Raw genomic sequence first — 144,179 nt, forward strand, 5'->3', positions numbered from 1 at the left:
GCGATCGATGGCACTCTACGGTGCGCCTGTTTGGGCCTCTAGCCTGACAAGCGACCAACGGCACAAACTTAACAGTTTACAGCGGAGAGTGTCCATCAGAATCGTGAGGGGATATCGCACGATATCATACGAGGCTGCTATGCTCCTGGCCCGATGCCCGCCTCTAGACATCTTGGCGGACATGGTTGCGCGAACGTACCATCTTGCTCGCAGCATCCGCCAGAGAGGAGAGCCTCAGCGTGCTGTGGAGAGGCTCAAAGAGCACGAGCACCTAAAAGCGCTCGAGGAATGGAGAGTGCGACTCGAAGGGCCACGACCCTCACGACAGCGAGTCGTCGGGGCAATACTTCCATCTTTTGCCCCGTGGATGGATAAGTGCTGGAACGGCTCGTATCGGCTGACGCAAGTGCTCACCGGACACGGCTGTTTCGGTCACTATCTACACAGGATTGGTCGCGAAACATCAGCGCAATGTCATCACTGTAGTGACGATGAGGATGATGCCCAGCATACGCTGGAAGAATGTCCGGCGTGGAACACGGAACGACGCACCCTGATCTCAACGATTGGGGCTGATCTTTCTCCCCCAGCAGTAGTTGCGGCTATGTTGTCGGGAGAAAGTCACTGGAGGGCCATGGTCACTTTCTGTGAGTCCGTCATGACCCAGAAGGAGGCTGCGGAGCGAGATCGGGAGAGGAGGGATCCCGCCCGGAGAAGGCGACGTCGGCGACGCGCGGTAGCGGCAGTAGCCGTGGCTGTCTAGCCGAGTCCGCCCTGTAGCACCGGGTGCAAGAATAGGGCTACGGTACCCCCTGCCTGTCGTAAGAGGCGACTGAAAGGGGACACTGGAGATCGTGGGTGGTAAGGGCGGGGGCCCGAACCGCCCAACACACGGTCTCCGGGAGGGACGGCAACGCGACATGGCCTCGCGTTGCTGTAAATGCGAGATGGCGTAGGGGTGGGGACCTACCCCGGGACGCGCATTTTTTATAGCAGGCGCGAGGGAAGCACCGGTGCGTTCGCTAGAGATCCCGGAGCTTCCCGACATGCGCAGCAGAGGGCCATCGGAGGGGTTTTAGTCGGTAAGAGTCCGACATAACCTCGTCACTCCCCCGGGTGGCGAGGTATCCATGAGGATTTCCCCTTCGTTACAAAAAAAAAAAAAAAGGTTCCGCCCTGTAGTTACGGGCGTAAGAATAGGGCTACGGTACCCCCTGCCTGTCGTAAAAGGCGACTGAAAGGGGACACTGGGGATCATGGGTGGTAAGGGCGTGGGCCCGAACCGCTCAACACAGGATCTCGGGGAGGGACGACAATGCGACATGGCCTCGCATTGCTGTAAATCTGGTATGTCGTAGGTGTGGGTATCTACCCCGGGATGCGCTTTAATAAAAGCAAGTGCGAGGGGAGCACCGGTGCGTTCGACAGAGATCCCGGAGCTCCCTGACATGCACAGCAGAGGGCCATCGGAGGGGTTTTAGTCGGTAGGAGTCCGACATAACCTCGCTCCCCCGGGCGACGAGATATCCATGAGGATTTCCCCTTCGTGACAAAAAAAGTTAGGTTAGTTATAAATAAACAATTTCAAAACTAAACACAGACGATATCACCTCTGTGTGAAGTAAGCTTTTAAAAAAAAGAAGATGAAGAATAATTGCAATTTGAATCCTGCCTTTGAGTGTTCTACATCCCTAATAACTTGCAATCAGATGTAACATCTTTCTTCTCAGAAAAATAAATAAATATCGCTACTTTCGCCTTTGCACTGATTGCTAAAGCATCAAGACCACAGATGTAGAGTTTACTATGTGGATGTTACAGGGTGTTAGTGACATGGTAACGAAAACTTTGAGGGATGATTCAGACCATGATTCTGAGTTGATATCAAGTGGAATTTTCCATCACAAAAGTACGGAACTGAAAATAATTTTAAAAAATATAATTAAATTCATGTATTTTCCGACTGAAAATTCCACTTGATATCAACTCAAAATCATTATCTGAATTATCCCCCTCAGTATTCGTTACGGTGTCACTAACACCCATACCTACCTGTATGGCTGCAGTATGTACTTGTGCGGGGTGCGTCATTAAGTAGTTATTGACCCTTCAACCCACCCAAAGAACAAGTTACTATTTCCGCTAACCATAGATTTACTACTACCGTAGATTTAACAGCAGCGCTCAAAATTTGAGACGCAAAGTTACTGTTAATATAGCGTCGTTGACAGTACTTTACCTCACTGCGCGATTAGGCGCCGAACTGGCAACACGGGGAAGCGCGTGGTAAAAACTTGCAACGATAAAAGCTCAAAAAGATGGATAGAACATCATATTTCTAATAAAAATAATGTCAATGTGCATGTTACTATAGTATAAACATTTTAATTTTCGCAGTTACATTAATTTCTGTAAAATTCATTTGTTAAATACAAAATTCCTTTGTCATATCACGCTTCTATTCAAGCAATATCTCTGGTCTGAGCCAATTTACTCCAAGGAAGCAAGGGGTAGTTCAGCTCACAAGATCGTTAACTAAAAAAATATATTTTTATTGCACCCAAACATAAAATAATTCTGCTACAAATTTTCGAAACGCCTATTTCTCAGCGTGGTAGGACTATGCAATTCCATTTGCTTCGATCCTGACATACTTCTCTTAGATTCCTCCACATTCATCGATCTTTTCATACACGCATGCCGGTATGAAAGATCGATGCCGGATCGTATTGAACCCTTTTGGCTTATCGCTATCGGCCCACTAGGGACGATTGATTCTTCGAAATATAATCCCTACTGGGCACCCTCAGCGTTCCCTATTTGTCCGGCCAAGTAGTTAATGCAATCTGAAGCAAACCTACAACAAGTCGCGCCTCAAAACAAAAAACGAAACTCCTTAACAACGCGTTTTTTTTTTAACAATGTCCATTGTTTTCTCCATTGGCCTCTAAGGAGTGGGCATCGGAAGTAATTTGAAGAATAAACTGGGAGAAGTTAGTATTATAATGAACTTTTCCTCATCAATCACGTAGCGCCATCTGTCCGCTCACGGTGGAAACAACAGATTGACCGTACTTATAGTCTACTCGCCATGAATAATATATATAAAATATAATGTCGTAAGCCGTGGTACTCGAAAACAAAGTCTTAGGACAGATTCGATTCCATTAGACGATTCCCTAAACATCACTTCTCGGAAGAATTTCAGAGAAATGCTTTTTATTTTACTGTATTTTTAAAGCGCGATTTTTCCATAGTAGAGTTTAAGTTTTTATACTTTTTGTGCGCTAGATGTATGTGTGTATGTACGTCTTTACTCTCCTAACTTCTAAACCACTTGTCAGAATTTAACTAATGAGGTATTATAGGCTATGTGACAGTTCGCTTATTGTGGGCGATCATGACTTATTTACGTAAGTAATCGAAATATTTTATTTAGTAACTAATTACTAATACCACTACGCAAAAGACACATTACAGAAGGAGGAAAAACTGAAAAACTTTTTTAGGACGAATGCTTTTGTAGTATAAGTTTGTTTTACAAAAGTCTTTGAAAAATATATGTTGAAGGGAAGAAGGCATTATTGTTGTCAGTATCGTCAGGATTGTCACCGTCCATTGTAAGGTGTGATCCGGAGTAAATGATACACACACAATGTCCACAAAAGCCCGTTTTAATTAACACAATCAGTTATTCTAAGTTTACACACTTGATGCACTAGATAATTAACGATGACACTTCTATTGAAACGTGGTGATCTCATTACGGGGGTAGGCACATCCGTCCCGCCTTAATGTCAATCTCTAACTGCCATCACCCCAAGCCTGGTGTTGCCAACCCCCGTTTCCGATTCCACCCAAACAAATCGATGTCAATCGATATTGTTTGACGTTTCAAATCGAATAATGCGACATATATATTCCACCAGAACTGTTTCATATGGTTTAGTTTGTCGTGCTTCTTTCGTGATGGAGGCGTAATCCGATGGTAGGTGAATTTCCCAAGTTTTGAGTCTTCTTCCAATGACTGCGTGAATAGAATTATACTCCATTTGGGTGTGACCAGGTTCAAAATATTTCTGTGTAATATTAACTCCGTGGCTCGTGCTTAGGTTAAGTAGTGCAATACCTACAATCGAATTTCTGTTCTGGTAAGTGCAAACCAATAACAGCAGCAATCATGAGTAGTTAAATCATACACAGTGTAATTATGGCATGTAAGTTTCATCTTAAAATATAAAGCGCTTGCAGACTTTATCAGCCTCTAGATCAACTGTGAGCATTATGAGGTCTTTACCTTCTGCAGCTTTCTTATCGTTTTCTTTTTCTTGCCTAGCTCTGTCTTTTCTTGCAATGTGCGCTTGATAGTCGACTTCATTTACGTTCTTAGCCTTGTATGCAGAACAAGCGTCGCAAAGATAATTTTGGAGCGTATATAGAGAGGTTTTTCTCATGAAACATTTTCTCGAAGGTGTATAGTATTATTGCAGTGAGTAGATCTACTCACTTGTGGTTCCTCGTTTTCTTTGCAATAAGCTTTATATTGTAAAGTTGTCGCAGATTATGGTATCAAGAAAAAGTTTACTTGTTTCCTTCCTTGCGTAATGGGAAGTTTCGGGATGTTATCTAGAAAACTATTTGCCGTCAAGGCTTTTCTATCAACTTCTACTCTACGTTGTTCTCTGTTTCTCGAAGTCATTGCTTTTGCTTTATTGGTGACTTTTCCATAGGGTACCTCGGGTCCAGGCTTAAGCGATTAAAGGAACCCAGTGACAATATTAGCAAAAATATCTTACGACAAATTTGAATCCTTTCATTACCGTCTCGAGGAAGAGGTAAAAAATATAACAATGTTTCTCCACGTCTGGAGTCTGCGGATGCTTTAGTCTTACGTACAGGTTTCGTGCGTTTTACATAATTTGCGACATATACCTTTCCAAAAATATTGATGTATTTCCTGTCTGGTCTCCTCAGTCAGTCTATCACGTCTTCTTAATTTATTTCTTCTACAAAAATCTGAATTGCGACTTCCTCCCGTCTCCCTGGCAGTTCTTATAACATTCTGTTCCATCTTACTGTTGTTTTCCAGGTAGATTCATCAGATGATTTTTGGTGCTATCTGTTTTAGTGGAGATATTGACATGCTCTAAAAAATGACCACTTTCGTCCTGAACTTCCGTAGATGAATTAGACTCTCTCGAATTAGTGAAGATATTGTAAACCTCAAAAACTGTGCGATCACAATCATAAGCAGTGTTTTCACCAAATAAAGATAGCGATTGCCATATTTTAGCAGAAGTATCTCGACCTATGGTATCATAGGTCAAGTCCGACATCGAAAGAGACTTTTGTCTGTCGATACTGGGAGTCGATTCTGTGGTTTATTTAAATATACCACCAAAATTATAAACTGTGCTTAAAGTTGGTTCAGATTGACTTTTTGATACCTTGACTAAAGTACAGTCGTCTTGACTTAGGTCAGATAACGATAAAAATTATCTCTTTTTATAATTTCCATTGATATTTCGATCGAAAATACGGAAGTATTTTTTTCTTGAAGATCTGGACCTATTATCATTTCTCGAAAATCGTCTGACACATTGAAGTCGTCTTCATATTTGCAAGTGGCTGGCACTGAAAAACTTCGTTTTTTTTTTTCGAAGACTAAGAAAAAACAGAGAGTGACATACATTTGTGGCCATCAGTATTCTTTAGATGAATCAATTTAATCATACCTAAGTCCTCTATCGACCAGCAGCGAGTATTAATGAATATTACTTGTTCCCGCGGGCGATCCATTTACATCATCACACACTTTTATTTTCTTTGTAGTGCCATCAGCCCAAGAAAGAAAGTGCTTTTATACTGATTCTGTTTGCCATCCTAAAAATAGGAAAATAATATTGAACCAAGCTCCGTAGCATTCAAAATCACTAGATACAATACTTGTAGTGTAAATAGACAATAAATAGACGATAAACTTACATTTGGGATTAATAGGTCCTGTGTCATCATGTTTAAAAAGTTTTCCGCGGTTTAGTATTTATTACTCAAGTCACATACAACTGAGTACTTTCCTAGGTCAAAGATAAATTATACACCTGCACGCAGGAGGTTCTGATGAGCGCTGCAGATAGCGTCATATTTGTTACCAAGTTTTGGGCCGATACTATTTATTTTGCCATCGAACACGCTAAGAAGGAGAAGAGTTATGAAATTCTGATTACCAAATAAAGACAGACTAAACACAAAATGTTTTATTTTTTCTATTTTACTTATTTATGAATTTAAATAAAGAAAAATGTAATATTAAGTGCGAAGTTTCTATGACGTCACAGGTTGATTTTTCGTCAAATTCCATAGTAGGTAAATTTGTCTTTTGACGTTTAGTAAAAAGGTAACTGATTTGACTAGTTGGAATTTAGCCTACTTTGGTCAATCTTCTTTTTAATAAAACTTTAGTACAAGAAACCACAGCCCGCACTATAGATGCGGGCAGAAACCCAAACACTTTACGTACTGGAAGGCAACTTTTGTTAGCAGATGTACCTACTCATCTAATTGATTATTCTTGGCTGAAATTCAGGTAACTTCACTTATTACGTATTCAACAAGCTGTATATTTTTATTGTATTACGAATAACGAACTAGTCACGAATTAGTAAGCTACATTGAGAGCTATTTTTGGTTCATTTACCTCATCATCAGCCGTACCACGCCCAGTACTGGGCATAGGCCTCCCCCGAGGATCACCACGACGATCGATCCTGCGCTGCTCGCATCCAGCGGCTTCCCGCGACCTTCACCAGATCGTCGGTCCACCTTGTAGCGGGCCTACCCACTGAGCGTCGCCATTCCAGAACCTTTCCGCCCCATCGGCCATCGGTTCATTTACCTAGTTATCGTCACTAGCGAAGACCATGTAAGCGCATTTTAGAATACGTTGCGAGGTTTTGTTAACAAAACATCACATCAGAATGTGTCGACGAGACGTCAGCGCTGGCTGGCTGCCGAACGCCCAGCGTGCGCGACGCTATACGAAAATGATACCCGAGTTGCAAAAGCGGATGAATTAATTTTTTTTACGAAAAATTTCCTATATAGTAATAGGTAATAGAAGCTATATCCAGCAAAACACCCGCCACTTAAAATTTGAAATCCCTATGTGTATGAAAGCCATTTTTCGATCCATGGTGCGGGCTGACGCTAGCACGACGACGACGCTCGAAAAACGCTAGTTTTAGGGGCGGGGGGTCACTACTTGTATGTACTTGTACAGGGTGTAAGTGACATCGTAACAAATACTGAGGGCGATGATTCAGCTCATTATTCTTAGTTAATATCAAGTGGGATTTTCCATCGCTGTAACTAAAACTTTTTTAAATAATTTGTTTTCTCGAAAAAATTTTTAGTTAAGCGACTGAAAATTCCACTTGATATTAACTCAGAATCATCGTCTGAAGCATCCCTCAAAGTTTTTGTTACGATGTCACTAACACCCTGTATAGATGGCACTGTTCAGATTTAGCGTAATTAACTGTGCTCGGAGTACATAATTATTTAAAAATATAATCTAATGGCAGAGGAATATATAAAAAAAATGCCTGATATGGAATACGTTACTACCTATATTGCTTCTCTTTATTTTTATCAGAAAAGGTGGAATCTGTGATGCGCCTGGGTGTAACAACAAGGGTCATAACAAAGATGCATAATATGTCTATTATTCATGAAATCAGAAGGTAAACTAAAGCAAATCTGTACAGCGCCGTCTATATTCTGTTGGGTAACGTATCCTGGAAAGAGACGTATCCTGGAGAGGATTGCTAGTATCGTTAGATAAAAAAAATATTGAGTGAGGCACATTTTCTTACGCTACAAATATTCTACTTCTTCATTCGTTATTCGTTATTCGTTATCCGAACATTCGGATATCAAATACATAAACAAGCGGCAAAGAAAGAGGACATGTCTGCCCGTAGAAAATTATGGATCTACCTACTCCACTCCAATCTCATCAGTCATCCCGTGATCATGGCACTTGCAACAGTGTCGAAATATCGGGAGTCTCATATTTCTCTGATTTAACGCGGTAAGAACCCGTCATTATGTGTTTTAATTAAGAGTGTAACATTTAATTTCTGTACTTATAAAATAAAAACCACTTCCGTACACAAACAGTTCGTTCAGTAAGTCCTCACAAACTGACTCTTGGCGAAGTGACATTAAAGATCTTTATTAACGTTATAAACATTTAGTATGCTTTCAAACTGAATATAAAATAAACCACTAAACAGTTGGCGAGGGGACAAGTGGCAACAGTCAAAAGCCGTAGGAAATAAAAAGGAAAAAACGGAAAAAGTAAAAAAAAGAGAAAAAAAGCCATATTTCTCGCCGAGTCGACTCAAGGAAGAAATTAAGATGAAACGATGCGGCGAGACCGTTTCATTTAATAGCCTTATACAACGAAATTAAAATAATAAACGATGTGCAATTACCCATTCTATGAGAAGACTTAATTTTTATTGTCCTCATAAAAAGAGGACTTAGAGCAATCGAGCGTTTGCTGCGAGCTGAAGAACTGAGTTACGACTACCTCTATATAAATCCTACCGCGTAACAGCCCTCGGGGCTCCCCACTTGTTCGGCTAAGTAGTTAATGCTGTATGCGGCAAATCTACAATAAGTTACAAAAAAAAGTCAGTATAAAGTATCTTATACATATATTACAAGCGGTGGCCCGCGACTTCGTCCGCGTGGATTTCGGTTTCCACGGTAAGAACTTCCATTTTTTTCAATTATTAAATTTATGGTATAGACTCTAAATTCAACAATTTAAAAAGATCGTATATTCAAGTGTCATTCACTACACAGCCCTAATCCCATGATTGAATATACGCCGTGGCTGCCATGCCTGGCTTTTTTGTAGGACCATTGAAGATATATATTTCCATCATATATCATACATTACATAATTATGTGTAACGGTTTTGTAAGCGTACATAGCGCAGATGGTTAATTTTTTCCTACTTACTTGACACTTCACACAGTATCTTTACAAATTGTAGCCTATGTGTTATTCTGATGTTTAAGCTACATTATTGTAAAGTTTCATTAAAATCCATTCCGTAGTTTTTGCGTGAAAACATAACAAACATCCAAACATCCATACAAACTCACACATTTATAATATTAGTAAGATCTTACAAAATATTATATACCTTTGTTTTTCACGTGAGCCCTAAGATGCCTTAGGCTGCGTTTCCATTGACGCAGATCTGTGCGGAGATGAGCGGAGATGTGCGGATTTGACCAATCACAGCGTTCGAGAGAGCGAAAAACGAACACGCTCTCACTCTCTCCCTCACGGTGATTGGTCGATTCCTGCACATCTCGTCACGTCGAAAAATTACATTTTTAGATAAATGAGGGACTTTCGAGAAATATAGATAGCGCTTAACAGATTTGCCTTCGTTTAACCTTGTAATTTCATGGATAACAGACATCATCATCATCAGCCCATTAACGTCCCCACTGCTGCGGCACGGGCCTTCCCTATGGATGGATAGGGAGATCGGGCCATAAACCATCACGCGGGCCCAGTGCGGATTGATGGATATTAACGACTGCTAATGCAGCCGGGACCAACGGCTTAACGTGCCTTCCGAAGCACGGAGGAGCTCGAGATGAAAACTTTTTTTTTGTAGTCACCCATCCTATGACCGGTCTTTGCGAAAGTTGCTTAACTTCAACAATCGCAGACCGAACGCGTTTACCGCTGCGCCACCGAGCTCCTCATATTTTTAAATAAAACTGGGTAATTATCACGTTATCTGAACGCCGTCTATATTCTTTTTAGGGAACGTAGCCTCAAATCCCTCATAGCTTTGACGTGGTCATTTAACCCCCTGATCTCCTATGCCGGTAACTCAAACTACATCAAACAAAATTCTGTGAAATGTTCGTGCATTCTCATCTCTTTGGCTTCCAACCATTAGAGTTGTTGGAAAATGTCCGTATTACTGCGAATAGAAAATTTATTATATTTATCAAAAGGGAACATTCAGTCAAAAAAGAAGCATTTATAATCGAGCAGTAGTTATGTAGGTAAGTACTTTTGTTTCTTTCTTTTTAGTTTTAGTAGTTTACTTTCAATTATAATATTTTAATTGTTTCCGTGCATTAAAGTACGTATAAATTTGATTTGAAAAAGAAATAAGTAGACTTCGGGAATGTTATTTAGATAAAGTTTTGAGTATTTCATAGCAGATTCAAAATCATAGACACTCTGTTGTTAGCTTCATAACGTTTTTTCGATTCTGCTAAGCACCACCCAAATCCCCTTGTAGTTGCGGCTTCCGAACACATCCCGCTTTGGGACGGTACTGAAAAGTATCGGCGTCCGAAGGACGTGATATGCGATCCCGACGACCCGATTACTCTAGCCATAGAGGCAGCCAATCAGCTCGCGACACCAAACACTTCAGGACCCCGATACCGACCCCGCCGGCGTGGTCGACGATTTCCCTCAATCAGCGCTTATCGCTATCGACCCGCTAGGTTCGATTAATTCTTTCAAATATTTTTCCTCTCAGACGACGCCCTGAGCCGAGGTTCGCGCCCACCTGGGCACCCTCAGGCCTGTTGTCTTAAAGGTTGTACCGGGTGAGAGCCTTCAGCGCTCCCCGTTTGTCCGGCCAAGTAGTTAATGCCATCTGCGGCAAATCTACAATAAGTCACGTCAAAAAAAAGACACTGCGTTGGATTTCACGAAGTCCCCAGGAAGACAAGCAGCTGATGGAAGGTTTTTATAAAAGTTTTAGATGTTCATAACATCATCAGCAACTTGATTATCCACGTGTCCCCGAGAAAAAGGGACAGACAGACGAGAAAGGGACGAGCAGCAAAGTTTTCCTAATAACGGTCCAGTTTTCCCTTTTGAGGTTCAGAACCCTAAAAATCATTGATAAATAATACAACACTCAGCAAGAAAACAACCTTTAAATTGAATACATAATGTATCAATGGTGAGACTTCAAAAGTTATTAATTATTTCTAAACGCAATTATTCAATTACGTACTAAGAATAATCTAAGGCGGTTGTCACACGACAGGATGGCGATCACTGGGAAGTATTTACTTTTCAGTACCGTCTCTAAGCGGGATGTATACGGAAGCCGCAACTACCAGGGGATTTGGGTGGTGCGGAGCAGAATCGAAAAAACATTTTGAAGCTAATAACAGAGTGTCTATGATTTTGAATCTGCTATGAAATACTCAAAACTGTATCTAAATAAGTTTCCCGGACTTACATATATTTACATACAGTAAACTCCTCATACAGTAAAACCTCGAAAACAATGTATATGGCCTATGTATCCAGGGTCTCGGTTCACACCCCGGTGGGGACATATCACAAAACTCACTTTGTGATTCCTGGTTTAGTTAGGATATTACAGGTTGATCACCTGATTGTCCGAAAGTAAGATGATCCGTGCTTCGGAAGACACGTCAAGCTGTTGGTCCCGGTTAATAGTTTACTACTTACTGATGTAAGTGAGTAATCGTTACACGAGCCACGTCAGGGGCCTTTGGCGGCTCAATAATAACCATGGTTGCTGAGGTTGGTTATCCACCTCACAACCCACAAGATAGAAGAAGAAGAATGTAGATGGCGTTGTACAGTTTTAATATTAAAAATTACCTCATTAATAATTATTATTATGTTTGTCATTTCCATATCTCGGGACTATGGAGTCCCGGACTTTTAGAAGGTGTGCGTGGGGCCGTATTATTAATAATTATTATCATTCAAAAATACAACGTAAATGGCGGAAGCAATTATATGTATAAAAATAATTGTTGCTTGACATTTGGATCAGATAATAAAGAATTATGTTGCTACGTATATTGCTTCTCTTTATTTTGATTAGAATAATAATGAGTGGACGGGTGTAATAACAAGGGTAACCATTTATACCCAAAAACAAACATAAAAGATACACATGTATGTTATCCATGAAATTAGAAGAGACTGGAAAATCCCTCATTCCTAACGTGGTAGAAGAAAACCAGATATGCTCCAAAGTGATAGCTAATATTTCAAGGTTAGCCCAGCTGACGTCATCCCACCCTGGGTTACCATTTCGTAAAAAATAAATTACCCACAACCAATGTTTTTATATTTATTTTGCAAGGAAATTGTGAAATACAGCATCTTAGGCGGCAGAAGTTACTTATTTCATACAGTCATATTGCGTTACTGGCCGTGGGTTCGTTTACGATTGATTTTTTTTTAATTTTGTATTTTAAATTCTTTGAGAAGTCTTTGAGGAGAGGAAGAGGAAGACCAAGAAGAGATTACATGGAACATATTAAAGAGAAGGCGAACGCCGTGTTTTATAAGGAAGTGAAGGAATTGGCTTTTGATAGACAAGAATGGAGAATGCTACACTGACAAGAGCGTGGCTCTTAAATTAGTGATGTATTCAATTGGTTTTGCTGGCAGATTGACGGCAACTACATCCAAGCTTGGAGAAATATATTTTATTTATTCGGGCTATTGATTTGTCTTCGGAAGTGCGTCAGACCACCAGAAAAAGTTTGCTCCCTTCTTTTTGTAAAATATATTTTTACAGTTTTAATGATTTTTATATTATAGTAATTAAATACATTAATCAGTAATTCACTTAATTTTCAATAATAAAATTTACGTTCTTGGAATGTTGGAGATACCAATTTAATGGTCATCATCTCAGGCCTTTACATCTTTATCAGATGATTCAAACAGCGTTTCTGTGGCAGCTTTTAAAATGGCTGTAAAGTCCAATGCGAGAGCGACAGTAGCGGCCGCACGACTGGCATTGTAGTTGAGGGTTACTAGATGGAATTTAATGGTAACATTTACGTTTTCAAAGGGCTAGCAATGAGCAATGGCGGCTTGTCATAGAGTTGAGCATACCTGATCTTCATATACCATGTTTCCTAACACACAAGCACCCCCTCACCACGCGGACGACCTCGCAGTCGACGACGCCGTGTGGAAACCATGGAATGGAAGAAAGAGGTTGGGAAAGCCAAGTGAGCCCAAACCTTAGTCATCATCATCAGCCCATTAACGTCCCCACTGCTGGGGCACGGGCCTTCCCTATGGATGGATAGGGAGATCGGGCCTTAAACCATCACGCAGGCCCAGTGCGGATTGATGGTTAATAACGACTGCTAATGCAGCCGGGACCAACGGCTTAACGTGCCTTCCGAAGCACGGAGGAGCTCGAGATGAAAACTTTTTTTTTTGTGGTCACCCATCCTATGACCGGCCTTTGCGAAAGTTGCTTTACTTCAACAATCGCAGGCCGAGCGCGTTAACCGCTGTGCCACCGAGCTTCTCAAAAAAAACCTTAGTATGATCGGTTATTTAACAAAAAAATACTTTTAATAAAATTGCAACCTATCACATAAAATATACATTGCCGGTAAAATAGCTATGGAATTCGAGAAGCAGTCGAGCTATCGTAGTTATCTATTTGCAGGAGTAGTAGTAAAAGAGAGTGGGGTTGAACTGAAAAAATGCGCGTTAGATTCTTTCCATCCTCCTGCTATTCCGTGTGTGAACACGGCCTTAGTCTACACTAAGGCCGTAATGAATTCTTTATTCTGAATTTCTGGGCGGTTTGTTTATGTATTTCTAAAGTATAAAATTAATATTCATTTAGGGGTCTTCTTAGCCTGGTACCAGACCAGTTTGAGCCGTCCGCAAAAACCCTGTAGTGGTCCTACTAGTATTGAGGACGCCGATACCGACCCCGCCGGCGTAGTCGACGATTTCCCTCATTCAGCGTTTGTCGCTATTAGCCCACTGATCGATTAATTCCTTCAAATAACTCCTCTGAGACCGCGCCTTGGCCGAGGATCGCGCCCAACTGGGCACCCTTAGGCCTGTTGTCTTAAATTTTGTATCGGATGAGAGGTCCCCATTTGTCCAGATAAGTACTTAATGCTGTTTGCTGCAAATCTACAACCATCATCATATATGGACCCCGTATGGACCCCGCCGTCGTGGACGATTATTATTATTATTTGTGTCTTTTTCATATCTCGGGCCTATGGAGGCTCGGACTTTTGGAAAGCGTGCGTGGGGCCGAAGCCAACACATAGAGGCCCCTTAAGACAATTCAATCTAAATATTGTGTGACACCAACCGGCGATTATCCCTGTATGCACTATGGGAGTGCACCCAAAGACAATCCCCGGTTCGTGTAGGACTTTTGGTTGGTTTAGGTTGGGGGTTAGTGGGCCGGCCGGGATACTGGGAGCTATCGGGGACTGTGGCGCCTGCTCGACCAATGTTGGTAACATGGATACAATGAGCAGGCAGTGACTCGCCACTGACTAGATGGGCCACCTATCTAGCCGACGCGACTGGACGGCAAGGCAGCAACATGGTCGTGAGCAGCTCAGGGTGTCGAGAGGTGTACACCGCTTTCTGCGAGGCGGTTTACCCGCCTCACCAACTCGCGACTTATGCATCTTTCACTTCCAACCTGCGAGCGTATAGCTCTAACGCCCCACTCTGACCGGCCAATGAAGGCAAGCCAGAGGTGAGAGTCCTGCGGCCCCCGCTGGGGTCCACTCCGGGCGGCCAGTGAAGGCAAGCCGGAGACGGAGGGCCTGACCGACTCTCGGGGATCTCAGCTCCGTGGTGTCGTCACTCACCAACAGCTCGCCACAAGCTGGATTATTATTACCTATGTATACTATTAATGCCATCTGCGTGAACGTCAGGACCGCCTATGTAGTATCACATATATTATAATATTATCTTAATAATATACAGGGTATTATTGACATCCTAACTAAAACTTCGTGGGTTCATCCAGGCCATGATTCAGAGTAAATAATTATCAAGTGGACTTTTCCGTCGCAACAGTATGGAACTGAAAATTATTAAAAAAAAAAAAAACTAAAAAAAAACATGTATTTTGCGACGGAATTCCACTTGATATTAACTCAGAATCATGGTCGTCCAGGGGGACGACAGACGTGAGAACAGAATATTAGTGACATCGTAACGAATACTACCCTAGGAATTAAGAAAATAAAGTGAAAGAAAGAAAGAAAAAGAAAGAAAGATAGTACGCATTGTGTGCTGAAACGTACTAAGATTATGAAGGTTTGTACAGTCATGAGTAATATCATGTACCCACTTTAAAACCCTGTCGCACTGTCATATTTGACATTTAATGAGACTTACGGTTTAGTTTGTCAATAAAGATAATATGACATCATGGTATCAAAGTGTATGCATATTAGTACTCGTGAATCTTGTTAAAAAAACTACAAAGTTACAACCCATCCACATTTCTCTACAACCAACCTAAAGTGTAAGTAAATAATTAATAATTGAAGGATTCCCTAAACCGATTTTTGGGTGACAACGTCTATTCATTGTTTCACCAAAGGGACGGGACCAGTGAAAAATTTTCCGCCGCTAGATCGCGTAAGCCAGAAATATTGCGTGCTTTGTGAACGAAAACACTTTTCACTTCGTTTTCCTTGTTTTTTTTCCCCTGTTAGTGTTTCATTCAAGTGATTAAATTTAATACAGTAGGCGCTGAAGCGTGTGGCATGTTTTAAAATAAAATAATTTGGGAATTTGGGGGTTCAGAGGATCAAGACAGGTACGAATCACGTTCATTTTTAATGAGGAGAAAAGACATGATAAGATAAAACGAAGGGAGCAAACTTTTTCTGGTGGTCTGACGGACTTTTAAAGACAAATCAATAGCCCGAATAATTAAAATGTATTTGCCCAAGCTTGGATATCGTTGCCGTCAATCTGCCAGCAAAACCAATCGACTTCATCACTAATTTAAGAGCCACGCTCTTGTCGGTGTAGCATTCTCCATTCTTGTCTATCAAAAGCCAATTCCTTCACTTCCTTATAAAACACGGCATTCGCCTTCTCTATAATCTGTTCCATGTAATCTCTTCTTAGTCTTCCCTTTCCTCTCTTCAAAGACTTCTCAAAGAATTCAAAATACAATTTTTTTTATAAATCAATCGTAAACGAACCCACGGCCAGTAACACAATATGACTGTATGAAATAAGTAACTTCTGCCGCCTAAGATGCTGTATTTCTAAAAAAATACATTTGTTTACTTAGAAACCATCATTAAGAACAATTGGAGACTTAAAGTACCTATTATTAACATTACTACAAAAAGAAAAACTAATTATAATACCAGGTTTAAAATACAGTCCGCACCACTCGTCTGACCAAGTAGTGACTGCTAACACAAAAAACGTCAGCTCCCTATAGCCGCAACCCTGAAAGTCAAAACCCTGAAAAGCAACCAGTAAATATTTCACTTTATAAAACACATTACCCTAATTGACTGCCAAGATATGCTTTTAAAATAACTTTGTAGAAAATCGTTTGCTACCCCTGATCATCCGTCTCTTTCTCACGATCTTACAAGGTGTAAGCTCATAATTTCTTGTGGAAAAAAATATAGGACATTTTCCCCTCGGGGGAGTTTAAACAGCTTGCGCGGCCAGATGGTGTGCGGCTATTCAAATTTGCTTGTTGGAATTTTCTTGTTTTATTAAAAAAAAGTTGGCTCTTGACCTGCGCTTTAAATGGGCAAGTTTCAAGGGGCTTTTGGTTTGAGGAGGAGCGGCTGAGAGTAGGGAATGACCAGGTAAATAACTAATACCACATACAGGCACACACATATTACGTCCATCTACGCGTTAGACTTATGTTTTATTCATGCAACATTGTAATTAAGTAGTATATTGGCTACATACCTGTAATACCATTGTAATTGGGTACTTGACAATAGTAAGTAAGTAAGTAAGTAAACTCTTTATTTCCTCTACAAAAAATTAAACACATGGATACATAAATACATACAAAAATACAATATTTGTAAACGCTGGAGCCTAAACTAGGATACCCTGTGTTTTAGGACTCCAGGCCTTCACCCCCAGAAAGTCATGGTCAAGAAAAAATAACAAAATATAAAAAAAATGTTTTTTTTTTAAAATAGACTAGATCTATAAATGCTTGTATATGTATGTGTGTGCGTGTGTGTGTGTATGTGTGTGTATGTGCGTGTGTGTGTGTGTGTGTGTGTGTGTGTGTGTGTGTGTGTGTGTGTGTGTGTGTGCGTGTGTGCGTGTGTGCGTGCGTGTGAGCGTGTGTGCTTCTCACTTCTATTTAATTATGTCTAATAGATTCTCTGTTTCGTCATAATTAAAATTCTGTAACCATACAGCTATTGATTTTAGTAGTTTTTTTAGTAACAATAAAATATGAAATATGTCGCATAAATATGCTGGTTTATCATTAAACAATGATTAGCCAATACCTGGGGCGGAAGGCAAGAGGTAAACCACTGCCCTATTTTTCCCTAAAAAAGTAGCAATCATACCACACCGACAAGAGCGTGGCTCTTAAATTAGCCAATAAGTACCTAGTTTTTTTTATTAAGATCATTTTTAAATAAAAAATGCGATATTTTATCTGGGTATTACAACACCCGAAACACGGGCGGCCATGATACGAATTGGAGCGGGACGGAGAGTTACCTTCTTCTTCTATCGTGTGGGTTGTGAGGTGGATTACCAACCTCATCAACCCGAGTACTATTCAGCTGGCAAATGCTCCTGACATGGCTTATGTAAAGACTATTATTACATCAGAAAGTAGTAACTAGGACCAAAGCACGGATCATATTACTTTCGGACCATCAGGTGATCAGCCTGTAATGTCCTAACCAAACTAAAGATCACAAAGTAATTTTTGCAATATTTCCCCACCGGGTTTCGAACTCGGAGAGTTACCGTTCCATACATACACAAACTCACGCCTATTTTCCACCGGGGTAAGCAGAAACTATGGAATTCCATTTGCTTCGATCCTGGCACACTTCTCTTGCTTCCTCCACATTCATCAATCGCTTCATACACGCACAGTTCAGAGTAAATCGTACTAAACCTACCGTAGTGGTCAGTTTCGGTGTCGTAGTTACCGTTCCACACGTAGTATAATTCTTTACATACATACATAAACAGCCTATATACGTCCCGCTACTGGGCACAGGCCCCCCCCTCAATCAACCGGAGGGGGTATGGAGCATACTCCACTACGCTGCACCAATGCGGGTTGGTGGAGGTTTTTTACGGCTAATAGCCGGGACCAACGGCTAAACGTGCCCTCCGAAGCACGGAATCATCTTATTTTTTCAGACAATCAGGTGATTCAAGCCTGAAAAGTCCTTACCAAACACACACAGTGATCTCGACAATGTCCCCATCGGGAATCGAACCCGGACCTCCAGATCGTGAGCCTAATGCTCAAACCACTAGACCACGGAGGCTGTATAATTCTTTATTCTATCTAATACCAATACGAACCCGTTCACCCGCGGCATACCTAACTTAATTGGGGAGAAAACCTGTTTTATAAAGCGGTCAAAAGCTAGATAGCATCAAATGCATACGAATGCAACCTTTGACATACCGGAATAACTGGTAAAACCTGTGCAGGACATAAGCCTCTATAGCAAAGCTACCCTAAACCAAAGGGTGTGGGCGCGATGAATGCTGGCAGCGGGGCAGCTTTTTTTTTACTTATTGTTAAGACAACAGGCCTGAGGGTGCCCAGTTGGGCGCGAACCTCGGCTTAGGGCGTCGTCTGAGAGGAAAAATCTTTGAAAGAATTAAACAACCCTAGCGGGTCGATAGCGATAAGCGCTGATTGAGGGAAATCGTCGACCACGCCGGCGGGGTCGGTATCAGGGTCAGCGGGGCAGCGATTTAGTACTCAACTCGACAAATACCAAGAAAGTACCAAATGGTCAAGCATGTTTTAACAGCATAATATAGGTCGTATTCGTCAGACAATCCGAAAATATTAATTAGTATTAACCCCCGAATAATATAATAGGTATTAACCCCTTATTTTTAACCCCCGACGCAAAAACGATAAGTCAAACTTATCTTACGTGTCTGTATGTGTGTGTGTAAATGTGTATGTGTCTGTTTGTGGCATCGTAGCTTCCAAACGGATGATCCGATTTTAATGCGGTTTGTTTTGTTTAAAAGGTATATCAGTCGAGAGTGTTTTTAGCTATGTTTGGTGGAAATCGGTTCAGGTCTTCAAAGTCATCAGGTCGTTTGTTAGGTGTGATTGGAATGTTACACGCTCACAAGCATATGTGGGATAAGTTATTTTTTGCTTTTTATAGGGTTTAGCATTTTTACCTTATGTCATAATAATTGATTTCTTATTTTTTGGTCAGGGTTTTTTTTTAATATTTTAAGTTATTATTAGATATCAAAATGTAATGTCGATTATAATTAAGTAGCTGCTACCCACGACTACGGTCGCGTCAAATTAATAAACTAAGTACTTACTTACTAAAATTATAGAAGTTTCATACAAACTTTGCCACACCATTTTACTTTTGTTTTTTGTTGAGTTTGCGCAAAATCCCGTATTAGGCGATTCTCACACTGCCCCGCATGGCGCAGCTTAGCGCGTGGATGTGTGTTCTTCCGTTGCTTGTAAGTAAGTATCCACGCGCGTTCATGCGGACGCATTTTCTGTGTGTTAGACTGTGCGTGTTTTCTATACAAACGGAGATACTTACAAGCAACGGAAGAACACGCATCCACGCGCTACGCTGCATCATGCGGGGCAGTGTGAGAATCGCCTTACTGAGCTCCTACATCCTAAAAGGAACCACGGTACAAAATTTGGTACTCCTAGCACTTGTAGTTTCTGAGATTTCGTGACGATTGAGTGCGTCAGTGTGTGACTGACCTTTCGCTTATATTGGTGGAGTATGTTCCATAAACAAAAATAGTCGGTGTAGTATTTGTCATTTACCTGGTCATTCCCTACTCCCAGCTACCCCTCCTCAAACCCGAAACCACTTGAAACTTGCCCATTTAAAGCGCAGGTCAAAAGCCAACTTGCCAGGTGGTATAGATTAATCCAACACGCTGCTCTAGCGTTTGGTGGTGGCATACCTAACTTAATTGGGGAGAAAACCTGTTTTATAAAGCGGTCAAAAGCTAGATAGCATCAAATGCATACGAATGCAACCTTTGACATACCGGAATAACTGGTAAAACCTGTGCAGGACATAAGCCTCTATAGCAAAGCTACCCTAAACCAAAGGGTGTGGGCGCGATGAATGCTGGCAGCGGGGCAGCTTTTTTTTTACTTATTGTTAAGACAACAGGCCTGAGGGTGCCCAGTTGGGCGCGAACCTCGGCTTAGGGCGTCGTCTGAGAGGAAAAATCTTTGAAAGAATTAAACAACCCTAGCGGGTCGATAGCGATAAGCGCTGATTGAGGGAAATCGTCGACCACGCCGGCGGGGTCGGTATCAGGGTCAGCGGGGCAGCGATTTAGTACTCAACTCGACAAATACCAAGAAAGTACCAAATGGTCAAGCATGTTTTAACAGCATAATATAGGTCGTATTCGTCAGACAATCCGAAAATATTAATTAGTATTAACCCCCGAATAATATAATAGGTATTAACCCCTTATTTTTAACCCCCGACGCAAAAACGATAAGTCAAACTTATCTTACGTGTCTGTATGTGTGTGTGTAAATGTGTATGTGTCTGTTTGTGGCATCGTAGCTTCCAAACGGATGATCCGATTTTAATGCGGTTTGTTTTGTTTAAAAGGTATATCAGTCGAGAGTGTTTTTAGCTATGTTTGGTGGAAATCGGTTCAGGTCTTCAAAGTCATCAGGTCGTTTGTTAGGTGTGATTGGAATGTTACACGCTCACAAGCATATGTGGGATAAGTTATTTTTTGCTTTTTATAGGGTTTAGCATTTTTACCTTATGTCATAATAATTGATTTCTTATTTTTTGGTCAGGGTTTTTTTTTAATATTTTAAGTTATTATTAGATATCAAAATGTAATGTCGATTATAATTAAGTAGCTGCTACCCACGACTACGGTCGCGTCAAATTAATAAACTAAGTACTTACTTACTAAAATTATAGAAGTTTCATACAAACTTTGCCACACCATTTTACTTTTGTTTTTTGTTGAGTTTGCGCAAAATCCCGTATTAGGCGATTCTCACACTGCCCCGCATGGCGCAGCTTAGCGCGTGGATGTGTGTTCTTCCGTTGCTTGTAAGTAAGTATCCACGCGCGTTCATGCGGACGCATTTTCTGTGTGTTAGACTGTGCGTGTTTTCTATACAAACGGAGATACTTACAAGCAACGGAAGAACACGCATCCACGCGCTACGCTGCATCATGCGGGGCAGTGTGAGAATCGCCTTACTGAGCTCCTACATCCTAAAAGGAACCACGGTACAAAATTTGGTACTCCTAGCACTTGTAGTTTCTGAGATTTCGTGACGATTGAGTGCGTCAGTGTGTGACTGACCTTTCGCTTATATTGGTGGAGTATGTTCCATAAACAAAAATAGTCGGTGTAGTATTTGTCATTTACCTGGTCATTCCCTACTCCCAGCTACCCCTCCTCAAACCCGAAACCACTTGAAACTTGCCCATTTAAAGCGCAGGTCAAAAGCCAACTTGCCAGGTGGTATAGATTAATCCAACACGCTGCTCTAGCGTTTGGTGGTGGTTCTGGGCTAGTTTTAACTATAATCGGTATAAATCTGTTTCGTAAGTGTAATTGTGTTCATTCTCTGAACATCTTCTTTCACATTGCGGTTTTTTTTTAGCAGCTACTTACAAGGTAGCGACATGCCGCAGCGATGTTGCCCGCTCCGCTAACCGCCCCCACCGAGTCCACAGCCTAACACCGCCGGAATGGCTATAGCAGAGCACGGATTAATATTAAATCCATCCCTCTGTCAGTTTGTCCATTTTCATAGTCAAACGAAAGACAGGAAACATGTTTTATCCGGTACTGAAAGCTAGTAAAAAAACCATGGAATGACAAATCAGGAAATCACAAAAAACGCACCAGATAGAAATCGATAGCGTTTTTATTTTTTTCAATTAATCGACGCCGTAAATCTATACTAATAGAATAAAATAAAAGAAACTTTATTGCTCACACAAGGTCATTCAGGAAAACAACGATAAATAAGTACAGAAAAAAAAGGAATAAAGACTAGGTACATTTTTTTATACACGAAAAAAGTGTGACAATATAACTTTGTATAACCCAAAACCCGGACACTTCATACATAAAACCTCGTTTTACACAACACTTTTCCTCAATCAGCGCTTATCGCTATCGAATATATATTTTTTTTAATTTTGTTAGTCTAGCTATGTACAATTCTATTCCAAATTAACATAATTTTGATAAAAAATCACAATGAAAAATGAATTTGTCTGCGGGGCGCCGCAGGCCATAACAGATCTAATATTCCAATGAAACGAAAGAACTTCAGTTTCAAAATTCGAAAATATGTAATCTCGCACAGCCCTCACGATTAAAGACTAAAGTAAGACCCAGCGGGGAGTGGTAAATCTACCTCGACCGGTGGTGGGGAGCGGAGGGTTACCCTCCTATACTTAGTATTATTCCTTGAAGAGCCGTGGTAGCCCAGTTGGTAGAACGCTTGCCTCTCACTTTGAGGTCGCAGGTTCGAATCCAGCACAGGCCTAAACCAATGAATATTGAATTTGTTTTCGAAATTATGTTCGGATCATACATGATTACATACTCAGCGGTGAACGGGATCATCGTGAGGAAACCCACTTTCCGAGAAATGTGATTTCTCCTCGCGGGTTGGAAGGTCAGACAGGCAATCGCTTCTGTAAACGAGTCATGTTTGGATCGTCACGTGCTCAACGCTGAAAGAAAAAATCGTAAGGAAACCTTTCTTTCTTTCTTTACATTCCCGAGAAATAGATTTTTGGAGGTATGTGTCCTAACCTGTATGGGGCTGGTGTTCCCTTCGCGGGTTGGAAGTTCAGACAGGCAGTCGCCTCTGTAAAAAGCCGGACTTGTCAAATCATCAGCTTAGTAAGCGGACCCTGTTAAAAACGGGATAATGCTAGGAAGACGATGATGACTTAGTATTATTCCTTATTCTATGGTATTAAATTAATAAGTTTGTAAACAATAACCAAAGTTTAGCGAAATATTGTTTCAGTGATACCAATACCACGAAACTGAAATGGGCAATTATTTCAGTAATAATACCTTAAAGGGGCCATCAGGCCGCATGTGTTCGCTGAAAAACTGAAAGGAAAATAATTAACCATTTTATGGTTGTTTTGCCGTAAACGTTTAGCTGCTTACACGAAGCCTCTAAATGGGGACCAGAAGACTTCGGCCTATTACACTTAAAGGGACAACGCGTACTGGCACGACACAACATAATTTAAAAAAAAGAAAAATCGCGCCCGAAGATGTAAAGTTATGTTACTAATAACATTATTTTTACCTGACGATTCGAAATTCGATTCGATTCGAGTTTGAATTCATGTTTGGATCATCTATCTATCTATCTCATCATCATCATCATCAGCCCATTAACGTCCCCACTGCTGGGGCACGGGCCGTCCCTATGGATGGATAGGGAGATCGGGCCTTAAACCATCACGCGGGCCCAGTGAAGATTAATAGTTATTAACGACTGCTAATGCAGCCGGGACCAACGGCTTAACGTGCCATCCGAAGCACGGAAGAGCTCGAGATGAAAACTTTTTTTTGTGGTTACCCATTATATGGCCGGCCTTTGCGAAAGTTGCTTAACTTCAACAATCGCAGACCGAGCACGTTTACCGCTGCGCCACCGAGCTCCTCTATCTATTTATTTATTTATTTAATACTAGCTTTTGCCCGCGACTCCGTCCGCGTGGCGTGTTATAAAAGAAAGATCTTTGTGTGTGTGGGAGAAAGGTTAAAAAATGCTTAATTTTATTATTTTTAAATGAGGTTACAGTATAATTAGCTCAGTTAAATAATGAATTGTTATTAATTTCTAGATTATTATAGTTTATGATTTGATTGGGACGTACATAGTTTACGCCTAAACTCCCCACCGGACCCAGTATGCGTCGTTCCCACAATTATTGCCCCTCACAGCTACAAGGCAGTATGGGTCGAAAACGACCACTTACGCCGTTAAGAGGCATTTAGCTCCGCATAGGCCCTACAACGCGTTACCATGGTAACTGCCTTATGTTGTCCATATTTGAACTTACTGGGGAAACTGTACAATGTCTGGAGATTTCGTCTACGATTTCGGGAAATTAATTCCGCGAAAGTACATAAATGTTAGCATAATTAGAATTGTACTTTTGTTAAGTGAAAATCAGTTATTGTTATGTTTTTAATTTAACGTGTTCTTTGACGGGTGATCGACAGGCATGAAATTCATGGAAAACACGTAAATTTTAGGTACGAATTTCAAAATACCCTTCCAAAATTTTATATTGGCCAATAACCCGATAGAATAAAGTTGAAAGCACACGTCAAACGGATTGCATATGACCGAGATGCCTGTGTTTTCGCCGGGATTATTCATTGGAAACATGGCTGGAAAATAATGGGTGTATAATTGTATACGACAGGATGTTACTGACATCGTAACAAATACTGAGGGGGATGAGAACATGACAATTATAACTTAAAATAAAATTAGGAGACGTCTGCAGGAATCGGGGCCAGTATCAAACCAGCATCAAATTGTTGTCCATCCAATCGCACGGAGATGTCAAAAATAAAAAAAATTACCTTTTGAATAAGTACAATTAAAAATTCAAACAGCACACGCGTGTGTGTGACCTTTTACCGCATTTCCCTTCGCGTCATAAAGCTAATGTTATTTATCGTTGCAATAAACTTTCACTGTAAAACATAAGGTCACGATTGTATTCCCAATTGGGGTAGTCAGAGGTATTTTTAACTAAGTACCCTTGCCTCACCGAGTCTCCTGCTATTACTAACACTACTACACTAAACACTAAAATAGAATAAAGAGACAGATAAAAAACAAAACATGGAATAGATAAAAAAGCAAAACAGATAAAAACAAAACACCGAATCATCATCAGCCGTACGACGCCCACTGCTGGGCATAGGCCTCCCCCAAGGATCTCCACGACGATCGGTCCTGCGCTGCCCGCATCCAGCGGCTTCCCGCGACCTTCACCAGACGACTACACGACGATATTTGACGTGACTTATTGTAGATTTGCCGCAGATGGCATTAACTACTGGGCTGGATGGAATAACATATAACTTACAATCAAAACACGTAATAAAAAAAACTTACACAAGAGAGTACAAAAATATAAGACTTTTCCTCTAATCATATGCATTGTGAGGTAGAATACCAGCCTATGTCAACCCTGGTGTCAGGTTTATGATTGAGCCGCCAAAGGCGTCATGGCTCATGTAACGATTACTCACTTAAATCAGTAAATAGTAACCGGGACCAACGGCTTAACGTGTCTTCCAAAGCACGGATCATGATACTTTCGGACAATCAGGTGATCCGCTTGTAATGTCCTAACCAATCTAGGTATCACAAAGTAATTTTTGAAGGAAATCGTCGACCACGCCGGCGGGGTCGGTATCGCGGTCCTGAAGTGTTTGGTGTCGCGAGCTGATTGGCTGCCTCTATGGCTAGAGTAATCGGGTCGTCGGGATCGTATATTACGTCGGCGGGAGTTCATGTATGCTATATGTATATGTACTCAATAATGAAAATTGAAGGGATATAAATGCAAATGACCCGTTGGTAATACTTTTAACGATCCAATTTGTAGCATCTGCTGCAAATTCACCGCGTTAGAGGTTGTCTCCACTTCATTATTGAAGACAATTAGGAGAGGCCAGGAAATTGGCGGGCTTGGTTTTAATACCTAGTCAAGCGACATATCTCTTGTCTCTTTCGTTCTAAGCTGTATACTAACATGGTGTTAGTGACATTGCATCGTAACGAGAACTTTGATAGGTGATTCATACCACGATTCTGAGTTGATATCAAGCTGAAAATAATTTTAAATAGCTCAAAAATTTTCATTAATACACTAACTAATAATTAATTAAATAAAACAATAATAATATATATATAATAGTTTTTATAGTTATTTATGAATTTTAATAAAGAATTATGATTAAATAAAATAAATAAAAAATGGATGGAAAATTCCACTTGATATTAACTCAGAATCATGGTTTGATTCATGCCCCTCAATATTCGTTACGATGTCACTAACGCCCTTTATTATATATACTGCATATATAATTTTATTTTAAACTATATCTGTCATTTTCTCATCCGCCGAAAAGGAAAGGGACGGATGATTTACAACTGTCAATTTTAAAATTAATAAGTGAAACGACTATTGAATAGCTCGGGCGAATAAAATAGGTATCTGACTGAAATGCAACGTTTGACGTGTGCTGTCAACTTACTTCTGTCGGGTTATTGGCCAATACTTATAACATTTTGGGAGGGAATTTTATCATTTTTTTAATAAATCTTTTTGTAACTCCGCTTACCGCTGATTTAGGACAGGACGCTTTAGAACGACGTTACAAACTTTTAAATGACCCGTCATTAAAGATCATGTAAATAGTAGCACTTAATTTGTTAATTGAATAACTGCTTTAAGTTCTTTAAACGACATTGTAGTAATCGCTTTATAGCAAAGGATGACAATTCGTTCGCCCTAAGGTTGCGTGGCAGAAATTGCTGTTTAGTAATAAGGCTGCCTATTGTGCGATAAAGAATTATTGGTTGATTGATTGAAGATGATATTTAGGCCGACTAGTTAACGCCATATGCGACAAAACAATGAATGTCAAATAAGTAGTTATACAAGTACCACTATCGTATAGCCGTGGTAGCCCTGTTGGTAGAACGCTTGCCTCTCTTCTCTTACTTTGAGGTCGCAGGTTCGAATCCAGCACAGGCCTAAACCAATAATTGTCGAATTTGTTTTCGAATTCATGTTTGGATCGTTAATGATTATCACGTGCTCAGCGGTGAAATAAACATCGTGAGGAAACCCACATTTCCGATAAATGCATTTTCGGAGGTATGTGACCTAACCTGTATTGGGCTGGTTTTCCCTTCGCGGGTTGGAAGGTCAGCCTGTGAGCTTCTGTACAAAACTGGACCTTTCAAATCTTCAGGTTAGGTAAGCGGACCCTGTGGAAAACGGGATAATGCTAGGGAGATGATGACTAGTACTACTATCGTGTGGATTATCAGGTCGCCAAGCCTGGTTCTTCTCTCGTGTGGGTGGAGGTTAATAACCGACTTAATCACTCTGATGTCAAGGTTACTATTGAGCCGCTAAAGGCGCCTGACATGGCTCAGGTAAAGACTTCATACTTAGTAATTATTGGCCGGCAACGACTGCTTAACGTGCCCTCCGAAGCATGGATGATCTTACTTTCGGACAGTCGGGTAACCAACCTGCTATGTCCTAACCAAATTAGAGATCACAAAGTATATTTTGTGATATATCCCCACTGGGATTCAAAGCCGAATCGTGAGCCCGACGCTCAACCACTAGACCACGGAAGCCACTCGTGGCCACTAAAGGAATATAAGGTCAATGGCCAAATACAGAACAATTCGAACAAATTGGAAACTCGGAAGGATTTTTCTGTACCATACAAGGCCTACGTAAATAACGCTTTACCCCAAAACAAAAAAAAACTTCAATAAACAAAAGAATCGAACGAAAAGAAAAGGGTCGAACGTAAGGGTGGTTGTGGCACTCACAATACAATAAAACTTGTAGCCAGGAGTGTACTTAGGGTTACGAAGGCCTCGAGAGAATAATTGAAATTCAATTCACAATTTGGGCCCCAGTCAGGTCATATCATATGAGGAGCTCGGTGGCGCAGCGGTAAACGCGCTCGGTCTGCGATTGCTGAAGTTAAGCAACTTTCGCAAAGGCCGGTCATAAGATGGGTGACCATAAAAAAAAGTTATCATCTCGAGCTCCTCCGTGCTTCGGAAGGCACGTTAAGCCGTTGGTCCCGGCTGTACCAATCCGCACTGGGCCCGCGTGGTGGTTTAAGTCCCGATCTCCCTATCCATCCATAGGGAAGGCCCGTGCCCCAGCAGTGGGGACGTTAATCGACCTGGTGATGATGAGGTATTGGTACACAGTAGGAGACAACCTTAATTAAACCTTATTTCTAAAAAGGAACGGCAGCTAAACGATATGTTGTGACACTCCGACATTGAGGGAGTGCCACAACGCTGATTTTCAGTAGTGCCCCAAAAACACAAAAAAAAAATATAAATCTAAACAATAATCAATACAAATTAAAATTAATGAACTGTGTTAATAAAGTGTGGATTACAATGCATGTAGAGAGTGTATTTGCGTGTGTTTGTTGGGATGTGTGTACGTGTGTTCATTAAGAGGGTGTGTAAGAGTGCGTGTGTGTGAATAGGGTGTGCGTCAGTATGTGAGACCAGATCATAACAGATCATATTACTGACATGGTTTAGCAGTCAAAGCGTTCACACGATCCTCAAAAAATAACTAACACCGCCTGCTGAGGCGGGACTTTTTTCGAAATAATAATTGTAGATTTGCCGCAAATGGCGCAAATAGACACTGAGGGCTCTCACCAGGTACACAATTTAAGACAACAGACCTGACGGTGCCCAGTTGGGCGCGAATCTGGGCGCAGGGCGTCGTCTAAGAGGATTACATTTGAAAGTTATTAGACTCTAGCGGGCTGATAGCGATAAGCGCCGAATGAGCGAAATGGTCAAGCACGCTTATGAGGTCGGTTCTATAACGTGGAGGAAAATAATCTTACCACGCACGAAGCGAGGCACACCCGCGCCATTTCTGTCAAAGTCAAAGTATTTATTGCACACCATATGGTAAACAGTTGTTAGAAATATTATAGTATCACATATGGACCCGGGAGGGTATAGCAAAAACAACAACAACATAAACATTCACAAACATAAACATAAACATTTTTTTTTGTCTGGAACATAAAGTACCTAAGGACTCCCCACCAGCGCTGAGCTAGGTTTACCTCACCCCCTCAGTCTTATTTTAGTCTTCAATCATATGGGCGTTAGACATCACACAAACACAGACGCGCGGAATCATCTTACTTTTTCGGACTATCAGGTAATCTTCTTCTTATCGTGTGGGTTATGAGGTGGAATACCAACCTCATCAACCCTGGTATCAGGGTTACTTTTGAACCACCAAAGGCCCCTGACATGGCTCATGTAACGACTACATACTTACATCAGTAAGTAGTTACCGGGACCAACGGTTTAACGCGCCTTCCGAAACACGGATTATCTTACTTTCGGACAATCAGGTGATCAGCCTGTAATGTCCTAACCAAACCAGGGATCACAAAGTGATTTTTGTGATATGTCCCCACCGGGATTCGAACCCGGGGCCTTCGGATCGTAAGAACAACGCTCAACCACTGGACCACTGGAGGCCGTTACTATCAGGTGATTGAAGTCTGCAATTCAAACCTTAGTTTATTTTGACGATTGAAAATATCCACCGGGAATCGTATCAGGACGTCGAGATCGTGAGAGCAACGCTCTAACCACTAGACCACGGAGGGGCACATCAGCCTTAATCCATGCCTGGTCATCTACAACTGCTTGCAAGTCGCAAGGGAGTCAATATTGAAATTACTGAGTACAGCGACCGACGTCGGGTTGGTAGCATTCCTCGCGGTTAAGGACCACATTAACTTGTCTTTGCGCTTATATTTATACTGGAGAAGAAACCAAAAATCCGCGACAACCCTGTTAGCAGAACGGGTGACTCACCTACACCGTCAACGGTTCGATTCCCCACTCGGGATCTAAGTAAACCCTTTAATGCATAATGGCCCCGATTCCTGCAGACATCTCCTTATTTTATTATAAACTAGCGACTCGCCCCGTTTTCGGTCGGGTGCAATGCTGAAGAAAAAATGAAATTATTTACGACATCACATTAAAAACCTCAAAAAGTACAGTATTTTTCCACTTTTTAATATATGTTAAATACGTATATAAACCTACCACTTCTTTTTTTTTGACGTGACTTATTGTGATTTGCCGCAGATGGCATTAACTACTTGGCCGGACAAATGGGAAGCGCTGAAGGCTCTCACCCGGTACAACGTTTAAGACAACAGGCCTGATGGTGCCCAGGAGTAAAAATATTTGAAAGAATTAATCGACGCTAGTGGGTCGATAGCGATAAGCGCTGAATGAGGGAAATCGTCGATCACGCCGGCGGGGTCGGTAACGGGGTCCTGAAGTGTTTGGTGTCGCGAGCTGATTGGCTGCCTCTATGGCTAGAGTAATCGGGTCGTCGGGATCGTATTTTATTTATTTTATTTTATTTTATTTTATTTTATTCGGGTAGCTTACAGTCTCTTTTACAAAGTAGATATTTATATGTGTAAACAAACGCCAATTACAAAGCTACCACAGGTGAACCTAAAACATTTTACATGTCAAACGGGCTCAGTTACCTAACCTAAAATTAAATAAGGTTCCTTGTTCAGCAAGGTTTTTAAACTTACGTATATTACGTCCTTCGGACGCCGATACTTTTCAGTACCGTCCCTAAGCGGAATGTATTCGGATTAAACTTTCCTCTAGAATCACTCTATCTATTAAAAAAAACCGCATCCTAATCCGTTTCGTAGTTTTAAAGATTTAAGCGTACATAGGGATATAGGGACAGAAAAACCGATTTTTTTTATACTATGTAGTGATACCTTATCAAAATCACTTTGTGAGACTATATTTTGCTTGGCAAGGACATTGCGGGCGTAATCATCTTATTGTTGTTAAAAGTAACATTATTCCGTGCTTCGGAAGGAACATCAAGTCATTGGGCCCGGGCTACTAGACCAAAACACCCCTTCCAACCCGCATTGGAGCAGCGCAGTGGAGTATGCTGCGTACCCTCTCTGATTGAGGGGAGGCCTGTGCACAGCGGTGGGACGTATTTAATTAAAACCCTGTATATTTTTTAGACCCTTTTGGTTGGATCCCAAAAAACTGTGTGATAAGGTTAGCAATGAATATTTATAAACACCTTGGTTCTTGTAAAAAGTAAAAAAAGGCGTAGAAGTTAGACAGATAGAAACAACAATTTAAAAATAAAAAGTTCAAATTCAATTCAAATTCAAAAATATCTTTATTCAGTAGGTAACATAGTTACACTTTGAATCGTCAATTTTTACATTAACTAACGTCTCATCCGCCTAAAACTACTGCAGCTTCTCACAACCTGGATAGTCGGGGAAAAGAAGCTGCAAGAAAATCCTCGGCACAGGGCCCTAGACGTTCTTTAAAAAAAAGCATAAAATATTGTTATACAATTGAATAATTTAGCTGCCTAATATTAGTTCTATGATATCTTCTAAATAATCATTAACTTTATAATAATCATCATAATCATTTAATCGCAATAAAAACGTTATTACAGTTTGCATATGGTCAGCATTTAACATTTGGTCTACATTTTTAGTTATTTAAATTATAACACGTAAATAGTAAAAAAAATATATATTTTTTAATTTAAATGTCAACCATTAAAGTACATTAATTATGAAATTATGATAAAATAAATTACAATGGCATAGCCAAAACCAACCAATTTCGTGTGATAGAGCGAAGTGGAAGAGAAGTACGAAGAAGGCAGACCCCACCATCAGATGGGAATAATAAATGCCAAGGAGAGAGGGAGAGTCATAGCCAAAGCCAATGTCTGTTTGATTAATAGTTTTTACAACAGGAACGTTTCCATTTTGGGAACATTCTCGAGCACTACACTGCACGTAGCGTAGGCACTAGGATCAACTTTCTACAAGACAATAAAAAAAATCTGTGGAAGTAATTTACAATCCACTTATACAGAAATGCCTTTAAACCTCTTAGCTTTCTTTCTTTAAAGTCGAGTGCACTTTTCTCGAAAGCTCACAGTTCCACAGACAATATAATAAGGTTCTAACTAGAGGGGGGCAGAGTGAAGTATAGAACCATTTCGCTGGATAAAACAATCAACTTAGCTCGCTTTTGCCGTCACTATAATACAATAAAGATATACCAAGTCTAATTCGATAGCGGAAATTGTTTTATTCACGTTTGTACAGAATAAAGATTCTGAAGATAAAGAAACTCTCCGCTCCCCACCAGAATGCATATCAGTCGACTGTATACTGTGTACTGGACATACATACATAAACTAACGCCTATCCTACCACGGTAAGCAGAGATTATGGAATTCCATTCGATCCTGACATACCTACTTCTCTTACTTCCTCCACATTCATCAATCGTTTCATAAACGCACGCCGGTTCATACTAGATCTTACTGAACCTTTTCTAAGGACATCTCCAATTAAGCGAGGCGTTATTAACCGGGTACAAATCCTGGTAACAACATACTAATTAGCTATGATCGGATGGGGTATATTACAATGACGGCCTAGGTAGATACAGCATGTTCACGCGACAAAAATGTCAATAACCGAGTGGAATAATAGAGACAGTGTAGGTAGCCAAGGTTCACGCCCAACTATGTATACTCAGGTCTTCGGCCAAGGAGTTAAAACCATCAGAGCAAATCTACAATAAGTCACATCAAAAAGAAAATACAAATGTTTTTTTTTCGCATAGTCAATAGAATTGGCGTATTTATCGCATCACATGTTATAAAGGTAGCATGTTGTTTAGATGAAGTCAGGATGAAATACTGAAATACCCGAAATACAAGTAGTTCATAGACAAAAAGATCACATAACATAAAAGTGTTTTTGTCTATTGGCAAACTTAAAAAACATAAATAGCCTACTCCTGGGAACAGTCTTCAAGCCTACCCTCAATCAACTGGAGGGGGTATAGAGCATACTCCACCACGCCGTTAGTGTGTGGACAGATACAAATCGGTATTAATTAGTAACAACGCAGTATTTCGCCTTTTTATTGTTAAAGTATAATTAATTATGTACCTACTTACTAGATGTTGTACCGGGATCCAATTAGTAGGAAAAATAATTAATAACACTTGCACGGGTCTTGACTTGCAAAGATCCAGCTTTTCCTAATTAGAATCCTTTTCATAGATTATGTGTTGAGAACTCCCTTAACGGCCATAGCTACCGAGACACGGAATAGAAGGAAAAGGTCAGAAGAGCCAAGTGAGCAAGTAACGCGCGCCATACACATAACATAACATAACATAAACAGCCTATATACGTCCCACTGCTGGGCACAGGCCTCCCCTCAATCAACCGGAGGGGGTATGGAGCATACTCCACCACGCTGCTCCAATGCGGGTTGGTGGAGGTGTTTTTACGGCTAATAGCCGGGACCAACGGCTTAACGTGCCCTCCGAAGCACGGAATCATCTTACTTTTTCGAACAATCAGGTGATTCAAGCCTGAAAAGTCCTTACCAAACAAAGGACAGTCTCACAAAGTGATTTCGACAATGTCCCCATCGGGAATCGAACCCGGACCTCCAGATCGTGAGCCTAACGCTCTAACCACTAGACCACGGAGGCTGTTAGTACTTGCCATACAAGACCATACAAGTATGAGTAAATAGTTCATACTTCAACTTTGCGCAATATACGATCCCGACGACTCGTTTACTCTAGCCATAGGGCCAACCAATCAGCACGCGACACCAAACACTTCAGGACCCCGATACCGAGCCCGCCGGCGTGGTCGACGACTTCCCTCAATCAGCGCTTATCGCTATCAACCCGCTAGGGTCGATTAATTCTTTCAAATATTTTTCCTCAAAGGCGACGCCCTGAACCAAGGTTCGCGCCCAACTAGACACCCTCAGGCCTGTTGTCTTAAACGTTGTACCAGGTGAGAGCCTTCAGCGCTCCCCATTTCTCCGGCCATTAGTTAATGCCATTAGCGGCAAATCTACATTAAGTCACGTCAAAAAAAAAAACTTCATCTTTGCACTGAACTCGTCCCCAAACTTTACGACGCACAGAGCTCCGCGATAGTACTACTATTAAAAGGTCGTCTTATGCATTATAATGTGCAGTGCAAAAAATCAAATATCGAATACTATGCAAGGAGATCAACATAATTCTATACCATATCTGATCAATCATATCTCCAAATATTGAGGAGCTCGGTGGCGCAGCGGTTAACGCGCTCGGTCTGCGATTGTTGAAGTAAAGCAACTTTCGCAAAGGCCAGTCATAGGATGGGTGACCACAAAAAAAAAGTTTTCATCTCAAGCTCCTCCGTGCTTCGGAAGGCACGTTAAGCCGTTGGTCCCGGGTGCATTATCAGTCGTTAATAACCATCAATCCGCACTGGGTCCGCGTGATGGTTTAAGGCCCGATCTCCATATCCATCCATAGGGAAGGCCCGTGCCCCAGCAGTGGGGACGTTAATGGGCTGATGATGATAATGATGTCTCTGCTTATTCTTTTGAATAATTATGTACCCGAGCAATGGTTTCTTTAGCGTGTCATAGAAATAGAAATTAAATTATGTTACTTGATTTGAACAATAAGTAAAAAAAAATAGAAAATTTTACAACGCCATCTATATTATCTTTAAGGAACATACATACACACATACATAAACTCACGCCCGTTATCCCTAATGGGGTGGACAGAGCCACAAGTAATCAAAGACAACTTGCAGCCACTGTTGATACGATGTCGTAAGCTGGATATGAACAAGGAACATAGCCTGGAAAATCCGTCATTATAAACAGGTATACCTAGTTACATCAAAATCACTGTCTTAAGTTCCCCCGCAATTCAATTATAAAGAGTTAATTCAACTGAAATGACAAATCAGATAAATATATCTAGGTACCCTTAAGATGTACCTTTTAAGATGCTTTCCTCAATTTAAGCTTTTACCCGCATTTACGTCGACAGGTATTTTAACGTTGTTTTAAGTGGATTATGTTGGCAGGCCTGTTTATAGGAACCCTGTCATAGGCGCGTTACTTTGATGGTTGAAATTTAGTTAAGTTGGCAGGCTTGGCACTTTCAAAGGCTCGAGAATGGACGTTGATTTTCTCGATAATTTTATCTCTATTAGTAACTATACAGGACACAAAGAGTTTAAACCCTGTTTCTAACGGGATGGACAGAAGAACACTTACTACTTACAACCTTGAAATCTATCTTTTACAATCTTCAAAAGAAATATTTATGTTAATTTGTGTATAAAAAAAAATCGCGCAGATTGCCATATAACCACACTATCTCCAAATCACTATTCGAAAGATTGTCACATAAATATTTTCTTGTCCCATACTTTTTTGAGCGCGACTTTTCCGTAATTGGGTTTTATTATTTTTTTAAACTGTGCCGCATATAGCATTAACTTGGCCGGACAAATGAGGAGCGCAGAAGTCGGTCATTGATCTCATCCACACGCGAGAAGCAGCATCTGATAAAACGTTCAAAAAGTGGTAACAACTTCATTCCATTGCTGTTGTCATTCAGTTGCCATGGTAACGTTAGCAAAAACAAATTCTCCATACAGTGTTCGCGTTTGTTCGTGTTTCACGGCTTACAATCTCGAAAATGTCGAAATCCAAGCACGGCGTCGTCTGGGAGGATCGCGAAGTGCTATTCGACCTGCCTTTTTCGTAAGAAACATTGAATTTACATAATGCCTGGTATAAATCTCTTTGCAACGGTAGGAGGCAGTGATAAGAGCGGGAGGACAATATATTAGTGGACACGACTCTAATGGAAGGAGATAAACATTGGCCTTTTTAGTTCGGAGTGGTTAATGTGCACATACTCAGGGATGAAATGAAATGAAAAATGAAAAAATGAAAAATGTTTATTTTCTTTTACAATAAAGCCTTAACTACTGGTGGATTGGGGTCTCCCAAGCCTGTGTTTGGAGGCCCCGCTCTTCCATTATTACAAATAAATTGTATGTAAATAAAGCAGTGTGGTAGGTTTAAAAAAAAAAAAGACAAGTACTACGGCATGCAGATAGAATATATATCAGCACACCCAGCCCTACGATGTATAAATCTTGGGATCAGCACATATTACTAGGACATAACAGGAATAGACTACTGGGTGTGCCGAGTATAACACTAGGTAACATATTGTAACATTGGATAACACGAAAAACTATTCCAATGAGTGAGATTGATCAGCGCAATTGATTGACGGCGCATTGGCGCCTCTGCACTGTAAAGTCGTGAAATGTAAATAAATAAATAAAAAATAAATAAATAAATAAATAAATAAAAAATCAGTAGGTGTCGTGTGCATTGCACAGTAAAGTGCGTGTGTGTGTGAGTGTTTGAGTGTGAGTGTGTGTGTGTGTGTGTGTGTGTGTGTGTGTGTGTGTGTGTGGTATCTAAATGAGAATGGTGTATAAGGCGCGGTTTGTGGGTGTATGAGAATCATACTGCAACAATCATGTAATACGATCCAGTAAAGACTCGATAACATCATAAGTTTGAGCTTGAATCCATTTTAGTAAAAGTGTTTTACATTCGTAATATTTTTTATCATATATATATATTTCTTTATTTATTTTATTGTACAAAAAGGCAGAACGTGAATTAAATTGCCTAGTAGCAAAGACAGTTTTAGTATGAGGTACTTCAACAACAATATCCTTACGTCGCTTTTCCTTTTTACGGATGTCGAAGGGAAATGATTTGTGGGCTTTTAGGATAGTCATTGTTATATATAATTTTCTGACAGATAGTAGGCCACTGATGCGATATAATTCTTCAGTAGTGAAACGTCTCTTCTTAAAATACATGACCTTGATAAGGGTCCGTTGTGCTATTTCCAAATTTAGGAAATTGGTCTTAGTTGCACCACCCCAAACAGGAATGCAATAAGATATGATGGATTGCACAAGAGCAATGTATATTTGGTTGAGGAGATATTTGGGAGAGTCCAACTGTTTATTGCCTGAAGGTATTACGTATCTGAGGGTTTTAAATATCCAAATTAGTTTTCTAATTTTACCAATAAGGTAATCCAAGTGTGGATACCACGACAATCTGTGATCTACAATAATCCCTAGATATTTAGTTTGTAAGACTTTTTCTATCATTGGACAGTTACAGTAGTCCTTATTAACATCTTCAGGACATACATGGATTTTTAGGCTGAAGTCAGTCTGCGGCTGTGAGTTGTTGTAGACACTGAAGCAGACAAAGTTTGTCTTGGATGTATTTAGTGTTAGAAGGTTTTGTTGTAACCACAATGCCATTTGAGCCAGCCCAACTTCAGCACTAGACTTGACAGCATCCCAAGATTCACCAGCAAATACCACAGCGGTGTCATCAGCGTACGACAGTATTTTAGCGTTCGGAAGGTTCATAGCGCACAGATCATTAATGTAAATAAGAAATAAGGTCGGACCTAAGACACTTCCCTGCGGCACACCGCATAACACCTCCACCCCCTCACTGGTGCACCCTGGAAGTTTTACTTTTTGGCGCCTCTCCGACAAGTAGCTTCTGAAGATTGCAAGAGGCGTACCACGTATACCAATCCTTTCTAACTTGTGTACAAGGATAGGGACGGAGACGGTATCAAAAGCTTTCTTCAGATCAAGAAAGACCGACAGGCACTTTTTACTTTCATCAAGTTGTTTAGTCACAAAAGAGCTTAACTCAGCAATAGCGTCTTCTGTCGATCTTCCTTGTCTAAAGCCAAATTGAGTAGGTGATAGAATATCAAATTTAGTTAAGTAACTGACTAGTCTTTTATTAAGTAGCTTTTCCAGTATTTTTGAAAGAGATGGCAGCAACGAAATTGGTCTGTAATTACTTATATCATCCTTGTCCCCACCCTTGTACACAGGTGTGATAATCGACTGTTTTAGAGGAGTGGGAAAGACACCCTTATCAAAACACAAATTGACTAAATGAGTGATAACAGGGGCCACAACATCAACTGTCATCTTCAGAAACTCGTTTGGGATATCATCCCAACCTGGGGCGCTGTTTGATTTTAAATTTAAAATGGTATTCCTTACTTCGTCAGTATCCGTGTGAAGTAAAACAAAAGAGAATGGGACCACCTGCATGTTATCAAGAAAAGTATGTGATGACATTGTACTGTGTTGGATTTTGTTTGCAAGTTGCATCCCTATGTTTGCGAAGTAATTATTGATGCAGTCAGCCGATTCATTGGGAGAGGATTTTATATTGAGCAATTCAGTGTTCATGTAGAAAGATTTGTTAGAATATGTAATATTTTTAATATTTCGGGATTCCGGAACTTATTTTGCGCTTAGCGGGTTTGAGCTTGGGTCCCTGGGGGAGGGGAGCCAAGTCGCAAGGCTACTCGGAAGTAAGTTTTCTATCGTGTGGGTTGTTAAAATTAATAATAATACAATTATAAAAATACCACAAACAATTAAAATAGTAAAAATCAAATTCAAATTACAAAATAAACAATTTAAAATTAAAAATCAATAAATAAAAGCGGAGCTTGAGGAGCTCGGTGGCGCAGCGGTAAACGCGCCCGGTCTGCGATTGTTGACGTAAAGCAATTTTCGCAGAGGCCAGTCATAGGATGGGTGACCACAAAAAAAAAAAGTTTTCATCTCGAGCTCCTCCGTGCTTCGGAAGGCACGATAAGCCGTTGGTCCCGGCTGCATTAGCAGTCGTTAATAACCACCAATCCGCACTGGGCCCGCGTGGTGGTTTAAGGCCCGATCTCCCTATCCATCCATAGGGAAGGCCCGTGCCCCAACAGTGGGGACGTTTATGAGCTGATGATGATGATGATGATGAGATAAAAGCGAAGTGGTTCTATGCGGTATGGCGGCCTATCCACACCTTAAGAAAAGGCGAGTCCCACCGGTCCACCAACGCCCTCAGGATGCCGTTAGGGCTGTCGCGCGTCCTCGCTAGAAAGGAAGCGGATCGCTTTCTAATAATGGCTGCAAAGCCGTCAATATGCGCATCCGCGAACATTCCCGACGCACTACAACGCCGCGGCAGCCCCATCAGGACCCTGAACGCGTTGTTGTATTGGACGTTAATGAATAACCCTGGCGAATAACATAGGCATCTCGCTCATATGCAATCCGTTTGTCGTGCGCTGTCAAATGATTTCTATTATTCTAATATAAAATGATGGAAGGGTTTCTTAAATTTCTGTCTGAAATTGAAGTGTGTTCCATAAATTTTATGCCTGTCGATTACCCGTCCATTTCTTTTTCGGCGGATAAGAAATTACGGGGGGGCTAAAATGGCCACATCGAAGCAATTCATCTAAGAAAGCAATATTGCTGTTTGACATTTGTTTGCATTGCGCACTTACTTTTATAATAATATGCGCAAATGTCAAATTGCAATATTGCTTTTTTAGAGGAATTGCTTCGATGTGGCCTTCCCCCCACCACCCCCCCCACCCCTGTGTTCCGGAATCAGCACCAATAATTGCTTCACAGATATTTAAAATTAAGGTGTGGCGAGAAGATATTTGACAGGATTGAACCGATTGAAGACACTAAGGGGAACAGCGGAACCAAAGGAAGAATGGTGATCACCAACCTGCGAATTATCTGGCATTCCCTATCATCACCCAGGATCAACTTGTGTAAGTCAAAATAAAAAAGGAAGAATAACTGGCTAAGGTCAATGTGGGGAAGACCGGCATACTGTTCTAATGTTTGTCTTTTAGCCCAGACGGTCTTCACCACATTGACCTTACTTGAAAGTTTTTTGGATAAGAATTTTAAAATTTACACACGATTATACTTCTTCTATCATGAGGGTTGTGAGATGGATTACCAACCCCATCAACCCTGGCGTCAGGGTTACTATTAAGCCGTCAAAGGCCCCTGACATGGTTCGTGTAACGACTACTAACTTACATCAGTAAGTAGTAACCGGGACCAACGGCTTAACGTGCCTTCGGAATCTCGTATCATCTTTCTTTCGGACAATCAGGTAAACAGCCTGTAATGTCCTATAACCAAACTAGGGATCACAAAGTAAGTAATTTTCATGATGCGTCCCCACCGTTCGGACTCTTTTTGAAGAGGCAGCAAAAGAAGGACTTCGCATTAATACATCCAAGACGAAAGCGCTTGTACTCCTCCGACGCTGTTCCTATACCGCTGATGGGCCAGGAGGTGGAAAAAGTAAACCAGTTTTGTTATCTGGGTAGCGTAGGGGACGCCAGTGGGTCACGGAGGCAGACGTCGAGTCTCGTATCAACTAGAACCGCATTCTGTCAACTAGAAGGATTAGAAGAAGAAGAATGTAACATTTGTAATTGGTTGCAGCCATCGGTCTGAGCTGTGTGCTATCAACCAGCACGAAGGTGGTCAACTCGGGGCTCCGCGGCACCACGCAGGCGCTCTACGTGCTGGCTGGCTTCAAGACCAACAGATACGAGTTCATCTTCACCAACCTAGCTCCCAACTGCATCCGGCACTACACCTCCGTTGTCGATGTCCACAAGTAATAAATCATAAATAGTTTACATTCCAGAAGTAACTAACCTAAGGCCGTTTAGATCCGTGGTAGCCCAGTTGATAGAACGCTTGTCTCACACTTTGAGGTCACAGGTTCGAATACAGCACAGGCCTAAACCAATGATTGTCGAATTTGTTTTCGAATTCATGTTTGGATCATAAATGATTATTATTAAGGAAAACGTCGTGAGGAAACCCACATTCCCGAAAAATGCATTTTCGGAGATATGTGACCTAAACTGAATTGGGGGTTGGAAGGTCAGACAGGCAGTCGCTTCTATAAAAACCGGACCTGTCAAATCTTCCGGTTAGGTAAGCGAACCCTGTGAAAATTGATAATGCTAGGGATATGATGATCAAGTAACTAATTTAAACAAAATCATAACCCACCCCAGACACTTCATACAAAAAACCTCGTTTTTACACAGACACTACACATTGACGTCATCTTACATCTATGTTTATGACGTCTGACGCCCAGACGATTGAAGACTAAAGTAAGACCGAGAGGGGTGAGGTAAACCTAACTCAGCCACTGGCGGGGAGCGGGGAGTTGCCGTTCGTAGGTATTCCTTATTCTATGTCATAACTCAACTACTGAAGTATTTTGACTGTGCCGTATGTAGCGCTGACGTCACAAAAAAGCGCACGATGAGATCAGCGGGCGCCCTCCACAACATACCCCCTAAAATTATGGCTCTTGTTGAACGCAATCTCTACAATTGAAGAACATACAAGTATTTTTTGGGGCCTTCAATTATACAAGTCTCCGGTATCCACCCTGCCGGCATGGTCGACGATTTTCCCCTCAGGACCCCGATACCGACCCCGCCGGCGTGGTCGACGATTTCACTCATTCAGCGCTTATCGCTATCGACCCGCTAGGGTCGATTAATTCTTTCAAATATTTTTCCTCTCAGACGACGCCCTGAGCCGAGGTTCGCGCCCAACTGGGCACCCTCAGGCCTGTTGTCTTAAACGTTGTACCGGGTGAGAGCCTTCAGCGCTCCCCATTTGTCCGGCCAAGTAGTTAATGCCATCTGCGGCAAATCTACAATAAGTCACGTCAAAAAAAAAAAGAAGATTTTCCCCATTCAGCGCTTATCGCTATCGCCTCACTAGAATCTCTCTAATTTTTTCTCTTATAACACGGTTTCCGCCGAGCGACGTTCGCGCCCAACTGGACACCCTCAGGCCTGTTGTCTTGAATTTTGTGCTGGGTGAGAGCCCTCAGCGGTCCCCATTTTTCCGGCCAAGTAGTTAATGCGACATCTACAATGAAACTCGTGGTAATGGCCTACATGGTCCAGTGGTTGAGCGTTGTGCTCACGATCCTGAAGTCCAGGATTCGAATCCCGGTAGGGACAAATCACAAAAATGACTTTGTGATCCCTAGTTTGGTTAGGATATTACAGGCGGATTACCTGATTGTCCAAAAGTAAGATGATCCGTGCTTTAGAAGGCACGTGAAGCCGTTGGTCCCGGTTACTACTTACTGGTGTAAGTACGTAGTCGTTACATGAGTCATATCAGGGGTCTATGGCGGCTTAATAATAACTCTGACACCAGGATTGATGGGGTTGGTAATCCACCTCACAACCCACACGATAGAAGAAGAATAAGACTAGTCAAACAAAAAGAAAAAGGCTTACCCCCCATACGGAATACGAGTCAATCTTTATTTTTCATCCTCATCATCATCAATTTAAGAGCCACGCTCTTGTCGGTGCAGCATTTTCCATACTACTTGTTATTTTTCATCCTAAACCATAATAAATATGTAAGTAACAGAATATCGATGAGACTTTTCCTGAAAGTTAGCCTGGCAACCGGATGAGCTAATTTCGAGTTCCTGAAGTTAAAAAAAAAGCAAGTAACGCGAGTTTCCTACAGATAAAGTATCCTACAACTTTCCTAACTATTTCGTTTTTATTTTTCTTTTACTCTACAGAGATTAGTGATTGGCTCGATATGTTTGCGATAATGAAATAGAGTTGGAACTCTTGCTTGGAAACTGCTTTTCTAGAGCTCTGAATGAGCTCGGATTGAATAACTTTTATAATAAACAATTCATATTCTATTCTATGTCTTCTAATCTCCTATTTTAAACCACGTCAAAGGTGGTATGTATATGAATCTATGAGCGTGTGTGTATGGGGGGGGTATGTTTTTTTTTACCTTTGATGGGTTTTCTCTTGGCCCCAGACATGCCCGAAGGCATTGACGAGGCCTAAGATGAAGCGAGTTCGCCCAGAAGGGGTCTGTGGTGTTATGAATGTTTGGGTCACAGACAATTGATGTCACTTGGTTTCCAGGATTTGTGTCCGGTTAATCGCAATAAAATAAATAAAAAATAAAAAGAAAAAAGAACATTTTTATTTCAGACTTTCGTCCAAACTTGTGTTAGTAGAAAAACTTAAAAGTAAGTTTGTATCAAATTAAACAATTCTATTATTAAATTATATTATCAAAAGTATACATATTTATAGTCTATTCTATTTGAATCCTTATTAGGTCCAACCAGAACAGACACCTATTGCCTAATTATAGGACACTCATACCTGTCACCAATACCCCTCAGGATGCAATTGTGACCTCACTCTGCTCAGTAAAGAGGCAATAAGCTACGGCACCGAAATTTCCACATGATATTAACTCAAAATCATGAGCTGAATCATCCCCCTCAGTATTCGGTGCCGCGACACACAACACCCTTTGGAGAAAGTCACAGGGACTGTAACCTGGAGCCTGACAGAGGGCAGCTGTAACTGTCAGTACTATTCATAGACGGACGACAGGAGACCTAGTACGGCTTTGAAATAGAATACTCTGGGCGCCACCCCACTCGCGTCAAGCAGAGTCGGGGCAGAAGGCAAGAGGGAAACCACTGCCCTATTTTTCCCTAAAAAAGTAGCATGGAGAATGCCACACTGACAAGACCGTGGTGATTATTAGTGAGAGTGAAGAGCTTTTTGGAGGGAACGGGACAGTTGCTTTCTTCATTGAATAATCTAAATAATTAATACGAAGAGCTGTTTTGTGGTTAATGACCACATTAAGTTAGTCGGAAAACATTCGCGATAGTGTTATTATATCGGAATATTCAATAAACAAAGTGGACCTATCTATTTTCGCTTCGTGCCGGGAAGCCGTTTCATAACTCGAAAGTTTATGCGGACTTTTGAGTTAATTCGTTTGGGGTTCGGAGTAGAAGTCTACTCCGAGGGTAGGGGCTTAGGTTTCATCATTCATCGTCATTACCTTTCACCATTTTATTAATCATCATTAAGAAAAAAAAATACATAAGACATGACTGTATGGGCATAGTTCCCTTTGCCTTGCCCTTCGGTGAAAACCAAAACAAAAAATTTGTGAGTGTGACATATATCTTTTTTTACAGGGCTTATGGAGCATCACGACTGTATAGGGATCTGAAGCTTAGAGGCGCCATTGTTAGGAACAAACAACTACATATTCTGCCTCTGGAAAAGGTAAGACAAAATAAGGTTTATTGCACATTGACGCTGTAACGAGAATGTCCCGGGAAGGGAAAATTCGAGGTTGTATAAAATATGAACCAGTTCACACACGCACGTCCGTTCAGTCAAAGAATAAGGAATAATACTACGTATACAACGGCAACTCTCCGCTCCCCACCAGCGGCTGAGCTAGGTTTACCTCACCTCCTCGAACATAGTTTAGACTTGAATCGTATGGTATCACACGTCACACACACAGATGCGCGTGTACGAAAGTTTCAATCTGTAGTGTCTGTGTAAAACGAGGTTGTTTATATAATGAAGTGTCCGGGGTGTGGTTCAATGTAGAGTACATTATAAAGTAAATAAGGGTGGTATTAGTAAACTAATCTCAGCAGAGACTGCACTCAAGACCATGCTCAAGTGCATGTTTTTTATTTAAGAACTGTCACATTGACAGTCTCGAAACTGAGATTAGTTTATTTATACCACGCTAAGTACTTATACTAAAATGACAGCGAACGCTCTCCCTTAGTCCTCAACGCCTTACAGCTATTTAAGACCCAGAGGCCTCCGCGGTCTAGTGGTTAGAGCGTTAGGCTCACGATCTGGAGGTCCGGGTTTGATTCCCGATGGGGACATTGTCGAAATCACTTTGTGAGACTGTCCTTTGTTTGGTAAGAACTTTTCAGGCTTGAATCACCTGATTGTCAGAAAAAATAAAACGATTCCGTGCTTCGGAGGGCACGTTAAGCCTTTGGTCCCGGCTATTAGCCGTAAAAACACCTCCACCATCACGCATTGGAGCAGCGTGGTGGAGTATGCTCCATACCTCCTCCGGTTGATTGAGGGGAGGCCTGTGCCCAGCAGTGGGACGTATATAAGCTGTTTATGTGTATTATGTGTAAGACCCAGAGGGGGTGAGGTCAGCGCCCGTAGCGAATTGGTGCGGGGCGGAGATTGACCCTTTACGTAGTAGTATTCTTTATTTAAAACCAGGACCTCAGATAAGGGTTTGAAACCACTAAGCCAAAGATACACAGAAATAAATAAAGTAAGTAGGTAATAGACAATCGTTGTTTGCTTGTATTATTTGCACTAGTACACAGCAGAGTGCAATATGGCGGCTCAATACGATCCCGTATCAATAAAAACCAGAAAAGTGAAAGTCGAATTTACGCACCAAAGGTTCAGTAGGTTAGGTAGGTTAATATAATGTATTTGAACATAAAAACACGTGATTTTTTTCTCGTTCGTCAATGAGTGAGTATTTTAATCATAATAAATAATATAGTTTTCACAACAAATATACCATTTTTATTTTATTTAGTGGTGTTATTATGGCGGATATTCTATACTAGCAAATAATAAAAAGAAAAAACAAACAATAAATGTGTACTTTTTGTGACTACTAGGTAAGTTTAATATATTACAGTTCACAAATTAAACCATATAGACGGCGATACGGCTCTTAAATACTACCTTCAAACCTAAAGATGCTGATAGACTTGTGCATTCACTTGTACCAGAACATTGAGCATTCGCCGTTTTTATATTTGTCGAACTGAACAACGAGCCGAGCCAAGCATAGAGCCAAACATTGCTATGAACGTTTTCACGAGCAAGAACGCTTAATAGAATGCTCGCTAAAATGTTCTCGTATTTTTATCGTATTGTAACATTCGCACAAATGCTCATTACAAGTGAATGCTCAAGATTATCAGCACTTTAAGGTAGACAGACAGATGAAACCGTATAGTCGTTGCCTATAGTATTCACCCGTTATCGAGGTTCGCGCCCAACCCGAGGTTCGCGCCCAACTGAGCACCCTCAGGCCTGTTGTCTTAAACGTTGTACCGGGTGAGAGCCTTCAGCGCTCCCCATTTGTCCTGCCAAGTAGTTAATGCCATCTGCGGCAAATCTACAATAAATCACGTCAAAAAAATCACCCGTTCCAGTACGGAACCCTAAAAAGTGCAGATCCCTCGCAAATACAGCTGTACAGCAGCGTAGGTAGCTCTTAACTTTTCTATTTTAAAACGGGTTCCGGATATCCAACTGCTTATAAACTCAAATATGTTTATTCGAGTACTGTAGTTGGCTTATAAAGGCGAGCATCGATTTTTATAGGGTTTTTTATTAGCTTGCGAAACCCTATTTGCATCGTGTTGTATTTTCTGGTTGAAAATCACTTTTCAAACTAAATTTTGCTTGTATTTTGGACTAAGAGCGATTAAAAAACGTAAAACACGTTTAACTGCTCATCTTCTCGGACATGCCTAACAATGAGGGAATTACCAGGCTACGTAAGTATCTGAAAAAATATAGATGGCGCTATACAATATTGGCAAAAAAAAAATTCATGGATAACAGACATACTTACGAATTTTTTTTTTTGTTTTTGCCCTCCGAAGCACGGAATCATTTTACTTTTTCGGACAATCAGGTGATTCAAGCCTGAAAAGTCCTTACCAAACAAAGGACAGTCTCACAAAGTGATTTCGACAATGTCACCATCGGGAATCGAACCCGGACCTCCAGATCTCTAGAGCTTCGGAGGGCACGTTAAATCGTTGGTCCCGGCTATTAGCCGTAAAAACACCTCCACCAACCCGCATTGGAGCAGCGTGGTGGAGTATGCTCGATACCCCCTCCGGTTGATTGAGGGGAGGCCTGTGCCCAGCAGTGGGACGTATATAGGCTGTTTATGTTATGTATAATGACGTTCTCGGTCAACGTAACAACAACTATACCAAACATCTGTGTACCAATACCTCAAAACAGAATATAAAGCCATACTTTACAATAAGATTCCCATTGACATTCAGAATTTGCCTTTCAACTGTGTTAAGACAGTAGTTAAACAAAAACTTTACAAAAAAGGTTATTATAAAGTTAGTGATTATTTAGAAGATATGAATGCATGGGATTAACTGTCTGAGAACTTATATTAGGCAGCTAAATTACTCAATTGTATACCAATATTTTATGTTTATTTTTATTTTTTTAAAGAACGTCTAGGGCCCTGTGCCGAGGTTTTTCTTGCAGCTTCTTTTCCCCGGCTATACAGGTTGTGAGAAGCTGCAGTAGTTTTAGGCGGATAAGACGTTCGTTATGTAAAATTGACGATTCAAAGTGTAACTATGTTACCTACTGAATAAAGATATTTTTGAATTTGAATTTGAATTTGAAAAAATTTGAACTTGACAACCTAGTCAAATGAGATACTTTGTACGAAAATTTTCCTGTCAGGGGCCTTTGGCGGCTCAATAATACCGCTGACACCAGGGTTGATGAGATTGGTACTCCACCTCACAACCCACACGATAGAAGACGAATAACTCAGAAACAAGTGCATACAAGTAGCAGGGTATGGATGTTAGTGACACAGTACTCATGGAAGTGTTAGTGCTTTTTTTTAATTATTTTCAGTTCCATACTTTTGCGACGGAAAATTCTATTTGACACGTAAGGCTGCGTTTCCATTGACGCGGACCTGTGCGGAGAAGAGCGGAGATGTGCGGATTTGACCAATCACAGCGTTCGAGAGAGCGAAAAACGAAGCTCTGTCACTCTCTCCCTCACGGTGATTGGTCGATTTCTGCACATCTTCGCTCATCTCCGCACTTCGCGTCAATGGAAACGCAGCCTTATGCCTGTACAGTCATGAGCAATATCATGTACCCACTTTAGAACCCTGTCGCACTATCATATTTGACATTTAATGAGACTTACGGTTGAATTAGTCAAAAAAGTTAATGTGACATGGTTTCAAAGTGTGGCCGTATGTGAGGCATTTTTTCTGAATATTCCAGATATGTCTAAACGAGCACAGCGTGTGGAACCTGTCGAGTGATTCTGGCAACCTGGGCATCCTGATCGTCACCAACGTGCGGGTGGTGTGGTATGCCGAGATCAATGAGGCCTTCAATGTCTCCATGCCTTACATCACCATTGAAAGTGTGAGTACCAAAACCTTGCCTTGTCTCAAACTCAAAAATGGTGCTAATTCCTGTAAATACCACCTAATTTTATTTTAAGTTATATCTGTAATTTTCTTCATCTTTCTTTCTTTGTAATTTTCTTTTTTTTTTTTTCATCATATCCATCTTTGGACTTCGTATCAACAGTGGCTGCAAGTTGTCTTTGATTACTTGTGGCTCTGCCCACCCCATTAGGGATTACGGGCGTGAGTTTATGTATGTATGTATGTAATTTTCTTATCCGCCGGAAAGGAAAGGGACGGGTAATCGACAAGCATAAAATTTATGGAACACACGTCAATTTTAAGCACAAATCTAAACCAACCGTCTAAAAATTTTATATCCGTCAATAACCCGACACAGTTAAGTAGACAGCACGTCAAACGGATTGCATACTAGCGACGTACCTTTTGATTCGCCCGGGTTATTCATTCATTTACTCATTCTTCCTAAAATTAAGAGCTGTGAATCATCCGTCCCTTTCCTTTTCGACGGATATGAAAATGACGGATATAACTTAAAATAAAATTAGGCGGTGTCTGCAGGAATCGAGGCCAATATCTTTATACAATAGGCTAGTTTCCAACTAGTCAAATCAGTTAAGTATATTTTACTAAACTTCTGACCTGATTTATTGTATGATGGCATTAAATACTTGGCCGGACAAATGGGGAGCGCTAGGGCTCCCACCCGGTGATTTACTAAACGTCAAAATACAAAATTACTATGGAATTCGTATGAAAAAGCACACTGTGACGTCATAGAAAAACGTGGGGAAAATGGTCGGAATTATTTATTACATTGGCCGCAAATGACATTAACTACTTGGCCGGGCAAATGGAGAGCGCTGACGCAAATAATACATGACAATCTGAGCAACAAACATGTCAGCCCAAACAAAAACTATAGATTATGCTTACCTACCTACTTACCCAATTATTATTATTACTCAGCTACGAGTAGCTATCTATCACCCAGCTCCCAGCAGCTCTGTTCAACAGTAAGATCTAGATTACTTTAGATTTTTTTATTTCCCTCCTCCTTGCAGCTAAAGTAACCAAACCTTACCACCATCCAGACCAAACAATGTCATTACAAATAAGCAAGTCTTGTAATATTGAACTTTTGCCTGTCCAGTACAAAAATTATTCTCGATGGGTGCAGCGCCCTCTGGCAAATTAGATGTGAACTAGGAAAACCATGTCTAAGGTTACGGTCACTTCCGACAGTAATAAGGCGTCCGTAGCACTTAGTTCGAGCAATATCGTGTAGATGGCGCTAATAAATAATAAATTCTAAAGTAAAATAATAATTAAATACATTCACATGTATTTTAAACTATTTTACAGATTAGTTGAGTAGTTACATAGTTATTTTATTAGTATAACCATAGAGAAAAATAATATACTACCAATTTATGGTCAGTACAACGCCATCACTCCGCACTGGGCCCACGTGGTGGTTTAAGGCCCGATCTCCCTATCCATCCATAGGGAAGGCCCGTGCCTCAGCAGTGGGGACGTGGGCTGGTGCTGGTGATGATGGTAATGATAACAACGCCATCTAGCGGACTTAGTGTGTATTAGGAAATTAGTTCTTGCATTTCGTATAGATGGCGCTGGTAGACCATAACGTGGTTCATGTGTGTGTGGCCATAGTGAAAGGCGGAGGCGGTGTAACGTCGGGAGCGATTTTGGAAGGAGCTTATTTAAATATTTGTTCACCACAAAACATCAAATTCATGATTTCGATGTAGATTATGGTTGTGTCATATAACAAATCCACACCGGTCTTTTCATTTTTCACACTTTTGATTGAAAGTGTTACGAGTGTTGTATTTATGACTATTGTAAAATAATTTTTAAATATAACAAACTAAAATAATAATACGCTCACGAATATATTCCTTATTAGGCTAGTCAGATAGACCTCGTATATAACCAAACTCTGTAAAAAGATAAGAATAAAATAAATAAAATAAAAAAGTGCTACATCTTATCACAAGTGACGGCGTTTAACGACACTGTACAACCGATAGCTATTATACTTTATTTGAATAGCCATAACATCTTAATTTGAGGAAACGAACTTATACTAACTACATACACAATTATTTTAACTTATACAACTATTTATATAGTTCGGACACTTTTTTAAAAAACCTCCTTAGTGAATGTGAGTTAATTTGTTTATACGAGTAAGTAGGATGTCAATGCAAATTATTTATGAGATTAAAGTTTATTCGAAGGATTAAACGAACTTACCTGTAAGTGAAGTTCTATCTCAATTATACGAAGCTCCTTAATATTTATTTATTTATTAAATCTTAATACTGAATATACAATTTCAATGCCCTGCAAAACTGTTTAAACAGTTTGTCTGCAGGAAAGAGTCTCTACTAATAATATGAACCTTGTTCGGTTATTACGGTTTTTGTGCCGATGCTGGATCATAAGACGTAGACTACACTGTAAACCGTCTCGAACAAGGAGCGAGTATAATGACTCATTAGTGTCCGGTACCGGGGATCAAACCGGTGCTCCCTGTTTGAAACAAGCCGGTGCAAAGGACCATAGTTGACTTCCGTAAAATGGTGGAAAATTAGACTTTAGATATTCAATTCAAACAAATAGATAGGTTTTATTTCCTGCACATTTCTAGTGTTCAAGATCTGAGACTGAAAAAAAAAATTCAAAAATATTTATTTTTCAAAATTGGCTTACAAAGTTAGCGCTTTTTGAACGTCAAAAAATTAAATTACATATTATGTAACTAGCTGTAATACTACTACCACATCGGAATCTGTAACGCTGAGGGAAAGACGTGGCCAGAAAACCTCCCAGCACAGGGCCCTAGTCCTACTGTTTCATGTTTTCCTTTCTTTTTTTTTTAAATCCAGTTTGTATTACATAATTTATAGACTTAAATACAATGGTATTTGGAGCCTGGAGCTTGGAATCGCAGACGTGAGACGTAAAGCCGCCAGACTTAAATGGGATTGGGCGGGATATGTTTGTGGCAAGCACCCTGACCGGTGGGTGCGGACATGATGGTTATAGGCGTCGTGGTAGACCTCGAAAGAGATGCTGGCCGGAGGGACTGGCCGGAGTACGCACAGGAGTTAAAAACGCCACATCGAAGCAATTCATAGCAATATTGCAATTTGACATTTGTGCATATAAAGGTAAGTGCGCAATGCAAACAAATGTCAAATAGCAATATTACTTTTTTAAATGAATAGGGTAGTTTCCAACTAGTCAAATCAGTAAATTTTTACTAAACGTCAAAACACGAAATTACTATGGAACTTGTATGAAAAAGCACACTGTGACATCATAGAAGAACATGATAAAATGTCGGACTTATTTGAGTATGGTGTGTCCGTGGCTCACGTTCGATAGGTCTCCCATAATACCAGCGCCGCGGCCCGTGCTAAGCACGTGTCACGGCATTATGCTGAGGGAGATCCTTTTTTTTATTTTGGGCGCCTCCATTGTGTATTTAATGTCTGTATTATTTGTTTTTTGTCTTTGTTTTTTTTTCTATTTTTTTATTTCTGTAATGTAAGTTTGTAAATGTGGCGTCCAATATGGAAATAAATATTTTCTTTCTTTCTTTCTTTACTTATTATTACGGTATTCTTTTTCAAAATTCATAAATAAGTTAAATAGAAAAAAAAAGGTTTTTTTGTTAGTTTTAGATGCGTCTTTATTTAGTAATCTTAATTTCATAATTTACCTTGAACCTAGTATACGACCCAATTGCTTCAATATGGCCTGTTAACGACGGCCTCCTTGGTCGCCCTTAATTTTGTTTTTTAAATATACTTACTTGTCAAGTTCTGTTGTTTTTTTTTTTTTAAAATATTGGTTTCGTTCAATATTAAAATCAGCTTATAATATTTTGCTTTCTCGATCTTTTCATATTTATTTATTTATCGTTTATTCCAGCTACTAAATTATAAATTAGATTTCAATACAATAAAATAAAATACAATAACTAATTTTAACCTCTCTAAACCGCGAAAAGTGAAAAGAGGAAGGAGAGGCCTTTGTCCAGTGGGACCTTGTAGGCTAGATCAGAATAGACCATGAATCTCCCTCGGCGCAGGGGGAGGCGCTTGACGCGCTCCCATGGGCGCTGGGCCCCAAAGGGCATCCGCCGGCGGGGACGCGGTTGTGTGCAATTGCGTTCCCGTATCCCCGCCACACGGCGACAAGGATGAACACCGTTGGGTTTTAGTGGGTATACCGGGTGGCGACACCCGGGGAGTCCCACATAACCACGTCGTCGTCCCCGGGCGGCGTGGTATGCGTAATGCATTTCCCAACGTAAAAAAAAAAGAATAGACCATGAAAACGCCTTTTCTGTGGCCACCCAATAAGTGCACTGAGTGCATCTGCACCGAGCCGTTCGTGCATGCGCAGTTGCATTGTTGCCATGACAACTGACCCCCCTTTCCCATCTCCCGTATACCTGTATTGATCTAGGTCTCACCGCGTAATTAAATTACCAAGTTGATATAATTCATTAACAATAAAAATGATTTTGGAAGATTTTTCATGACCAATAGTAGGTCAGAAGGTCAATGTACGTAATTGACCAAATTGGAAATGTCAATTCAATTCAAATTCAAAAATATCTTTATTCAGTAGGTAACATAGTTACACTTTGAATCGTCAATTTTACATAACGAAAGTCTCATCCGCCTAAAACTACTGCAGCTTCTCACAACCAGTATAGCCGGGGAAAAGAAGCTGCAAGAAAAACCTCGGCACAGGGCCCTTACGTTCTTTAAAAAAATAAAAATAAACATAAAATATTGGTATACAATTGAGTAATTTAGCTGCCTAATATCATTGTGTCCTTAGAAAAAGGTTCAGTAAGATCTATTCTGAACCGGCCCGCGTGTATGAAACAGAATCAGAATCATTTTTATTCAACGTAATTATCATGGATAAACTTGTTGAAGGTCAATGTAACATTTTTGAATTTACGTCATTTCGCAAGGAGTTACGGCTGAGGAGAAGAAATGACAAGAATCTGCAACAGCAACACATCTTTTAAATCAATAAGGGTATTTTACAAGTTATTTTAATACGACATGATACGAAACGATTGATGAATGTGGAGGAAGTAATAGTAAAACACGGCGGTCTTATTATTCGAATTATTTAAAAACGTCATCTTCATCATCAGCCCATTAACGTCCCCACTGCTGGGGCACGGGCCTACCCTATGGATGGATAGGGAGATCGGGCCTGAAACCATCAATGAAACCATCACACGGGCCCAGTGCGGATTGATGGTTATTAACGACTGCTAATGCAGCCGGGACCAACGGCTTAACGTGCCTTCCGAAGCACGAGATGAAAACTTTTTTTTGTGGTCACCCATCCTATGACCGGCCTTTGCGAAAGTTGATTAACTTCAACAATCGCAGACCGAGTGCGTTTATCGCTGCGCCACCGAGCTCCTCGTTCGATTTAAAAACGTAAAAAGTGATATTGACTTCTTGTTTATCTTTTATTAGTAAAACCATAAGTAATTACATACATACAGTCATAGGTGCAGCTGACGGTCATAAAGCTGTTGTCGAAGGTTTAAAGGCAAAAAACTTGTTCTTCTACACTCATACAAGGAAAGAAGATCGGAGGCTTAAGACTGTGTTGCGTGGCCTACCGTTAGTCGCTGCTGAAGACATCCGTGAGGACTTAGCTAACCTGGGATTTAACGATGTCCTCATTTCTAAACTTCAACCCAAGAATAAGGAATTTGAAAATGCCCCAGTGTTGATTCAGCTTCCGGCAGGAGCTAACATAAAGAAGTTCAAGCAAATCAAATTCCTGTGCAATTGCTCAATACAAATTAGCAAATACCATCCCAAAAAGTCCTTAGGGACACAGTGCTATAGGTGTCAGCGATTTGGACACACCTCCAATAACTGCAACTTACCAGAACGTTTTGTTAAATGCACAGAGTCTCACGCTAGCAAGGATTGTCCCAAAAAAGACGAGGAGATGCCAGCTAAGTGTTGTAACTGTGGAGAAGACCACCCTGCAAATTACAGCCAATGCAAAGAACGTACGAAATACCTACAACGTATTGAGAAACAGAAATCTATATACAGCAAACCAGTTACAGCAACAGCAAACTCCGGGTACGAACCATCCAAGTTTGATGGACGATCCTGGGCTGCTGTCACTAAAGCGTCAAGGGTTCGAGTTCCTTCATCAAGACCAGCTCATCTAGTCCCTGCTTCCAACCAAGAAGACCGATTACTAGATCCAACAACAAGCGAAATGCTCGAAATCTTAACAGTGATCAAGTCAATTAAAGATCAATTTATGAGTTGTGCGTCTATGGTAGACAAAGTCATACTTGTACTGACCAAACTGGGTAACTATGTATAACTTAAAGGTAGTACTTTGGAATGCTGACGGCATACGTAATAAACTTGCTGAATTAACGGAATTCGTGTCTGACCAATCGATTGACATTGTTGCAGTATGTGAAACTTTGGTGGATAGCCGTATTTCGCTACGTATTCCTGGGTTTATTTGCTACCGTAAAGACACCCAACCTAAACGCCGTGGAAGAGGTGTTGCTTTGTTTATTAAGTCAAACATACGGCATTCTCAAATTGAGGTTCCGATCACTAAACATTTGGAAGTGGTTGGCGCTCAAATCGAATCATCTGGTTTGCCGTTTGTAATATGGTCGGTCTATCAGTCTCCTAATATGGAACTAATCACAAAAGATTTAGATATACTGCTAAATAGTGGTAGCAGCGTCCTTATTGTTGGAGATCTTAATTCTCGGCATTATTTGTGGTGCCCTAGCGGTAACAATACTCATGGCAAAATACTCTTTGGTCATATGCTGCAAAAAGACTTCATTATTCACGCGCCAAAAAATCCCTCTTTGTTGCACTATCGCTCTGATTGTCGAAATACAAACCCTGACCTAGTTATTGCTCAAAACATCTCCCAAATACATAACCTACACACAATACCAGCCTTATCATCTAATCATCTGCCAATTTCGTTCACAGTAGGTGGAATTATCCAACGCATCGAAACTCCTAAATATTTCAAATACAGCGAAGGTGACTGGGCGGGCTTTCGAACTTATCTTAATGATAAAATAGATCTTAATAGTAAAATATTTAATACTGTTCATGATATTGATTTAGAAATAGATAAATTAACATACACTTTAATGACTGCTAGAGACAAGTTTGTCCCGATGGACAATCTAAATTACCAAATTAAAAGAGTACCCCGTTTTATCAAACAACTTATTAAAGCTAAAGACAGACTACGTTACCTCGACCAACGAAACCAAAATCTCTACGTACGTAAAGTTATAAAATCCGAAATAAAAACACTAAAACTCCGAATTAAGATTGCCCTTCAACATTTTAATGATAGGTTATGGCAAAAGAAACTCTCCAAAATTGATAACCCAAAATCGGATATTTGGCGCATAGTTAGGTCATTAAACCGAAAACCTGACAGTTTACCTTCATTGATCAAGCCCGACGGTACTCGTACTAGGAACACCCGGCAACAATGCAATGCATTGGCAGAGGCTTTTCACCAAAATACGATGCTAACTGCAGATTGGTCTGATGTTGAAACTGTTGAGAAGGTTCATACCTCCACAAATAAACTGCGAGAATACTCGGGCACAGATTTTGTAAAACTTACTTCCCCAAGGGAACTGTGGAAGCACCTTCGTGGACTTAAGCGCCGAAATTCTCCTGGCTTGGATGATGTCCATAATATAATTTTGATAAATTTGTCCCAGAAATGTATAGTCTTGCTAACTAAAATATTCAATGGATGTCTTCAGTTAAACTATTTTCCTAACTGTTGGAAAGAAGGAAAAATTATTGCAATCAAAAAACCAGGCAAGGATCATACGCTTCCTGTCAATTATCGCCCAATCAGTCTTCTTCCATCACTCGGTAAACTATTTGAAAGGATTATAAGAGATCGCTTGCAAATTTACATTAGTAAACTGGTTATTAATGAACAATTTGGCTTTCGAGAATCGCATTCTACCGTCCATCAACTGGCTAGAGTGAGTGAGCATATTTCCCACAATCTTAACTTGAAGCGTTCTACGGGCATGTATTTACTCGACATAGAAAAAGCATTCGACTCCGTCTGGCATGATGGTGTTCTTCATAAACTTATGGAAATGGGTGTTCCCTTGAACTTGGTAAAAATGGTACAATCTTATCTCAGGGACCGTACCTATAGAGTTCATGTCGAGGCTCAAACATCGGAATTGTTTCATGTCCTTGCTGGCGTCCCCCAGGGGTCAGTGCTCGGACCAATCCTATTTCTCGCCTACGTTAACGATATTCCCAAACAACCCCGAACGGATCTAGCTTGTTTTGCAGATGACACAGCTGTGTTCACCACATCTGAAGACGAAGATCTGATTATTGGTCGACTCCAACTCTCGATATCCCTAATGTGTTCTTATTTCAAAAAATGGCGATTAAAACTCAATGAATCAAAAACCGAAGCTATCATCTTTACTCGCAAGCGCAGAAATCCTGCAAGAAACTTACTCATAAATGGCTATAAAATTCCCTGGAAGCGCACTGTAAAATACTTAGGGGTAAACCTCGACTCTAAATTAAACTGGACTACACACATTGATGTCACACGAACTAAAGGCATTAAATGCCTTAATGCGTTGAGCACCATCTTGAACAGACGGAGTAATCTTAGTCCCAAGACAAATCTTAAAATTTACACTACTCTTGTTCGTCCGTGTATCACATATGGGTCTCCAGTATGGAGTAGCACATGTGACGCAAATTACAATAAACTTCAAATAATCCAAAATAGAGCTTTAAAAATATGTTACAATACTCCTTTCTATACAAACTTAAAATTACTTCATGAAAAAATTGGACTAAAATTTATAAAAGACTTCATTTTAAAACTTTCTAAGACATTCTACATTATTCGAAACCCACATCACAAAAATAATTTAATTTCAAAAATAGGACGTTCACGCTTTACAAATCTTCCATTTGTCGATACTTACGGAGGTTATCGACTACCACATCACTATTTCCTCGGCTACTCGCCCATTGACGAGCCGTAATTATGGTAGGTATGTCGATCTCTGCAATGCATCATACCTATGCCCGCGCGCTGTGAAGTCTACCTACCAATGTTAATGTTACATTTTGTTGCGATGATTGTTGGCATTCTATTGCTTATTACTTAATATTATTTATATTCTTAGCTGCTATAAATGAGAACGTACTGTACTCTCATATTACCATCTACATTCATATAAATTGTCGCTGTGTGATATAGGTTGGCTGTGTGGGTATTATTAATACTCCATTCCTGATTGATAATGCCAACATAGTTAACTTTTCAAAATAGTTCTCAATGTATGTGTCATAAATTTCCGTATGGCTTTATGGCCGGCGAAATATTTGTACTAAATTCATTCTTGTAAGTATTGTTAGACTGTGTCTGTAATACTGTAATCTATTAATGTGTAATAAAGACTTTTGAAATCAATCAATCAATCAGTCATAGGTACATACATCAACTCACGCCTATTTCCCACCTGGATAAGCAGAGACTATGGAATTCCATTTCCTTCGATCCTGACACACTTATCTTGCTTCCTCCATATTTATCAATCGTTTCATACACGCACGCCGCGCCGGTTCAAAGAAGATCGTACTAAACCTTTCTAAGTCAATGTAGGTTCTTCTAAGTACCTACCTAGACCACCTACCTAGGTGAGTAGGTTTAAACGGATAATCGTGATAATTATGTACGATAAAAAGCAGAAGTCCAGTCAGTTTCTTGCAAAGTAAATTAAATGGTTGCACTTAAGACCTCCTGGTTACTAGACTGGTAATAGACTAAAAACACCTACAATTAAAAACTAAATTTTATAATAATTATGAGTAATGGTTCACATAATTTCACCACTGTTTACAAATAATTCGCTGGGCACACTGACTGCACTATGCTCTTTGATTGTACGTAAGTACGTACAGTCACGAGTACTAATGTGTATACTCTTTGAAACTATGTCACATTAACTTTTTTGACAAATGCAACCGTAAGTGTGATTAAATGTCATATATATGATAGTGCGACAGGGTTCTAAAATGGGTACATCATATTGCTTATGACCGTACTCATATCATAGTTCGCCAAGGTGACCATAGTCCATCCAGCCATGGTATAAGAAGACTAGGTATGCTCAAAAGTGACAGCTAGCATTTTCAAGGTTAGCCCAGCTGACGTCATCCGACCCAGCGTTGCCATTTCGTAAAAATAAATTATCCACGTCCAATGTTTTTAATTTACTTTGCAAGGAAATGTACTTTTAATAAAAAAGATTTACGTACAGTTTTAATGATTTTTGTATACGTGACAAATATTAGTAATTAAATACATTAGTCAGTAATTCATTTAATGTTCAATAATAATTTAAAATTCGCGTTCTTAGAATGTTGGAGATACCAATTGAATGGTAACACTTACGTCATCAATGGGTTAGCAATGGCGGCTTGTCATAGGATTGAGCATACTTCTTATACCATGCATCCAGCTAGGCCGAGCCTAGACAGCCCTGGGCGGCCGGTGCATAAATCAATACAGCGGAACGAGGCAGGATATTTATAGACATCCAGGACTGGGAGTGCAGTTGCAAGGGGTGGGGTTCAACGCGCTCTCCACTAGGGTGACCTAGGAGGCTAGAATCTTTGACGTTGGAAAATTCTAGAAAACGAACATTGCATAGGTACTTCGCTAAGGCCGCGATCTGGGACACGCGGGCCGTCCAGCGTTTTCTCCGATCTATGCGAAACGGAGCCATGGTAGCCCAGTTGAAAGAACGCTTGACTCTCACTGTAAGGTCGCGGGTTCGAATCCAGCGCGGGCCTAAACCTATGATTTTCGAATTCCTTTTACGAATTCATATTTGGATCATAAATGATTACCACGTGCTCAACGGTGAACGAAAACATCGTGAATAAACCTAAATCTTTTTATTAAAAGTACAAAATTTCCTTGCAAAGTAAATTAAACACATTGGGCGTGGGTAATTTATTTTTTACGAAATGGCAACGTAGGGTCGGATGACGTCAGCTGGGCTAACCTTGAAAATGCTAGCTGTCACCTGAGAAAATTCCGTTGTCGCGAGCACATGAATGACGGAGTTGAAGTAGTCGCCGTAGCCGAAACTGGCTGGATCATCCATAATAACAAATGGTCATTGTAGAACCGGCCTTTGTGATTCAGTGGTTGAGCGTTAGGCTCACGATCCAATACGAATCCCGGTGGGGAAATGTCACAAAAGTTACTTTGTGATCTCTAGTTTGGTTAGGACATTACAGGCTGATCACCTGATTGTCCGAAAGTAAGATGATCCGTGGTTCGGAAGGCACGTTACGCCGTTGGTCCCTTACCGATGTAAGTAAGTAGTCGTTACATGAGTCGTTACGTCACACCGCGATTGATGAGGTTGGTAATCCACCTCTCAACCCACACGAGAGAAATTGTAGAAAATTGTTAAGTAGTATCGATTTGTTTACTTTCTAAAAGGGCCCTAGATTCTTGTGTGCCTAATGGACCAAGCAGAGTTTAAGGTGGCCCTGGGCTTCATTGTCGCTTCTACACTGCCTTCATTGGAACTGCATTGCCCCTCCCTCGTTTATTTGTCGACATTGTACTCTTAATCTCCTCCTTAATCTCCCTATCCATCCTTGGGGAAGGCCCGTGCCCCAGCAGTGGGGACGTTAATGGGCTGGTGATGATGATGATGATACTCTTAATGAGGGACTTTCCAGGCCTCGTTCCCCAAAAACAATATAGATGGCGCTGTTCACATTTAACGTGATAATTACCTATTTACTCGTTACTCGAGGTACAAAATTATACAAAAATATAATGTAATGGCAATGTCTTGTCGGTGCAGCATTCTCCATGCTACTTTTTTAGGGAAAAATAGGGCAGTGGTTTCCCTCTTGCCTTCCGCCCCGCAGTACTCTGTCTGATGCGAGTGCGATGGCGCCCAGAGTAGTCTATATTATAAAAATAATTATCGCTCGGTCTGCGATTGTTGAAGGTAAGCAACTTTCGCAAAGGCCGGTCGTAGGATGGGTGACCACAAAAAAGTTTTCATCTCGAGCTCCTCCGTCCTTTGGTAGGCACGTTAAGCCGTTGGTTCTGGCTGCATTAGCAGTCGGTAATAACCACCAATCCGCACTGGGCCTGCGTGGTGGTTTAAGGCCCGATCTCTCTATACATCCATAGGAAGGCCTGTGCCCTGTATTAACCTTTCGAATCAGACAGAGACACAATGTAAAATTTATTGTGTCTGGTATCTCGACAGACAAGAGCTTAAAGGCATTGTTAGAGACGAAGAGACACGTCAGAGAATAGCGACCCAAAGTGTTGAACATCGACCATTACATACTGCGATACAGTTCACAACACATTACGTTGGTTTAATAAAAGCTCGGTGAAATGCGGGTACTTAAACAAAGAAGTTCCGTTGGCGCCCAACATGAGACCAGACGACAGGCGCGTGGGCGCGCCTTTGTAATCCCGCACTCTAGTGTCTAGACACGTGGGAAGTTTGCTTGAAACTACACATTATATTAAGTCAATGAAAAAGGAACAATGACCATATGTCACAATTCACAATACTTAGGTATTACCAGAACCAGAACTAAAAAAGTAAATACGTAAATATGTAGCCGGGAATTGAACCGGCGACCTCCGAACGCGAGACACACCAACTACAACTGCACCGTCACGAGTTCTTGATTGACTACTGAAATATTTCTTACCTTAGTACTCATAGGTCGACCCTCGGTTGACCTAGAGCTTGAAACTACTTGGTATGTCATGGGAGCAAGCTTCAGAGAATGCCAAAGTACGCGAGGAGTGGAACTCTGTTATTCGAGCCCTACCTCCTAACAGGGGATAAAAGGATTAGAAGAAGAAGAGAGTTCTCATAGGTAGCCACTGGCTCCGATTCCTGCATCATCATCAATTTAAGAGCCACGCTCTTGTCGGTGCAGCATTTTCCATGCTACTTTTTTAGGGAAAAATAGGGCAGTGGTTTCCCTCTTGCCTTCCGCCCCGCAGTACTCTGTCTGATGCGAGTGGGATGGCGCCCAGAGTAGTTTATTACAAAGCCATACTAGGACTCCTGTCCTCCGCCTCTGAATAGTACTGACAGTTACTGCTGCCCTCTGTCAGGTTCCAGGTTACAGTCCCTGTGACTTGCCCCTTCCGTCCTGCATCGCCGTACCAATGGCTCCCATCTTCGCCTCTGCAACCGTTGAGGTCTTCACCCGTAACCCTGGTTTCTGCTTAAAATTGACGTGTATTCCATAAATTTTATGCCTGTCGATTACCCGACCCTTTCTTTTTCAACAGATAAGAATTGACCTAAAACAAAATTAGATGGCGTCTGCAGGCATTAGCACCACTAGCCGTTTGATATCTCCTGTACCTCATACAAAAATATTGTTAATTTATCAAGTGCAACGCAGCAATTTTGAAGCCTGGATCAATACAGCGGCTTCCTAGACCAGAGATGGGGGCTTGTGCGCATGCGTGATTGGATATCATACTTTGGTATAAATACATACATTTTAAAACATAAATACACGTATAAATACATTTTCTGTTCAAAGACATAAACATAACACAAATATTAAACAGTCTATATATTGTACGTCTCACTGCTGGGCACAGGCCTCCCCTCAATCAACCGGGAGGTGTGGAGCGTACTCCACCACGCTGCACCACTGCAGATTGGTGGAGGTGTTTTAGCTAGAACCAACGGCTTAACGTGCCTGCAAAGCACGGAATTCTTAAACCTTACTTTTTCGGACAATCAAGTGATTCAAGCCTGCAATGTCCTTACCAAAGGACAGTCTCACAAAATCCCATCGGGAATCGAACCCGGACCTCCAGATCGTGAGCCCAACGCTCTAGCCACACAATTCGGAAAATATTACCGGGAATCGAACCTGGTGGTTCCGATAGAATGTAAGACATTCAACCTACTGCGTCTGTACCATAAACGCTTTACCTTCGAACGCCTGCTGATTATTGGAATATGAACATGATGAACACTGCATATTGAAACGCACAATGCGCTTCTACGTTTCGTTCTACGTCCGACCTGCCCCTAGTGGCTAAAAACAGTACTACTAAATCTGTCACTGTCAGAGCTGATGTTTTTGACTTTACTTTCGCCTACGAATAAATAATTTTATACCATTACTAGCTTTTGCCCGCGACTTCGTCCGCGTAACGTGTATGTATATTACGCGGTTTAGATTTTTTCATACAAATGTTTTTTCCCGCTAACTCCCGTTCCCGTGGGAATTTTGCAATATTCTGTTGCAAATAAGCTTTAGGTTTACTAAGGTACCTGCATGCCAAATTTCAAGCGTCTAACTTAAGCAGTTTAGATTTTTCATACAAAAGGATTTTCCCGCTAGTTCCCGTTCCCGTGGGAATTTCGGGAATTCCTTTCTTAGTGCACCTCTACGGTACCTAAGCTACGTCCCTTCCATATTTCAAGTGCCTCCGTTTAGCCGTTTAGGCTGTGCGTTGATATGTCAGTCAGTCAGTTTCTCCTTTTATATATTTAGATTATTATTACTTTTTTATTTTATTTTTTTACTTTCGCGCATAATTCGAATTGTATCTAGGTTCAATCTTCGCCATTGGACTATCCGATTATTTTAATTTTTAGACTAATAATTATATATTTTTTTAAATGTTTTCTATTCAATCTTGACGTTGGCAGAATCATCGTTTGTGAACGATGCAGCCACAAACAAGAGAATAGATAGATAGATTCGAATTGTAACCGAAAACGTTTTTCTCCAAATAAAGCAACAAAAAAAGACAATTCAATTAATTAATTTCAATAATTAATTTATTAACTTTAATATTTAGTTTCATTACTAATAGTTAAATCTTCCTCAGTATTAGTCGGTTCTACCTCTTATAGTGTACGTGATGCAATGGACGGCCGCCGTGGTCTAGTGGTTGAGCGTTGGGCTCACAATCCGGAGGTCTCAGATTCGAATCCCGAAGGCGGCATAATCACGGATCTTGTGATTACAAAATCATTTTTTGTGATCCCTAGCTCAGATCAGCTAACATTGCAGACTGATCACCCAGTTGTCCGAAAGTAAGATGATTCGCGACGGCGCGTTTAGCAGTTGGTCCCGGCTACTATTTACTTAAGTAAGTAGGTATTCGTTACATAAGCCATGTCAGGGGCCTTTAGCGGCTCGTTAGGAACCCTGACACCAGGGTTGATGAGGTCGGTAATCTCACAATCCACACGAGAGAGAAGTAAAGAGTATCCGTGATAGTATAAAAATATTGTTTGTTTATTCAAAAGATTCAATTGAACTACGCAGTAATTTATAAACCTGGATCAATACAGCATCCTAGGGGATCCGGGACCCGGCTACTGCACATGCGTGGATGAATCTAGTGCACCTACACTCCATGTACCTACTTAAACCTGCACTATCTATCTACTCAACCTGTATCCACTCACTTCTGGGCAAAGGCCTCAATTCAATTCAATAATACTTTATTGCACAACGACGGTAGGGTGGACCGACGATCTGGTGAAGGTCGCGGGAAGCCGCTGGATGCGGGCAGCGCAGGACCGACGGTCGTGGAGATGATGATGATGCACAACGACATATACACAGGACATAAACATACGAATACAAATGAGCACAATAGGCGGCCTTATTGCTAAACAGCAATTTCTGCCAGGCAACCTTATGGTGAAAGAAGTTTATGCATTGGCGCACGGGATGGTGCAATATAATAGTCCTCCTCTCTTTCACGCCATCCTTTCCGGTCCTGTGCAAGTCTCATCCACTGCTTCCCGGCGTATCTCACAATGTCATCCGACCACCGGACTGGTAGTCTGCCTCGATATCGCAAACCATCCCTTGGCCACCATTCAAAACCTGATACTGTACAATGCGTTTGAATTCAAGTACTTATGAGAAATAATTTTCCGCATAAGCGATGGAATTTCTGATAGACCTGTTCGAAGAACGCGTGACTCAGCTACATAGTAGTTTCACGGGTTCGAATCTAGGCTCGGGCTTTAATTTAAACCCATTGATGCATAACGGCCTCGATTCCTGCAGACAAGGAGTGGAATTTTCTGCCGTCTTCTGTATTTCTGAATGCATAATAACCCGGGTGCTTTCAAGGCCACATGAACAGGCACCTTCTGGGCGAGCTCCATCTTAGACCTCGTCAATGCCTTCAGGCAAGTAACGGGTAATGGCATTAAACGACCGGACGGAGCGCTGAGGGCTCTAGTTGTGTGACAAAAAATAAGATAATTTTATCAAGTATCAAAACGCATTTAAGCTATCTGAAACGCATCAAGATTGCATAGTTGCAGTTTGCAGCCGGGCGGGCAACTATTTCGCATGCGCGGTGCACTCCCCGTTGCCACGGCGACCATCGGCTGAAATCAGGGCATCTATCGTTTCCTAGGAATCCTATGGTCCCTGTCGATAAATCGGCGCATGGCCTACCTAGTGCGTAGCTAGATAGCCGGAAAACAGCATAACTTTTATGACGCCATAGACAGTCCTTTGTTTGTCGAAGAAGGGTAATATTAATTACTAGCTTTTGCCCGCGACTTCGTCCGCGTGGCGTGTTATAAAAGAGAGATCTTTGTGTGTGTGGGAGTGCATGTCAAATTTCAAGCATCTAACTTATGCAGTTTAGACTTTTTCATGCTACATTTTTTTCCCTCTAACTCCCGTTCCCGTGGGAATTTTGCAATATCCTGTTGCAACTAAGCTTTAAGTTTACTAAGGTACTTACCTGCATGCCACAGGCGTCTAACTTAAGTGGTTTAGATTTTTCATACAAAAGGATTTTCCCGCTAATTCCCGTTCCCGTGGGAATTTCGGGAACTCCTTTCTTAGTACCTCTACGGTACCTAAGCTACGTCCCTTCCAAATTTCAAGTGCCTACGTTTACCCATTTAGGCTGTGCGTTGATACGTCAGTCAGTGAGTCAGTCAGTTTCTCCTTTTATATATTTAGATTATGTTTATGTGCACTAGTGAATGTGGTCCTGTGGTACCGGCGTGCTTCTCAATAGGGTTCGAGTCCCGGTACCGGACTTGCACCAATGAAGTAATTTATCAAAAAATTCAAATTCAAATTCAAATGTATTTATTGCATTGCTACAGGTCAAGAAGGTCTTAAACAATATTACATGTATCCACTGCAGCATACCAGTCTAGGTGTACAATTTTAATTCTAATATATTTAAATTACAATTTCAATTAGATATTAAAATAATGTGAGTTAATATAAATGTGAATATGATTAAAATTAATTTCATTAGGTACGCTTAACTAAATACAATGTCAAAATTATATGATAAGGTGAGTCAATATAAATGTCAATATGCTTAAAATTAATTTGATTTACACTTTATTAAATACAATGACAACATTATATTTATCAATATTAAATCCATAACTCGTAAAAACTCCATTATTCTAAATTTTGGTCATAATTACATTTTATTGCGATTATCAAAAAATTCATTAACACCGTAAAATAGTTCTCAAAAGCAGTTTCCCTAACACAGCTGGCTCGACCATTGTAGACGGCGATACGGCTCACCGCCTATCACGTTGGTGTAACAGCTCGGTGAAGTAATGAAATAAAATGCATTTTTGGAGGTATGTGACCTAACCTGTATTGGACTGGTTTTCCCTTTGCGGGTTGGAAGGTCAGACAGGCAGTCGCGTCTGTAAAAATCCGGACCTGTCTAATCTTCAGGTTAGGCAAGCCTACCCTGTGAAAAACGGGATAATGCTAGGAGATGATAATGTTACGAAGCGATTCCATAAGTATTTGTAACGAAACAAACCGTTTACGAATTTATTTTTCAGGCAATGGGTTTTTAAGGTTTCTTATCCAACCAAGATTGTGAAACTTCCCTAACATTTTATTTACTTGGCCAAGAGTTGCCCAAGAGGTTACCCAAGAGGTTGGTCAACCGACGCTTGCCCAAGACTTTCTCAAAATCACTAAGGTTTCCTTTCGCAAAGTTTCAGAAGACCCACATTTTACTTTCATTTGGAAAAGGTTAACAGTAATATACTTACCTAATGATCACAGATGTCGACATTACTTTTTTCTACCGAAACTGCGAAAATAAATCACTCGTTAGGTAACGGCCTCTGTGGTCCAGTAGTTGAGCGTTGGGCTCATGATCCGGAGGTCCCAAGTTCGAATCCCGTTGGGGACATATCACAAAAATCACTTTGTGATCCCTAGTTAGGTTAGGATATTACAGGCTGATCAGCTGATCACCTGATTGTCCGAAAGTATTAAGATGATCCGTGCTTCGAAAGGCACGTTGAGCCGTTGGTCCCGGTTACTTTTTTTTAACCGGTCGGCGACCTTGACTCCGGGGTTGCTGAGGTTGGTAATCCACCTCACAACCCACACGATAGAAGAAGGTAAACGGTAGTTTGTACATATCGTAGGAAAGCCATAACATACATGCCTATATACCCGAAGGGGTAGGCAGAGATGTTTCATACACACCCACTCCTCGGCAGCTATGTTTAAGACCCATGTAATATAGGGCGAGCCTATTGCCATCAACCTGGCACAAATCTTGGAAACCACGGGATAACAAATAATAAAATTCATCAAATATAGGTTCAAAAATCAACTGTAGTTTCCAAAAACTAGACTAATCAAACTAGGGATCACAAAGTGAATTTTGTAATATGTCCCCACCGGGATTCGAACCCGGGACCTTCGGATCGTGAGCCTAACGCTCTACCACTGAACCACAGAGGAGGTTCGGTTTTCGTGCCGAATCATGAACAAGAAACAAATATTCGTCACATCTCTATTGCACCTAGGTAGGGCCTAACTTGTCTTCATCTTCCATTCATCGCTTACACTTCTCAACGCAAACATAATACTTCTCAACACTTACATTTCTCAAGACTTACATTTCTCAAGACTTACATTTCTCAAGACTTACATTTCTCAAGACTTACACTTCTCAACACTTATACTTCTCAACACTTACACTTTTCACACTTTCCTAGATCGTCCCCTACCTCTATATCCATTCACATCAATACTCATTGCCTCCTCATCACGTGGACATCACGCTACGCTAACCTGGATATTCAAATCCAAAATTAAATTAATTCATTTCGGTCAGTTTAATCTCTTTATACTCATTCATTCATTCAGTCACGTACTTTTATAAAATATCTCGCCAATGAACTTCTTACTTCCCGCGCGGAAAGTGATTTAATAGTTGATGCGTCGCTAGGAAGCCAGCTCCAACAGCATCCTGGGTGTGTGGTTGGACCGCTGGGAGTCGCCATTGATGGCGCAATGGTTGCGACTACACGCACACATTCCTCCTCCCGCTAGACGGCTCTAATTTGTGATTTTCTTTTCATAAATAAATATTAGTCTACTAACATTAGGATTAAGTACTATGTTACTAACATCTATGGACAATAGTCTGACAATAAAGATTTTGAATTTGAATTTGAAATAGAGGTAAGTTCAGTCACGTGGCCTTGTGAGAACAGTCAAAACAACAACACAGTGCAACAAGTAACATACTGAGCTAGTTCAAAGACATTGAGGGGGGCGGGTGGAAAAAGAGGAGGGTAGGAGAGCACCCAGACACACTTCCGAGCCGCCACACCACCCTAATAATGCATACGGCTTTTTGGCGGGAACGGGAACGTGACGGTTGCTTTCTTCGTTGAATAATCTAACGGAAAATATTCGCGTTAGTGTTATTATATCGGAGTCACTACGTAGTATAAAACAAAGTCGCTTTTTCTGTCTCGATATCCCTATGTACGCTTAAATCTTTAAAACTACGCTAGGGATTTTGTTGCGGTTTTTTTTTTTAAGTAATAGATCATCATCATCAATTTAAGAGCCACGCTCTTGTCGGTGTAGCATTTTCCATTCCAGTCTATCAAAGGCCAATTCCTTGACTTCCCTATAAGACACGACGTTAACCTTTTCTTTAATCTGTTCCATGTAAGCTCTTCTTGGTCTTCCCCTTCCTCTCTTTCCTTCTAGCTTTCCTTCTATGATGTTTTTAATGAATTCGTCGTGTCTTATTAGGTGTCCAATCATCTTGCCTCTTCTGTCCTCAATAATTCTCAGTATTTGTCTCTTTTCCCTTACTCTTACTAGCACTTCCTCATTTGTAACCCTTTCTGTCCAACTTATTCTTTCCATCCTCCTCCAACACCACATTTCAAAGGCCTCGAGTCTCTCTCTGTCCTTCTGTGTCAGTGTCCAAGTTTCACATCCATAGAGGGCTATACTCCATACGAAGGTTTTGACACATCTTTTTCTGATAGATTTGGCAATCTTAGCCTTGAATATGCACCCTTTGTTATGGAAAGCTTGTTTGCTAGCTGTCAGTTTTGAGCAGGGCTGCCAGATGTACGATTTAAATCGTACTCGTACGATTTTTTGGCATTTCTACTCATGTACGATCGCAAGACTACGATCGTACGGAAAATGTACGATTTTTCGGTACCTGGCAACATTTCGTAATAAAACAAATGTGTTACTCCGGCAGCTTTGATTTTTTTCAACGTTGCAGGCATTTTTTAATCACAAGATTTTTTAGATGGCGCCATTCTATCGGAACTGGACTGTCTTGAACCTACTAATGCTGTTTCCAGTAATTACAGTAAAAAGTACCGACGTTACTGCCACTCATGATACTGGTTCCAAGAATAATAAAACCCGAGGACATGCAAGTGATGCAGGCGATAGATGACGAATAGCGCAGTTTTCCGAATAAAAAAAAAAGAAAATTAACCTCAGAAAATTAGTATAAGTCTAATAAACAGTTTTATTGCATTATTTTTCTGATTCTTAACGAATTATTCTCAATTTTCATAAAAACTTTGAACTTTTAAGTTGTACTATCTTTTCAATTCAAAATTTCCTTGGAATACGATTTTTTTGTAGTTGACGTACGATCATGCCTTTTTTTCATCTGGCAGCCCTAGTTTTGAGCATTCATCCACCATAGTTATATCTAAGTAACTAAGGTAATGGTGCTAATTCCTGTAAACACCATCTAATTTTATTTTAGGTTATATCTGTCATTTTCTTATCCGCCGAAAAGGAAAGGGACGGGTAATCGACAAGCATAAAATTTATGGAACACACGTCAATTTTAAGCACAAATCTAAAACAACCGTCTAAAAATTCGCCCGGGTTATTCATTTATTTACTCATTCTTCCTAAAATTAAGAGCTGTCAATCATCCGTCCCTTTCCTTTTCGGCGGATAAGAAAATGACAGGTATAACTTAAAGTAAAATTAAAAGATGTCTGCAGGAATCGGGGCCAATAGGTGTTTATAACAATCAAATGTCGATCTACGACGCAACGGCACGTATACTGCGCACCACGAAAAAAAATCATAGAATTATCATGACTTGTAAATTAATTTTATCGAAATTCGCGGGACTTTTTTCTTGGCGCGTATTTGTCATCCTACCAAGGCGTTAATAGGTAACAGTCCCTTACTTCATCTAACTTCGTAGGTAGGTAGTTTAGATGAGTTTTTCCTGTTACATAATTTTGTTTCAGTAGTTACTACCATGCAATCTGATGATGCCATCAGGGCAGACAGCAGCATTGTATAGACTTCCTAGGTTTTAAAGATTAGAATCTACTAAGTTTGCTGATGTTGTGCCATACCTATATTTACCTTTGCTCTAAATATTCATACATTTCATTACAAAGAAATACTTGGTCCTTGACATTATAGGTAACCCGAAATAATTGTAGTACAAAGCGGTTACAGACATGGTAAACATACTTTTCTAAGTTAGTATTTATGTACTTATAAATAACTGAAAACTTCCACAACCCTTGTTATTTTCAGATAATCATTAAGTACTCTATTTTATTTTTGTACGGCTGAGAAGCCCTCTATAAAAACGACTTCGAACGCGAAACTAAAAAGCAATAAATACATTTACAATAATATATAATTAGTAGTGATCACAATTGATGAACATGTTTACACACACACACACACACATTACACACGTGTGGTTGTCAGTGGAGTGGAGTAGAGTGCTGCTGTCATACACACTCACGCAAGCATAATATTATAATAATAATATACACTAGATTTTGCGTGGTTCGCTCGCTGCTAAAGCAGTTCGCGTATCCTGTCTGTTCGAAACTGCCCCACCTACCTCTTCGTATGGCGGCCACCTTGTTTTTCCGCCATTTTGTTTTTTTCACCGGCGATAGAATTTGACCAAGATTTAAATAGGTGTCGTGGAAACAAAAAAGTTCCAGGTGCAATAGGTTTGCCAGGCCGTAGAATGTCTCCCTGATGCGGAGCAGTTTTCAAAGATGACGTTCCGATCACACCCTTATACATCATTTTTACCCCCCGCAACATTTTCTGGAAAAATAAAATTTTGTATGGTGGCCATCTTCTTTTTTCGCCATTTTGGTTTTTTTTCACCGGCCATTTAATTCGACCAAGATTTTAATAGGTTTTGTGAAAGAAAAATTGGTTCAGGTGCGATAGTTTCGTCAGGCCGTAGGGTGTCACCCTGATGCGGAGCAGTTTTTGGTGACCAGAAAGTATTTTATAGTCTACATGACGTTATGAGCAAAGGGGCTTCTTCTAAAAAAAACAAAATATTGTATGGCGGCCATCTTGTTTTTCCGCCATTTTGTTTTTTTCACCGGCAATTGGATTTGATCATGATTTAAATACGTTTCGTGAAAGAAAAATTGCTCCAGGTTTTATAGTTTTGCCAGGCCATAGGGTGTCTCCCTGATGCTGACCAGTTTCCGAAGGTCAGGAAGTTTTCCTGAAGCCTAGAGACCGATCCGACCAATTTGACCTTACAAACGCACTAGTCGCCCCTACGATTTTTGAAAATTCCCCTCGATTTCTCTGGTCTGCCATCATGAGACCCTGACTTCCTTATCATGGGACCACCTTGGGAATATCTCCTTTCGAACAAAAAAAGAATTATAAAAATCGGTTTATAAACGACGAAGTTATCTCCGAACAAACATAAAAAACATTACGGTCGAATTGAGAACCTCCTCCTTTTTTTTTGAAATCGGTAATTTAAAGTTTTTGTCAAACCAAAGATTCAAAATGTTGTTCAAATGCCTACTTGGTCCTTGTGTCCTTTGCTTGTGTCAAACAAATTGTCAAACTGCGATGCTTAAAAGAAATCTACCATAATGGTAGTTTCTGTACATTGACTGATAAAAATGTTTCATTACAGATTTCTATTCGCGATTCAAAATTTGGGGAAGCTCTGGTGTTTGTAATTCGGCCAACATCTGGTGGATATGTTTTAGGCTTCAGAGCTGATCCCCGAGAAAGACTAAAACCACTGCTTGCAGAATTACAAACTTTGCACCAAGCGTACACTGATAAACCAATTTTCGGTGTAGAAATTAATTGGAATAAAGAGGTAATCTAAATTATTATAAGTATTTAATTCATAATAGTACTTATTATTTTTTACTTGAACTTATTAACTTTATTTACAGACATCTAAACCTACAACCGATGACATTGAAGAATTAGAAGAAATTGGTGAACCTCGAGGGGAAATGGGACCTAACTTGTATTTAGCCTCGCAAATGGCTCAGCAGAAAAATGACGAAATAATACAGCCTGTGTACAATTCTTACCTAGGCCTTGCTATAGAACCGATCAAAGAAGGATTTACATTAAAAAGTTTATTTGAAGTTCAGACTGCGGGTTAGTGCATAGAGCAACACGGACCTCCGCGGACCTCTATGGGGCTAGTGATGAAATTAATTCATATGAATTCTATTGCACTAAATTTGCATTTATGTAACTAAATCTGTAAAAAAGCTATGAAATAAATATAAATACATTAATGTACAAGACAATTTGATTTCAATCTAAAATTTTACTATTATAACTTCTACTTTTTCAAATTAATTATGTTTTTCTTTTTAATTTATTATTTAATTAATTATGCACCCGGAAAAAAATTATTACTTATTGGCTTAAAAATATATAGGCCCAGACAGAAAACCGTGTATTTGACATAAGTGACCGTTTGTTTTGGTAGTTTTAGAAATGACCGACATGGTATCATTCTTATTTATAGACAGAAGGCTGCATCTAGAATCTAGGCATACAGTTCTCAGTATATTATACTACTATTTGGCATGTAGGTTGCACTAACTGAGCATGTCTGTGCAATAAATCAATAATGCAGGCTTGTGCGTTGTGCGTCGGTGCAGTAGAACCTATTGACTTTTAATTTTAGGTCGCCCGGGAGCTTTGGGATCACCAGCTTCCGATCAGTTCAGTTGGAGCTCGGTTGTCGTTCGCACTAGTCCTCTCTAGTAAAAACAACTTCTATGTGCCAATTTTACCTCTACCTTTCTAAAGATTTATACCTTCAACTTAATAAAATCATTTTTTAGTTTTGCTTTCATAATTTTTTCCGGTTTGGATTACAGTGAGTGATAGTTCTTCCTCAAAGGGTAAGTACCTACTTCATATATTTATTTATTAATTTCTTTTACAAATAATAATATTGTTTAGACTTTTAATGCACTTTAATAGTAAATAATTTCTTAATTATAATTTGTTGAGGTCTCCGGAATACTTTTTTTATACTGAGAAGTGCACTCAAATAAGTACAGAGACTAAATTTATTGTGATTTTGAATCATCATCATCATCAGCCGTACGACGCCCACTGCTGGGCATAGGCCTCCCCCAAGGACATAGTTTAAAGTGGGTTCAGTTCAGTTTTAAATAGGTGTTGATCACAGCAGCCGTTTTCTGAAATTGAACTATTAATATATTTGACGAAGTTGCATCGTTAAGGTCTCCAGAATTATTGTTCCGCTTTGTTGTAGTGTAAAGTACATCAAAATATCTGTTGTGATATATATTTATTGATTTTAAAATTTTAGATAGATAGATATGGGTGGGCGGGGTTCAGAAAGGGGGGAGGTGTTGTAGGTCAGGTAGTGGGGGGATAGGTCATGAAGGAGGGGGGAGACAGGAAGGGTGGGAAGTGTAGTTCAGGGCAGCCATTTTGTGATCCGGCACCATTAATAGCAGTAGTGTGCTAGCTGGTGGGTACCCACCAGTTATCTTAAGATATTATTATTGAGCTATGCTACCTGCTATTCAGCTATTGACAAGCTTCTTTTTTGTTTTAGATGGCTGAATAGCTATAATGTCCAAACAAAGTGGAAAACGGGCAGCGGGCTTGGTACGTACAACTTAATTTTCCTTTTTTAGTTCCTGCGTAAGCTGCTAGCTCTGCCGCTTTTGTAAGTACATAGTGAATAGTGGCTGGTCGGACTTTTCCAGTTTTCACATTGGATGTGGCGTGGCCCTTGATACCGAACAACATCCAACGAGCAAGTTTGTTTTACTTGAATAGTTATAAAGCAGCTACACCAACATACCTCCAGGAATATGGAGTCTGGCTGGTCAAGGACATTTCCAGTATTCACATCAATTGCCAGGTGGGGCCATTAAATTTTGGAGAAACTTTCAGAAAATTACAGAAATCTCGAGCAAACTCATAGATTCTCAGGAAACATTGGACGATTCCAACTTCTGTAATGATGCCGTATCAACAATATAGTATGCACATAGCTGCTATCATCCCGATCCGCTTTCTAACATGACAAACCATTTCAGATGGATGGTTTAGTTATCTCCATATGGTTCATCATCATATCAGAAATGAGTGCAAGCTGGTTTCTGGCTGCTTATGGGTCTGTAGATCCCCTTAAAGCCTCCCGGTGTGAGTTTAGGTAATATGTATGTAGGAGGGTTTGTTGATTCTTTTGTTCATGTTTTAGGCTCCCACTGCCAAGGCTGAGAAGAAGCGTCTTCGTCCAGAAGGGATAGTCTTCCCACAAGAACACAAGACAGAAGGCCGTCGCCTTCGCAGAAGCGTGCGGAAGTCCATGCCTTCTCCTAAGGTACGATCTACTTTTAATTTGTTTAAAAAAAAAACTAATTTGAGTCAATAGTAAGAAACACATCACATTAAGTTTCATGTTTAAGGTATGTTGTGTGTCAATTTTCAGGAATTTAAAATAAAAATTAACTGGTGTTATTTATTTCCCCTTCCTATTTTTCTTATAGTCTTGCGCTCAACCATGCTGCGTACGACAGTAGGACAAAGATAAGAGGTCAGCCTAGTGCGAAAGAGATAGATCATAAAAAGTGTACTAAACTCACAGCTGTCCTACGCACCATGATAGAGCGCAAAAGTTTTAATGTATGTGTGAATATTAACTTTCTGTGATGTGTATACCCTCACCAGTTGTATGAGGGGAGGTCTGTGCCTAGCAGTGGGACATGCTTGTATGTATATTATATCCATACCATACCCAAGTACCATTAATCGGGTATGCTATGAATGCGAATTGCAATATTTTATAAACTAGTTGTAAGATGTTTCGTGAAATTTGCTTGCGTTCTGATTTTTGCGACTGCAAAGGCGTTATGGCGATTGTACTAAAAGATAAAACTCAGAAATCAGAATCATTTATTCAACATAATTATCATGGATAAACTTGTTGAAGGTCAATGTAACATTTTTTAATTTACGTCATTTCGCAAGGTGTTATGGCTGAGGAGAAGAAATGACAAGAAACTGCAACTTGTATACAATTGGATTTGACTGGAACATTACAGGGTGTTAGTGTATAAGCATTATACAGGGTGTTAGTGACACCGCACCCGAATACTGCGGGGAATGATTTAGCTCTTGATTCTGAATTCAATCATCCCCCAAGGTATTCGGATACGGTGTCACGAGCACCCTTTATAATGCTTATATTGAAATACCTAGAAGCCAATCTAAAATTACCACCGAAATTTACCTAAGAATAATCTCTTTTTCTATTTGACTTATTTACGTTTTTATTGTGAATCACGTAACGAAAAGTTAAACCTTTGACCATGTTTGTTGATACTTTTGTATTGTCATACAAATTCCATAGAAAATTCTTGTTATGAAGTCGTAGAAATAGGTATCTTAGTTGACTAGATTGTTATCTACCCTATGTCGACAATAGGGTAGATGGAAATCTAGTCAAATGAGTTGTCACCCGTTGTCACACCTTTAAAACTTACATAATATTTATTTGTAGAAAACTTCCTAATTATACGTAGAAGGAAAATTGTCCATAGTAATTGACAAAGGTTCTATAGGTAAGCTTTTCCCATAAAATACATGGTAAATTTTCTCTTTGCAACCAATTATTGGTATAATTTCATTTCGCAAATAGTTTACGTGGTCAAATGATAAATGCGCATAATTTCGTCTGGCATATTTGTAATCATTATAAAAAGTATCCACTTGCCAAAGTGCTGAAAATCACGGTTAATGGTAGAATTCAAGCCTACCTTCGCAGCTCGTGCGCAGCATGCAGAGGTAACCTAACCTAACCTAACTGATTTTGTTATGAAATTAGCCTAACCTGCCACTCCGTCAGCGCACGGTGCACACCGAGTAAATATTTTCACTAGTGGTAAATAAAAAAGTGGTAATATAAATATGCGTACTGATTTTCTGTCATTCAATTTATTTGGAAAGTAAAAGACGGCAAACATTTCTTTGCGAAAACTTGATTGGCAAACAAAACATTTTGGGGAACGTAGTTTGGGTAATGATAATTGCGTATAATTATTCGGCAAAAAGGCGGTACACCATTGGCAGATTTCACTAACAAAAAGGTAACAGGTGAGATAATTTAAGCACTTAGATTAAGACTGGTCTTCGTAATTTTTATGTGAATTATTGGCCGCTCTAACGTTCTCCCTTATTGCTTTATTTTTTACTTTGCATCAGCAGGATTTTTTAAAATGGCGCCTGCGATTTATTCGACAAGATGGCATCTATGAACTTTTGCTCAAAATGGCGTTCACTCTTAAGCGATTGTTAATATCAGTTCAAGAATTGTATACGTTTACTTTTCAAAATGCGATGTAATTTTTCCCTATCTGATAATTCTTCCGACATTAGTAACTAGTGTCCGCGAAAGAGTTTCGGAAATCTCCTCTTGAATGTTACAACATGTCGTGATTGCACAAAATGGCGTTAGCCTAGCTGCCATGAGAGGTTACCAAAATGGCACCGGTCACCGGTACAAAACTGAACTATCGATTAATCGAAGTGCGCAGGCTCAAGTTTTTTTAAATACAGGTGGAAGTTAAAACACGCATGCGCCAGTACAGTAGATTCGATCAAAATGTCTTCTCTGGCCGCGTCAGTTAACTTCAGACTCTTCGTCGGTTCACACGTGAAATAAGTAATCTGTTAAAGAAACAAAGAATATTTGCCAACTCTGGTTTTATTCCATTTACATTTCTTTCACTATTTCTTCCGCGATTTAAAAATTCAATTGTTCTTCTGCGCGTAGTCGGTGAAAGAATTTTGTTTGTGCATTGTGATAAAGTTCGGAATTCTTCTCTTAAATGAAACAACATGTCGTGATTGCACAAAATGGCGTCAGACTAGCGGCCATGAGAGGTTACCAAAATGGCGTCGGTCACTTCGGTACAAAACTATCGATTAATCGAAGTGCGCAGACTCGACTTTTTTAAATACCTAACGATGGAACACGCATGCGCCAGTACAGTAGATTCGTTCAAAATGTCTTCCGTGGGAGCGTCAGTTAGCTTCAGACTCTTCATCGGTTCACTCACAAAATAAGTAAATATCTTTTATAGAAACAATGAATATTTTCTATTTACGTTTTTTTACTCTGGTTTTATTCTATTTACGTTTTTTTAACTATTTCAACATTTAATAGTTCTTCTGCGCGTTGTCGGTGAAAGAATTTTGTTTGTGCATTGTGATTTATCTATCTTTTAGTAGTAATCTAACCGCTTGTGAAAGTCAAACAAATGTGACGAAATATGTAAAGTGATCGTAATCTTGTGTGTGCAAATGTGTTTCGTGATCAGTGAATAATCAAATAAAAATGTGTAAAACTTATTTTGGTTTCGAGTCGCTGTAACGGTGTTTTCGTCTTTTTATTTTTCGTTTGGTGACGTATATTCAGTGAGTGACGAAGGAATTAAAAAGTGTGTATGTATTATAACGGAACATATATTATATGTGACGCAGTAAAGGTGTTGAAACGCTTTGTTAAAAAGTGAGGCATCATGCAGCTCTTGAATCCCTCTGCTTAATATAGGCGATTCCATTAATACTAAATAATAACCAATAGTTCAATATCAGTTGGAAAGTTTTGTATGAAACCATCAAGCACGAGAGGAAATAACAGATGCTACGAGTTTTTCAAAATGTCCTCTTTGAGATGTCACCAAAATGGCGTCGGTCACTTCGGAACTAAACAATGGATTAGCCGAAGTGCGCAGGCGCGACTCTTTCAATATGGCTACTGATGTATGGAACACGCATGCGCCAGTGTATTCGTTCAAGATGTCTTCCATAAGAGCGTCGGCGTCGGTTGGCTTCGGAGATTTCCGTAAAAGACACACAAGAGGTAAATAACGAAATAAAAATCTAATCAATTATTATTGTGTGTGCGAATGTGTTTAGTGATCATAATTCAATGCACAGGTAATTAAATAAAATAAAATACTTATTTTGTACATTAAGATTCAGTGGGAGATGAAAATTGTGAAAATTGGGTGTCGGGTCGTCGCAGTAATCGCTTCAATACAACGTGAACCGTATGTTTCGTCTTATTACTTTGGTGATTTAAATTCAGTGACAGATTAAATCGTGTATGTCAAACTTTGCGTGTATGTCAAAATGTGTCAAGACATAAGTGTGAGACGAGACAGTAAATGTGTTAAAAAGGTTTGGTGACCACAATTTACAGACCAAAATGTGTGATATGGTGAACTGTGTGAATCATCTCAAAGAAGTGTTTTAGTGAATATAGAATCCCTCTACTGTATATAAACTAAGCTTCTTGTTTAAGTTAATCATGAATAATAATGGATAGTCCAGTATCAGCTCGGATATTTTAGTTCGAACCGTCAGATGTCTTGACACTAACGTTTGATTGTAACTGCAAGAACTACACTGGAGTAAAAATACTACTTGTAGCTTTAAAATTGACGACAATCGATTAATCGAAGTGCGCCGACGTGATTTGTTCAAAATGGCGTCGGCCACTTCGGAACAAAACAATCGTTTAATACAAACGCGCAGGCGCGGCTATTTCAAAATGGCCGCTGTCCAAGCGCGCAGTCGGGGCTCTTTCAAAATGGCCGTTAGTTGTACGGAACACGCATGCGCCAATATGTTCTATCCAAGTGGCTTCTATGGGAGCATCAGTTGGCTCCAGACCTTTCAGCAATTCACACATGCTTTGAGTAAATATTTATATGTACGTATTTTTTATTTATAATTATATTGCGTAACTACTGCGTTGGTGGTGAAGGAAATAAACAATTTTGTTTGTGCATTGTGATGTGATTAAGAATCAAATCGCTTGTGAAATTCAACCCAATGTCCGCGAAATTTCATTCAAAATGGCGTCATCCTAACTGCCTACAAAATGACGACGGGCGCTTCAAAACAAGTATTTATGGCAGTGTACAAAGTCGGTTTTTTTTAAAGACGGATTGGACAACTGAAGAAGAGATACGTGCGCCAGTAAATTAAAATGTCAAATGTCATCCATGAGAGGTCACCAAAATGGCATCGGTCACTTCGGTACAAAACTATCGATTAACCGAAGTGCGCAGACTCGAATCTTTTTAAATAGCGGTGAAACACGCATGCGCGAGTACAGTAGATTCGATCAAAATGTCAGCTGCCTACAAAATGGCGACGGGCGCTTCAAAACAAGTATTTATGGCAGTGTATAAACTCGGGTTTTTTTTAAAGACGGATTGTGGACAACTGAAGAAGAGACACGTGCGCCAGTAAATTATAATGTCAAATGTCATCCATGAGAGGTCACCAAAATGGCATCGGTCACTTCGGTACACAACTATCGATTAACCGAAGTGCGCAGACTCGAATCTTTTTAAATAGTGGTGGAACACGCATGAGCGAGTACAGTAGATTCGATCAAAATGTCTTCCATGGTAGCGTCGGTTGACTATGGACTCTTCAGCGATTGACACATGCAATAAATGAATAATATATTAGTATTTTTTGTTATTATTTCCTAACTTTACTGCATTGGTGGCGAAAACAATAAACGATCTTGTCTGTGATTCCTTTAGTAATCAATCCTTTGTAAAAGTTAAACAAAAATGTTGAAATGTGTGAAGTGGTTATAATCGTGTAAGTGTGCAGTGACAAATCAAAAAATGTGAAACTGTGTGACCTTTTGGTGCCGACTCCAATGATCGCATCAGGATAACGTAAATTGTGTGCGCGAATCTGTCATCGGATGGTTTTGACGATTTAAAGCCATTAATCAAGAATGGAATTGAATTCATGAGCGACATTGGAATTAAAAAGTGTGTTTCGAAATGTGTTGATGATTATCATCCAAGCTATCGAATCCCAATGATTGTGAGGATCTGGATAAACAAATCTGGTCCCTGTAACACTTCCTCGCTTGAAATCGTTGTACCAAAGACTCACGGTGCTCACGTGTGATGCTTCAAGACGAGAATAACATTCAACGCTCAAATTCCATTGTAAATGAATAAAATCAAACTCGCGCCAAGCTGGTACTTATTCAAATATTTATAGTTCACCAGGAACGCAAAACTTTCAGTGCGCTCTAGGTACAGTGTTATAAATTCAAAAATATCTTTATTCAGTAGGTAACATAGTTACACTTTGAATCGTCCGCCTAAAACTACTGCAGCTTCTCACAACCGGTATAGGAAAAGAACAGGATCTGCAAGAAAAACCTCGGCACAGGGCGCTAGACGTAGTACTACTGCAGGCTCTTGGAATTTCCCTGGATACTCCCACAATGTCCATATGGAGTGCTTTTCTGTATACATAATAATAGCAATAAAGGCCAGAAACCAAAGAAACTACAGGATTCTGTTGAGTCGGCCGACGCAGATGTTATAGTTCGTTGCAACAAATCATCACGATCTTCATAAGGAACCGAGTATGAAAGCAGATATGCGCGCCACCTGAGCAATCCTTAGATCCAAAGGATTGTGGGCCTACAGAAATTGACTTACTGTGATCCTGTGGTACATCGGTTTGCTTCTCAAACGGGGAGCACTGGTTCGAACCCCGATATCGGACTTGCACCAATGAGTGATTAATGTAGCTTCAGTTCAGTAGACGGCGATGCGGCTCATCTATCACGTTGGCCTGACGGAGTTCAAATTCAAATTCAAAAATATCTTTATTCAGTAGGTAACATAGTTACACTTTGAATCGTCAATTTTACATAACGAACGTCTCATCCGCCTAAAACTACTGCAGCTTCTCACAACCTGTATAGCCGGGGAAAAGAAGCTGCAAGAAAAACCTCGGCACAGGGCCCTAGACGTTCTTTAAAAAAATAAAAATAAACATAAAATATTGGTATACAATTGAGTAATTTAGCTGCCTAATATCAGTTCTCAGACAGTTAATCCCATGCATTCATATCTTCTAAATAATCACTAACTTTATAATAACCTTTTTTGTAAAGTTTTTGTTTAACTACTGTCTTAAAACAGTTGAAAGGCAAATTCTGAATGTCAATGGGAATCTTATTGTAAAAACGAGTGGTCGGTTAGGTGTGGGTACTTACTTCAATGGATGTACCTCTGTCTATCCCAATTGGGATATAGTTGTCAGCTGATGTATGTTGGATATGAATTTTGGATATCAACGGACCGGATTTTGAACCGGGTGAGACCCCTCAGCGGTCCCCGTTTGTCCGGCCAAGGAGTTAACGCCATTTGCGGCAAATTTACAGTAAGTCACGAAAAAAGAACCACGCGCGAGAGGTCCGCTGACTGGAGGTTTCATTGCAGCTTGATTGTAGCTGAAGTAAGGGTGTCAGAAGTATTTTTTTTGTTTTGTTGAACAGAACAAATACAAATCTAAAAGTTAATACCAATTTACACTTCATCAGACTTAACTTTGGTAAATATCCCGCTGGCTGGAGGTCGGTTAGAAAACTTTGTATTTCCGTTTTTTTAACGGAACAAATTCTGTTTTCAGCATAATTCAGGAGAACAAATCCAGATCTAATTCTCTGCATTACTCTTATGTCTTCCAGACAGGGGATCCCGCTGAGTGTAGACACTAGACACATATAGTCGTGAGCTTATGTTCTTATGTAACCACACGGTTGCTGGCGGGTCGTACCAGCTTACACTGGGCGATGAACAAGACTACAGTACATTCCAGCTTAAGTTGGTCTGACCGGCTCCGGAGTCGCGAGATTTTTAGCGTGCGGCTAAGGTTGACATTTCTGTAACTAGGTTTTAAATTTAAGTATTAAAAAAAAAAACAATAAATATATTATAAACTACTAACATTGTTGTACTTATTTGTGTTTCTTGCAATAAACAAGTTTTATATTGTATTTTATAAAAAAGCTACTAACCTTATAATATTACAGAATGTATAATAAACATAAGAAATACTCATAAACCCATGATACTGTAGCATCGCGACAAATAAATACAAGATGTTGCACCGTCCCGCACCAACTTGTGATAAATGTTTTCTTGCCTGGAAGAAATTTCTGCTTAGCAATAAGGCCGCCAGATTGTACTGTATCTTTCGTTCATGTGTGTAGTCTGTGTTAAACGTGTTTTGTATGTTGTGTGCAATAAAGTATATTTGTATTGTATAAATATAATACACCTTAATCTTACAGTATCAGCACTGCCAAGACACTCCATACAAAAATCTCATTCTCACTGAGCGCCGCCTTACCCACTGTGTGAGCGAGACAGACAGTTATCGCGCGCTCACTTACTCCTTAAACAGACTAAGGGGGGCACCGGGGTGGTGAAGTAAATCAAGCTCAAAGCTCCTCCTGATTGGTGCGGGGCGGAGCATGTCCCTTCTATACATAGTACCTATTATTATTCTATAGTACGTAAACAGCCTATATACGTCCCACTGCTGGGCACAGGCCTCCCCTCAGTCAACCGGAGGGGGTATGGAGCATACTCCACCACGCTGCTCCAATGCGGGTTGGTGGAGGTGTTTTTTACGGCTAATAGCCGGGACCAACGGCTTAACGTGCCCTCCGAAACACGGAATCATCTTACTTTTTCGGACAATCAGGTGATTCAAGCCTGAAAAGTCCTTACCAAACAAAGAACAGTCTCACAAAGTGATTTCGACAATGTCCCCATCGGGAATCGAACCCGGACCTCCAGATCGTGAGCCTTACGCTCTAACCACTAGACCACGGAGGCTGTTCTATAGTACTACACAGGAATATGCCGTTCCCGGGAATTTTCCCATTTTGCGATTTTGCGTTTCCGGCAGTAAAAAAGCTTAAAAAGAGCTTTAGGCATACCTGTAAGACCAGAGCACAAGGACAATTTGAATAAGAAAAGCAGCCAGTGTCCACAGGAATATTCCCATTTTGGGAACATTCTCGGGTACGCCACATCACTGGTATCACAAAACATACCTTTTATGGTGGCCATACACCATCCTTCCTATCGTCCAATCGGCATGACGCGATCGATTGGATCAAATCGAATTGACCGTATGTGGATTGTGCCGTCAAATAGATTGGACATGCCAATCCACGCCCACATACGGTCAATTCGATTTGATCCAATCGATCGCGTCATGCCGATTGGACGATAGGAAGGATGGTGTATGGCCACCATTACACACTCAACCACATACTTTAGTTAGCATGTTTCTTTCCCATAGGGTAAACTACCAACCTATATTATGGTTGCAAGTGACGCCTTGGGCGGCGTTGTCGCTCTGGTGGACTTGGGGCCTGAATCCCGTGCCAAAGCCTTAAGGGCCACCTTGACAGCTCTAGGGGCCACCGTAGCGCCTCTATGGAGCCCCCTAGTTACACATGTCGTTTGGTCTGAAGGTAAGTACAGTCGCTCGAGCAGGCGCCCTCTGGATGCGTTTTCGTACGAATCAGGGACTATCCAGGCTACGTTACCCAAAAATAATATATAGATGGCGCTGTCAAAATTTAACGTGATATTCATCTTTTTACACATATATAAAAATAACTGTTGTTTAATATTTGAATCACATTGGTGCTAATTCCTGTAAATACCATCTAATTTTATTTTAAGTTATATCTGTCATTTTCTTATCCGCCGAACAGGAAAGGGACGGGTAATCGACAAGCATAAAATTTATGGAACACACGTCAATTTTAAGCACAAATCTAAACCAACCGTCTAAAAATTTTACATCCGTCAATAATCCGACACAGTTAAGTAGACAGCACGTCAAACGGATTGCATACCAGCGACGTACCTTTTGATTCGCCCGGGTTATTCATTCATTCACTCATTCTTACTAAAATTAAGAGCTGTGAATCATCCGTCCCTTTCCTTTTCGACGGATATGAAAATGACAGATATAACTTAAAATAAAATTAGGCGGTGTCTGCAGGAATCGGGGCCATTATGTAAAGAATTATATTGCTACCTATAATGCTTATCTTTATTTTGAATAGAATAATAATGAGTGGAAGATGTAATTGTGCCTGGGTGTAATAAAATGGGTCATCATTTATACCCAAAAACAAAGATAAAAGATGCATTGGTGCCTGCTAACCATGAAATTAGAAGGTTAAACGAAGGAAAGTCCTTACAGTGCCATCTATATTGTTTTTGAGGAACGTAGGCTCTAGAGGCCCTCATTCGATACGTGCGTATAACTACGAATATTTTGCGGTCAAGTAGTAAATTACATCTGAGGAAAACCTACAAAAAAATATGTAAAAAGACGTATGAAAAGTAGTGTATGACAACACCATATCAAACGATTTTGTATCAAATCAAATGAGAACAAAATCATTTGGGTTCCATATATAATACAAAGTGTTTGCCGAGGGTTCCATGTCTTAAAAATATTGATCCCCTGCGCTAAGGTGTTAGTTGTTTGTCACACACCACATTCTTGCCTAAAATCATACCCCGTTAGTAAATTGAGATACGTTTATGTTTAAGTTTTGTATTTGTATAAAAACAGAATAGATAAGTCATTTCGTGGAACCTTCTGAATTTAACTAGATTCCCTGAAAACCCAATTCGTGGAATTCTGTCTCAAGGTGGTATTAACAAACTAATCTCAGCTTCGAGACTGCCCTCAAGATCATGTCAATGTGACAGTTCTTATATAAAACAGGGAATTGAGCATGATCTCAGTCTTAATCCCATACTCCTTAGGTATGGGTTTGTGCCGGCGTGTTCGTAAGGATTAACATTAATGAAAATCGAACGTAAACGCTTCTAAAGTTCGACTGGCCTTATAAAATACAATAGACTTATAATGCCGCAGGATTTATAGCCAAGAATTAAGCGTAGGAAGAATTAAGAAGAAGCGAGTCTTAAGATGGTATTAATAAACGAATCTCAGCTGAGACTGCCCTCAAGAACATGCTCAAGTCCCTGTTTTTATATAAGAACTGTCACATTGACATGACAGTCTCGACGCTGAGATTAGGGGGGTTAAAATGGCCACATCGAAGCAATTCATCTAAGATAGCAATATTGCTATTAGACATTTGTTTGCATTGCGCACTTAATTTTATATGCGCAAATGTCAAATTTCAAAGGAATAGCTTTGTTAGATGAATTGCTTCGATGTGGCCTTTTTAACCCCCTTTTTATTAATACCAACCTTAGAAGGATGACCTTTCTTATTTCACAGCTCCCAAGTTCGATAGCACTCCAATTTGGAAACAACATTTTTGTCCTATTTAAAAACCAATCAGGAAATATCTAACCCAGTTTAGGACCTTCTACAAATGAAACATTTTCAAAATTCTTTTGTTCCTGAGTATGTTTTGATTCTAGCCAAAGACGTGGCTGTTAGGATATTGGAATTTACGCCCGCCACATGCATGTTAATGGAGTTTTTAAAAGGAGTGTAACGCCAGTAGGTGGATGCCGCGATGTTCGCGCGCGAGCTCGGGCCCTTGGCGCCCAGGTGGTGTCCCCGTTGTGGGTGGAGGCCTGTGCGATTGCTCAAGAGCGTCTGCCAGAGAACACATTTCCGGCTGCACCACGCCCTTCAGACCTGCCTTCACCCAGGCAGATGCAACAAGCACTGGTAAGCCCTACTCTAAGTGTACTATAACACTAGGTACTTCTTCTATCGAGTGAGTTGTGAGGATAAACACCAACTTCATCAACCCTGGCAGACAATTGGGTGATCAACCTTCAATGTCGTAATCAAACTAGGTATCACAAAATGTCCCCACCGGGAATCGAACCCGGGACCTCCGGATCCGGATCGGGAATATGCCCAAAGGGGAAGACAGAGGTGTATAGTATATACACCCACTCCTCGTCAGTTGTCAGCTATGTTTAAGTTCTATGTAATAGGGGGCGAGCCTATTGTCATTAAAAGGGCACATATCCTGGAAACCACGTGATATCAGTTACGAAAAGATTCTTTAATCTGTTTTTTTCTTTCTTCCGAGATTCTTCAATCAATTTATTGACAGAATTTCAACGGTTTCAGAAAAAGGCCGAATTGGATAATATTCCATTGGATGACTTGCTGAATAGCAGCGCAATCGGAACGAAGAATCCGAAGCCGCGCGGTCGAAGTGCGGGCAGAACCGCGCAGAAGACCGCTGATACTTCCGAAAGCTCTAATAACACTCCGACAGTAAGGACCAGGGCCATGACACGGTCGGCCTCTAAAGCAACCGCGTCTGTAACTTCAACTGTTACTTCGTCTACTCCTTCGATGGCGACTACTACTGCTGGCGATTCAACCGGTAAGTCTCAACGCTAAAGCATCTACTATCTGTTGCTTAGAGTTATCCAAAAGAAATGTTGGCTGTTCATTCTGCTTAAGATAACGTTGAAGAGTGAGACAGTTGAGTATACGGAGCAATAGGAAATCAGGTTCGCGCCGCTATTTTTATAATTATTCCTGGAATTTTATCACTGTACATTCGTAAACTAACTCTTCTTTCTTAGTGCTCTGTATTCTGATGTAAGCAAGGCAAGCAATTCTCCAGGCTATATCTGAACATTCTGTCTTTTGAACAATGGTCCACTTCCGTAAAGAGTAATCCAAGACACAAACGTAATATGTACTGGCAAAAGAATGAAACGCAATAGTTTCTCAATTCTTTATTTTTTTTTATCTTTGACGATTCTGAAATTATCCCTTTTCCTGTCCTAGAAATTACAAATACTACAGTACCAGACTTGGCATCCCTAGCCCTCTCGGTTCTATTCGAAGATCCAGAGCTTTCAAGTGCACTTCAGAACGAGATGATCCAGCTTGGTCTTTTAGAAGATGGTACATAAACCATTATTTGATATTGTTTCGCCGTAGTTATTGCTTTTATAGTCAACTACGAATAATTTGCGCAGTTACATTACATTATTATGAACGATATCTTCTCGTCACATTTATATTTATACCAAATCGCCACCAGCGCTCTTGTTTTGTAGTACGAATAGGCTCCGTAGTATATTACTCGTGTTACCCTATTATGCCATGGACAAACTAGATGTCGCTAAGCGTGTAAGCTTTACACTATAGAAATTAGTGCCATCTAGCGACTGTGTGGATACACTGTGTGGAGCGCGATAGGATTATCGCGTTCCGTTTGAGAGGGTTTTTATTGGAATTTCTTTCTAATATGAGGAGTGGACCCTCAGTATTATGTAGTTTAATGGTTTCTCCGTGCCATGAGACATTGGATGTCCTAGTTTAAAAAGATTGGCGTACCTCAATTGATATTCTCGATATTTAATGACTTTCTCCATCCCGAATAATATGTTTTATGACACAAACTTTAAACTTAAAAATTACAAATCACACAAATTGACAAAGGGTTCGAAGCGTTCGAACTTTTTTAGCGTAGTCTCACTATTGCCATCTGGCGGATTTTCGAAAACTGCGTTCCACGTATATCGATAGAGGACACTTACACGAACACGAATAAAATTGCAAACCACCACTTTTGGTACCAAATTATTTGTTAAAACAAATATATACTTATTTATCGCTACCAACCTACTTAATGGTCCTGATTCCTGCACACGTCTAAATTTATTTTAATTTATACCTGTCACTCTTATCCACCAAAAAAAAAGGAACGAGTAATTGTTAGCTGTTAATTTTAAAATGAATGAGTGAATGAATGTATGATCCGGTTGAATCAAATAGGCATCTCGCTGATATGCAACCGGTTTGACGTGTGCTGTAACTCAATACTGTCGGGTTATTAGCCAATGTGAAATTTTGAGAGGGTTGTTTAAATTGGCGTGTGCTCCATAAATTTTTATGCCTGTCGATTTCTCGTCCTTTTCTTTTTTGGCGGATAAGAAAATGACAGGTAAAACTTAAAATAAAATTAGATAGTGTGTACAGGAATCAGTACCACTTATATGTTTACATTGTCAATGTCACCTTGATTTGAGAACCTGTTTTAACATGAACAAGAGAACATGTTTCCTATGTACCTACTTTAAAGTATTTATTTTAATAATAAATCGTATTATTGTATAAATTTTGTCTTATTTTGAGCCACAAATTTTTTTCGGCCATGGACTCTTCTCCTAAGTCTGTTCTTGTAACTAAGCAACGGGAAAATGAGATTCTAATAAACTAATTTGTCTTCTTTAACGCCACTATCAGCCCGCATCATCCCACTGTTGGGTATAGGCCTCCTCCATTTTGCACCACTCTCCGGTCCTGATGTTGCTTTTCTGCTGATGCTCTTCTATGTGTGTTTGTTTTTGATGCTGATTCTGTTCTTTACTTGATAGTAACCACACCACGCAATTTCCTAACTCTGGCACGAATTTTACAACTCACCAACATTTTACGTTTTACAACTTCAAAATGTTCCTCAAAAAAATATACTTCCAAATTAAAGAACATAGCTTTTATATGTTTTATTTTTTATTTTTATTAACTTTTTTATTTACTATAAATGTACTACTAATTACGTATAAATGTCCCTACAATTATTGTAATGGCAGATGCATCTATAAAAATAATTATTGTTTGATATTTGGATCACATTATGTATACTTAAAATTATGTTGCTACCTATATTGATTCTCTTTATTATCTTTATTTTGATCAGAATAATAATGGGTCGAAGATGTAATTATGCCTGGGTCTAATATAATAAAAATGGCCATCATTTACACCCTAAAACAAGGATAAAAAAATGCATATTATATCTGTTACCCATGATCCAAATCCAAATTAGAATGTTAAACGAAAAAGTCTCCACAGCGCCTTCTATATTATTTTTGAGGAACGTAGTCTGGAAAGCCCCTCATTATAATTAGTAAGTACGATAAGCTGCAAAGTCCAATCAGTTTCTTGCAAGTAATAAATTAACTGGTTGCACTTAAGATTTGGGGGTTAAAAACGCCACATCGAAGCTATTCATCTCATCATCATCATCAACAGCCTATATACATCCCACTGCTGGGCACAGGCCTCCCCTCAATCAACCGGAGGGGGTATGGAGCATACTCCACCACGCTGCTCCAATGCGGATTGGTGGAGGTGTTTTTACGGCTAATAGCCGGGACCAACGGCTTAACGTGCCCTCCGAAGCACGGAATCATCTTACTTTTTCGGACAATCAGGTGATTCAAGCCTGAAAAGTCCTTACCAAACAAAGGACAGTCTCACAAAGCCTCCGTGGTCTAGTGGTTAGAGCGTTAGGCTCACGATCTGGAGGTCCGGGTTCGATTCCCGATGGGGACATTGTCAGCTATTCATCTAAAAAAGCAATATTGCTACTTGGCATTTGTACACGTAAAAGTAAGTGGGCAATGTAAACAAATGTCAAATAGCAATATGGCTTCCTTAGATGAATTGCTTCAATGTGGCCATTATAACCCCCCTGATTACATGTCGTTTCTGTAATAGACCAAAAACACCTACAAAAACATAAATTTTATAATTGACAACTTATGATTCATAATTTCACACACAAATAGTTCCCTGGGACTGCACTTTTGCTCTTTGATTGTACAAACAGCGGGTATGAAGCAGAGGTATTTACATATTTTTACAAATAATTTGGTACTATAAGGGAAACGAATTTCATGCGCTGACGGCACCAATGACATTATCTAAACGCGGAAGTAGAATTGAAAGTGACGATTGATAGTAGACCACTAATATCAATCGTCACTTTCCATTCTACTTCAGCTTTGGCGCTAAACAGCAGATATTTTTCATATTTATGTGCACTTGATAAAAAATATTCTATTACTGCGTTGTATCCTTGTTTTCCTCTGTCTTCTTCAGTACGAAAGTGATGCTTGGCACTGTTTGCAACCCTGCTAACCCCTATATACTCCTTTTTGTCGTATGTGACTACTTTTGCGCTCGATTCTCTAGTGCGCTCGAATGTGACTGCCAAACCCAAACTTAGTTTTGAACACCCGGTCACATTGGAGGCAGAGTAACCCCAAAACCCCTAAAGCGGTATTAGCGTGAATTTATATAAAGGCTGCAGTTATCATGATTCGATCTTCTCTTCCTCGACCTCATCAAACCTGGTATGACTATTTTTTCTTTCGATTTTTTAAGTCTTGTATCTCCGAAACGTGACAGTTTAGGACAGGGGTCATCCTACATTTTTTGTTCATACAAAGTCTCATTTTTCAAAATCCGCCAGATGGCGCCACTAGACTATGTCAACCTCCATAGTAAAATGTTCGGATGTTGTATTCAAGCTGTAGTCTAATAACGATCTTTATATTTTGTATCCGAATCACAACGCATTTTTTTTTCAATCACAAACATTAGGCACTTCTAGAAAAAAATATCGTAGTCAATGAAATGACTTTATTTTTATTTATTTATTTTTTCTTTGCAATAGGCCTTGTTACACTATAGCAATTGCCACCAAAAAAATTTAATCATAATGGAAACAAATTTCAAGTAAATAGAAAGCAACTGTCATTTCGCTGACGACTATTCAGCTTCTAATTTCAAAAATAATTATTAATTAGCGTTTTTTTTTTTCTTAATTTAAATACTTGTAGGTTCTTACGCAATTTGCATTGACACTTCTATAATTGCTCAAATTAGCTTAGTTAACTTTTTAATTATTTATTATTGCTTGAAAACAATATAATAGGCTGGCATTATACCACCTAATTAAAAATACCTCGTATATGATAGCAACTGTCAGAATAGTACTTTTATGTCTTCTTCATACTAAGCTGTGGGTATATTTCATTTCTGTCCTATCATTCAAATCAGGCTATTTTTAATGAGGTATAATTATGATGGAATAGCATTCCATTAGGAGAATTTGTTACATATACAGAGGTGGAGAACGGTGTAAATACGGCACCGAGGCGGGCGCTGCCTCTCTCGATGACTCCGCCGGAGCCGATTCCGAAGCCGGCGAAAAAACCGGAGCCACCGAAGCGGGCGGAGCAGCCGAAGCCGCCGAGTCAGCCAGAACCGCAGCCACAGCCAGCAAAAGCCGGAAAGCAGCCAAAAAAGTCCAAGCGCAAGCTTTTTAAGCAGCCGGTGCTGTCTAATACCGAGTCGGGTAAGTAACTATGGCACATTTACACCCACTTTTATACATACATAAACTTACTCCTGTAAATCCAAATGGGTGGGCAGAGCCACAAGTAAACAGAAGTCAACTTTCAACACTTTTAACACAAAGTTGAAGCTCATTACCCATTTAATTGTTGAAAATACACAAATTAAACAAACAACCACTTTTAAAAGGACAACCGGATCGCGAAATACTTAGCAGTAGTTTAAAAATGTAATCTCAGTCTCCTTTCCTCCTTTTAGGTATCAGTGTCTCCTCGAGCTAAAAAGAGACAAATTGTAATTTCGTCATTTTGTAAATATTAAAAAAAATACACACATAGAGACACTTACATAAAGACTACATATTCATTTTGACTTTGACAGCTGTCAATCATCTGTCCCTGTCCTTTAGTTGTGTCTGGGTGTAATAACAAGGGTCATCATTTATACCCAAAAACAAAGATAAAAGATGCATAATATGTCTGTTTTCCATGTCCCTCATTGCAAAAACCTAACGTCTTCAACTAAACGCTTCAAATGACTCTCTTACAGAACCCGGACCTTCGGTTTCATCTGGCCCTGTTTACGTGCGCCCTACGCCATCTGCGCCTCCAGAGCCGTCAGCACCCCCTGCTAGAGTGGAGCGCCCGATACGTGCAGTCCGTGCCGCCGCAGCTGCCGCGGCCAGGGCCAGAGCGGAGCCCCCGGCTACCACCCGCCTCACACAACGCGACCGCTCAGGCCTAGAACGCGCTGAACGAATCGCTCGCCGCCTTCATGACCCAATAAGCATGCCGAGGCCGGATCACAAATACATTTATTCTCGCGAATGGCAATATCAAATTGTGAGTATTGATGTATAAACATCGCTGTATATATTTATACACTTAGAAACAGACTTTTTTATGTTTTTTTCGGACAAAGTATACATCTACCATCTCGACACCTGTCCATGCCCATCTCGAAACTCGTCACAAAACTATCACCCGTTACAAAACCATCAGAAAAAAAACCTCTTAATGTCCATGACTTCACCTGTCACAGAAATATCACTCGTCACAAAATTATCACCCGTCATAAAATAGTATAAAACTGACTCTTGATGTCTATTACGACAGCCGTAGCAAAACTATCTCCCGTACCAAAACTATCTAAAAAACGACTTAATGTACTTACATGATGTCATCTGTCACTCGTCAGAAAATTATCACCCGTCATAAAAAGTCTCTAAAACTGACTCTTGATACACGTATAAAATGTGCTAATGCCTATGACTTCACCTGTCACAAAACTATCACTTGTCACAAAATTATCACCTGTCATAAAAAGCATATAAAACAGACTCTTGACCTCCATTACGTCACCCGTAGCAAAACTATCACCCGTTACATTACCAACTAAAACACTACCTCTTGATGCCTATGACTTTACCTGTCACAAAACTACTACTCGTCACAAAATTATCACCCGTCACAAAACTATCATCTGACATAAAAAGCCTATAAAATTGTCTCTTGATGTCCATTACTTCACCCGTTACAAACCAACAAAAAAACTACCTGTTAATGCCTATGACTTCACCTGTCACAAAATTATCACTTGTCAGATAATGATCACCAGTCATAAAAAGTCTCTAAAACTGACTGTTAACGTCCATTATGTCACTCGTAACAAAACTATCACCCGTTACAAAACCATCTAAAAATCTACCTCTTAATGCCTATGACTTCACCTGTCACAAAACTATCACTCGTCACAAAATTATCACCCGTCACAAAACTATCATCTGTCATAAAAAACCTATAAAACAGACTCTTGACCTCCATTACGTCACCCGTAGCAAAACTATCACCCGTTACATTACCAACTAAAACACTACTTCTTGATGCCTATGACTTTTCCTGTCACAAAACTATCACTCGTCACAAAATTATCACCCGCCACAAAACTATCATCTGACATAAAAAGCCTATAAAACTGTCTCTTGACGTCCATTACTTCACCCGTTACAAACCAACAAAAAAAACTACCTGTTAATGCCTATGACTTCACCTGTCACAAAATTATCACTTGTCACATAATGATCACCAGTCATAAAAAGTCTCTAAAACTGACTCTTAACGTCCATTATGTCACTCGTAACAAACTATCACCCGTTATAAAACCATCTAAAAATCTACCTCTTAATGCCTATGACTTCACGTGTCACAAAACTTATCACTCGACACAAAATTATCACCCGTCACAAAACTATCATCTGTCATAAAAAGCCTATAAAACTGACTCTTGACGTCCATTACGTCCCCCGGGTACAAAACCAACTAAAACACTACCTCTTGATGCCTATGACTTTACCTGTCACAAAACTATCACTCGTCACAAAATCATCACCCGTCACAAAACTATCATCTGACATAAAAAGCCTATAAAACTGGCTCTTGGCGTCCATTACGTCACCCGTTACAAAACCAACTAAAAAACTACCTGTTAATGGCTATGACTTCACCTGCCACAAAATTATCACTTGTCAGATAATAATCACCAGTCATAAAAAGTCTCTAAAACTGACTCTTAACGTCCACTATGTCACTCGTAACAAAACTATCACCCGTCACAAACCATCTAAAAATCTACCTCTCAATGCTTCTTCTTAAGACTTCACCTGTCACAAAACTCACTCGTCACAAAATTATCACCCGTCACAAAACTATCACTTGTCACAAAATTATCACCTGTCATAAAAAGCATATAAAACCGACTCTTGACCTCCATTACGTCACCCGTAGCAGAACTATCACCCGTTGCATTACCAACTAAAACACTACCTCTTGATACCTATGACTTTACCTGTCATAAAACTATCACTCGTCACAAAATTATCACCCATCACAAAACTATCATCTGACATAAAAAGCCTATAAAACTGACTCTTGACGTCCATTACGTCACCTGGTACAAAACAAACTAAAAAACTACCTGTTAATGCTTATGACTCAACCTGTCACAAAACTATCACTTGTCACAAAATTATCACCCGTCACAAAATTATCACCTGTCATAAAAAGCCTACAAAACAGACTCTTGACGTCCATTACGTCACCCGTAGCAAAACTATCACCCGTTACCTTACCAACTAAAACACTACCTTTTGATGCCTATGACTTTACCTGTCACAAAACTATATCGTCACAAAATTATCACCCGTCACGCAACTATCACCTATCATAAATAAAAACATATAAAACTGACTCTTGACGTCCATTACGTCACCTTTTACAGTACCTACTAAAAACTACCTCTTATTGGATATGACTTTAACTGTGACAAAACTATCAGTCGTCACAAAACTATCACCTGTCATAAAAAGCCGGGTGACCGTAGCAAAACTATCACCCGTTACAAAACCTGCTATTGAATGAAAGAAAGATATAAACATTGGACGCAACAACAACTAGACAGTAATAATAATAGGCAAAAAAATAAAACCACAAGTTTACAATAAAAACGTGTGATGACAGCTTACTCATTTACGGTGGCTGGCGTCTCGAATAAAGGGACCGTACTCTGTATTCTGTGAGCCTTACATTAGGGTAGTTTCCAACTAGTCAAATCAGTTACTTTTTACTAAACGTCAAAACACGAAATAACTATGGAATTCGTATGAAAATCCAACCTGTGATGTCACAGAAAAACGTGACAAAATGTCGCACTTATTACACTTTTCTTTATTAAAATTCATAAATAACTTAGATAGAAAAATGAAAACTTTTTTTTCAGTTTTAGATCTGTCTTTATTTAGTAATTAGAATTTGATAATTTATCTTTTAGTAATCAGAATTTCATAATAATAACAATACGTCACAAATACAAACATAGAAACTAGTCATTAAATAACCCGCCCCTCACTGTTCCCGGAGCAAAGGTGCCCATAACACTAGCCGCATTAGCGCGATGAATGGCAATGGCCAGCCTTTGGACCAGGAACGAGCCGGAGCGGGAGTCACCTGTTTTCTCCCTGAGCCTGAGACCCAATTCCGATGCAAAGATTTTGGTGTCCGCCCGTGATTTACCTTTGACTTAGGAAATTACCCATTTGCAGGTGCTGACAGGCATGGCGGCAAGTGAGCGCCGTCTGCTGCAGCGCGCGTGTCGCCGGCTGGGAGGACACCTACAAGACGAAGTGGACTACAAGACCACCCACGTTCTGCTGGGGTCACTGTCTCGCGCGCTCTTCGTCGATCAGGATGTTAGCGGTAAGTTAAAAAATACAGTTCCTAGGTACAATTTAACCCAATCGGGCGTGCAACATTACATACTTGAAAGAAAGAAAGTATTTATTATTACAGGACGCCACAGTAACAATACAAACATAGTAGGAAAAAAAACTTACACAAAATCACATATTAACAGAAACGTAAAACGACCAGAAAAATAATAATAAAATACAAAATGTTGGTCGTAACAGTCATGTGGCGGTGGTGGACGTCCCCAATAAAAATGAAATGTAAATGTAATTGTTAATATAATGTTTATAGCGAAAACCTCGCAATGCGCACGCAATTCTCTATGTAGATAAAAAAAATAAGTGCCCATTTTAAAGTGTTAACTAGCGACCCGCCACGGTTTCGCTCGGGTGCAATGCTGAGGAAAAAATTAAATTTAAAAAAAACCGCATCAAAATCCGTTGCGTAGTTTTAAAGATTTATGCGTACTTAGAGATATATGACTTTGTTTTATACTATATAGTGATAGTGATAAAATCAAGGATTGTTGAAGGAAACCACATCAGAATATCATATTCTAAAAGGCGCTTACTAAGTTGTCCTTATAAATACCCCTACGCACATGGGACAATGTAAAACTGATGAAAAATATTCCAATTCTTTTCCAGAAATAACCAACACGAGGGGCGTAGTGGACAAGATTCTGAGCTTCGAACACGGGCACCTGCGCACCCTGAACGCGCTGCTGGGCGCGGCGCGCGGCTGCCGTGTCCTTTACGCCAACTGGGTTTACGAGTCGCTCAAGGCGTACAAGTGGGTGCACCACTTCGGCTATGAAGTGCCGTACTACAAGAATATATCACAGGTCAGCAGTGTTATCGTCCTTCTATCATGTGCATTGTGAGGTCAATGACCAACCTCATCTACCCTAGTATCAGGGTTACAATTGAGCCGCCGCAAGCTCCTGCCGTGCCTCGCGTAAAAACATCTTCATTCAGTAGGTAACGTAGTTACACTTTGGATCGTAAATGTTTACATAACGAACGTCTCATCCGCCTAAAACTACTGCAGCTTCTCACAACTTGTATAGCCGTGGAAGGTTAAAAAAACAATATAAAATATTATTATACAATTCAGTCATTTATCAGTTCCCAGACAGACAATGTCAGAGCTTTCCTACGCACCATTGCTATAACGCAAAAGATATATTATACAGGGTGTTAGTGACATCGTAAGGACAACTGCAGGGCGTGATTCAGCACTTTATTCTGAGTTAATATCAAGTGGAATTTCCCACCGCGATAGATTTAGAAAATAATATAAAAATCCCTGAATAAAAATCTTCTGTCGTGTGGGTTGTGAGGTGGATTACCAACCCCTTCAACCCTGGGTTACTATTGAGCCGCCAAAGGCCCCTGACATGGCTCATGTAACGACTTGACCAACGGCTTAACGTGCCTTCCGAAACACGGATCATCTTTCTTTCGGACAATCAGGTGATTAGCCTGTAATGTCCTATAACCAAACTAGGGATCACAAAGTGATGTGTCCCCTCCGGGATTTGAACCCGGGACCTCCGGCCTGTGAGCCCAACGCTCAAACCACTGGACCACAGAGGCCGTTAAAATTGTGTAAAAATGATATTTATTATTTATTTAATAAACACACACAATAACAACAGTAAGTCAGTTTTATTAACAGTAAATTGCATGCTCCAACAGAAAGCCTACATAGAGCGCCACGCTTTCGGCCTGCTGCGCTCCGAGTTTGGATTCGACGTGTTCGAGGGCCGTCGAATCTGCGTTACGAATAAGACAGAGAAGCGCGACTGTGTGGAACAACTGCTCGCCCTTTGTGGAGCCATTATTTTCAACGAATATGGGGAAGCGAGGAACCGCACCATGGCTAGGAAGATGCGCCTCCAAGCCGCTCAGGTCTCCAAATACTTCGACCAAGAAGGCGCGTTTTTCAAATACGACGCCATAATCGGTACCGCCCCCGGGCAAATTGCCTCCAAGTGGGTGTTCGACTGTGTGGTCTCGACACGAATGAGGTCCACTCGCCGCTACATGAACCCGGCCCCGGAATCAACCCAGAACGTTCCAGAATAGCGGGCACGCATCGATCGGTACTCCCCAGAAAATGAAGTAAGTTCATTCAATTACCAAATAAGTTCGGTCGGGTTTTCTTTTTTCAATTAGTTTTCAAACCAGAATTTTCCTTACTGTGATTTTTAATTTAAGACTTGTCATGCATTTATAATTTTGGAGTTTTTAATACATTAATTTAAGTGAAAATTATGTTACTTTAAATAAATAGTTGTAAGACACACGCGGCTGGAATTGGAAAGATACGATGTTTGGTGATGAAGTGGACAGTTGCAGTTCGTTGAATGTATTTATTGGTGTGAGCATAGAACGGACAATTATTACCGTAATTTTCAATTCTACAGTTATCGCGTGATACATAAGCGGCCATAGTATTTTTTAAAGCTATATATGTTTTTACTCTTTTGTTGAAACAAGCGTATTCACCGAAAGCATTCGCTTTCTCGTTAGCTCGCTCATTATAGCGAGCTTTGAAAAGTTCTTAACTATCTATCGGTAACTATTCAATAGGTGAATTCTTATGGTGAGTACACAAGATATGGTGGGAGAGCCTTGTGCACGGCTCGAATGGTGAAATTACCACCCCCTTACCTGACTACTACACAATTCTACTTATAAAAACCCCTACTACAGTTTTAAATAAATATTCATACATCTAAAAGCATGGAGTAACTAATCGAAAGAAAGAGGGTCCGTCGCCTTAATAGGAAAGTCGTCGCCTATAACCACGTAAAAGGATCTATCTATAAGTTTGACATTATATTTTTTTTTTGTATGCCAGAAGGCCCATTACACACTATACCTTATGTTTATACCATGGTATATTGTCATGACCCAAATAAATGATTTGACTTGATCAGTTGTAAAAACTAGAAGCCCAAATGTAGGCGGCAGCATTGTTGAGTGTTCCTAAATTTTCACAGTTCAACATACTGTCCAGCTAAAATTCGTTATCAATTGCTATAAAATGTGGAGCGACGTGGAGTGTATCCTGACTGAAGGATGGGTTACGAAAATGAGAAGCAGCCAGTTAGAAAAAGACAGTTTTGATTAAAAAGAAGTTTTCCTACGTATTCTTCTTCCGAGCTTTAGGGAATAAATAGGTATAACACTTTGATTTGGCAGTTAAACGCTGCGCAAAGGGTTTTAGTGTAAAAATATAGCCAAAACAATATGTTTGTTTACTCAAGTGACTCAAGTAGTATGGAGAACTGGCAAAATTTAAGAACACTCAATAGTAGCGACACCTGATGGTAGAAGTAGGCAGTTTTTATCCTTATTGTCAAAGTGTTCACAAAGATGCGACATCTAGTTACTCCATGGTGGAATAAAGTAATAATAAGTCCCTAATCATAGTAGAATAATGAGCGTCGGTTGAGCACTGGTATAATATATGGAAGGGACCATATAATATGCTAAAACGTTAAAGTAGCAAATACGTATTACGTACCTAAGCACTATTTGAAAGTTGATATACTTCGATAAATATTTCATTTGTCTAAATAAGTAGGGTTTTACAAGTAAAATTTTGTCGAAAAACACAGAGCTTCAGCGGTTTAACTGTTGCGACCTGTGGTTTGGGTAAGGGAGCCAATTGTATTGCATGCACCGGAGACATCACAACTCGTCTCAATGTAGGACAGCATCTGAATAATTCACGCCAAAATTAAATTCGCGAGTGAAGTTAGCACAAACAATGTGCAAGCGTTCCCGAAAGCGCGCTAATTTACAACTGTCAGTTGGAATGTCATCTGTAGCTAACTTCACTTCGGACGCATTTCATTTTGGCTTGGCTTATAAAGTTGACACATGAAAAAAATAAAGCTGGAATTTATATTTCGACATGACCTTTGAGGTAATGCAGAAATATACGACTGATAGAAAAGTTAATGTTGTGATCGTTCCTACGTGTTGTTATGTGAGGAATTAGGCAATTACAATACCGTGATTGGGAAGAAAGTAAAGCGGGAATTTCGAAGTAAAACTTCAAAATTTGTCTTTGACTATTCTTTCGAAACGTCTGGGATCTCATACTATTCTGATTTAAACTAAAAACGAAATAAAAAAATAAGCTAATTAGGGTAGACAGCATCGCAGCATCGATGGACTAAGTATAAATGTAAAAAACTGCGTATCATTAGATTAAAGGGGTTTTTTTATGAGATGGAACTGAATATAGATTCAGGTATATGTAATTGCCTGTTCTAGTAGTTAGTTATAAATGTTTAAGTATCTATGTTTGTGAAATCGATGTAATTTTTATTATTTTATGTTTATTTTTTTATTAAATTATGAGTTCCTTTCGTTTATTTAGTTTTTTAGTTAAAATGTGGCGCTCAGACTGAAGTCTGCACTATATTTATTTTTGAGTTACTTGACTGCAAAAGGACTAAGTTACTTACCAGATTATCTATAACCCTTCGATTCTTATCATTCAATATGTCACGAGGTGACATTTATCATTACTACCGAGGAACTTTACCAAGTTACTATAATAACATAATATATACGTAGTGTACGAATATGCATCAATGACCAAAAATAATTCTCGTATCAATTTTCATAACACCTGAACATATTATTATACTCTTTGTCCTGAACTGAAAACTTCGGTTCCGTTCGGGATTACTAAAACTAAAGCATAAACCCGAACAATATTACTAATTCTGCTATTTAAACTTACCACCAAAAAAGTAACGAGGTGCAAAAAAAGTGAATATCAGTTTACGTAGGTGGTTTCGTAGTGGGTACTTCAAAATGATGGGTAAGTACTCCTCAAATAAGTGAATTTCAAAGGACATTGCCTTAAGTATTGGGTTGGCGGTTGGTAAAGTTCTCCGTAACTACTCCAAATGAAACTGAAGACAATGGGCGTACCTAACACTTATCACCTAACAGTATATATGGTGTTCAGTAAATTTTATAGGAGATCTGTTTTCCAACGTTATGTGTGAAGTGGGGGGTAAGAGGGTTCGAAGGTGCAATCTGGATGCGACACGGGAAGTTTGTTCGCGGCGATATTTATTAGGAATGGATACTATATACTCAAAACGCAGCTGTGAAGTCTATAAAGTTCTGCTTCAAACAAAGGGCGTTACACTCTTCTTATTAATGTTATTCTGTCTGGTGATGTGTATATTTTTTAGGAGAAGTGTTTTCCATGGATATGTGTGAAGTGGGGGGTAAGAGGGTTCGAAGGTACCATCAGGATACGACATGGGAAGTTTTTTCGCGGTGGTGGTTGTGATGATGGTAGGAATGAATCATTTACGATAGTTGCGTGTGAGCTACAGGGGCTCAATGCACCAACTCGTCGCTAATATTGTACCCTGGCATTATTATTTCTTTTTTACTTTACATACGAGGAAAAAACACCAAAAAAAAACATAAGGTACTCAAGGTTTCTATCGGAGCGTAAGTGACAATTTAAGAGGCAAGGAAACATCTTGTGAACGTGGAAAGGTCTTTCCATAAATAAAGTTCGAGTGGTCACTGCATTTGGGATTTCGGAATGTGTCATTGTAGGGATTCTTGAGATATGTTGCCCATCAGTGTTTCTGATGGTTAGAGAGGCGAGAAGAGAGGCATAAATTTGACATGAGAAATCAAGTCGTTTTCAGCAGAGCACAAACCATCCGTTATCCTTTTTTGCATCGTTCAGGAACAAACTGTGGCAGCAAGATCAAGTTTCTACACTGGACACTTCCTTTGGACATTTCTTTGTAACGTAGTGTTACAAAGGTGTCTTTTCCACCAGGCAAAGATTCTGTACGATATTGTCATCTTTTCCTAAAAATTCTTCTGAGAATCTAAGAATTTTTCCTTTCTTTCAGACTATATAGTCTCGTCAAGAAAAGAAATCTGTAGTAATCTGAATGCAAACTTAAGAACCAGAACTTCGATTTTAGACGATGTGTTCGGTTCAGGGGAAACACTGATCTTTCCATTATCTACTCCAAACGCAAATTCTAAAGATCTGCTTCTTCTTCTTCTTTCGTGTCGATGAAAGAAAGCTATAATTTGTCAGCCATAAATGCTGCCACGACAATAGAACGGGCGGAAGCGCTCATCAAATCCTCCCGTGTGCAGGTTTCAGGGCACAGTGGACATGCGATTAGGTGGGACATGGTCTGCGGAGCTGCTCCACACTCTCACTGAAGATCCGCCTCCTCTGTAAAACCCCACCTGGACCGACTTTCTTTGCTCCGGCCGACTTGTGTAGGTACGGGGTTTGTTTAGAGACTTACAAACATTTCTCGGGAGGTCGTGTCTAGGGGGGAGACTTTCTGAGATCGGGATAGATAGAGAGGGCAGCAAACTCCTCGCCCGCCAAAGATCGCATCGGATTTGAGAGGCTTCACCATTAACTGGAGTAACGACCTGCTTCAAACAGTCGTTACGCGAAAAGGTGTAGTATACGCTTGGTATACATTAAAAAAAATCGGAGATGTGTTTTCCACCTGTAAGTGTGAAGAGGGGGGTACGAGGGTCCGAGGGTACCACCTGGGTGAGATTTGGGAAGTTTTTTCGCGGTGATATTTACTGGGAATGAATCCTTTACGACGATTGCTTGTGAGCTACTTGAGAAGTTACGTTTACATCTTATTTCATCTCGTAGAAATTTGAAAATATCATTGTTTTATATCCTGGTAAAAGATAGAGCTCTGGAACTAAGTAGCTTGGACGGATATATTAGAACCAGAACTTTGTTTAGACGTTTGCTTAAAGGGCGGAGGGAAGAAGGCAGTTGGAGGGGAGAGTTAAGAACCTAGCGTTACCTAAATATAGCTCTAATATCAAAATATCTACTCCAAATATTTCCGGCCAGACTTCTACTCAAACAACTTCTTTCAACTATGCACCTTTGCTCAGACGTTGGCTGTTATTCTCCTTATCCCTTTTTTATATCGTTTAGGAATTCTCTAGTGCGGCAAAATGAGGTTTCTACACTGGACTCTTCCGGACCTGTGTAACGGCAACGCGTGTCTTGTTTCACTTCGCAGAGATTCTTTCATTTTGGATTAGCCATAGCTATTATTCTCAATTTCTCCATTTTACCTATTTCTCATCGTTGAAGAACACACTCTTGCAGCAAAATCAGCTTTCTACACTGTACACTTCCATACTTTCCTTTCACTGCAGTACGACTCAGTACGATTTCGACTTCTTAAAATTATTGTAGGATTCTCATTTCTTGTATTACTGAAAAACCTAAACTTATGTTTCCTTTCCTTCCGACTTTTTAGTCTGGTCAAGTAAGGCCAACTAAAGCAATCTGGATGTAATGCCAGGACCAGAACTTTGTTTTTAGACTTTATTGGAAACAGGAAGCCAATAAAGCACCCATTGTCCAAGTTCTTCTCCAAAAGTTTCCAGTCAAACACCTTAGTGCTGAGTCGTTGACTACATACTGTTTTTGTACTCTCCTTTACATATCGGTTCGAACACACTCTATGTAGCCGTATTCCTGGTGTGTGTGTGTGTATATTTCTACTTGATCTTTATCAGATTTCTACTTGAGAAGTTACGTTACGAAGATAATATTTTTTTATATCCTGGTCAAGGATGGCGATCTAAAACTATCTTGTTGGAGCTAGTTACAGGGCGGAGGGAGGTAGTAGGTGGCCATATCTTAACACAGCTCTTAAGTCTAAAGTTCTGCTCCAAACCTTTACGGTCAAACTTCTACATCTTTGCTCAGACATTGGCTATTTTTCTTAATTTCTTCTTTTCCCTTTTTACATCGTTCTTCAGTCCTAACGCACCTCTGAAGAACGTATACTTATTTTTTTCCCTTCAGACTTTTTAGTCTGGTCAAATACAACTAAGCAATCTTGACATCTTCAATCTTGAGGACTACAATTTTGTTTTTAGACTTAACAGAACAGGAAACCAGTAAAGCACCCGTTGTCCAATCTAAATACTGCTCTGAATTCCAAAATGTTTCGTGAACTACCTACTAATTTTATACTTTTCTTCTTAAAATCGGTCTGAACACACTCTGTGTAGCCGTGTTCCTAGTACACACACTGGCTACAACAGATTTCTACTTGAGCAGTTACGAAGTTATTCTAAATTTTTACATCCTGATCAAAGATGGCCGTCTAAAACTATCAGTACTGAGTCGTTGACTACATTCTGGTTTTGTACTCTCTTTTACATATCGATTCGAACACACTCTGCGTAGCCATATTCCTGGTACACACACTGGCTACATAAGATTTCTAGTTAAGAAGTTACGTTACGAAGATAATCATTTTTTTAAATATCCTGGTCAAAGATGGCGGTCTGAAACTATCTTGTTGGAGCTAGTAACAGGGCAGAGGATGGTAGTTAAGTGGCCATATCTTAACACACCTCTTACGTCTAAAGTTCTGCTCCAAACCTTTACAGTCAAACATCTTTGCTCAGACATGGGTTATTTTTCTTAATTTCTTCTTTTCTCTTTTTACATCGTTCTTCAGTCCTAACGCACCTCTGAAGAACGTATACTTATTTTATTTCCCTTCAAAAACTAAAACTTCTACATATTTGCTCAGACATTGGCTATTTTTTAATTTCTTCTTTTTCCCTTTTTACATCGTTCTTCAGTCCTAACGCACCTCTGAAGAACGTATACTTATTTTTTTTTTCTTCAGACTTTTTAGTCTGTTCAAATACAACTCCAAACTGTTACTCCAAAATTTTACTTCAAAATGTTTCCGGTGAAACACTTCTGTGCTGAGTCGTGAACTACCTACTAGTTTTGTACTATCCTTTTTAAAATCGGTCTAAACACACTCTGTGTAGCCATGTTCCGGGTACACACATTGGCTACAACATATTTCTACTTAAGAAGTCACGAAGGTAATCTAATTTTATAGCCTGATCAAAGATGGCGGTCTGATACTATCTTGGACGGAAATATTAGTAGAGGGCTAGTTAGAGGGCAGAGAGAGGAAGTTAGTGAGGGGGTAGTTAGATGGTGTTACCTTAACACAGCTCAGAAGGTAAAAGTTCTGCTCCAAATATTTCCGACCAAACTTCTACTGAAACAACGTCAAGCATATTTGCTCAGAAATTGGAGATGTGTTTTCCATCGGATAGTGTGAATGGGGTGGGGGGTAAGAGGGTTCGAAGGTACCAACAGGATACGTCATGGGAAGTTTTTTCGCTGTGGTGGATTTGATGATCGTGGGAATGAATCATTTACGACAGTTGCGTGTGAGCTACAGGGGCTCAATACACCAACTCGTCGCTAATATTGTACCCTGGCATTATTATTTCTCATACGACGAAAAAACATAAAGTACAAAAAAAAGTACTCAAGGTTTCCACCCGTGTGTAAGTGACATTTTAGGAGGAAGGGAAATATCTGGTGAACATGGGAAAAGTCTTTCCATGAACAAAGATCGAGTGGTCACTATAAGTAGTTAGTGGTGATTGGTGCTCGAATGTGTCATAAGTAGGTACTCAAGATTCCTATCCCAGACTTCTCTTTTAGCCAATGAAGACAACTATCCGATGAACATGGAAATTTCTTTCCATAAACTATGAAATAAAAATATCGAGAAATGTGTCATTGATTCTTGAGATATGTTGTCCATCAGTGTTTCTGCTAGTTAGAGAGGGGAGAGGGAAGGTATGGCATCATTTGGACTTGACATACGAGATCACCTCATGTTCAGAAGTGAATGAGTCACCCTTTCTCTGTATTCCCTTTTTAACATCGCTTAGAAACACATTTTTGCAGCGTAATCAAGTTTCTACACTGGGCACTTTCTTTGGACATATTTTTGCAGCGTAATCAAGTTTCTACACTGGGCACTTTCTTTGGACATTCCTTTGTAGCGTGGTTCCGTTACAAAGGTGTGTTGTTCCACCTGGCTAGGATTTTAAAACAAAATTTTAATCAGAAAAACCTTATATTCTCTACTGTTCTTATGAAATACTGCAAAACCTATAAGAATATTTCCTTTCTTTCAGGCTTTTTGATCTGATCAAGGAAGGGAATCTGGAGCAATCTGGATAATGTAAAAAATTGTTGTGTGTTTTAGACGTTGTGTTGGGTACAGGGGCGTAACTGATGTTCCCTTTACCTACACCAAACACAGTTCTAATTCATAAGTTCGTTACGCGGCCGTGGAGTAACAGTCTTCTTATTGTAGTTATTCTGTATAGCATTCTTTTATAAAATCGGAGATGTGTTTTCCATCGGATTGTGTGAAGTGGGGGGTACGAGGGCTCGAAGGTACCATCTGGGTGCGGCATGGGAAGTTATTTCGCGGTGATATTTAGCAGGAATGAAGCTTTTACGACAGTTGCGTGTGAGCTACAGGGGCTCAATACACCAATTCGTCGCTAATATTGTTCCCTGGCATTATTATTTCACTCTTACTTTATATACGACGAAAAAAACATAAAAATACAAAAAAAAAGGTACTCAAGGTTTCCATCCGAGTGTAAGTGACATTAGAGGAAAAGAAATATCTGGTGAACATGGAAATTTCTTTCCGTGAACTAAGATCGAGTGGTCACATCACAGTAGTTCGGATTTCGGGGAAAGTGTCATTGATTCTTGAGATTTACTGTACAACAGTGTTTCTGCTAGTTAGAGATGGGAGAAGGGAGATATGGCATCATTTGGATTTGACATACAAGATCACGTCATGTTCAGAAATGAATGAGTCACTCTTTCTCTGTTTTCCCTTTTTAACATCACTCAGAAACAAACTTTTGCAGCGTAATCAAGGGACTACACCGGACACTTTCTTTAGACATTGTTCTATGTGACAAGGTATACTGCGCGATATGTTCTAGTCACAGATCTTCTAAAAATTCTTATCGGTTCTTGAGATTTTATGAACCACTGAAGACCCTAAGAATTGTTCCATGCCTTCAGACATTTTAGTCTGGGCAATCTGAACTCAAATGTAAGGACCAGAACATTGTTTTTAGATGTTGTGTTGGGTACAGAGGGCCACTGAAAACCCAATTATCTACTCCAAACACAGTTCTGCTCCAAACATTTGTTTAGGTACGTTGAAGAGTCGTCACTCTTCATGTCATTGTTATTCTGTCTGGTATACATTAAAATTTGCGAAGATGTGTTTGCCATCGGGAAGTGGGGGGTAAGAGGGTCCGAAGGTACCATCTGGATGCGACATGGAATGTTTGTTCGCGGCGATATTTACTAGGAATGAATCATTTTCGGCGGTTGCGTGTGAGCTACAGGGGCTCAACACACCAACTTGTCGCTAATATTGTACCCTGGCATTATTATTTCAACTCTTACTTTATATATGACGAAAAAAAAATGTACTCAAGGTTTCCACCCGAGAGTTAGTGACATTGGAGGAAAGAAAATATCTGGTGAACATGGAAAGGTTTTTCCATGAACAAAGATCGAGTGGTCACTAGAGCTGAAATGCTGCAGAGAATGTGAGATTCTGTCTTCCATGGGTGTCTTGTGCTGGTTGTGTAGGAAGGCACCAACTGGATTTGACGATCGGGTGGTATTCAGATGTACTTGAACCACCCGTGAAGCAGCTCTGCTATAGAGTTGAGTATTTAGAAGCACATTACACCTTTGGATGTTTTCCTTTAGCCGGTTAGTTAACAGTTTGAATGAAATTAGGTCGAACTGTTATTTTGAAATTGGCTGCATTCGTTTTCGTAGGTAAAATTGAAGTGTTGCTCTTTCACAAAGTGTACTTATTAAAGGAAAGGGGGAGGTGGTTACCATCTAGTAGCGACATGAGGGAAGAGCGGTAGTGGCTGGACTTCGTACTATCGGATGGGTGAAAGCAAGGGGGTGGGCTTAGGGCTGTAGGAAGTTGTTACGACTTTACGTTTCTATCGTTTTATTTCTAGTTCCTGGCGGCGTCTTGATATAGTGGGAAAATTTACGGGGCGAAGGCAATATCCGGGCTGGCACGGGAAGAGCGCGGTATTAGCTAGACTATGTAATATTGCACTTGTTAAGTCGGGGTGGGCGTTGGCGCGCTGTCAGGCACTTTTAAAGCATCTTTTGGAATAGAATACAAATTGTTTATTATAAAAGGACAAAGGATGTTCGTCGAAATAATCGTAAGGTGGTGGTCGACGTCCTAGGGCCTTAGCACAAGTCGCGGCGTGAACCACGGCGTTATTCTCATTCGTTTTGTTTAATTTTCTCGTCTCTTATGGTGTATTGTTATAGCGAGCAATTGGACGGGCAGAAGGCAACATCAGCAACGACATGGGAAGTGCGCGGTACTCGTAATATCGCACTGGTTAAGGAGGGGTGGGCTTTAGAGCACTGTTAGAGATTTTGATTTGCTCTCAAATTACAACACTAATTTCATTTTTCTTGGTTATTTCAGGAGTGGAATCTTATCTTGTAAAGTTTCTATAACCATCAAGTGCACTTACTTAGGGCATATATTGGGGCCGAAAGCAACAACGGGCATGACATTGGATTCCACCTGCATGTACGATCAAGTGGGAGTAACATCACATCCTATCTTGATATTTACGCAGAGTGAAAAGTTTCAAGGAAATTGTACCATACGTAACGGATAGTGAGATATTAAGGAGAGTGAAAGAACTTTCACTACTTTTATCTATATTTATTAATAAAATAAAAACAAAATTAATTTTTAAAATCCTGTTTAAATTGATGTCATTCCATCGGACTGTTTATGAGTTTTGTAATTAAGATTAGCGACATCTGGAGTATGAGGAACTCAATTGGATGCAACAAGCTTCTACCAGACTTAGGTATACGCTGTCCCCGTTGCCTCGTTGAGTTCTCGCCATACAGGTGGAGTGAAAAGTAGAAAGAGAAGCGATAGGAGTGTACAGGAATGATCTCCAAACTGCCACCGCAATCGAAGACTACAGTATTCAGGTTCAGGTATTTGGCGGTCAAGTAAACGCTACCGAATGTATTTAACATTAAGAATTTTATTCCAAATTCCCTCCAATTCAATCTTACTTTTACAACCCAGTTTGCTAACGAGCGTATGTGGTAGATGAATTCGTTTGTCAGTTGACCACAGCCTTTGCTAACGTTGAAATTAAAAACTTACAATGTCATTCTTATTTAAAAAACCACTTACCAATCCAAACTGGTAGCGTTTATGTTGGTCACAATGTCAACGTTTCCAGTGTGGATTTGTGATGTAGATTTAAGTAGGTGTTGTCCTGTGGTAGACGTCTTGTCTTGTATCGTGTCGTATTTAGTCTATAGTCTCAAATAAGTCTGGCAAACCGCTAAAACTCCTTCTCGTATCTGTCCATACTAAGTGTGCCGGTTCGCTTGACACACTGGAGGTCATATAGTTTTTCACTTGCTCCGCTGTGCCTTAATAGAAATAATTAGTGTTAATAGAGATCCTACCGGTTATCGGAATGAAAGTGTTCGCGTCTAGATAAACTATCTGTGATAGCAACTGCATGAAGTAAATACATGGCTGGATGACAATCATCTTTTCATTTTAATGGCACTCACTGGCCGTTCTCCCTGGCTGGCTATGTATTTCTTCCCCGTTACGCTAAAAGCAGATACAGATTCCTTCGACTCTTACGCGCTCGCAGCGTATGCAGTTTTCAATTGAATTATTATACTATCACACCCAGCAAACGGCATTTGACATTACGCGCCGAATTTCTTAAAATAAAACAAAAGACCACCTTATTTGTTATGTGACAGTGATTATAATTCCATACGAAACTGAAAATTCTGACAGCACGTGCGATTCGGAACAATCCTGATGTGCTTTCAGCTTAAATAGTAAGGGTGTTTTCGCACTACATTCGATTCTCATCCGATCCGAGTCCGTGTCATGACGGATGCGAAGTGGTCGTAGAACTATTTGTAAGGTAGCTTACGCACTTCATCCGATATCCGTCATCCGATATCTCCAAGTAATTCCAACTATCCGCCATTCTCGGACTCGGATCGGATAGGAATCGGATGTTGTGCGAAAACGCACTGACTGTAGTGTTTTATTTTAGAGCCGTTAAAGTTTCTTTTGTAAATAGTTTGGGTGTTGTGTACAAGCAATAACATCGCGTGGCCTTCACATGTAAATACCTCGTGAAAAGACTGAACCATGGCTACCTCTAAGGCCGCTTCTGGACACAAGCGGGAAGTGGAGAGATGGCGGCAGTATGGGTGACAGAAACTGCCTCTATTATCTACTTCTCTCTTTACCCTCCCGGCCACGAGACGGGTGGTCGTCCTCAGGTTACCATATTTAATCATCAGAGGACCCCTAGTCTGTTAAGAGAGCTACCACTTGGTCATGGGCACTATACTAGGGCGTTTTGGCTTGTTTGTTACTAATTTACAATATAGCAAACGCGGTGGTCAGAAAGGTAGGTGCCAGAGTAATATGCTGGCTACCTGCTGACTGTTTATCTACCGGCTGGATAAGCAACTGGGAGATTATTTTTTAAATATCGAACATTTTGGCGTATCAAAATATTATTTAATATCAGCACTGATTTAACATCGTCAGTAATTTTAAAATATCGTTTTCTTGTTCCACTTGTATTCCATAAAGTTTTTTTTTTTTTAATGAAGCGCCAAGTGTTTAATATTGGTACCAAAATAGGGCCAAGCTAATATTTAATACTTGGTGTGCGTATTATGGATTATTTATTTAAAAAATAAATTGAAAATTAGTTGTAAATACATTCGGTGTGCGCCGTGGTTTCTATCAGAGCAGGTATACGATTGAACCAACAGAGAGATAGAGAAGTATCTGTTTAGAAAGGGTCAAGAGGTTAATTATTAATCTTTTTATATAAGTTAGCAATAAAGGGTTATTAATTTTCTTTCTGCTTTCGTAATTTCAGTTTCAAATACACTGTCAATTTAGGTTCCATCGGAGAGGTCGTCTTTGGTAACATCAGGTTGGTAACGTTGGATTTGTTGTGTTGGTAGTGTTGTGTGATTACGTATGGTACTTTCCTTATGACATTTCGAACCAGGACATGTCAATGGTACAAACGACAAACTCGTGTGTTACAGACACGCAATATTTGTTCGCTATGTACCTTGACTTTCGGAGTGATATGGACACCGGCGGAGTAAAAAGGTAATAACCCGATTTTCTTCTTTTTTGATGTTCTTCTTATATTTTTTACTATTGATGCGACTTCTGGTACTTGGGGTGGGAGGGAGGGGTAGGCACCATCTGGTTTTAACATGGGAAGACACAGGGCGTCGAATTGAATGAATTTTGACCCAACACTTTGAAAGTATAACGTTCAACATCTGAGAAGGCGGCGAAAACGAAGATTAATTTACATCCTTGTGATGATGTAGCATCAAGTATATACTTGAATATCACCAAGTTTTATACATGATGCGACGTACCTGGAGTATACTCATTCTAATGTAGCACCAGTATTTATATAGGTACTTGGTGTGAGGTACCTGCAGAAGAATCTTACATCTTCCTTCTGCAGATGAATGTAGCACCAAGTATTTATGTACTTGGTGTGAGGTACCTGCTGAAGAATCTTACATCTTCCTTCCGCAGATGAATGTAGCACCAAGTATTTATGTACTTGGTGTGAGGTACCTGCAGAAGAATCTTACATCTTCCTTCTGCAGATGAATGTAGCACCAAGTATTTATGTACTTGGTGTGAGGTACCTGCAGAAGAATCTTACATCTTCCTTCTGCAGATGAATGTAGCACCAAGTATTTATGTACTTGGTGTGAGGTACCTGCAGAAGAATCTTACATCTTCCTTCTGCAGATGAATGTAGCACCAAGTATTTATTTACTTGGTGCGAGGTTGCTGTAGAAGAATCTTACATCTTCCTTCTGCAGATGAATGTAGCACCAAGTATTTATGTACTTGGTGTGAGGTACCTGCAGAAGAATCTTACATCTTCCTTCTGCAGATGAATGTAGCACCAAGTATTTATTTACTTGGTGCGAGGTTGCTGCAGAAGAATCTTACATCTTCCTTCTGCAGATGAATGTAGCACCAAGTATTTATGTACTTGGTGTGAGGTACCTGCAGAAGAATCTTACATCTTCCTTCTGCAGATGAATGTAGCACCAAGTATTTATTTACTTGGTGCGAGGTACCTGCAGAAGAATCTTACATCTTCCTTCTGCAGATGAATGTAGCACCAAGTATTTATTTACTTGGTGCGAGGTACCTGCAGAAGAATCTTACATCTTCCTTCTGCAGATGAATGTAGCACCAAGTATTTATGTACTTAGTGTGAGGTACCTGCAGAATAATCTTACATCTTCCTTCTGCAGATGAATGTAGCACCAAGTATTTATGTACTTGGTGTGAGGTACCTGCAGAAGAATATTACATCTTCCTTCTGCAGATGAATGTAGCACCAAGTATACTTGGTGTGAGGTACCTGCAGAAGAATCTTACATCTTCCTTCTGCAGATGAATGTAGCACCAAGTATTTATGTACTTGGTGTGAGGTACCTGCAGAAGAATATTACATCTTCCTTCTGCAGATGAATGTAGCACCAAGTATTTATGTACTTAGTGTGAGGTACCTGCAGAAGAATATTACATCTTCCTTCTGCAGATGAATGTAGCACCAAGTATTTATGTACTTGGTGTGAGGTACCTGCAGAAGAATATTACATCTTTCTTCTGCACATGAATGTCGTACTAAGGTTTCAAGTAATGTTCAATACATTAATAGACACGAGCTGCAATAATCACCATCTTGGACTTGCAGAAGTGTTTAACAGGATAGTCTAGATCCAACATCTTTCTATTGTTGAAAAATGGTTGCCAAGTACAAGTACAATACTTACTTGGTCCGAGAGAACCGAAGCAGAATCTTACGTCTACCATATATAATACCTGAGTGTCATACTTGGTTTGAGGCACCTGCAGAAGAATGTAGCACCTAGGTTTCAAAAACTGGCTTGTTGTAATAAGAACTGTATAGCAGGATCATAGTAGTGAAATCTTACATCTACTGCTCAACCATACGACACCAGGTATTTCATAACTGTCCCTTTTGTTAAACATTACTTAAGTTGCAATAAGAACCATCTTGCAACTTCAAAAGTGTTTAATAGGATAGTTAAAGTGGACTTTACATTTACGTTTTTTTCACGGTGTTCAAGCGACAGAAAAAGTAGATTCTAATGATACCTTTCCCTTGCAGAAAAATACGCACCTTATTTTTCTGCAGATGAGCGGTTTTGTTAAAGCGTAGGGAAGTGACGACCCCGTTGGTGATGTGGCGGACCCAACTAGTTGGCCAGCTAGTTCCGCCCACAAGTCCCTACCGGTGTTAGGAGGCAAGCGCATCTGGATTCTACAGCGGTAGGGCAAGGCAACTGGGATGTGCCCCAAAGGGGCGCACGTGAGAATCCTTTTAGGGGCGTGCAGCTCTTGAGGCCTCTGCCTTTTGGCTACCCGGTACATAGCCATCGAAAGGTTGAGGATGAAGTGATGTTGATTACATAGCGCTACATTCTTCTGCAGAAGTATGTAGCGCCAAGTAATAAACATTTAGGTTTGATAGTACACCTGCAGAATTTAACATTTCGTTGGACCTGCAGAAGTGTTTAATAGTAGTGGAATGTAACATATTTCTACTGCTCAACATTGTGACACCAAGTATTTCAAAACTGTGCCTGTTGTTAGACAGACTTCAGTTGCAATAAGAACCAACTTGCAACTGCAAAAGTGTTTAACAGGCAAGTTGCAGTGGAATTTCTACTGTAGAAAAATGTAGAGCGAGTATTTACATTTTTCTTGGTGTACAAGCGACAGGAAAAGAAGATTCTAATACCTATCTCCTGCAGTAAAATAATAGCGCACCTGTTTTCCTGCAGTTGAACGGTTTTGGTAAGGCGTCGGGAAGTGACGACCCCACCGCCCACTGGTGGCTTACGCGACTGGTGCAGTCAGTCCATGGTAGATCCACCATATATACACAAGTCCCTTCCGGTGTTAGAAGGCGAGCTACGTCGATAGGCAAGCGCATTCGACTTCTACAGCGGTGGGGCAAGGCGATGGAGATGTGCCTCAAAGGGCGCACGTCAGGATCCTTTTAGTGGCGTGCGGCCAATCTCCTGCGGCCTGTGCCTTCTGTATCCGGTCCAACGGCATCGGAAGGTTCAGGAGGAGCGAGTGGATTTGTACCCGCGAACTGCTTATCCACTATAATACACTCACGCGCAGATGACTTCTGCATGTTTATTTGGACTACGAAATCACCCGGGATAAACGCAGAAGCATCGACGTCCCCGGATACGGTTTGGATAAGATGATGAGGATTTAATTTTTTTAGGTGTAGTTGTTTTTCGTGAACGTTTCGTTTTTTATTTATGGAATGTTTCATCAGGATTTGAAGTTAGAGCCACATCATGAAGTTCCCAGAAACATCACAAAAAACTGTGTCTTCAGTGGTTTAGCTGAAGAAGAAAAGGTGGTATTTTTATTATTCAATGTATTTCTTTTCCACATTTACGTAATTATTAAACAATAGCTTCGGGGTATGTTTTCTTAGGTTCACATCAAAAGAATAGAGAATCAATATTGTGGTAACATCTAGACATGATGAAAGTAACGAGCGGTTAGGATATTGATAGATTTTCTTAACACCATATCACCTCTATGAACTATTACAACATCTCTACCATCTTCCAAGATACATCATCTACGTAGCACTGATATTCTACCAGTTTCAACATTTTTGGTCACGAATTCTTTTGGCATTCAATTAAAAACATCAAACCCATTCTCAAATGTCTACGTCTACGACTGTATTAATGATTTATTGCATTGGTTGAGCATAAGAACTTTGCTTTATCCAGGGACAAGTTAAGTTGGCGACTAATTCAAAGATCCCCGTCACCTAAATCCGAGAACTTCGATGAGCGATCAATGACCGTCACAAACAATCACTTTCGTAATCATCAGAAACTGTGGAGCTGCTGTGAGACACAGCACTCGTTACATCTTCCACTGCTTTTGTTTTTGTGGCATCTCACACGTCATTCATCATCAAACAAGGGTTGCCTGGCGTGTAGGTTTAGTTCGGTTACAGCAACTTGGTCGGCTTCAAAAATATATTATATCGTTCAGTTCGTTGCGGTGATGACTGTCATCGGAGCAAACGGGACGGGCACGCCATCCGGTTTTGACCAAGACCCGGTTAAACCTTAGTCCAGCCCACAATTTTAATACCTGGTAATCCTTGTGGCCAATGTTAGCAGCCGTACGCAATCTAGCTGTGATGAAAGAAAGCTTGCACAACGACCCTAAAGCTCATGTGGGGTAAACACGCGGAGTGCTTGCAGAAGCTTTTAAACGGCTGGTTCCATAAATCCTTCCTGATAATATCAATCAAAATGTCTTTAACAAAACAATATATTAATATAATAATATAAATAAAATGTAATCTTTAGCACACTTTGTCTATAACCCTGACTAATTCAAAGACGTAAAGCCCCGTTAAGTAAAGCTGACAACTTTGTTGGCGATTTATGCACATGTAACACGGTATGCATTCTATCTTCCACTGCTTTTGTATAGCACCTCTCACGTGCAGGTTCATCATCAAATAAGGGTTGCCTGGCGTGTAGGTTTAGTCCGATTTCAGCTACTTGGTTGGCTTAAAGTTTATACGCCGTCCGGCTTGTTTCGGTCTCCATCCGGTTGATCCGGTTTTAACCAAGACCCGGTTAAACCTCCGTCCAGCCCACAATTTAATACCTGGTAACCCTTGCGAGTAACGGTGGCAGTCTTTCACTTATCCACTAAATCTACCTACAATAAATTACCACTAAATTCTACACTCACAGTCTTCAAAAAAATATATGAATACCTTCTTTAGCACACCATGTCCAAACGCTACATTTCATGTGATAAAGAATTTTCGTCTTCTCTCCTCATTTTAATACCTTCATCCTAAAACTTTCTCGACACTAAGAATACGAAGCGGATCCGAGTAAGTTAACCACGTTTGGCCTTAATTGGGGGAGGAGGGGCTTGAAATTAACTAAATTACTATGGATTGAGGGTAGTAGAGGGTTGTACCATCACGACGCGACATGGGAAGTTTCACAAGTGTTTATCATCTGCTGGTGTAGGGAACAAAGTAACTGCTGTAGACTGCGATGATGAAATTACTCTGAATCCTGGTGTACAGCTTTAGTTGGGATCCGTAAAATCAAGACAACAGTGAACAAATATTCTTCCAATTTTTCACGTTTACTGTAAAATCTTGGTTGCTCTTAATTCTTCAACAGTTATGCTAAAATCTTCTCGCACATTCTATCCAAATTCTACACTTTCGCTACGTTTGAAGGAGCAAAGATACGCATAACATCTGGATCTTTTGGTTGGTCCACACTCATCAATATAAGTGTTGAGGTCACACAGGACGCTGTGAGCGAGCTCCTTTCGTTCTGTTTTCTAAATACGTCTGCTCCCAAAAGAAACTTATACACGACTCCATCTTATCAAAAAAGCTACTCGATCTTTCCCAAATGGTGAACAAGTTTCGTCTTTCATCCTCGCATAATAATTCCTTCAAAATGTACCTAACAGTTTGTGGCTGAAATGGCAACATCATGGTTTGCAAATCAGAATGCGAAAATAATCCGTCACATTGATCACCTAAAGACACATTATAAGTGGTGAGGCGATCATGCGCATTAATAGGGGGGTTTGTTGGCTTATGAAATGACTATAGAATGAGGGCCGCAGAGGGAAGATCCATCTTGATACGACATGGGAAGCTACAGAAGTGGTTACCATCTGTTAAAATAGGTGACCAAGAAAGTATCGTTATTTGGTAGACTACGATGAATTTAAAGTAAAAAGTAATGAGTGATTTTTTCTGGTCTTCCATTCTAAGATCTTGCTCTAAATCTTCAGCAAAAATGTTTATATTTTCTAGCACAATTCTCTCATGAGGAAATCTGAATTTACAAGAGTCTTCTGCTTTTACTCTAAAGTCTCTTTCTGACAATGAGTCTTTCGCTTGTCTTGCTTTCCACTAAAATGTTTCATTGTCTAATCGTACTCACTACCATGGCCTTGATTTTCTTTATTAAAACTAAACCAATAAAAAATGGTGTCCTGATATTCAACATCTACTTAATCCAAATTCTCCAATTTCTAAAAACATGAATCTTCCACTAACCTCAAATATCCTTCCTTTACTAAAAAACTTCGTCTTCTTAATAGCATTGCCTTCAGTAAGAATCTTCAAATTCCATTTGACTAGAAAAGCTTTCCAATCCAACCTAAATCTTTTTGGTCAGATCTCATTACTGACTCTACGTCTACCTTTCACTCAGACTTCTTCATAAAAAAATACATCTTCAAACTTATTTCAACCTTAAAAAAAGCTGTAGTTGTTTTCCTTACAAAATAAGGTATATCTAAGCTCCAATTCGTACTTCCTAATTCAAAATATAAACAATGCACCTCACCTTGGTCTTCCAATGGTTCTTTAAAACTTTCCTACCAAAATAAGCCAATATGCCTAAAGTTAAAAAAAAACTGCTACTTACTTCTTTTCATTAAAGTCTCTGCGTTTTCTTTATTAATGTCTTCCAGTACTCCTTTAATTCCTTTTAGGCATCTTCTGGGTAAGCTCGCTCCTCGGTCGACCCCTTCTTTACCTCGTGGAAGAACGGGGTCAAGAGCAAAACCAACTTAATTTTAAAAAAAAATCTCCAATTGTTAACTAAAAGTTTTCCTTGAGCAATATTTTCGAACACACATTTTCCCTAAAAGCATACTTTTGATATCTTGATGAAATTAATATTAATTTATTTATTATACTATATATAGCTTTATCTAAAACTGCTTCTTACTTGTCTTACAAATATATTGTCAACTCCCCAGTTACCTTTAAGTAACTTTAATTAGCAAGTGTTATGATATGGTAGCTACTTTACATTAACTGCTCAAGGGACCGCCTGGTTTGCTCCACCCTATCTTGCGCGTATCAGAACCTTTGCTTAGTGCCGGTTTTGGGTCTTTGAGTGACGTCGGACCGAGTAGAGTCCCTCCAGAGGGTAGTGGGATCCGAGATACGGTCTTGCCGGTGACCGACTGCAGGCAGTTGGGGGCCCAAGTAGCGCGCCAGCCACGTGCGAAAGGCTGCCCCGCCACCTCAGGAAAAATTCTGGAATAACTCCACCGTGCCAGTTGGCAACTGGACGGGAGGACGCGGTGGCTATTTCAGGGTGGCTCAGGCATCTCTGCTATCCCAAGCGAGCTCCTCATTGTCCAGATTAGCTCAAGTGATCGACCCGGTTAAAACTGCTGCTTTTACTAAGTCTATCACTTCTACACCCAATTTTCCACATTCCAAACAATGCATCAAGAAGAAAAAAGACCAAGGGTAAGAATCGGCAGGACTTCCTCCCTTTGAGAGTGCACCTCATCAACATCAGGGGCTTGCACTCCAACCTCGATCCGATCCCCGACACCACCTTGAGATCGAGAAGCCGCACCTGTGTGTTCTTCTAGCAGAGACGCAAATTAAGGGCGTATTCGCACTACATCGATTCTTATCCGGATCCGAAGTGGTCGTAGAACTATTAGTATGGTAGCTTACGCACTACTTCCTATATCCGTCATCCAATATCTCTAAGTAATTTCCAACTTTCCGCTCTTTTCGGACTCGGATCGGATAATGATCGGATGTAATGCAAAAACGCCCTAAAATCCCAGCGGATGCGACGTACCTCACCTACCCAGGCTACTGACCGGTGCAAACAAGTTCAATGAACATGTAGGGTCTGTGTGTAGTGTGTAGGTACGTCCGTAACATCTGCTGCAAACATCTCCGATGCTTTGTGGTTATTGTGGGCATTCTTTCATGACTCTAAAATCTCTTTCTATAGAATTAAAATAACTTTCCAGTTTAACTCCTCGCCTCCTCACAAAGTTTAAAGAAAAGTAAAGACTCTTCTTAGCTCGTAGAAGAGTACATTTCGGGGGGTTGATGGCTAACAAAATAACTATAGAATGAAGGGCCGCAGAGGGTTGTACTACCTTGGCGCGACATGGGAAATTACAGAAGTGTTCACCATCTGCTGGACAAGTAAAATACGTATACGTAAAGCGAGAAACAGTGAGCGAGTATTCCGGTCTTAGGCTTAAATAACTTTCCACTTATTCTCTCACAAAAGGTCCCGAAAAGGGCTGTCTACCAAATCATGGAACTAATTTTAGAATAGAAAACCCCCAAGTTTTCAAAATCCAATCAGCAAAAATACAGCTGCTAAGTTTCTAAAGAGCTATCTCGAGAAACGGTTTCGATGGAAAAGTTGACGTGTCCTTTTGTAAGTCAAAGAACTCAAAGAATCGTCTAGGAATTGTGAAGTAAGGAAGGGGTCCGTGCCTCACGCTACGTCGGAGAGGTAACTGGAAGACCAATGCTGAAGGCACGGTCCGGACAGTATAGGTTGTTTTCTTTTCTCCTACATCTCCGATTCGTACTAACAAAAATTCCAAATTTTTAAATTTTTTCCTTAACTTTTTTAGTTTTTTCTTAGTAGGTACTTACTATACTCGTAGTCCAGAAGCTCAAGACTGAGCTAAGTCATACAAATTCAAAAGGCAGTCTCACACGCGCTGTTCGGATTTCCTCGCCTGTTCAGAGATTTGGACATAACTGGTGACGATGAAAGAACAGAGCTTAGTTGGGATACCAGCTCGGACTATGGTCGAAGGTCACAGGCTGACAGCCACCACGCCACGGCCTAACGGGCAGGACCAGACCAACAGGGAAACGTTGAATAAACAGGGTTCTAGTTGCCAGTTACTGGTCAACACTTTGGCAGTAAGTAATGCGCCTAAAAACTATATTTTCTTCCTATATTTTGTTTCGCATATTATATTTTTACAAAAGCCAAATAATCAAATTTTGGAAACGTTATCAGGGTTGCAAGTAAGACTTTATCTCTAACGTAACTTTTTAAATCTCTTTGTATACCTATTTATTTTAAAAGTAAAACTTTTAATTTGTTAACATGAATGTTGTATCTAGATGTCGTTCGTAAGATAAATGTATGGGTTGGTGCGGCTGTTTGGTGTCTATCCTAGTGCATTCACTACAGCTCGTCTTGTTTCCTCGGCATCCTGAACATGAATCTTTACCTGAAATTTTTTACTGTGTGACTGTTTTAGGATAGACGCAGAACTCTACAGCACCTCGGGAGTTACAGATGTTTAATAGTAAAACAATACATATATGTCATAACATCTAGACAAAACGAATTGAAAACTAACTACTTTATGGAGTCTTAATTAAAGACAATTGACTTTCCGTAAAAAATATCTCATCTGACTAGCTTGTCAAGCCTATTGAATTTTATATATTGATGAACTGTACCTATCTTGTTTCTATTTCACTTATCTACTAAGCAAGAAAATGTATTAAATACTATTATATTTAAAAATTACATGGAAAATGAATTATGTAATTCAGCTCTCCACATCGAGGCAAAGTCCCCAGAATACTGGTCAGTCACCTCGTGGCTCCTCCGCACCACCGGTCAAAATAACAGCCACTTCTGGGGTCGAAAATTGCTTCGATGAGGCGCGTTGAAACAGTCTTCAAAATTCAGCCCCTAATTACGTAAAAAGGATGGCATATGACTCTACCCAACACGTTACTCTGTTTATATATAGCTTGATTAAGTTGAATACATTTTCCGGAACTAAATGTCCGTTGCGCTAGGCTGCATACCATCTTGCCCCTTTGGAGTAGGCCGTAACATTATGTCTCTCTGACCTGCAAATTAATCAAGCTACCTATAAATCGGTGTATAAAATTCTGTTTTATTCTTGTAAACGAGAAATATTAATATAAGTACTATTGTAATGAATCTGTATCGCCGGAGATGCAGTATGTCGCATTCAATTCTAAAAAAGTGACAAAAACGTATGGACTTTGTTTTATTCGCATCACCACACCAATCCCTTTATCCCCTTAGGTTATAAAATATCCAGTTTTTACAATACACCAAATAAGAGTAAATTGCAATAATTTCATGGATATTATTTATCAATGGTGCTGATTCCTGTACACGCCATCTAATTTTATTTTAAGTTATACCTGTCATTTTCTGATGAGTAATCAACAGGCATATTTATGGAACACACGTCAATTTTAGGCAGAAATTTAAAACGCCCTTCCAAAATTTTATATTGGCCTAAAACCCGACATAATTAAGTTTAGCATATTCGCGAGATGTCTATTTTATTGGCACGGGTTATTCATTCATTTTAAAATTAATACTCCTTTTCGACGGATACGACAATTACAGGTTAACTTAAAATAAAATTAGGATGTGTCTGCAGGAATCGGGGCCAATATCTGAATATGCTTACTAAAACTATTACAATTAGCAGTTTAAATAACAAATGCAAGAGTAGTAATTTAGTAAAAACTGCTTACAAGTATCTTCTCGGTCATGTCGTCGTAAAACCGAGGAATATCCTCTTATATGATGCACCATCAAAAGATGTAGTCATTTCAAGAAATGGTCATATTAAAAAGGGGTAATATCAAGAAGTAGTATTTAAAAAAGTGGCCATTTCAAGAGGTGGTCATTTCAAGAGGTGGTCATTTCAAGAGGTGGTCATTTCAAGAGGTGGTCATTTCAAGAGGTGGTCATTTCAAGAGGTGGTCATTTCAAGAGGTGGTCATTTGAAGAGGTGGTCATTTCAAGAGGTGGCCATTTCAAGAGGTATGAATATGCCGAATGTGAGACGTTATATTACCTATGTTGTACCTCAAGTAAATGTGTTATTGGACTACGGACGAGCATCGTGCATAAATTTACTGGTACCAAATGCTATAAGATCATCTTATATGTTTATCGTCGTGTCTATGGAACATTCTGTATCTGGCAGTCGTAGAAAGTGACGTACCTACTTAGATGAAAGTTCCTGACGACAAAATGTCCACAGACGAAAAACTGCTGGGAAAACGGAATTAGATGCATCATCCTGTCGACGAATAGTCCAATGGCTAATCGGTCATAAAAGTACGGCTGCGGAATCTTGAGTGATGGATTGTGAGTGAGATTGATTAAAGAATAAAGCAATTTATTGTAAGCAACTTATTCTAAAAATAACCTTAACAGGTAGGTCTAGTCAAAAAGACCGCTCCGAATCGCACCGGTGGGAAACTGCTCATTTCGCTGGCGGTATCACCACGCTGAATTGCATGCGAAGTGTGCTGCACTAGGTACGATTCAGCGCGGGGGTCACTTATTCTTGTAATGAATATAGATATTAATAGACCACTACCACTACTACTGTGTGTCAGGATCGAAGCAAATGGAATTCTATAGTCTCTGCTTACCCCGGTGGGAAATAGGCGTGAGTTTATGTATGTATGTATGTATGTATGTAGACCACTATCAATAGTTGAAAAAAACGAACCTGTAACATCTTCTTCTATCGTGTGGGTTGTGAGGTGGATTACCAACCCCATCAACCCTGGTGTCAGGGTTACTATTAAGCCGCCAAAGACCCATGACAGCCATGTCAAGTTAGTAGTCGTTACATGAGCCATCAATATGTGCCTTCCGAAGCACGGATCATCTTTCTTTCGGACAATCAGTGTAATGTTTTATAACCAAACTAGGGATCACAAAGTGATTTTCGTGATGTGACCCCACCGGGATTTGAACCCGGGACCGCCGGATCGCGAGCCGAACGCTCAAACCACTGGATCACAGAGGCCGTTCAGATATACTGTAGTCATAATTCTGTCATGTGTCCATCCCGCATATGACCGGTGCGAGCGAGCGAGTCACACAGCCTACGCGCGCTCTTTTACTCCTTAGCGGCCTATGGCCATTTAGGCCTCAAACTGGATGACAGCGGCAGCGGCGCCGCGGCGGCGGCGGTGCGGGGAGCGGCGCGTTCAAATGCTAAGATTTATATTGAAGTGTTCTCGATGGCAGCGGCGCGGCGAGCGGGGTACGAGCGGTGCGCTCTAGTCGAGCGGTGCCTCTGCGTTTGAAACTCGACTTTTTTGTTTCCTTTGTTCATTATAGGGATTCAGATCTTCTTTTGCCCCTATTAAATCTTAGGAAACAAAAGAACTACAATCGAAAATGCGTTGTCGCCGTTTCGACATCGCGTTCATTTGAGACACATCTCTATACCGCCTGGCATCGAGAACGGAACAGCGGCCGCCGCACCGCTCCCCGCGCCGCTATCGCCGCCGCGCCGCTGCCGCTGTCATCCAGTTTGAGCCCTTAGGCTCTCGTTCGCACTTACGCGGTGAGACGGCGCACGGTATTTTAGTACGCAGTGTCTGGGGTGTGCCCCGTCTGACCCCCAATTCCAACCCGAGTATTATTTCGCAGTTTTTTAATCTAGTCCCCTTCGTCATCAACTCACTAAAACCACGTGTTTATTAAATTCGGCCAAGAACGAATATTTTCTAACCGTCAGGTTCCGTATGAGTAAATAAATTAATAAAAGTTAGTATCCAGTGTCAACTCCATGTAAGAGGGAATGATTCGACTTTTGAGTTCGAAACTAAATGTTGGTACTTATAGGTGTTTCTCCACTAACCCACAGTGGAGCAACATGGTGCAGTATGTCCATTATCCAGACCTTTCCCAGATGCGGCGATATTATATGATCATAGGCCTATACCTAGTAGTGGATGGATACAGGCTGAGTAGATAGATAGATGATATATTTTTGATGTTATTAGAAAAACTATACTATACAGCAGTGGGACGTATATAGGTTGTTTATGTATGTAATGTATTAGAAAAAAGCGCTATCATACAAAACCAAAAAGACCGCACCGCCTCTGTGGCTAAAAAGCTACGTAAAGATATATTTTTTTTAAACCTCTCAGCCTACGAGTTCAAAATGTTTGAACCATAGATAATTGATATCACGTGGTTTACAGGATCTGTGCCCAATTAACGGCAATAGGCCTCCTATTACATGAGACGTAATTATAGCTGACGAGGTGTGGATGTATATACTAAACGCCTCTGCCTACCGCTACGGGGATACAGGCGTGATGGTATGTTGCTGTAGGTGTTTATTTATACAGAATGGGTTCGCGTTTAACCACAATCTCAACTGATGGCTGGAGACAGTTGATTGCCCTTTCATTTCTGCTTAAAAATTCCAAGAATGTCCAGGAACTAAAGATTACGAGCAATCTTTGCGTACCCCAACTACACCAAGTATAAGTTTAAACTAAAAATATTAAGTTATGGCTCCTTAGTGTAGTTTAAAATCTAAATTTAAACAATATATCAGCTGTTATCATTGTCCTTGTCAACATTGACAATCAGTTGACCAACTGTAGAAGGTAACTAAAATTTCAACCTGGTAATCCACTATTTTTAAGTATTCAGCAAAACATAATTAAAATAGGTTGGTGGTTAATAGTGTTTGCCAAAATACAATACAATTTTTAGTTTCAATATTGCTTTTTTAAAAACCAATATTAAATTTATTAAAAAGAAAAGCAAAAAGACTAGGCATCCACCACAGGCTTCGTCAAAATTGTTATTAAAAACTGTCAATGAAATCCGCACAAGTTTTTGACGAATCAATAACGAACGGAGGTGTTTAGTTTTTAACATAATATAAATTATTTTTAAATCTACACTTTCACATTAATCAAATAAAAAAAACCAAAAATTATTTATTTCAGACATGATGGTCCATATTACATTAATTAATTACACACTTTAAAAAAATTAAATGAAATTAAAATCAAAATTAAAATACAATAAAATTAAAATTACAAAATTACTAGTAGTTTTTGTTTGTAATGCCCACTACAATATTTTTTGTCTGCCTGAACGCTCAGTATCATCAAAACTTGTTAGGTACCTAATATCTAAACACGTAAAAATTAATTTTAAATAAGGGTCCCTAAAAAGATAGTTGGTGAAAATGAGCATTTTAAATAATTTATTTTAGGAAGTCTAAACTAGGTGTCTCGTTCATTGTATAAGCGGACCCCTAAAATTCACGCCGTAGAACACGGTAGGGGAGGTAGACCTTGACACAGAATCGGTAGACCGTCCCGTGTTCACTCTTACCCAAACAAACGAACATTAACATAAGACAATGGCCAAAACATTAAGATGATTACACGTCGCATAATACATAACATTTACATTACTACCACACAACCACTGATGTGCCGTTCCTGAATATATTCCCAAAGTGGGACAATTCCCATTTAAAAAAAAAATTAATACTTAGTATGGAAATTAGCCGCTTTTCTTTTTTCAAATTATTGTTTCTTGTACTCTGGAGTTATCTAAATGATTTTTGTTTTTATATTCTATTCTATAGCATTTTTTCCCCGTGCTTAGGGAAACTCACAAAGAAAAAAATAAAAAGAACGACGACAAACGAAACTACGGAAACGATGTATTTATTTATTCATTTATTATGGACAATTTACAAGCTACACTCTGCACATGCAAAGTTACAGATGACGAAACATAGATCGAAAGAATTTCGCATGGACAGGAGGACCCGGTGGTGTAGTGGTTAACACGCTCGTCCCGGCTTGACTTGTCTGTAACTGTAGCTACGGGTTCTAGTCCCGTCAAAGTCAGATTTTTTTTTTCGATTTAAATTTTCTCTTTCTGGTCTTATCTGCCTGAAGGTTAGATAATTAAGTTCTTTTCACTAAATTTTGCGCCTTTTTACTGGCGGGAATATTCCCACTTTGGGAAAATTCCCAAAATGGGAACATTCTCGGGAACAGCACATCACTGATTACTACCAAATAAAAATGATTTATTTTGTTTTATTACACATTCAGTTACGTTACAGTGATAATAATGTTAATTATTACGTTATTATTATCACTCATTTAACACATTAAACTCATACCCGTTAACCTTAATGGAGTTGGCAGAGTAATCGGAAGAACTTAGGGTCAACACAGACCAAGAGCAGCGGCGAGGCGAGAATTTTATGATAACACTTAATTCATTATTACCATTGTCATATTTTCAACTTTTTTCTATAGTATACCTAGCTTCCAACTAGTCAAATCAGTTACTTTTTACTAAACGTCAAAACACAAAATGGTGACTCACAGAAAAACGTGACAAGATGGCGGCCTTTTTTAAATTAAACTTGATAAATAAGTTAAAGATAAAAAAATATAATGTTTTTCATCAGTTTTATTTAAATCTGTATTTATTTAATAATCAGAATTTCGCAAGTTATCTTTGCCCTAGAATACAACTCATACAACCTATATTTTTTTTATAAATAATACCTAATAAAAAAATATATATTACAAATAATAATAAAAAAGAAAGTAATTAAAATAAATAAAATAATAATAAATAAGTTAATGTTATAAGCATTATGAGAAAGTATTAAGTAGTTGCGCGGGCATTATTATCTATGGACAAATGTCGCGTAGTTAGTCTGTGCGTGCGGTGGGCGACTTGGAGTCACAGAGTCTAGACTGCTAGACTAGACCTCGGCCGAAACCGTTGGCGACTGCCTGTTCCCCGTCCCGCGCGTCTCGATCGGCCCCCGCGCACGTCTACACACCCATGATATAAGAAGACCATGGGTTAAAATGACCACATCAAAGCAATTCATCTAAGATAGCAATATTATATCTGCTTTGTTAGATGAATTGCTTCGATGTGCCTTTTTAACCACCCAGGTAGGTATGCTCAATCCTGTGACGACCCGCCATTGCTAGCCCTTGATGACTTAAGTGTTACCACTAAAATGGTATCACCAACATTCCAAAGATGTAAATTTTATTATTGAAAATTAAGTGAATTACTGACTAATGTATTTAATTACTATTACTTGTCACATATACAAAAAACATTAAAACTGTAAGTAAATCTTTCACTAAAAGTTCATAATTTCCTTGCAAAGTAAATATAAAAACATTGGTCGTGGGTAATTTACTTTTTTTACGAAATGGCAAAGTAGGGTGGGATGACGTCTGCTGGGCTAACCTTGAAATGCTCGTCAGTTTTGAGCATACCTGGTTTTCTTATACCATGCACACACCCACACAACCGTGAGCGATTTTACACGCGCACATTCATCACACCCTTTTTCCAAAATGTTAACTCGAACATAGCTCATAATCTTCTTCGACATCGCCGTGAGGGTGACTAGAGCCATGACATGATTATTTTCGTAATATTTCTTGACAGTATGATAAGCTCGCCGCCACTGAGTAAAGACCTCAAATCGAGGGCGTAATGCCATTATGCCAACCAACAGTAAGTAGCAAAATGCTTAGCTGAACTTAACATTTTAGAATTCGGGTGTACCTAAGTGGCGTTTATTTTCGCATAAGTAGTAGGTAGGTTGCTAATCTTTGGTAGGTATAAAAAGGTGATAAAAATTAAAAAAACTAATTATTCCATATTTTATGAGGATATTATAGATCATTCGTCATTTATGGTTAGTTGACTTTAGTCAAAATTACTCCTTTGTTTTATTATTATTCTTTGTTTTATTATTAGGTAGGTGTTTACCTACCTACCTACTTCGATATTTTTATTTAGGGTCTTAAATTCTCGAACGAACGTTTATAAAATTGACACATGGCAGTATGGAACTCCACTAACCCATATTGGAGCCGCGTGGTGAATTAGGCATACTCCATAAGTCCATACCACATATGGTGGACGAGATGTCTGCATGTGCCCAGCAGTGAAACGTAGGTAGGTAGGTATGTATTCTTTTTTATCCAATCACAAACCAAAATACAAAATAATAGCGAAAACATTTACAGCATAATCTTAAAAATGAAGCAAAGCGGAAATAGGTTTGATTATTTATATTTTCTTAGTTACGTGTTAAGAATATGTTCGAATAATATTATTTTATATTAGGTAGGTACCTATATCATCTATAATTTTAAGTGGACTTTAACCGTCATAATGCTAGTACATTACAATGACCTAAAACGTCATATCAGAACACTATCAACCAAACGTATTCTTAGTTCGCAGAAGCTGTTAACACAACATAATATGTACATTATTGTACAAAACATGCACAATATCGCCAAACTGCACTTGGTCTTTTCGCATTTCGCCAAAGTTTACCCCCCTAATTAATGCCATTCTAAAATATCAGCCATACTTCTTAAAAGGTCTTTTATCGTTCAAACAATGTGCATAGGGCCATCCCAAAGTGTGAATAGACAAAAGATTACACCAAAACCAAAAAAAAAATATAACTAAGAACTATAACCAAACAACAGAACAAAGATAAAAGAAAAACACAGATGCAAAAAAAGGCAAAGTAGGTAGTAATAGAAATAAGAGTGAAAATGTACAAAAGATTATGAACAATCTAACAAAAGCGTTTATGGATTGTGAAACTATGCGAAAAAGGCATTGTTATGGAATACCGGAGTTACATTTAAGGTCTTGCAGGTAGAAAAAAAATAACTAATGACACCAAGCCAAACTATAGTACCTTCAATTCTTAATTAACGGTTTTTGGCACACAAAAACCTTGGTGTCGGTTTGTTTAATAAAGCTACGAACTAAATTAACACATGTCAGTAAACAACATCTGTCGTGAGCGGCCAATCATAAGCACCGATTGTTATCAATCGTAACTTTATGAAATCCGATCGTGTATAAATTCCTTCTACACTTAGGTTTAGTATATTGGGTTGTCGTAAGTAATAAATACTTCGTCTCCGCACTGCGCACACCCACGCACCAACAATAGTGAGTACTGTTACGCACACGGCCTCAAATGCTTTTTGTTAGCGTTACTCCAACATGAAATTAGTTTCTTGTACATTTAAAGATTACAAACAGCTCGGGAACATATCGACACTTCATAATCTAAAAAGATAAGTAGGTAATTTTAAACGTAAGAAAAATAGGTCACCCTAACTTTTTACGTACATGTTTACCTTTGGCCAAGTAAGTATCCAAGAAAAGGGTGCAACGGGAAGAACCCACCAGTTCTGAAACAAAGAAATCTGATTTATTTTAAAGACGGCAGATGCAAAGCGGGCGACAATTCTGTGCTCGTTTCGACGCGACGTGTTTCGAGATTATGTACCGCAATTCGTGAGTACCTCATGACAGCTGTTGCAATTTAAATCATAACGGTTATACGATTTCTCAAGACGGCGACTTGCCCAGTGATTCATCTTTCCGCTTGATTCACTCGCGCCTTTGCATACAACTTTACGTCTATATAGATACCTACCTTTACACACTAATCTACATATAAGATTAAGATTACAAATGCAGTGTGTCGCCTTACTTATTCCGGTGTTATGTTTTATAGGTATTAACTACTCGCGTAGTTATTTGTAGGTGAGTAGAGTAATAAAAGTTAGTTAAGTAGGTACATATCTACCCTATCGAAATGAATTCACCAGAAAACTGTCCGAGTGTTTTAAGTCTTTGTTTATTAAACATTTTATTACTGAACAAACCCGATTAGGTACCTACTTAGAATGCTGTGACGTTATTGCAATTACACATTCTGGGAAATTAATCTATTCTTTGAATCGAAATGTTGCAAATGTCGCATTTAGCGCGAACCTAGATGGAAAGGTCCAGGCTTGCGGCACTACGATGACCTAGCGTTTTGTTAGCCATGAATGAGATCAGCTGAGTGGTAGGTAGTCTAAAAATGCGAGTAGCAATCAGCGTGGCGGATTAACAAAGATTTAGCGCGACTTGAGAGGCGTTCACCGAAAATGTCCTTCGCTTTGGCGGTGAGTTACAAATAACATATAGCTTGCACGAGCACGGGTGTGTGGTGATACGACGGAAACCGGTCGCGCCGCGGCTGCCCGCTCCGTCACTACAGTAACCCCGCGCCGGCGGCTTTCTTAACAAAATGAAATACGGCCTCTACTCAAACCTAACTTTCTAAGTGCTTGCGTATAACGTCTACACATCAATTCGCCGGGTTAAGCTGAAATGTAACTCGCGAGCTGTCCACTTGCACCAACGTCCTATCGATATAGATATACCTACATTTATAGTTATAGAATAGCACAAAGTATAAGTTAACGCAAGGTTATAAGTTAATTCGCGTCGATGCAAGTGGACCCAACACATGAACAAAACAAACAAATGCGAGCAATGAAATGAAAAAGTAAAGATTCGTTCAGATTGTTAACTACCGTCAGATGTTCATCACATCGAGACGAGGAATCTGGACGAGCCTTCAGACACAATATTACAATAACAAGACATGATAAAGTAAACGAGATATGAAGTAGTGACATGAGAACAAACGATTGTGAATGTAGAACACGGTATTCGCTGCGCTGTTACCTGTAGTGTTACCGAGCCGCTGCCGGTCAAGATGGTCTGAAGCCGCGGTGCCACATGCAGGCCGGGATTGGTGCAATTGATAAGAAGGTACACCGTTTACACCAAATCACGTCCTAAGCGTGGCCACCGCTGTGAACGACCGGGTCGGCCGGCGGGTAACGGGACTGCGCGCCACGGATGCTGCGTAGCGGTCTGCGACGGCCGGGCCCGCTTGGATAGGCCGGGACTGGTGCAATATCGCACTCGAACCGAATATAGCGCCAGTCACCGCCCAGCCACACGGGCCTCCCGGACAAAGGATATCTGCCGCTCCTACGCCGCGCCCGCTTCTTCGCCGAGCCTCGTGCCTCCACGTCCACCTCGCCTCCCAGCACCGTGCGCCGCTGCTGCTGGCTACTGCCATCTCGTACTATGAGGTCGCTCACACGCGAATGCGCCAACGGAATAAAACGCGCGTATTTCATGTGCCGAGGAGCGCACGCGTGCTCCCTCTGCGGCGACCGGCGACGGAATGGCGGCGAAGTGCGCGGGGGAAAACGACGCGCGCGCAGCTGTCGCGCCCCCTCCCCTCCCGCGCGCCCGCGCCCCGCCGGCCCTTTATCGTTCTGGGAAGTGGTTCCTGAATTTCCCGACTGGGTTGCTAACTTATCAACCTCACCCCGATTGTGCGGTAAATTCCACTAAGCACAAAGCTATGTGAGCAATGAAAGTTGTGCACCTTGACACGGTGGCTGCGACGTGTCTGATCAATGACGTACCTATGGAAGCTTTTCGCATAGTTCTCGGATACTGATCGAAAGTCATGATAATCAAGTAGTAGTCATTAATGAATGGGATGACGTAAGTAAATTAAAAGGAAACAAGTTTTTTATGGACTTGTTCGACATTCTAAACTGCCTACTAATGAAAATAAACTTAAAAAAAAAAAAACAAACTTTCGACGGACAAGAAATTCCCATGGCGACGGTATTTGCTTGCCCTATATTAAAAAATGTATGTAGGTAGGTATTATATTTTTTGCTCGGATTGGTATTGTCATTTATTGCACTACGGTACCTATATTACATACCTACTATCTACAGTATCTATATCAAATTACATTCAATGAAAATCTCGTATCAGAAGATATTGGGTACCTATTGTGAGAATAGTAAAAAAGAAAAAAGCCGTTAGGTGGAGTCCATGCTAAGTTGCAGTTTACTGGCAACCCCGTCCGTCGTCGCGCCGACGACGTCCCGAGCAGAGCACCTACCTGCGCGCCTGCGCAGTGCTGCGCTCGTATTTTGCGCGCCCAAAGGACATAAAATGCTATAGTATTGTTAATAAAATCTACGCTCGACCACGTGGTGCTAATTACTAACGCGTCGCTAGTTTAAATGTACCTACTTAGGTGGGACATGACGTCATATTTTGAAAATATGACTTGGTTAACATAACAAAACTATAAGAGCGTTATGTTTACATTTGAAATACCTACTTACCCTACCTAAGTAGGTACCTACTTAGTAAGTGAAGGAAGATGGTTGATTGGTAGGTAGGTGCATTGTGTGATAACAAAAATACCTACCTAGGTAAGGAACCTACTTAGGCAGTAGTAGGTACCTAGAAGGTGCTTAGGTAACTGCTATGCCTATGCGTTGGCTACATAGGCCTAGTCTATGTTTAGTTAAAAACAAAAAATAGTGAAAGCTTATAAATTATTACGGTCATTTGTGATGTAGCAAGCAACTTACCTACCTAAATGACACTTACCTATTCATTTTATAAATAATGGGTAGGTACATATCTATGTAAGGTACCTATATTTTATTATTAAGCTAAAAATAGAGAGATAAAGCTAATTAAGGCGAAATCTCAAAATGGTTTTAGAATTAGCGTAACTTTTTTTTCCCCTTACATACCGATTTGGGCCCCCACAGCCTTGGGGCCCACACAATAAATGCGGTGCTGAGAAGGTACCTACCTGCCTACCACGTAGTATTATTTTTACATAAAATTGAGTCGATTGTAAGGTATTGTTACAATATTTGGTAGGCATCTTCCTAATGTTAGATAGGTAGAACAAAATCGATCGGCTATCTCGATTCTCGACTGGTACATCACTATGCTAATGAACGTCACACACAACACTGGCTTCTGAGTTTTGACAGATGCAACTCGTAGGTACCGCGCATTGGACTATAGTAAAACTTTAATATCCTTTGAAATAGGTAGGTAGGTACTATAATCATTAATTAGTAGAGGATACTGAATTAGACTTTTGAGGAGCTCGGTGGCGCAGCGGTAAACGCGCTCGGTCTGCGATTGTTGAAGTTAATTAAGCAACTTTCGCAAAGGCCGGTCATAGGCTGGGTGACCACAAAAAATAGTTTTCATCTCGAGTTCCTCCGTGCTTCGGAAGGCACGTTAAGCCGTTGGTCCCGGCTGCATTAGCAGTCGTTAATAACCATCAATCCGCACTGGGCCCGCGTGATGGTTTAAGGCCCGATCTCCCTATCCATCCATAGGGAAAGCCCGTGCCCCAGCAGTGGGGACGTTAATGGGCTGATGATGATGATGATGACTGAATTAGACGTTCTATTTCCACTACTATCATTAGCTATTTCATTTAAAAAATATATTTACCTACTTATTTACTTAGGTAGGTACCTACCAACTTATTAAATTACTATAGGTAATTAGGTAAGTATTCTTTTCGACTTGACTGGATATTACCGATTGAGTAGGTAGGTAGGTACCTACCTATTCAGAAACGAATGGGCGGACCGACTCGGCGAATTTAGTACAATTTAGAACAAAAGGAATGTACACAAATTGTACCTTGCCCACCAAGCTATTCTCATCGCTCTGTGATTAATAATTAGTTTGAAAACGGCACAGCAAAGCGTGGGTCCCGTCCTTCGGGATTTCTTAGAAAATATAAAAATGTTTCTCCATTGAAATTTTTGTTGCCACTTCTTCGGTTACTGTTGACTTGGCGTTTAGCATAATCAATGATCGATTTTTCTAGCTTGTCATTAGAGTTGGTTAAACAAGTTAAACGTTGTACCGGGTGAGAGCCTTCAGCGCTCCCCATTTGTCCGGCCAAGTAGTTAATGCAATCTGCGGCAAATCTACAATAAGTCACAAAAAAAAGGTTAAACAAGTACCCACGTAGGCGGGTTACCTACAGTGTTTTATGAATGAAAGAAAAAAATAATTATAATTAAGTACCTATGTACTCGTATATTTGTTTATGAACACTTGTAATATATTTAAGTATTATTTTTATTATTTTTTATGTTATTTATGTACGAACTTATGTAACAAAAATTTATAAATAAGTATGGAACACGATGTCCATGCCTCACTCGTCTGGGCCCGCAGAATACCAGCGTCGTGGCTCACGCCGCGGCTTATGCTGAGCGAGGTCCATTTATTGAGGACGTCCACCACCGCCACATGACTGTAGGACCAATATTTTGTATTTTATTATTATTTTTCTGTTTCTTTTACGTTTTTGTTAATAATTGTGATTCTGTGTAATATTTTTTTTTCCCCTACTGTGTTTGTATTGTTACTGTGGTGTCCTCTAATAATAAATACTTTCTTTCTTTCTTTCTTTCTGAAGTAAACAACAATAAAATTAGTTCTGAATACAATTTCCGAAACACCACAATCTCATGGTACCTAATTAGCTTTCGATTGTATTCGAAAATGCGATGTGGAGGGGCATTAAGATAATATGCCTATTAATGTAGGCACTTGCCTACTTATTTTGTTTTTGATGAGGGGGTTTCCATGCCACGTTCGTCAAAAACAATATAGATGGCGTTGTACAGTTTTTACTTCGGTTAACCTTCTAATTTCATGTACTTACTTGTAACAGCCTCCGTGGTCTAGTGGTTAGAGCGTTAGGCTCACGATCTGGAGGTCCGGGTTCGATTCCCGATGGGGACATTGTCGAAATCACTTTGTGAGACTGTCCTTTGTTTGGCAAGGACTTTTCAGGCTTGAATCACCTGATTGTCCGAAAAAGTAAGATGATTCCGTGCTTCGGAGGGCACGTTAAGCCGTTGGTCCCGGCTATTAGCCGTAAAAACACCTCCACCAATCCGCATTGGAGCAGCGTGGTGGAGTATGCTCCATACCCCCTCCGGTTGATTGAGGGGAGGCCTGTGCCCAGCAGTGGGACGTATATAGGCTGTTGATGATGATGATGACTTGTAACGGATATGCATCTAAATATATAAAAGGAGAAACTGACTGACTGACATATCAACGCACAGCCTAAACGGCTAAACGTAGGCACTTGAAATTTGGAAAAGACGTAGCTTAGGTACCGTAGAGGTGCACTAAGAAAGTAATTCCCGAAATTCCCACGGGAACGGGAATTAGTTGGAAAATCCTTCCACGCGGACGAAGTCGCGGGCAAAAGCTAGTCTTTTATAAGTACCTATTTGTTTTTTAGGTAGGTATAAATGGTGACCCTTTTTATTACACCATTTCAAAATAAAGACACGTAATATAAGTAGCAAAATTCTATACAAACATAATGTGATCTAAGTAAATATAAAGCAACAATTATTTTTATATACTTACTTAGGTATGCTTCTACAATTACATTGTATTTTTTTTATGTACCTTGTCGTTGTTCGAAGGTCCGATTACTCTAGCCATAGAGGCGGCTAATCAGCTAGCGACAGCAAACACTTCAGGACCTCGATACCGACCCTGCCGGCGTGGTCGACATTTTCCCTATTTACGCTTATCGCTATCACCGTGAAATTGAGGAGCAGTTTGGCGTATGGGCATATGATGAGGGCGGATGATTCGGCAAACAATGCTATCGGTGAACCATGATATTGACGAATAAAACTTTCGGAAATCAATTAAATAAATAATAAAATAATATTTTTTTATTGCCAAAAAAGTAGGTACAATTCTTTCCTTAAAATATTTTTAAATATTTAATTTTATTTTATTTATTTAATTATATCGATAAATGGTTTTCCGACATACTTACCTACCGTTCTGTGGACGTATGAATCTGGATGACTGACTATAGAGGTAGGGGAGAACCGAAGAAAGTGTGGATAGTTTGTCTGAAGCAGGATCATATAAGTACGTAAAAATTTATCTCTCCTTCCGAGAAACTGTGAAAGGCATAACTTACAATACAAGGAATAAAAATAAAATTGCTATGCAATTAAATTATTTTTAAATACCAGATTAATATTTTGAATTTATCAGAAAATAATTTTAAAGCTCATGTGAAGCTTACTTTATGTAAAAAAGCTTATTATAAGATTAATGATTACCTAAATGATAAAAATGTCTAGTATTAAATACGTTCCTCTAGTTATTAAATAACTTGGAATTTACGATCTGGAGGTCCGGGTTCGATTCCCGATGGGGACATTGTCGAAATCACTTTATGAGACTTGTCCTTTGTTTGGTAAGGACTTTTCAGGCTTGAATCACCTGATTGTCCGAAAAAGTAAGATGATTCCGTGCTTCGGAGGGCACGTTAAGCCGTTGGTCCCGGCTATTAGCCGTTAAAACACCTCCACCAACCCGCATTGGAGCAGCGTGGTGGAGTACGCTCTATACCCCCTCCGGTTGATTGAGGGGAGGCCTGTGCCCAGCAGTGGGACGTATATAGGCTATTTATGTTTTATGTTATGTATGTACCTATACCCTCATTGGTTTAAAAGATGTGTTGCTGTAGCAGTTTCTTGTCATTTCTTCTCCTCAGCCATAACACCTTGCGAAATGACGTAAATTCAAAAATATTACATTGACCTTCAACAAGTTTATCCATGATAATTACGTTGAATAAACGATTTTGATTTCTGATTTTTGTGAAAGTTTTGAGTGCTGAGATGACCACAGACGGAGATGGATGAAAGAGGAATACATGTTGTGTTGACCTTGTAGAGTGAACTATGGGCAATACAGAGGATTATAAGGCCCACTTAGAGTCGTATTAATAAACGAATCTCAGCTGAGAGATCAAGAGTGGTATTAATAAACTAATCTCAGCTGAGACTGCCCTCAAGATCATGCTCAAGTCCCTGTTTTTATATGATAACTGTCACATTGACATAATCTTGAGGGCAGTCTCAGCTGAGATTGGTTTATTAATACCACCCCAAGATCTCTCTCAAGATCATGCTCAAGTCCCTGTTTTATACAAGAACTGTCACATTGACATGGTCTTGAGGGGATTAACGGTGGTATTAATAAACTAATCTCAGAGTCGAGACTGCCCTCGAGATCATGTCGATGTGACAGTTCTCATATAAAACAGAGACTTGAGCATGATCTTGAGGGCAGTCTCAGCTGAGATTAGTTTATTAATACCACCTTTAGAGTGGGTAAAGGTAGGGGTGTAAGGTCAGGAGGATGATGATGATGAAAATGAAGACCTAGAAAATAAACGTATTTTTTTTAAATTTAACTTTTGATACAAAACTTGTAAAGCTTAACCAGTGGCGTAGGTATTGCAATCATATGTTTTGACTGCCGCTGCCGGCTATCCGGCTGATTGGCAACATTCCTGCGTACACGCAACGTAAGTCTGATTTCGGAGAAATCACTAGGCAAACTGCTTCTAGGACAGATTTATGCCCGGCTAATGGCCATAGGCTCGCCCCCTATTACATAGGACTTAAACATATCTGGCGAGGAATGGGTGTATGTGCTCTACACCTCTGCCTACCCTATATGTGTATAATTATGATTAGGGAGAAGCGACAAGTCTCCTGTCTACCCCGCGGTGGACACGGCGCGAAGACAAATTATCTCCGCATTGTTTCGATCGAGTATGCGAATAAGCCCCATTTGACATCAATTCTGTCCAATGAACCTATTATTGAGTCCTGACTGAAAGGCGCAGGGTATGACTTTCTTTGTAATTCTTATTCTTATCTGTGTTCGGATTACGAACAAAATGTAAAAATGTCTATAGTTTTGGTTCAATGGTTATTATAAAAAAGGTATTGTCATAGACAAAGATCATCAAAGAGACTTCCTGCTTAGCATCAAAAATGGATACTTACATAATTAATATTTTCTTTTGTTAAAAAAATAGTTTAAAAAATACAAAAAGCACGGTGATTTATAAAATATTAGTAATATAATAACATTAAAAGTGTAAAATGTATAAATATGTGAGAAGCAATAAACCTTTCAAATATTACTTTATGGGGTCGTTTAATTATAATACCAGCACAACACTTAACAATTAAAACTAGAACGCCACAATCTGTAAGACGAACTCTCCATTTGTTCGGCCAAGTAGTGAACGTATGAGGAAAAGCAATAAGCCATAGAAAAATATATAGTACATACTTACTTATACGCATATTAAAAGTCGTATCAACTTTTGTCTAGCTTGAAGGACTACGTTTAAAGAATGAAAGAAAAAAGAAATTCGCCAATAAGTATGTAGGTTCCAGTAGTACAAATTTATTTATTACAAAAAAGTCGTTAAATAACGCTAACTAAAATTACTTAACCTTGAACCCACTCCGTGTCAACCTTGGCCCAAAAGTGCCCATGACACTAGCAGCGTTACCGCGCTGGATTGCCACGGACAACCTCAAGTAAAACCCGGAGCGGGGGTCCACGCGTGCTCTCTAAGGCGACGGCCCACGTCCTTAACGAATTACTTCGCCTCCTCCCCCCAGCAACCACACGTCTCCACCGCAAATGGAACAAAAATGTAGCCCCCCTGTAGCAAGGAGTACTTGGCATGCTGGATACTGGCCCCGATTGCGACACCGCCTAATTTTATTTTAAGTTATATCCGTCATTTTCATATCCGTCGAAAAGGAAAGGGACGGATAATTCACAGCTCTTAATTTTAGGAAGAATGAGTAAATGAATGAATAACCCGGGCGAATCAAATAGGTATGTCGCTGGTATGCAATCCGTTTGACGTGCTGTCTACTTACGTGTGTCGGGTTATTGACTGATGTAAAATTTTTAGACGGTTGTTTTAGATTTGTCCTTAAAATTGACGTGTGTTCCGTAAATTTTATGCTTGTCGATTACCCGTCCTTTTCCTTTTCGGCGGATAAGAAAATGACAGATATAACTTAAAATAAAATTAGATGGTATTTACAGGAATTAGCACCATTATGTAGGTAATAAAAAAAATAGGTAACAAAAATACAGATGCTGCAGTAGTTTTAGGCGGATGAGACGTTCGTTATGTAAAAATTGACGATTCAAAGTGTAACTATGTTACCTACTGAATAGTGATGTGCCGGATCGTTAAAAATGTATATCCGCGGATACGGATCTGAATACGGATATTTAGTGTAAAGATCCGCGGATACGGATCTGTATTTTCTTAAACAAAAAGATTAAAAGTTTTAGTTATTTCATTGTTATAAAAGTGATATTTTATCTTGCTTTCATTATAAAGATTTATCTATCTAAATGTTTGCAATATAAAGGTGCCAAATATTTGATTTTAAGATATAAAAACAATCTGAATGGTATTTTATAGCCTTTTTATTTAATAATTTTACTTAATCACCTGAAAAAGATCCGTAAAAGATCCGCGTGAAAAGTAACGGACACGGATACGGATACGGATTTTTATTTTATCTCGGATATCCGCGGATACGGATACGGATACGGATATGCGGAACATCACTACTACTGAATAAAGATATTTTTGAATTTGAATTTGACAGATGGTGCTGTACCTACAGATTTGCCTTCGTTTAACCTTCTAATTTCATGGATACACATAGACAGACATAGCATCTTTTATGTTTGGTTTTGAGTATAAATGATGACCCTTGTTATTACATCCAGGCACAACACATCTTCCAACCATAATTAAGGTAACAACACAATTATTTCTATACCTACATAATCCGATTCAAATATCAAGCAATAATTATTTTTTATTATATTATATATTTTTATATCATCACCAGCCCATTAACGTCCCCACTGCTGGGGCACGGGCTTTCCCTATGGATGGATAGGGAGATCGGGCCTTAAACCATCACGCGGGCCCAGTGCGGATTGATGGTTATTAACGACTGCTAATGCAGCCGGGACCAACGGCTTAACGTGTCTTCCGAAGCACGGAGGAGCTCGATATGAAAACTTTTTTTTTGTGGTCACCCAGCCTATGACCGGCCTTTGCGAAAGTTGCTTAACTTAAACAATCGCAGACCGAGCGCGTTAACCGCTGCGCCACCGAGCTCCTCATATTTTTATATGAGCTTCTGCTATTACATTATTATTTTTGAATCTTCCGGAAGTCTCGACAGAAGCCCTCCTACAACTATACGTTTAATTCTGCTGGCCAGTTATTCTGTGCGTCATGTGGCCGAACCTTCCAATCGAAGTTCGGTTTTGCTAGCCACATTAGAGCCACGACCTGGGATAGACATTTAGGAGTCGCCGTCGCCGAACACGGCTTGGACGCGATGATGATGATGATATTTTTGAATAATTATGTGCATGAGTAATGTGAAAATAGGTAATTGATTATCACGTTAAATCTGTACAACGCCATCTATATTGTTTTTGGGGAACGTAGCCTGGAAAGTCTCCCATTAGGTGCTTTCTATTGTTAAGACTAGTGATGTTCCGAATATCCATATCCATATCCGTATCCGCGGATATCCGAGATAAAAGAAAAATCCGTATCCGTGTCCGTTACTTTTCGCGCGGATCTTTTTCAGGTGATTAAGTTGTATTATTAAATAAAAATCTATAAAATTTCACTCAGTTTGTTTTTATTTCTTAAAATCAAATATTTGACACCTTTATATTGCAAAAATTTAGATAGATAGATCTTTATAATGAAAGCAAGATAAAATATCACTTTTATAACAATTAAATAACTAAAACTTTAATCTTTTTTTTTAAGAAAATAAAGATCCGTATCCGTATTCGCGGATCTTTACACTAAATATCCGTATTCAGATCCGTATCCGCGGATATACATTTTTAACGATCCGGCACATCACTAGTTAAGACTGCTTTCACACTTAGCTTAGCTTTGCTTTAACGTTTATGCTCGGCATTTTTTTACCCAATGTGACACTAACACTAGTGAAAAACTTTTTTTTTTAAATCACGACATGAATCTACTCAACGTCTGACTTACCTCGTAGTGTGGCTTGTTCAAATCTCGGGTAAAGTTTTAAACCACTGTACCTATTCGACTTTATGAGTTTGAATTCATGTTTGGATTAAAAATAATTGATATCACGTGGTTTCCAAATTTTGTGCCCGGTTAATGGCAATAGGCTGGTCCCCTATTACATGGGCCTTCAGCATCGGCGAAGAGTGGGTGTATTATTATACTATATATTTCTACCTACCCTTTTATACAGGTGTGATGCTTTTTTTGACGTGACTTATTGTAGATTTGTCGCAGATGGCATTAATTACTTGGTCGGACAAATGGGGAGCGTTGAGGGCTCGCAAAATTTAAGACAACAGGCCTGAGGGTGCCCAGTTGGGTGCGAATCTCGGCGCAAGGCGTCGTCTGAGAGGAAGAATATTTGAAAGAATTAATCGACCCTAGCTGGTCGATAGCAATAAGCGCTAAAATAAGGGAAAAGTTGTGATGACATGGTTATGTTAAATCTACGCAAAAGTCGCGCAAATATTACACTTGAAACAGCTTTCCGTTCCACTTCAACCTGTCTTTAATTTACCTATCTTAAATCATGGCGGACTATATTAAATCGTTTTGAAGAAATGAATCAATGATGGCGGTAAACAAAGCACCTACATAACGAGCCCAAGTGCAACCTTGTAAGTCCATTTTCGGTGAAAAATTAAATGAAATTAATATTGTAATTTTTTAAAACTTCCATAACGCTCCTTTTGTATCAGGGCTATACTCAGCAGTGCGACTTACCTATACTTATAGGCTGTTTATGTTTTGTAAACAAAACTTCGCAACGCAACGCACACGCTAAGTTAAGATCACATACAAAAAATGGGGTAGCTCTCAGATTTATTGTTTGGGGCTTACGCGGTTATTATCATAATTAAAACACGTAAATATCGGATTCGTAACGCGTTAAAATTTTGATATGAACCCTATGAAAATTTTGGTAAGAACCCGGTGTTTGATTGTTCTCAGGTTATCTAATAGATAGCAATATCATATTGCAAAATGACTAGACATCATTTCAGCTACATCTTACTAGTTTTAACAAAAATGCACTTACGAGGTTTTTACTGAGCGACGATATGTAAAGGTGCGCGTCAGATTGGCTCGTGCTCAGCAGCTGCGGCGACAGCTGCGCGGGCGCACCCCCCGCCCGCGCGCCCTAATGCCCCTTAGAAAAAGAAAACTACTCATTTGTATATGTTGCCTCAATTTCCCTACTCCTTTGTTGCTATAAGAGGCTTTGGTATAAAGTTTTTATTTTTATATCCGTCTCCTGTTGCTATGGCGATGACATAATCGATATACTTAATAGGGATGGGTAGAGCTACGAGTAATCAAAGACATGGAGCCACTGTTGATACGAAGTCCTGAGATGGATATATGATGAACCTTATGTTGACAAGGGATCAGCATATCGCCCATAACATTCGTCCATCACGTTAGATAATAAATAAATAAATAAATTGATTTATTTATAAAATGGTTTGTACAATTTAGGTTTACAATTTGGGTTTACACAAGATGCCTGACGAGAGAGTGGCGCAGCGCATTTTCTATTCTGAACTCCAGAACGGTAAGCGGAAACGCGGTGGCCAGTTCCTCAGTAACAAGAATGTTCAGAAAAGACATGAAAAAATGCAATATTGACTTCTCGCTGGGAGCGCCTTGCGAGTAACTAGTGATTTTTGGGGTATGTCCCCAGCGGGACCCGAACCCAGGGCCTTCGGGTCGCGCAATGCTCAACCAATCCACCACGGCGGCCATTAGGCCATTAGTGATAGTGAAAAAATAGATATCCTTCGTACACATATTATTACATACTTTGACTATACGTAAGTACGTACACAATTAATATCAGTTCGGACAACAATGCATCAAGCCGTGTATACTTAAGTATAGATGGGCAGCGTGTGTGCATTGGTCGTGTGCCGATGCGCGCAGCTGTCGCCGGCTCAAGCGCAGCTGGTAGCCGGCAGATTGCGCGCGCGCATCGCCGACCTGTCGCCTCCCCGGCGCTGCCCACCCCGGGGAGGTAAATCTCTAGCAACTATTAAGGTGATTCTCACATGTCACCGCGCCCCGACGCGGTTGGGGGTGTAGCGATCGCCAAGGTTGCATTGACTGTGTGCAATCAGCTGATGCGTAACACACAAACACCATCACCACCTGGGAATCGCCCTATAGTCCCGGTTGGATGCCTACTGGGGTTGGCAGAGCAGAGACTCAGAAATAAGAAATAGGTTAGTTTCCAACTTTTTACTAAACTTTTTTTTCACGTGATTTATTGTAGATTTGCCGCAGATGGCATTAACTACTTGGCCGGACAAATGGGGAGCGCTGAAGGCTTTCACCCGGTACAACGTTTAAGACAACAGGCCTGAGGGTGCCCAGTTGGGCGCGAACCTCGGCTCAGGGCGTCGTCTGAGAGGAAAAATATTTGAAAGACTAAGGCGTTTAGTAAAAACACTTCAGGACTCCGATGCCAACCCCGCCGGCGTGGTCGATGATTTCCCTCATTCAGCGCTTATCGCTATCGGCCCACTAAACCCTCTCAAACGACACCCTCAGGACGTTATCTTTTTTTTGTACGAGATGAGAGCCCTCAGCACTTAATTTCCTATAACCTACCTAAAGGTTGCCTGGAAGAGATTTCTACCTTAGCAATAAGCCCGCCTGATGTCATACCTAACTGATTATAATTGTTCGTTTTAATGTTTGTTTTGTGTGCAATAAAGAGTTTTGTGATTGCAAGTAAAGGTTTATAAAATTCGCTCGGCTGGTGGTGTGAGCTGCGCGGGCGCCGCGCCGCAGCCACGTGTGGGTCGCGGTAACGGTGCGGCCGCGGCCGGCGCGCGCGCCGACCGGTCCAAGCGTCTCCAACGCAACTGTAAATTGTGCGTCGTTAGATTCCTCCACTGCGATACATCCTCCGCTTATACAGAGCTGTACAATTTAGAAATGCACGTTACATACAGTCTTGTCAGCTTTCAGGGTGAGCAGAGGAATAACTTGTAGCTAAGTGAACACCTAGTACCTACCTATTCGCCTAATAAAACTTATCCTATGTGTGTACTGTATTTTATTACTATTATATATATTACTTGAGGAGCTCCTCAAGGTGGCGCAGCTCGGTCTGCGATTGTTGAAGATAAGCAACTTTCGCAAAGGCCGATCATTAGGATGGGTGACCACAAAAAAAAGTTTTCATCTCAAGTTCCTCCGTGCTTCGGAAGGCACGTTAAGCCGTTGGTCCCGGCTGCATTAGCAGTCGTTAATAACCATCAATCCGTACTGGGCCCGCGTGATGGTTTAAGGCCCGATCTCCCTATCCATCCATAGGGAAGGCCCGTGCCCCAGCAGTGGGGACGTTAATGGGCTGATGATGATGATATATATTCTCATAGAAAGAAAGCTAGAAGGAAAGAGAGGAAGGGGAAGACCAAGAAGAGCTTACATGGAACAGATTAAAGAAAACCCACTTTAGAACTCTGTCGCACTAACATATTTGACATTTCGTGTGACTCATAGTTCAATTTGTCGAAAAAGTTAATGTGACATGGTACCAAAGTGTATACATGGTGTATATATTAATGCAAGTGACCGTACTTACTGTTCAGTAATGCTACTGGTGAAGTGTATTTCTGGCCATCCCGATGGAGATAAAGGGCACAAGTGTATGTGATGTCTCTAGCAAGATTCTGGTCACACCCAACGGATATCATAACAGTGTTTCCATTGCCACAAAATAGTATAATATACCTTATGCAAACGACCAGGTGTGGCTGATACACGCCAATAAATTACGCTGTAGGTAGTTATTGTTACTTTCACTAAGTTTAAAGAAAGTTTATAATATGATCGCTACCCTCATGGTATAAGAAGACCAGGAATGCTCAATCCTATGACAAGCCGCCATTGCTAGCCCTTTGATGACGTAAGTGTTACCACTGTGTTACCATTAAGTAGGTATCTCCAACATTCCAAGGACGTAAATTTTATTATTGAAAATTAAGTAAATTACTTACTAATGTATTTAATTACTATTACTTGTCACATATATAAAAATCATTAAAATTGTAAGTTAATCTTTTTTTTTATTTCTGTGTCCTCTAACATGATGGACTAATGTTATGGGCGATAGGCTGATACCTTATCACCATAAGGTTCATCATATCCAGCTTACGACATCGTATCAACAGTGGCTGCAAGTTGTCTTTGATTACTTGTGGCTCTGCCCACCCCATTAGGGATTACGGGCGTGAGTTTATGTATGTATGTATGTAATCTTTTATTATAATTTCAAAATTTCCTACATTGGTCGTGGGTAATTTCTTTTTACAAAATGGCAACGCAGGGTGGGATGACGTCAGCTGGGCTAACCTTGAAATGTTAGCTGTCAGTTTTGAGCATACATACCTAGTTTTCTTATCCCTTGGCTACCCTTATGATCGATTCAGTCTCTCAATTGATGCTCTGAGCTGTATTCGCTCCTCCCTGGGCACCCTCAGACCTGTTGTCTTAAACTTAATTTGAACCGAGTGAGAGCCCTTAGCGCTCCCCATTTGTCCGGTCAAGTAATTAATGCCATATACGCGAAATACACAATAAGACGTGTCAAAAAAACTGTGTTACTTTCGATATATGGGAAGCGGGTTCGATTTCGATCCATGAAACAACATAACATAGCACCACACCTAAGAGTGTATATGTATTATTACATACAT

The 144,179-nt window shown here is 40.0% G+C and overlaps 3 protein-coding genes across 5 annotated transcripts; all 3 read left to right on the forward strand.

Moving 5' to 3' along the window:
* Positions 1 to 181: 181 nt before the first annotated feature.
* Positions 182 to 763, forward strand: LOC126379767 (uncharacterized). The gene has a single exon (XM_050028585.1). The coding sequence runs from the start codon at positions 182 to 184 to the stop codon at positions 761 to 763; it is 582 nt and encodes a 193-aa protein (XP_049884542.1).
* Positions 764 to 35,532: 34,769 nt separating this feature from the next.
* Positions 35,533 to 71,904, forward strand: LOC126380404 (Bardet-Biedl syndrome 5 protein homolog). The gene is made up of 7 exons (XM_050029796.1): positions 35,533 to 35,603; positions 39,407 to 39,555; positions 40,247 to 40,424; positions 43,839 to 43,929; positions 47,733 to 47,879; positions 71,309 to 71,500; positions 71,580 to 71,904. The coding sequence occupies exons 1-7, from the start codon at positions 35,539 to 35,541 to the stop codon at positions 71,796 to 71,798; spliced, it is 1,041 nt and encodes a 346-aa protein (XP_049885753.1). The 5' UTR covers positions 35,533 to 35,538; the 3' UTR covers positions 71,799 to 71,904.
* Positions 71,905 to 72,178: 274 nt separating this feature from the next.
* LOC126380312 (DNA topoisomerase 2-binding protein 1-like) lies at positions 72,179 to 119,920 on the forward strand. Of its 3 annotated transcripts, XM_050029642.1 has the most exons (12): positions 72,179 to 72,554; positions 73,244 to 73,296; positions 73,898 to 74,020; positions 82,858 to 83,032; positions 85,064 to 85,236; positions 85,651 to 85,912; positions 90,464 to 90,694; positions 91,243 to 91,535; positions 94,790 to 94,943; positions 95,582 to 95,778; positions 96,635 to 97,060; positions 118,527 to 119,920. In XM_050029642.1, the coding sequence occupies exons 2-11, from the start codon at positions 73,261 to 73,263 to the stop codon at positions 97,022 to 97,024; spliced, it is 2,034 nt and encodes a 677-aa protein (XP_049885599.1). In that variant the 5' UTR covers positions 72,179 to 72,554; positions 73,244 to 73,260; the 3' UTR covers positions 97,025 to 97,060; positions 118,527 to 119,920. The 3 variants fall into 3 exon arrangements, with proteins under 3 accessions (XP_049885599.1, XP_049885598.1, XP_049885600.1); XM_050029641.1 differs by lacking the exon at positions 118,527 to 119,920 and having other exon boundaries at positions 96,635 to 99,277; XM_050029643.1 differs by lacking the exon at positions 118,527 to 119,920 and having other exon boundaries at positions 85,067 to 85,236; positions 96,635 to 99,277.
* Positions 119,921 to 144,179: the final 24,259 nt, after the last annotated feature.

This window comes from Pectinophora gossypiella, chromosome Z, assembly GCF_024362695.1.
Source record: "Pectinophora gossypiella chromosome Z, ilPecGoss1.1, whole genome shotgun sequence".
Lineage (NCBI taxonomy): Eukaryota > Metazoa > Arthropoda > Insecta > Lepidoptera > Gelechiidae > Pectinophora > Pectinophora gossypiella.

Excerpts from the sequence above, each read along its gene's own strand:
- LOC126379767 (XM_050028585.1), top strand. The coding sequence starts at position 182 with ATGGTTGCGCGAACGTACCATCTTGCTCGCAGCATCCGCCAGAGAGGA.
- LOC126380312 (XM_050029642.1), top strand. The coding sequence starts at position 73,261 with ATGTCCAAACAAAGTGGAAAACGGGCAGCGGGCTTG. Across the intron at positions 74,021-82,857 it reads AGTCCATGCCTTCTCCTAAG|GGTAAACTACCAACCTATAT; the intron begins GTACGATCTACT and ends TCTTTCCCATAG. Across the intron at positions 91,536-94,789 it reads GCGAATGGCAATATCAAATT|GTGCTGACAGGCATGGCGGC; the intron begins GTGAGTATTGAT and ends ACCCATTTGCAG.
- LOC126380404 (XM_050029796.1), top strand. The coding sequence starts at position 35,539 with ATGTCGAAATCCAAGCACGGCGTCGTCTGGGAGGATCGCGAAGTGCTA. Across the intron at positions 35,604-39,406 it reads CTATTCGACCTGCCTTTTTC|ATATTTAAAATTAAGGTGTG; the intron begins GTAAGAAACATT and ends ATTGCTTCACAG. Across the intron at positions 43,930-47,732 it reads ATATTCTGCCTCTGGAAAAG|ATATGTCTAAACGAGCACAG; the intron begins GTAAGACAAAAT and ends TGAATATTCCAG.